The sequence below is a fragment of the Ascaphus truei genome, chromosome 1 (genome assembly GCF_040206685.1).
Source record: "Ascaphus truei isolate aAscTru1 chromosome 1, aAscTru1.hap1, whole genome shotgun sequence".
NCBI lineage: Eukaryota > Metazoa > Chordata > Amphibia > Anura > Ascaphidae > Ascaphus > Ascaphus truei.
Window position 1 is genome coordinate 245,219,658 of NC_134483.1, and position 144,179 is coordinate 245,363,836.

Genomic DNA, 144,179 nt, shown 5'->3' on the forward strand with positions numbered 1-144,179 from the left:
CCCTGGATATACTGCTGACCTCCCTGGATCTCGACCTTTGGCTTTGGATATCTACTACGCTGTTCTCTGGAACCCTTGGATTTGGCTTTGGACATTACTACTCTGCAGACTTCTATATCCCTTGGACACGGCTTACGGACACTCTACTACGCTGCTCTCTCCACTCCACGACCCAGGCTTACGGACACTCTACTACGCTGCTCTCTCCATCCCACGACCATTGGCTTACGTACTTTACCTTTCTACGCTGGAGCTGGCAACTACGGTACCCATTCTATTTTTGTTACCCGGACCACATACGCTACTTCCACACTCCGGCCGTACCCCGTTTACAACTAGGTGTGTGGTATTATTCCTTTCCACCTCAGTCCTGGGGTCTCGTCTGGCTTGTGGGCAGGCCTAGCGTTACACACAGAAGCGGAGATTGCTGGTGTTGCCATTATGTGCATCATTGACATGACGTGCGAGTGGGGTATCTAGGTGGTTACGTATGGAACCAATGTGTTCAAGGATGCGTCTCCTGAATTCACGTCTGGTTTTGCCCACGTACTTTTTGCCACATTCACAACTGGCCAAGTATCTCTATTGACTTCATATACTCTTATTATTTTCCTTTCTGTCTGTTGTGTTTTAATTTTTTCTCTGCTCCTCCCAGCAGAGCCCTATATATACCGGCCACTGGGGGGAGTGAAGATCTATCCCTCTCTGGATGAAGCTAACGCGAAACGTACGTCAGAGGGCGTCATGACGTCACGTACCGCGATGTTCACTAGGGATGCCAGCAGCGTCCAGCAGACCTGATCGGAACACCGACGGAGCCTCCTAAGCTGCGCACTCACCACACTTTATATACAGGATCGTGTCTCCACAGGGCAAGCTCAGATAAGTTGGCTGAGGGTCCTCTCTCCCTCTTTTCTATCCTCTCCCCACCCCTCTCCCCCCCGTGTGCTGTAGGGTTATGTCTTTGAGGGTTAGTTTGGAGGAGTACACGATCCTGCTGCACTGTTATATCCCCGCAGGGTCAGCATATACTGGTGTGTAGGGACCTCTCAATTTCACTTCCGTCCCTGTGTTTAGTTATTGGCGCTCAGGGTTAGTTTTTGCGGGGTTCCTTACTGCCAATCAGCGAATTCAGCTACTCCATTCATGTGTCTGTCCACTTATCACTGTGGCAAACACTGCAAGTGTGCACTCGTGTGTCTTTAACTAGTGTGTGGGTTTATACTTACCTTACACCGCTATTCACCATATTTCATTGTTGCCCTCAATTGTTATTAACTTCTACAGTGTTATACAGTTCTGTGAGGCATTACATGTTATGTGACAATTCCTTAATTACACACCAGTGCTTTTTGTGAGTGCTACGATACAGGCTATCCAGGGACGTCATGACCTATCAGAAGCAGCCCTTATAGCCATGTTATACAAGGCTTTGGGCATCTCAGCTTCTGAAATTCTTTTTGCTGATATCTTCAGTCCCATTTGGACTTTTCACCTGTACGGACATCTCTGTGCAGGTGTCATATATTTAGTTCATTTTGCTCAATATAGACCCCCTACGGGGTATCAGAACGTTACAGTATACTTTCAGTTCCTATTCTCACTTCATTATACTGGTTCCATTATTTTTTAATAGTATATTCCTAATAAAGTATTTTAATCAACAACAATTTACTCTTACTATTTGGTCCAGACTATCTTCTTTGTACTGCATATATATTCAGTAGGGTACTCTTTCTTACAGACCTGAGTGCATTATACATAGGGCCTACTCAATACGCATGCTTATGCAGAGGTCTCTGATCACCAGTGTCCACTGGATGGTCAGTAATATGTGTCCTGCCTGGCTTATCCGTGAACAGGACCCTATGCTGCTCTTGTCACGCCTGTATGCCCGCAGATCTGGCTAGACCCCAGTACTGAGGTGGGAACGGTATGATACCACACACCCACAGCAGTGGGAGCAAGCCCGGAGTGTGGTATAGAGTTGCTGGGCCTGTAGGAAGAGTTGTTAGTTTATACTTGCAACGCTTGGGGATGTCCGTAAGAATAGTCGTGTCCGTGTGCCAATGTTCAGGAGTCCAGAGGTTAGAATCGTCAGAGGGCAAGCCAGGTCCTAGGAAGCCAGAGGTAAGCGAAGTAGTATGCATAGCAGGGTTCAAAGGGATACCAGAGAGCAGAGTAGTCCAGGACAAGCAGGGGTCAAAGCCAGGGAAATCCAAGATAACACAGGAGCAGGAAACAACAGGAACACAAAGGGAGCACAGCATAGGTCAGTTACACACAGGGAAACAGGAACTATGCAGAGCGAGGAAGAAGTGGACAGACAGTGGTTATAAAGGAGGGCATACCAATAGGAGAGAGGGAAGGTGTAGAGAGAGAAGTGGGAGATGACAGGGATAGGACAGGGAGAGAAGAGGAGGAGACAGAAGGGGCAGTCAGGGGAATGCGCGCGCACATGTTGCAACACAGAGAGGGACCGCACGGAGCAAGGGAAGGACGCAGGAGGAGCACGGAGCCCAGAGAAGGGGAACGCGCGCGTGACTGCGACTGCAAGACGGCATGCAGAGGCAGAGAGGAGGGAGCAGATGGGTCAGGGAGACCAGCGGAGGAGCGTGTGCGCGCGCCCTCCGTGGGCTGAGGGATGCATGCACCGGACGCGTCACCAGGCGCGCGGAATGCCGCGCCACAGGCATTACGCAAGGAGGAGGCAACGGGACGGATGCCACCACAGGGGAAGGTAATGCGGGAACCGCGGGAGAGAGGGAGCGGGGAGGATCATAGCAGGGACTCAGGGACCGCGTGGGTATGCAAGACCTGCGGGGAACGCACTGCGGCAAAGGGAGAGAGGTGGAAGGCAAAGGAGAGGAGTGGGAAGGAGTAGAAGGGGCAACAGGAGATGGGAGAGAGGGACAAGGAGGGGAAGGAATCTCCTGAGTCATCACAGCTCTAACATAGCCTTTGCCTGCACTCTCTGCTATGCACTGAGCTGGGACCCTATCTCAACCTGCTCTACGGTGCCCCCCTGTCTAGATTCCCCTAGGAGGTCAGGCAGAGCATTGCTCGCCAGGTCCCCCATCAGTTATCACTGATGCCACACTCTGTGTAAAATACTCCTTAAGCATAATTATTAAGTTATATTTCTTTCTGTCTCTCCACCTAACTGTACAACATAGTTGTACTCATTCATCCTCCTGAGTACTGTGTACGGTCCAGACCAGGCAGCCATCAACTTGTTCTGACGAGTGGGCTTCAGAACAATTACTTGCTGCCCTGGGTTGAATTCTCTGCTACCGGAATTTTGATCATACCAAGTCTTCTGCTTGGTCTGAGCCTCCCTGAGGTTAAATACACAAAAATACAGTTATCGCTCAGTACTAAAAACAAACAATCAAGTATAAGGCTCCAGGTGCGTAGGGAGGAGATTAAGCAAAAACACAAATGGCGAACAGAATCACCCAGGTCCCTATTGACACGCACTCATGATGCACAAGTATAATTATAATCCCTGAGGTTAGCCTGTGCCAACCCCATAAGCATTTCCAAATGGTCCCTGAGATCTACCACATACTGAAGCACAGAAGCATCAGTATTGGTAGTCTCCCCTTCCCATCCCTCCCGGAATAAGTCAAGAGGTTGCCCGGACACTGCTACAATATAGAAACTTGAAGGGAGAGAACCCGGTAGATTCTTGTGGTACCTCTTGGTATGCAAACAGCAAATGCTGCAAATGAATCTCCCAAACTTTTTCTTCAGTCTCTATAAAAGCTCGAAGCATCTGCTTCAGGGTCCCTGTGGCAGGACGGCCTGTAGCCGAGGTCAGGGAACAGTCCACACGTATAGTTTCAGGATAAATAAAAACGTTCAGTGGCTTTATTTCTCCACAGTAACATAACATGCGGGTACACTGTCCCTTTAACAAAATAAATCCTGCTCCACTTTGGGAGAAAAACTGACTAATAACACAGCAGACCTAGCTAGCAGGCTGGCTGGCTAAACCAGAACCAAACCATAAGGGTACTTTAAGCAGTCAGTAAACAAATGAATAATCCTTACTTTAGTTGAAGTAGTCTTTGGTGAAATCCCTCTGGCTAAGGGCTCACGCAGCAGTGTGCTTCTCTCTCTCTCTCTCTTTCTCTCTCTCTCTCTGTCTGGCAGCTACTGCCAGTCACATGATCCTTTATCTACCTTGCTGGCTCTCAGGTGTCAGCTAAAGAGTTCTGATTTCCTAACTTCCACCTGAGTTAACCCTTATGAGTGCTGGATGAAGCACTCAGACATATGTCTCCCAGGCGTAACTGATAGGGGTTGACTTCACTCTGTCACATACCTCCCCTGTTTGTGTGTGGCTAGTGTCCCACACGGCTGAAGCCCGACCCTCCACTCCTTCCCTTGACAAAAAATCAGCATTTCCATGGTCCTTTCCAGGTCTATGCTGAATATCAAAAGAGAAGGGTTGGAGGGCAATATACCACCTGGTCAACCTTGGATTTGTGTCCTTCATGGTGTTTAACCACTTCAAGGGCGCATGGTCAGTGACCAGGGTGAAGTGTACTCCGGCGACATAATGTCTCAAGGCCTCAATTGCCCATTTTACAGCGAGGCACTCCTTCTCAATAACGGAATACCTCACTTCCCTTGGGAACAGCTTCCGGCTGATGAACAGTATGGGGTGTTCAACACCATCAAATTGCTGAGACAGCACTGCTCCCAGTCCTACCTCTGAGGCATCCGTCTGGATGATGAAGGGCTATTTAAAATCTGGGCTCCGAAGAGCGGGGCCCTCTGACAGGCACTTTTTTTGCATGTCAAAGGCGTCTTGGCACTCCCAAGACCATTTAACTTGGGTCGGGGCACTCTTTTTTGTCAGATCTGTTAGGGGTGCAGATATTTCTGAAAAATTGGGGATAAACCGCCAGTAATACCCTGCTAACCCCAAAAGGGAGCGGACCTGTGTCTTTGTCTATGGGGTGGGGACTTCCTATATGGCGGACACCTTGCTAGCTAGTGGCCTTACTATCCCTCCCCCAACGGCATAGCCCAAGTACTTTGTAGTGGATTTACCCAGGGCACATTTTTTTGGATTTGCAGTGAGCCCTGCTTCTCTTAAGGACGTTAGGACTGCCCTTAACCTTTTTATATGAGACTGCCAGTGTCTGCTATAGATGACAATGTCATCCAAGTAGGCCGCGGCATATGCCCTATGGGGTCGTAGTACCTTGTCCATTAACCTTTGGAATGTGGCTGGAGCCCCATGTAACCCAAATGGCATAGTGACGAATTGGTATAAACCGAGAGGGGTGGCGAAGGCAGTTTTGCATTTGGATTCTTCCGCTAGAGGTATCTGCCAATATCCTTTCGTGAGATCTAGGGTGGAGATATACTCTGCTTTACCAAGCGAATCAAGCAATTCATCCACCCTAGGCATTGGATATGCATCAAATCTGGATACAGCATTTACCTTTCGCAGATCCACGCAAAACCTCACCTTCCCATCTGGTTTAGGGACCAACATGATAGAGCTACACCATTCGCTGTGGGACTCCTCGATCACGCCCAATTCCAACATGTCTATTATCTCCCTCTCTACCAGGTCTTTTCGGCCCTCTGGCAATCTATAGGGACGGGACCGTACTTTTACGCCAGGTTCTGTCTCAATCCTATGGGACACTAAATCAGTCTGCCCTGGCAGCTCAGAAAAAACATCTGGGAACTGGTCACATACATCAAGTAGGTCTGACCTTTGTTCCGTTGTTAACTGCTCTCCCATGGGAACCTGATGGTCAGTGTACGTACTACCCTTTGGAAGCTTTGGACCCAAATCCGTCTCTCCTTCCCGAGGGTGAATGAACAGCGATCTCATCATTTTCCAGGGTTTCAGGAGGTTCACGTGGTAGATTTGTTTACCCTTCCTGGACCCTGGTTGAGAGATCTCATAGTTCACCTCCCAGGTGCGGCGGAGAACTTGGAAAGGACCCTGCCACTTTGCAAGGAGTTTACTCTCTGATGTCGGTAGTAGTAGCATCACTTGGTCCCCAGGTTGGAAGACCCTCAAGCGAGCATTTTGGTTGTACTGCCTCTCTTGACGTTCTTGAGCAGATTTGAGGTTTTCCTTCGCAAACCGACCTATCATGTCTAGGCGGTTTCTAAGGTCTATGACATACTGAAGGGTATTCTTGGAGGGGGAGGGCTCCTCCTCCCAGGATTCCTTCAGTAGGTCGAGAATACCCCGAGGTTGGCGTCCATATAGGAGCTCAAACGGGGAGAAGCCTGTGGATGATTGGGGAACTTCTCGTACCGCAAACAATAGGAAAGGGAGAAGTTCATCCCAAGCTCGCTTTTCAGTGTCCACAAACTTCCTAAGCATAGTTTTTAAAGTACGGTTAAACCTCTCTACCAATCCATCAGTCTGAGGATGGTAGACCGAGGTCCGGACGGATTTTACCTCCAATAACTTCAGGACATCCTGCATTAACTTTGCCATGAAATTTGTTCCCTGGTCAGTTAACATTACTTGGGGAAGTCCTACCCTAGAAAACAGTTCTAACAGCCTGTGAGCAACCTGTTTAGCAGTGGCTGATCTCAGAGGGAAGGCCTCAGGATACCTGGTGGCATAATCAACAACAACGAGTATAAATTTATGTCCCTTCGCAGAGGGTTCTAAAGGTCCGACCAGATCTACCCCAATTCTCTCGAATGGGACGGCTACCAAGGGCAGAGGAACCAAAGGAGCCGGCTTCTGTCCTTTTTGGCTAGTTAACTGGCATTCAGGACATGTCTCACATAGTTTCATGATGTCACCATGTATGCCTGGCCAGTAAAACCGGGACGAGATGCGGTCCGTGGTCTTATCTCTGCCCAAATGACCACCCCATGGGAGAGTATGAGCTAGGGTACACTGTTTTAATCAACCCTTTAGGGACTAGCATCTGTCGAATGACCTCCCCTGTTTGTGTAACCTTATTCACACGATATAGTATGTCATTCAACAGTTTTCAAAATGTGGAAACACTTTTACACCTTGTTCATCTATTATCTTGTTGTTGACCTGTACCACCTTCTCATATTGTCTAGCCAGAGCTGGGTCCTCCCTCTGCCTCTGACGGAAGTCTGGAAGATCCATGTCTGGCAACACTCCGGTATCTATCTGTTCCCCACCCTAGTCATCCCCGGCCATGACCTGCAGTCCTTTGGGCTGACTAATGTTACCAAAAGTCCCAGCCTTTCTTAACCAGTCCTCTTTTTCCGCACATCTCTGTTTACGTGTCTTTGGGACATGGTGTCTACGGGGGAAAATCTCTGGGGAAAAAGGGAACAAGTCTCCGGGCTTCTCCGGTACCAGAGAAGTAGGCTCCGTAGGAGTAGGGGCCAACAATGTTTTGAGGTAGGGCCAGTCTCGGCCAAGTAGAACAGGAGCAGGTAGCCAGGGAGCAACTCCCACTAGTAGGCTAGCCTCTTGATCCTGGATACGCAGTGTAACGTTCGCCGTCGGGTATCTCTTTGTATCCTCATGGATACACTCGATATTCCAAGGAGAGTCATAAGATAGTCTATTGCTTGGAATTAGGCCCTCTAGGATCAGGGTTTTTCCAGAGCCCGAGTCCAGCATGGCGTTTACTTTTGTCCCCTCCAGAGATGCTGGGACTAACCACGGATTGTGGTCCCCTCGGAGACAAGCTGTGGCAGTGGTTCTGCCATATGAACAGTCCATTTCCGCATCTCCTGAGTCCACAAACTCGGTCATCCGCGGAAGCTCTCGACGGGGCTCGGTGTTTGGACCTCTCCGCTGTTGGATGGGGTCCTCCCTTCTGGTTGGTGGGGTTATCCTCTCCACCGGGTGGGTGACAGGAGTCCAGGTTCTCGGGGAATACTGTGGGTGGCAGCCTCCCTTGAGTGGCCTCGGACCCAGGATGGGCGTCTCTGCGGGAGTCTGCGGGCGTCTCTGCGGGACCCTGGATGGGCGTCTCTGCGGGAGTTTGTTCAAGGATCTCTGCCTTGTCATGTTTTTCCGGTTGTATCCACCTGGCACATAAGTCTACTAAGCGGTGGGCTACGACCCGGGGTCTGTCTCGGTTTGTATATTTGACTGTCCAGAACTGCTGTCGGTAGGTCTCTGGCGTGAGGCCTAGGCGATCCATAATAGCAGCCTTTAGTTTCTGATAGTCCATGGCCTCGTCCGCTGGAAGAGCCTGGTAGGCTGCCTGAGCTTCCCCTATGAGGAGTGGAGCCAGAGTCGTTACCCAGCGATCAACTGTCCAGCCGTGGGCCGTGGCTACCCTTTCAAAAGTGAGGAGAAATGCCTCTGGGTCTTCGTTTGGCTTCATTTTAGGCAGCATCACCGGTGGGTTATTTGGAATCCCTGGTCTGCCTGGGGTTGGGCCTTCGACCAGCAGTTGGAGTAGCTTTTCCTCTCGCCGGGCCTGTTGCTCATCTTGCTGGGCTTGTCGCTCAGCTTGCTGGACTTGTCGCTCATCTTGCTGGGCTTGTCGCTCTGCTTGCTTCTCTGCTAGCTGGAGCTGTTGCTCAAGGAACTGAGAAAAAAAATTCTCCATTTTTTTTTTTTTTTTTTTGTGGCCCTTCAGATACAGGAGCCGTCCGACATCCCACTTCTGACACCACCTGTGGCAGCCTGTAGCCTAGGTCAGGGAACAGTCCACACGTATAGTTTCAGGATAAATAAAAACGTTCAGTGGCTTTATTTCTCCACAGTAACATAACATGCGGGTACACTGTCCCTTTAACAAAATAAATCCTGCTCCACTTTGGGAGAAAAACTGACTAATAACACAGCAGACCTATCTAGTAGGCTGGCTGGCTAAACCAGAACCAAACCATAAGGGTACTTTAAGCAGTCAGTAAACAAATGAATAATCCTTACTTTAGTTGAAGTAGTCTTTGGTGAAATCCCTCTGGCTAAGGGCTCACGCAGCAGTGTGCTTCTCTCTCTCTCTCTTTCTCTCTCTCTGTCTGGCAGCTACTGCCAGTCACATGATCCTTTATCTACCTTGCTGGCTCTCAGGTGTCAGCTAAAGAGTTCTGATTTCATAACTTCCACCTGAGTTAACCCTTATGAGTGCTGGATGAAGCACTCAGACATATGTCTCCCAGGCGTAACTGATAGGAGTTGACTTCACTCTGTCACAGTCCCATTGAACCTTTCACATAAACCGTTTATCTGGGGGTGGTAAGCGGTTGTGCGCTGGTGTTTCACCCCAAATCCCAGAGACACTGTAGCAATTCACTCATGTCAGAATCTCACTAGGGAAACCTTCACTAGTGAAAATGGTGGCCAGTGCTACTGCCTCAGGGTACCTGGTGGCAAAATCCACCACCGTGAGTATGTAATGCCTACCAGACCAACTAGGGATCATGAGAGGTCCCACTATATCCATAGCTACTCTCTGGAAGGGTTCCCCTATTACCGGTAGTGGGTTCAGGGGTGCCTTCACATGATCACATGCCTTACCTACTCATTGGCAGGCATCACAGGAGCGGCAGAACTCTGTCATGGCCCCTTGATGCCCCCGGCCAGTAGTAACACTGCAACAGCCGGGCTCCCGTCTAAGTGACCCCGCTAGTGGTATGGTGTGGGCTACCTGCAATAACTGCTGCCTATACTCCCTCGGTACCACTAACTGTCGCCTATCAGACCATGCTCTATCTGGAGCGGTAGAACCCTGCTCTCTATACAAGAGCCTGAGGTGCCATAAGAACCGATCTGACCCACTGTACAAGGCAGACTCGGACATCTGGAGTCTCTTGCCCTCCAAGCTGGGATCAGACCACACTGCTTCCCTAAACTGTGTCCCTAATTCTGGCCACCCACCCTTAGTCTCTAAGTCAGGTGCAAGGGGAACAGGTAAAGGGGGAGGTAGTTCAGCACACTGTCGCGACTCTGTCTGTCTGGCTTACCTGCCTGGTCTCCTCTGAGACTCCTGGAACCATTGGTCCCAAATGCAGGAAGACTGCGAAATCCTCATGGACAAGTGCCCTGCTCTGACTCCTGGTAATCGCTGCAACCGGAGCCAATTCCACCGTAAACACACATATAAGAGGCCTCAGGTCGTTACTGAGTAGCACCTCAATATCCAACCCGGGCAAAACCCCCACCTCCCTCATGCCGCGTCAGGCACCCCAATCAAGAAAGACCCGGGCAACCTGGATGGACCGCGGTCCTGCGTCTGGCATGGTCACCTGCATCCCTGTGCCTGAGAGCAGATCCTGTGGTCTCTCCATATCAGTTCGAAACAGAGTAACAGTGGCCCCGGAGTTAAGCAAGCCGGCTGCTCGGTGATCTCCGATGGTCACTTGCTGCAAATGCTGTTGCCGGATATCATTGGATTGCAACCCGACTGGTGCAATCTGATGTCCCCCCGTTTCCACTGCTGTTCCGCTGGCTGCAGGTTTAGATTCTTCTGTTGAAGTCCCTCGCTGGGCTGGCTGGATGGCTGCACTCTGTTCCTCTGTGTGTGCCACTTACACGCTGGCTTGGATGCCCCTCCTTCTGCAGCTGTTTTATTTTTCCACAGTGGAGTGCTCTTGGTCGCCCGAGCTGGAGTGGCTCCTTCTAGGGCAGACCCCTTCTTGCCGGGCAGTGCTGGCTGGTGATGAACTCATCAGCCATGTTAGCAGCATCCAGGCAAGTCTTTGGTTTGCGGTCAAAGACCCAGTCTCTTAAATCCGGTGGACACTGCTGCAAAAATTGGTCCTTGAACATTAAGTCCAGCAGACTGTGATACTTGGTGGCATGTCATCCCTCCACCCACTGAGTCCCATGCATTATCATGCGTGAGGCAAACCGCATGTAGGATTTCCACCATGGAGACTGCACACCCTGTGAAGCTGCAAGTAGTTGGAGCTTCTACTCAAAAGGTGTCCCCCAGGGCATGGCCTGGAGGCAAATCAAGATGGCTGTGTCAAGCTGAAGCTCCTCAGCAGAAGTGTGACAATCTATTTCCACTCAGTGGCAAACCTGATCCAAATGTAATTAAAGTCATAGATTCTGATTGCCGTTATAGCGGGGAGCACAAAGAATAAAAAAGGGCCAGAGAGAGGGAGGGAAGGGGAGAAGAGATGGGGGGAGGGAAGGAGAGAGGGAGAGAAAGAGAGAAAGAAAGAGAGAGGGAAGGAGAGAGAGAGGGAAGGAGAGAGAGGGGGAAGGAGAGGAAGAGAGGGGAGGAGAGAGAGAGGGATAGAAGGAGAGGGAGGGAAGGAGAGAGAGAGGGGGAAGGAAAGAAAGAGAGAGGGGGGAGGAGAGAGGGAGGAAGGAGAGAGAGAGGGGGGGGAAGGAGAGAGAGGGGGGAAGGAGAGAGAAGGGGGAAGAGAGAGAGAGGGGGGAAAAGAGAGAGAGGGGAGAGGGAGGGAAGGGGAGGAGGGGAGGAGAGATGGGGGGAGGGAAGGAGAGATGGGGGAGGGAAGGAGAGGGAGAGAAAGAGAGAGGGAAGGAGAGAGAGGGAAGGAGAGGGAGGGAGAGAAGGAGAGAGAGGGATAGAAGGAGAGGGAGGGAAGGATAGAGAGAGGGGGGAAGGAAAGAGAGAGGGGGAGGAAAGAGGGAGGGGAATGAGAGAGAGGGGGGAAGGAAAGAGAGAGGGGGGGAAGAGAGAGAGGGGGGAAGAGAGAGGGGGGAAGAGAGAGGGGGGGGAGAGAGAGAGGGGGGAAAGAGAGGGAAGGAGAGAGAGAGAGAGGAAAGGAGAGAGGGAGGGAGAGAAGGAGAGAGGGAAGGAGAGGGAGGGAAGGAGAGAGAGAGGGGGGAAGGAGAGAGAGAGGGGGAGGAAAGAGAGAGAGAGGGGGAATGAGAGAGGGGGAGGAAGGAGAGAGGAGGGAAAGGAGAGAGAGGGGGGAAGGAGAGAGAGAGGGGGGGAGAGAGAGGGGGGGAAGAGAGAGAGGGGAAAGAGAGAGGGGGGAGAGAGAGAGGGGAGAGAGAGAGAGAGGGGGGGGAAAGAGAGAGAGGGGGAAGAGAGAGGGGGGGGAAGAGAGAGAGAGGAGGAGAAGAGAGAGGGGGGGAAGAGAGAGAGGGGGGGAGAGAGAGCGGGAAGGAGAGAGAGAGAGGGGTAGGCGAGAGAGAGGGAAGGAGAGAGGGGTAGGCGAGAGAGAGAGGGGGGAGGAGAGAGAGAGGGGGAGGAGAGAGAGGGGGGAAGGAGAGAGGGAGAGAAAGAGAGAGGGAAGGAGAGAGAGGGGAAGGAGAGAGAGAGAGAGGGAAGGAGAGGGAGGGAGAGAAGGAGAGAGAGAGGGATAGAAGGAGAGGGAGGGAAGGATAGAGAGAGGGGGGAAGGAAAGAGAGAGGGGGAGGAAAGAGAGAGAGGGAGGGGAATGAGAGGGGGGAAGGAAAGAGAGAGGGGGAAGAGAGAGAGAGGGGGGAAGAGAGAGAGAGGGGGGAAGAGAGAGAGGGGGGAAGAGAGAGGGGGGAGAGAGAGAGGGGGGAAAGAGAGGGAAGGAGAGAGAGAGAGGAAAGGAGAGAGGGAGGGAGAGAAGGAGAGAGGGAAGGAGAGGGAGGGAAGGAGAGAGGGGGGAAGGAGAGAGAGAGGGGGAGGAGAGCGAGTGGGGGAATGAGAGAGAAGGGGAGGAAGGAGAGAGGAGGGAAGGAGAGAGAGGGGGGGAGAGAGGGGGAAGAGAGAGGGGGAAAGAGAGAGAGGGGGGGAAGAGAGAGGGGGGAGAGAGAGAGGGGGGAGAGAGAGAGGGGGGGGGGAAAGAGAGAGAGGGGGGAGAGAGAGAGGGGGAATGAGAGAGAGGGGGAGGAAGGAGAGAGGAGGGAAAGGAGAGAGAGGGGGGAAGGAGAGAGAGAGGGGGGGAGAGAGAGGGGGGAAGAGAGAGGGGGGAAGAGAGAGAGGGGGGGGAGAGAGAGGTGGGAGAGAGAGAGGGGGGAGAGAGAGAGGGGGAGGGGAAAGAGAGAGAGGGGGGGGGAGAGAGAGGAGGTAGGAGAGAGAGGGGAAGGAGAGAGGAGGGGAGAGAGAGGGGGGAAGAGAGAGGGGGGGGAAAGAGAGAGAGGGGGGAAAGAGAGAGAGAGGGGGGGGAAGAGAGAGAGGGGGAAGGAGAGAGATGGGTAGGCGAGAGAGGGAAGGAGAGAGAGGGGTAGGCGAGAGAGAGAGGGGGGAAGGAGAGAGCGAGAGAGGGGGGGAGAGTGAGAGGGGGGGAAGGAGAGAGAGGGGGAGGAGAGAGGGGGGAAGGAGAGAGAGGGGAAGGAGAGAGAGGGGGGGAGAGACAGGGAGAGAGAGAGGGGGGGAGGAGAGAGAGAGGGGGGGGAGAGACTGAGAGGGGTGTAACAATCTTGTTATTAGTGGGAGAGGAGGATTAAGATCAGTATTGCTCGCTATGGGCCTGTATGACTGCAGGTATGTTATTTATAAATGATCTGACCGTTACGTTATTTTTTCAACTATATGCACCAACTTCCACCATTTCATAAAACAAAATTCTAGGTAGGGCTACAATAAGAATATAGAATAAACCCCTAAACCCAATATTTCCTAAGGCCATATCCATGGTTAGTGCACGTACGTACGCACAGCGTCACACACTTCTGTAGCAGGAAATTTTTGTCCTGTAGGTAGGCGCGACGGGGAGTTGTGTCCGTGACATCACGGAGCTGTTTCGCCCTCATTGGGCAAACCGCCCATGTGACCCTGCCATCGCGCTACAAAGACAAATATTTTTGTCTCCTCTAGCTTCGCTCTTGCCGACGCTCACGTACTATACACGATCCCATTCATCTGTTTCAACGCAGTCGCGCGCAATATGCATGGATGTGGCCTAGAGTGTGCCATTCTGTACGTTAGCTTGAATGAGCTGTAAGATATCTTCTATTGCCAGAATGTTTGACTCGTTTAAAAAGGGATTTTAAAAACTTGCAATTCCTTTTTTTATTTTTGTATCAGCCATATTTTTCTGGTGCAAAATGTCTTAACTATTATTCTTATACTTGATTTTTATTTCCTATTTATAAAAGTCAGATCAATGCTGGCTGCTTTAAAAAAAAAAAAAAAAATGATGGTTCCACCAGTTTTCTAAACAGGGAGATCCTGATAAAATAATGCCCCCATGCACTGCGCTGCGGCACTGCTGCCGCCACAGCCCTGTCTGCCTGACCGGGAGGCCACAAATGACCAGCTCCTGCAGACCCCTCAGGCTGGCCGCTGACGTCACCCGCCGGGGCGTGGCCAGTGAGCGATCGCCAGCCCTCCCTTCATCTGGTGCCGGAGCCCGTTCTGCTCCCTGGGCGGCGGCGGTGACGTGGCGACTCCACATCACTGCTGGGCGTGGCCTCCGCCGGATGATAGCCGCGGTGGTGGGTGCAGTGTTATCTGACGGTGTGTCCTCCTCGTGGCTCCCTTCTCTCTGTCCTCCCCCACCCCCGGTGTCAGTCTTCCTGTCCGGTCCCGCCGCCGCCGCCGCAATGCCCGTGGAGTTTGAGCTGTGCCCTGGCCGGGCGGTGGGTGGGGAACATCCCTGCTTCATTATCGCGGAGATCGGGCAAAACCACCAGGGAGACCTGGAGATAGCCAAGAAAATGATCCGCATAGTGAAGGTAAGAGGACGGGAAGCAGGGTCCAATGCACAGTGTGTGTTACACAGGGAAATTATATATATATATATATATATATATATATATATATAATACACATATCCATCTCTAGAATTGCCTATATACACATTCATAATAATACATTCAAATATATCTATAATTTTACACTCAATACATTTTATATTATCATTCACTACACACCTGCATCATGCTTTCATGTTATCACCACCCCCTCCTCCTCCTCCACACTGGTTTATCTATAATTTTTTTTTTTTTCCATTCACCAACCCTCTTAAAGTGTGTAGGGAGGGTGATGCATCACTCTCCTTATAACGGTAACACCCTTTCCACCCCCATCCCTCCTAAGGGGGATATGGTGTTTTGTGGTGCTCATCTGTAGGTATCCAGGAGCCTGGGTCGCTGCAGGGCAGGTAGCTTGGCGGGTAGATATTATCTTTCACAGGATAGGGTGCAGCGTCTCCACATGGTAAGGCAGATGGCGCTGAGCCGCACTGAGGCAGCGGACTTACCCTTTGAGGGCGGCTTTAGGAGGCGCAGGCGGAGGCGGAGGAGACAGATCAATTTAAGTTTTGGCGCTGAGGAGAGCGGAGGGCCGGTCACGTGAGTGGTTCGCCCAATGAGGCTGAACCAGCTCCTTGACGTCACTGGCCCGCTCCCGGACGGCGTGCGCACTACGGCCAGGGAAAGCACCTGCCTCTGCCAGGGTGTTGCAGAGCGGGCGCACTCACGCTGGCTGCGATTAAACACATTGATGCAATGTGTGTGGCCAGCGTGAGCCTGCGTGGCGTTTACCTGCTTGGCGAGACAACCAAATTTGATTTGGCTACTCGCTGATGCGTCACATGGGCGGTTCGCCTAATGAGGGCGAACCAGCTCCGTGATGTAAAGGACATACCCCCCCAAAGCGCGCAACTGGCTGGCCACGAAACGCCCAGCGCCTGATGTCACAGCGCTCGAACGCTCTCCCACCCTGGCCGCGGCCTAATGCTACGGTCCCAGTGCCTACGCTGCACGCGTGCCTGCGGCCCGTGCAGCCGGTCTGTAGTGAGCTGCAGGGGGAAAGACAGAGGGAGGGGGGGTGACGGGGGCGCGGCCATGACGTCACCCGGCAGGTTCGCCTTCATTGGCTGAAACGCCAGGGGGTGTGGCCTAGCTCTCCGTCTCTAGAGCTGATCACAATTTTAATGTCTGCCTGAAAAACTCGCTGCGCTGCGGCCGCCCCTCACAGCGGGCCAGGCCACATTGATGGGAGGCTCTTGTCCCCGCAGCGCCCGCCATAGTGAGCGCTGCATCAGCCAGCAGGGACCAAGCCTAAGGCTGCCGCTGACCGCACTTGGCGCGGTCAACACAATCCATTTGAATTTGTCTGGCCACGTTTACGCGTCGCGCGCTCATGAGCATGTATGTACACTCATGGATGCTTGCCGAGACAAAAATTGACTTTCAGGCGCGCCGAGGGGTCGGTGGTTTGGCCATGCCAGACACCCGAACGCTCATGCTTGTAGAGTTTGTGACGTCACCACTCTAAAGCATGAGCGGGGACGCAGCTTTACTCCTGTGCAATGAGAAAGGCTTCCCCCTTTATTCTCCTGCCTGATGATATGGCTTGCTGCTCTGCTTGCCTTCCCTGGGATCTATACTCTGGCACAACTGGGCCCCACTTAACCCAGGTCAACTTCACAGTCCTCTCTTCACTCAGGACCCCAGGACATGCCTAATCCTAAAGGGTGGTTCCCCAATTTAGATACCCTGGAGGTGTGAACCTTTCCTTCCCAAGTCTGGGCAAAACAGTGTTGCACAGCATCACCTCACTGGTCACATGAGCTACTAGAATCTTCCTAGCTCTGTCATGCCTCGTGCCAGGAAGCTGCAACATTGTAGCCTAGCTCTGAGCCAGTTCTCATGCAAGATTAAGGCTGCGTCCTCTGTGCCGCTGAGCACGCTCATGCTTGAGCAGTGATGTTACCAACTCTCCAAGCATGAGCGCTCGGCTGTCCGGCATTTTTTTTTTTTTTTACGTGTGTGTGTTGAGCCGTGATTGGCGCTGATTGGTTGAGCTCATATGACACCTCAGCGCTCCTGAAAGACACGTTAATCTGTCTTCGGCAAGTGCCTAGAGCCCATGAGCGTACGGGTGCGTGTTGCACGAGCGTGGCCGGACACCTTCCCATTTATTGTGCTGACTGCGTCAAGCGGCACAGAGGATGCAACCTAAGTGCAAAGGGTTTAACCTCTACACTGCTAGCATAAATATAGCCTTCATGCATAAAACTAGGCCTGGTTTTAGCAGGGGCTACATAACACTGTTGTTGATGATGGAGGGTTATAAACACCCTGTGTACAAAGAGGAAGAGGGAAGAAATCATATGAGCATGACCATATTCTGTGTGTCTGGAAAGGGTCCATTTTGTTGAGGTGGATGAGTGGGTGAGAACCATATGTCTGTCACCAGGAATGATATTCGCACCCCTCCCTGACTGTCTTTGTATTGCCAGGGTTGGGGGATATCACTCTTCTCACACTAGATTTTATAGAGAATGTATATTTATTTCAGCTATTGCGTTTAGACCCTGAGTCACATCAATGAAAAGTGTAACGCCCAGTTACACAGTACATAAATGGTGTTGAGCCTTGGGTAAAGGGTTGCCACCTTCTACTGAAAGCCAACCTGGAGACATTTTTACATTTTGCACTTACCTGTGGTGGCGGTGTCTCCTTGGCATCGTCCAGGCATCTCCCACTGCAACCATCAATAAGGCCGCGTGGCGTCACCTGTTGCCATGACAACGGGATGCTAACTGACCACGCGGCATGAAGTTGCCATGATAACGGCACACCTTATGGTGCCAAGGTATCCCGTTGTCATGGCAACAGGCGACATCACGTAGCATCCCGTTGACATGGCAACGCGGCACCATTTCACACCGCACGGCCATCTTGACAAGATTTACTAGCAGGGTAAGATACCGGGAGGACTCTGATAACGCCAACACCCGGAGGTTTACTAGGTAAGCCCGGAGATACGTAGTCAAAATCTGTAGTCTCTGGGTCAAACACGGTTTGGTGGCAACCCTATCCCATACATTTATTTATTAAATGTTTTACCAGGAAGTAATACATTGTGAATTTCCTCTCGTTTTCAAGTATGTAATGGGCACAGAGTTATGTCAAATGCATGGTTACAAATACATATTTATATAAAGTGAACAGGTTTATACATTATATACAAGACATTGCATGCACTGTAAGAAATAATGTTATAGGCGTATGTAACAGTTTCAGACCAGATTAAAATGTGAGACAGCTTTAGTTTTGAAAGTACTTAGTTAGACTAGTGGTGACTGTGAGTCTCCGGTAGATTGTTCCAGTTGTGGGGGTCACGGTAAGAGGAGGAGGAGCGACCGGATACTTTGCTGCACCTTGGGACCATGAATCGTCTTTTGTAGTCTAAGATAATTGCAGCATGTTGTAGGGGTGAGGAGCTTGTTCAGATAGACGGGGAGCTTGCCCAGAAAGTATTTGAAGGAAAGATGAACTTTGCGCCTAGATTCAAGTGATGACAAATCCTAGTTCTTTGAGCATTTCGCAGTGATGTGTTGTAGTTGCATTGGAGGACAAAACGGCATATTGAATTGTAGAGGGTTTCAAGTTTACTAAGGTGGGTTTGGGGTGCCGAGCCATATACTATGCCTCCATAGTTTATAATTGGTATCTGATATGCGATATGCTTTTTGATCAGTGCTCTTAGGGAGGATTTGTTCTTATAAGTACATATAGTTTTGGATGTCACATTATCAATGTGCAACCCAAATGTTAAATGGTAGTCAAATCGTATGCCCATGTAGTTAAAACAAGTAACGGGCTAGGATGGTATTAGCATTGGTTCTGATCTGGAACTCAGTCATTGGAAGCTTTAAAAAAAAATTAGCCTTGGTCCCAAATACTATTGTTAGTCTTGTCGGTGTATAGAAACAGTTTTAAAGTCAGATTGAAGAACGTGGTCAAGGTCGGAAAGGCTAGGGCTGTTTGCATGTAAGCTTGTCATCCGCATACATGTGTATTGAAGGTCATTTACAAACTGTAGGAAGATTATTGATGAACACTGAGAAGAGTAGGGGCCCCAGAACAGAGCCTTATAGGACACCACAGGTGATATCCAAGGGGTTGGAGTTAGAGCCTGGGAGACACATGTTGGGATCTACCTGATGGGTAGGAATGAAACCAGTTTAAAGCATGCTTCCCAAATTCCAAAGCAGTGGTGTTTGTTAAGCAAGATAACATGATCAACAGTATCAAAAGCCTTTGCAAAATCTATTAATATTGCACCAGTAAGTTGTTCCACTCCCCACTGGATCTCATTGCAACCTTTTAGGAGGGTAGTTAACATTGAGTATTTTGGTCCAAAGCCAAATTGGAGTTGGCCAGGGAAATTTGTCTCGGTGTAGTAATCGCTTAATTGGAGTGAACACATTTTTCAATGACTTTGGATAGTATTGGGAGAAGAGAGATTGGCCTGTAGTTGGAGACAGTGTTTTTGTCTCCACTTTTGATGATTGGGACAACTCTGGCATTTGTCCAGGTCTTGGGGATATGGCCTGCAGACAAAATAAAGTTGGCTAGGGAAACAATTGGTTTGGCAATGGCTGGGGCACCAAGTCGTAGGAACTTGGATTGCAGTAAGTCAGGTTCACATTCGCTGCTTAGTTTGAATATGAGGAGCATTTGTGTAATCTCTTCACATACTGGGAGAAATTGAAAGTTGTTGGGAGAGATTGGGACTATAGGGATACTCTCAGAATGAGGTTCAGGTTGCGTTTCGCTAATAAGTTGGTTGCACACACCACAAAGTATTCTTTGAATGCATTTGCAATGTCAGTGGGATTTGTCAGAGCAATGGCCTCCTTAATGATATTACATGGTTATTAATGGCCTGAAGGCTGGAATATATTGTTGATGACTTTCCAGAAGTTAGCTGGATTTGATGCATTCTGGCGAAGATTGTCAGAGTAATATTGTGGTTTTGCATGTCTTGTGCACGTATTCCGCAGGCATCTTTAGTTAAGATCGTTGGTAGGGCTAGTTACTTTGTAGCTTTTCCACAAGGCATCGATTTCTGTACTAAGGGCAGTTGGTAAGGTTAGCCAGAAACTGTTGTGGATTCAAGTTTCTAAATGTTCTAGTGAGGAGAACTTTGGTGTTTGATTGGGGTGGTTTGATTTTCCTTACACAGTACACTATTGCATGGTCACTGAAAATATCGGGAAGGATGCCAGAGGATTGGATTCTGCTGGGATTAGAGGAGAGAATCCAGTATAGCAAGGAATCGTTGTGAGATTTCAGGTTTGCCTGTGTGGGTTGGGAAATGAGTTCTGTTACTTGAGTTGTCGAGATTTATAATTTTTATATTTTTGGGTTGAGCCAATTGTTGTTGCAATCCGCAAGAGCAAGCCGTTCACTCTTTTCATTCAAAGAGGAAATTGAGCCAAGTACTGGGTGATTATCAGTCAGGGGCAGTAGATGCCAGCAATACAGACAGACTTAGAAAATGGGAGGCTGATTTTGCAAACTAGGATTTTAAAAAAGGATGGGGTTGGGCAATTTAGCAGCGTAAATTGTAAGGTGTCTGCAATATAAAATAACACCCCCTCCTATCTTCCCCTGAATGGAATGAATATTTGCATCAAGGATTTTAGGGGTTAGCCAGCTTTCTGTGAGAATGATGGTTTTGGGTTTATGCAAAAAGCACCATGCTCTTCATCCAGTTTTGGCAGCAGGCTCCGGATATTTATATGGGCAAACGATGGGCCTTTTTGGAATCTGAAGGGGGTATTCTCAGGTGTAAAGGGAGTAAAGAGTTGAAAAGGGAGGGCCTGGGTTAAGTTCAATATCCTCTGCTAAAGAGAGTAACAGTATAAATAGAAATTTGAGTAGTTGTTTGCAAATTGTAAATTTGCGATGTTTGCCATTAGAGTGAGCGATGGCTGGTTGTACTGCTTTTCAGAGTTCTCCACCAACATTCAGTAGATGGTGCAAGGCTTTTGAGTAATACAGGGTGTAAGGTGATGTTCGGTGTGGGTCAGGAGGGAGGAGTTTGTAGTGGATAGAGAGAGAGAGTAACATTTCCATGAGGCCACGAGAGAGAACAAAGTTGAGGTAAATACCAGGTTCATTATCACAGAGGTAGGTAATGTTGCATGAAGCTGTTGTGAGCCAAGTGAGTGTGTGCAGACTAAAAAGCAGAGGTGTGCATTTTCTGTGTCAATGTTTTGCTACATTGCAATGCTAGGGCCTATTCAGGGTTTGCAGAGTGTTTCGTGGGGTGATGGTAGTTGTGTGCAGTAATTATTGGGAGAGGCTGCAGTAAAATAAGGGGTAAGGGATGGGGGCGGTTAAGTGTGCAGAACAAGCATGGGATCATTGTGTGGTTAGAGTAGCTCACCGTTTGTTGTCTTGTGGAGTTGCAGAAGATGCAGTCTTCCTTAGTCCACCTATAGTCTAACTATATATTGTCACTTAAAGAGGATCACTTTAAGATGCCAATGTATACCCTGCCAATGCATCCCTTAAAGTTGTGTTACTTTTATACATCTAGATAGTGCAAGGCTTTTGAGTAATCCTGTGTATGATATTGGGTGTGGACCAGGAGGGAGTAGTTTGTAGTGGATAGAGAGTAACATTTCCATGAGCCCGCAAGAGAGAACAAAAGAGTTGCGATAACTAGCAGGTGCATTATGACAGTGGTGGGCAATGTTTCATGCAGCTATTGTGAGTGTGTGTACAGAGTAAACAGCAGAGGTATGCCTTTCCCTTGCCAAAATGTTTTGCTGTATATGCAATGCTAGGATCAGTTCAGGGTTTGCAGATAGATTTGTGGGGGGGTGGAGGGAGAGGCAGTTGTGTGCAGTCAAGTGTTGGGAGAGGCTGTCGTAAATAAAGTGCACGGGGGGGGGGAGTTAAAAGTGCATGCTAACAAGCATGAGATGGTGTGGTCAGAGAAGCTCAATGGTTGTTGCCTTGTGTAAGAGAGTTTGCAGAAAGTTTCAGTCCTGAGTCCACCTATAGTCTAACTATATTTTCATTTAAGATGGTCACTTTAAGCTACCCTGCTCATGCTTCCCTTACGTGAAGTCTGTCCTGTATTTATTAAGTACTGCTTGGGCATTAGTCACCTTCTGGTCTGGGAAGACCCCTTACAGCCCATTCGGGTAAATGAGCGGTTGTCTTCTGAGACGGGAAGTGGTGTTGTGCCGTAATATCCCTTTTGTGCTGATTTTGTCTCTTGGCTGAGTGCATTGGAATAAATAATGACTAATCCTTCTGTCTTGTTCTTTCTGGGACATCACACCTGCCCCTCCTTCCTCTGTTCTTCTTTAGAAGGTATCTTACATGGCAGCACAGACGAAAAATGATATTTGTATGGTTTCAGAGATCTGTCCCTCTTTCTTCGAGCATGTTATGGCTTAAGTAATAGGTGCAGTGTTTGTTACAGCGTAAAGTTGGAGAGCAAGGCTTTAACCTTCCCCCCCCCCCTTTTCTTTCCCCCCTGCTGGAAGTCATGGGTAAACCCGTGTGTCACCGGTGTAATTGCGTTGCAACTACCTTGGGGTAGCGATGTGATCATGGACAGTTTTTTGTTGAGGTTCTGATCACGTTCAAGTGAATGCTATCAAACCAGCCAAAACTATAGCATGACTTGCCATGTACATCAGGGGTGGCCAACTCCAATCCTCAAGGGCCACCAACATGGGTTTTCAGGATAGCCCTGATTCCGTCATTATGACTAAGCCACTGATTGGGCCACCTGTGCTGAAGCAGGGATATCCTGAAAACTTGGCCTGTTGGTGGCCTTGGGGACTGGCGTTAGCCACTACTGCTGTACGTCATAAGCGCTTCTGGTGTGACAGTCCTCATGACTAAGGCTGCGCTTATAGTGGCTTGCAATGTGGTGTAGTTCCAAAACATATATCAATATACTCCGTCGCCAGCGCTTCTAGTAAGCACGGCGGAGCGTCTGAAAATTTGGTAGCCGGGTTTATTTGATTATTTTTTTTTAGAGAGACAGTCGCGACGTGTGACTGTTTCTAAACCAATCAGTGACGTTGCTGGTGGCGACGCCAGCACTATAAACGCGGCCATACAGGATACATCAGGGCAGATCATGGGGTCAGTTAAAAAAAAATTTGCACAATCTTTCAGTAAAGGCTGCAGTTGATGCAAGGAAATGCTTGAGATGTGTATATACAAGGTTCCCGTTCTGGGGGGGAAAGCCAGGGAATCGGTGGTCTGTAACACTCCATAGAAGCTTAGGAAAATAGGCAGACTACGGTATGTGGACCAAGTGGCCCTTATGTGCTGCACAGTTTTTACTTTCTATTTTCTTGACTCTACATTTTGTGCAAATGTAGGTAGTCTTGCAGTGGTATGAAACCATCTGCAATTACTTTTATGCAAACGTTCATGTGAGTGGGTGTAGCATAGTCGATATGCAAATGTTGTTTTTAAATATTGAAGAGAGCAAAACTGAATGATGTAGCTTTAAGCCAGTCCCTAATAGAAGTGAGCTATGGACAGTGGCATGTTCAACAGGTTAAATGTAGCTGATTTACAGTTACAAAAATATGTAAACATTTTTTTTGTTTTGTTTGTTTCTATGGTAATCCAATGCCTTAATGGCCTTTAAAAAAATATCTTAGTCAAGTACTAGGCTGTGGTAGCATAATGCTGGCACTTCCATCAGGCTAATTGGCATGTTCTAAGCAACATGGGAACAGAATTTTGATACGCACAAAATCTTTAGTTAATAACTTATAAAAACCATCATCATCATCAGTTATTTTTAAGTAAATGCAGGCCTCCGCTTAAGGGGGCATCGTAACACTTTGCAGTCAGTTTGATAACTGCAATTAAATAGTTATGTAACAAAATAAGTCAGTTAGATTAATAATAGGTTGCATTAAATGAACAAAGGTTATACACATTCAGTTTACAGATATTTCATGGCCAGTCAGATATGATTATGGGCAAAAGTAACATTTACAGACACGATTAAAATTGTGTTAGAAGAGGTAGGATAGACATTCAATGTGTAGGAAGAGGCCCTGCCTTAAGGAGCTTACAATCTATAGGCAGGGTAAGTTGCTTTGGGTGCAGGAGATGAGGGTTGGTGAGTTTCAGAGGCAATAGAGCAGCTGTAACATTACCAAACACAGCAAGTGGCGACACCCTTTGGCTGTCGCCTTTTTGGAGCGATTTGGGTGCTATGTCCCAGAGATTATTTTGTAGAAATGTAATTACCCAGAATCCCTGGCTGCAGTGGAAGCACTGTATGCTACGACAGGGGTGTGGAAACTCCGGGGCGGCCACCACGGAGCGGCTCAAGATTTTCTAGTAGGGGGGTCCAACGCTTTTTCCCCCACGGCATTTAAATGAAATGTTGGATGAGGCCTCTGTAACTCCCTTATCTGCTCTCTGCCGGCTCTTCAGCAATGCGTCGCCATGGCAATGACCCCGCAGTGTCATGTGATGCATCACCATGGCAACTCGCGTCAACTGCCGCTGCGGGAATCACGTGACGTCACGTCGCATGACCCACGTTGTCATGTCACGCCGGGGTCCTTGGAGGGGGGGGCACGACCGCTGGGGCTGCCAGGCATGGGGACACAGTTCAGGAATTTTGCACACCCCTGTGCTAAGAGTGAATGGTGAAAAGGAGGGTTGCAGACCTGTGTGAGACGTGAATGTGCTCACAAGTGATTTTTTTTATTTATTTGCTCTGTGTGTGTGTGTGTTATATATCTCAAAAAAAAGTAAACTCTGAGCTTTGCTCTGTAATTTGTTTGAAAAATACAAAAAGGCTTTAGTGCTACATCCAACTTGACAAGTTAAATACTTTTAAATTATTCTTAATTCAATTCTTGGCCCAAAGTATTTTAAGCCTACAACCACCTCCACGGTATGGCCCCTCTGTAGGTCCTAACACTGCTGCACCTGCAAAAAGCTCTCATAACCTCTCTAAGGCTTAGGGCCCGGTAACTCCGCTGCACGCGTGCCCGTGAGACTGGCGGCGCGAGCAGCCAATTCCCCGGTCTGCAGGGAGCTGCAGACCAAAAGACGGGGAAGGGCCTGACGCGGGAGGGACGGGGCGCGGCTGTGACGTCACCCGGCAGGTTCGCCCTCATTGGCTGAATCGCCGGGGGCGTGGCATAGCGCTCCACAGCGCTGCGGCCCCCCCTCGCAGCGGGCCCGGCGCTATTGAGGGGAGGGCTCTTGTCCCTGCAGCGTCTGCCACAGCGGGCTCTGCAGTTGCCAGCGGGGTCCAGGCCTAAGGCCAAGTCCCCGTTGGTGGCTGCTGCACGCGAGCCTGGTGTCCTGGCGGCGTGTGCACAGCTTAAAACTGCGGTCTGTTGGGGGCATGGCCAAAACAGAGGTAGGAGGTGCGGCCATGACGTCAGCACAGCCCAGCAGCTCAAAACACTGCGCTGCCATTGGTCCAAACTAGCTGCCCTACTATTTGCTCCCAGCACACCATGTGACCACAATTGTGTTGTCTCCCCTGCTGGCTAACGCGCCAATACACTGGGGCCTGCCTGATTGAGGTTATGGTCTGGTGTGCGGCACGCGCCGCCATCACCACCAGGGACTTAGCCTTAGGCTGAGTCCATGGTGCCTCAGCCCGTGCGGAGGCGCACTGAGGCTGATTTCCCTGGCCTTAGACCTCGCGCCATCCGGGGGCGTGTCGGGGTTGGGCCAGTGACGTCATGGAGCTGGTTCGCCCTCATTGAGGGAACCGCTCACGTGACCGGCCCTGCGCTCCCATGAGCGCGAAAATTTTACATTTTCATGAGACTTACGCTTCTGCACGCTTGCGTAAGCGAGCCCCTGCTAAAGCCGCTCTCATTGCGGCTGCAGGGGCTCACTGCCGAACAGCAGCACGGATCAGCGCATAAGCGCTGACCATACCTGAGGCCTTATATAGGTAGAGCTGTCTTTTTAATAGACTGGTCATTCACAGGTGCTTAGCCAGAACTGCAATTCAAAATGTGGGATGGGTGATCTTGGAAACAGGGAGGAGGGGTCACTAACCTCCATGTTGTTTTTACCAACTGAAATTTACACGCACACCCACCCCCTGTAAGCTCCGAACCTATATCCACCACATCATATATATGTGTGAAGAGGAGCGCTATCAGGTGACTTCATGTATAGAACAAGCGAAAAAGCCCATTTACATATTACATTTGTGGCAAGACTCTATGCCAGCCTTCAAAACTCCAGGGAAATGAATAGCTTTGCTCTGTCAGTTTGAAAAGTAATTAATTTGCCATTTATTATTGGTGTTCTCGACTAAAAGTAATACGCACTAATATTTTTTTCACACGATGCAAATAGGTAAGACAGTTACTTGCGCACTGTATTGAACTACCTGCGTGGCCCTGGGATTGTCAAAATGGTGTGTTTTTTTTCATTTTATTTATTTTTTTAAAGCGTCAATATGGCTGTTCAAGTGCTGCCCCGCGGCCCAATAGGAAGCTGCAACATCATTCCTTGTGTTTCCTATTGGACCGCATGACAGAACTTTAAACTGTGCAGGGATACCGGCAGCACCTGCAGAGGTATGTATCTCAGGAAGCAGTGGGTCCTCACAGCTGAAATCAACACGGTTAATCTCTCGACCCCCTGCTTCAAACCTATATTTAAAAAAAAAACATTTTTAATACCAATAAGGTGTCGCCAGGAATGTTTCTTTTAAAGGTAGAAATACAGCTCAACCCAGTTGTAGCGGATCACGCTACAACGCGGTCTGAGCGTGGCTCCCGATTTAAAAACATCTCCAATATTTTCTTTTTATATTATTTTTTTGCCAAATGGTCGCCGCGCAAAGACTTACCCGGCATCTAAATTGGCACCCCTGAGATTCTTGGGAAATATGCTAATAGGAGTGCTTTGCTTATTTCTCAGGTATGTTTTGTTTTTTTCCCCGTAGGTATCTCCACGTGGTGTCCTGAGGGGATCTATATACCACTTCGGACTAATTACGCATAATCTCTATACGTAGGAGATTGCATTACCCCTTATTGGAGTTTGGTAAATCATGGCCATTGTATAGTAAAAGTGCAGTTTCCCCCCCCCCCCCCCCAGTATGACCAATCTTGAAAGTGAGTGCCATGCCCTTTAAAGCAGCATTGCACAGTATCTTGCCTAAATCCAGACCTGCTTCACCAATGTCCATCCTTCCTTCCTCTCCATATGCACTGACGGTGTCGTGCTCGGTCCACCTGACCAATTGAAAAGGTGCATCGTCGACGCAATATGAGGATGCAACTTTCAATTGAAGACCCTGGGATCATGTGTGCAGTTTGGCAGCCATATTTGTATTCTTTGTTTTCTTAAAGTCACAGACTACAAATATTACTATTTGACAGCAGGGGAGACTCCAGCGGTTCATTAAAAATTGTATGTATTTTGGCACACCATTTCTTGTTATAGGATATTAAAGTTGTCATTCAAAACAAGCTAAGAGAACAACCCGCACCCTGGTAAATTGAACGCTTTTTTTTTTTGAGGTGTGGTTCAATTTTTATATGCATACAGTATTTTTGAGTTAAGGTAATAGATCCCTTGATTAAACTTATTTTTAGAAATTTGCTTTTAATTGTAATTATTTAGCAAACTGTATACAAAGATGTCCAATTATGTGGCACACTGATATTTGTGTACACTGTACAAATTGTTTTTTTTGGTAGGTTTATTTTTTTTGTAGTGGAACTTGTGTATAAACTAAACCTTTCCCAGGATGCATCAGATTGAGCCAAAAATAGATCTTATGGTTAAACACAATATTAATCATGAAAAGTTTTGTTTTTTTCCCCTCCAAATTTTGTGTGTATTATATATATTTACATACACGTGTGTTTGTGATTGACTATCTAACTTGTGAGTGTTTAACAGGAGTGTGGAGCAGACTGTGCAAAGTTCCAAAAGAGTGAGCTGGAGCACAAATTCAACAAAAAAGCCCTGGAAAAACCATACACATCTCCGCACTCTTGGGGGAAAACTTATGGGGAACACAAGCGCCACCTGGAATTGAGCCACGATCAATACCGAGAGCTACAGAAATACGCAAAGGAAATAGGAATTTACTTTACAGCCTCTGGTATGGATGAGGTAAGAAAGCTAAATATGATTGTAATTTAAAAAAAAAAAAAAACCCCATTATAGGGTTTACTGGGGGTTAGCGACGATTTTGCTGATCTGCTTTACAATCTCTTTGTGATTTATTTCCATGTAAAATACCCTCCAGAAATGTCCTATGTGCAAAGTGATCTCAATGTAGTCCCTGTTGAACAAAAAGGGAGGGATATGGGAGTGATCGACTAAACCATACTAATTGTGTAGAATATGTAATAATAATGATAAATTCAATTGATAATGAAGTGTAGGTGCAACTGTGAACTGAAGTGAATCGGAATAAGTGGGGGGTACAGGAATCTGTACTCCAAAGGGAATTCACTTAAATGCACACTACCTATATTTAAAATTTAACCTTTAATATAAAGTCCTTAAAACATATATTACCAACAGAAAAATGTGACAATGTTTAAAAAATGAATTAAATAAGATAACTCGTGCAAACAAGCAGTCTTATGTGCTTAAATGCTCCAGTATATCATTAAAACTGGAGAATGGGAGGCTGCTAGGATGCAAACAGCCGGAGTGAGCGATTAAGCCCAACACTTCACAGGTTAGCTTGATAGAGTAGTGTATATCGTAGTGGCTATTAGTATCGTTTATTACCACTTAATAGTGGCAGTATAACCTCCTCCTAATCAGGTCTTAGACCGCTCCAGGAAGCTTTGCCTAGCCACTACCCTAATTTTTATATATGGCTAACCTAATAAACGGCTGACAAGTACTGTATTAAAATAGCCCCATGAAGAGGGCTGACATCATCCACACGCAATATATGTTTTAAGGACTTTATATTAAAGGTTAAATTTTAAATATAGGTAGTGTGCATTTAAGTGAATTCCCTTTGGAGTACAGATCCCTGTACCCCCCACTTTTTCCTAGTCCCTGTTAAAGCAGATTACCAACCTTATAATTTTTTTTGTATTTTGTTGCTGCTTTTGATTTCAGCGAGAAAAGCCTGCGGCAGGATGTTGACATGGCAACTCGTACTGTTTATTCTTGGCATCACTGCAGCAGGCAGTAACGCTGTTTTTCTTGCAGACTAAAAAGAGGGTTTTGTCACTGAAGCGGGGTCTTAAATCTATTCAGACAAGGGTCTCTTAATATCACCACTAAGGAGGTTATTCGTTAAGCTGTGACCGTGTTGACCTGAGCACCATTGTACAACTTTCATTGACTTCAGTGGGAAGGGCTTACCTGACATTATTTTAGGTTTGGCAGAAAAATGATGACAAAACAAAAACCAGTAAGTAGTGGGGCGGGGCGGTACAACTAGAGGAGTAAACAGACACCCTATTGTACGGTATAGTTTAGAAATCTGGAGGTATATAGCCATCTTTTTATATCTCGGGAAGAAACCTCCCCCCCCTTTTTTTTTTTTTTAATTTTATTTATTTTTTAAGCTATAAATCCCTTCTTGTGTAATGTCTTCCATCTTTGATGTACCTTCCCTCTAGTAAATCTGTACAATGACTGCATACTGTGTGTGCGCTCAGGGTTTCTACCTAATTTGTAGTAATGTATGTGTGCGCAGAGCTGAACAATGCTGTTGCCGTGGAAACATTTGGCACGTTTTTTTTTTTTTTGTTTTTTTTAGCAGCATGCAATGTGTTTTTCTGGCCCTTTGACACTGAATAAGTTCATATTTAAAGAGCATCATCCCATCTTTGTTCTGTATTATTATTATTATTACCCTATTTCCTCGATTCTAAGACGCCATCGATTCTAAGACGCACCCTTGATTTAATAAAAAAAATTGAGGAAAAAAACCCCACTATATTAAATGTGCAGAATTTTTTTCGGGAGAGAGAGAGAGAGGGAGAGAGGGGGGGGGGGGGAAGAGAGAGAGAGGGAGAGTTGTGGGAAGAGAGAGAGAGGGAACAGAGAGGGAAGAGAGAAAGAGAGGGGGGAAGAGAGAGAGGGGGAGGAGAGAGAGGGGGGGAGAAGAGATAGAGAGAGAGAGGGGGGGAGAGAGAGGGAAGAGAGAGAGGGGGGGGAAGAGAGAGATGGGGGGGAAGAGAGAGATAGGGGGGGAAGAGAGAGGGAGAATTGGGGGGAAGAGAGAGAAGAGAGAGAGAGAAGAGAGAGAGAGAGGGGGGAAGAGAGAGGGAGAGTTGGAGGGGAGAGAGAGGGGGAGGGTGGGGGGGAGAGTTGGGGGGAAGAGAGAGAGAGTGGGAAGAGAGGGGGAAGAGAGAGAGGGGGGTGAAGAGAGAGAGGGGGGGGGAGAGAGGGACAGAGTGGGAAGAGAGAAAGAGAGACAGGGGGGAAGAGAGCGAGCGAGGGGGGAAGAGAGAGAGAGAGAGAGGGGGGTGGGAGGGAGAGGAGGGGGGAGAGAGAGAGAGGGGGGGAGAGAGAGAGAGGGGGGATAGAGAGAGAGGGGGGGTGAAGAGAGAGAGGGGGGGTGAAGAGAGAGAGGGGGGGTGAAGAGAGAGGGACAGGGGGGGAAGAGAGAAAGAGAGACAGGGGGGGGAAGAGAGAGAGAGGGGGGGGAAGAGAGAGAGAGGGGGGGGGAAGGGGGAGAGAGAGAGGGGGGAGAGAGGGGGGGAGAGAGGGGGGCAGAAAGGAGAGAGAGGGGGGGGGAGAGGAGAGGAGAGAGGGGGGGGGAGAAAGGGGGGCAGAAAGGAGAGAGAGAGAGAGAGGGGGGGGGAGAAGAGAGAGAGAGAGGGGGAGAGGAGAGAGAGGGGAGGAGAGAGAGGGGGGGCAGAAAGGAGAGAGAGAGAGAGGGGAAAGAGGAGAGAGAGGAGAGAGGGGGGGAAAGAGGAGAGGGGAGAGAGAGGAGAGAGAGAAGGAGGGAGGGAGAGAGGGGAGTGGGGGAATGGGGGAGAGAAGGGGGAGGGGAGAGAAGTGGGAGAGAGATTGGAGGGAAGGGGAGAGAATGAAAGGTCACACACACACACACACACACACACACACACACACACACACACACACACACACACACACACACACACACACACACACACACACACACACACACACACACACACACACACACACACACACACACGGTGGGGGTGGCTTGTGGTGCCGGCAGCACAGCTGTGAGTAGCAGAGGCAGACAGAGGGAACGTGGGGCATGCAGCAGCCACACACTGCCGAATGAATCTCTCCTGTGTGGGGACGGCACTTCCAACGAGCAGAGCGGGGGAGGAGGGGGGCTTGTGGTGCATGCAGTGAACATACACTGCTCCTTTGGGGACCAGCACTTGGAGCAGGGGGGGGGGGGCTTGTGAGTAGCAGAGGCAGACAGAGGGCTTTTGGGGCATGCAGCCACAAACTGCTGAATCAATCTCTCCTGTGTGGGGGCGGTAATTCCAGCAAGGGGGGGAGCGCGGGGCATGCAGCCGAACATACACTGCTCCTTTGGGGACCGGCACTTGGAGCAGGGGGGGGGGGGGGCTTGTGAGTAGCAGAGGCAGACAGAGGGCTTTTGGGGCATGCAGCCACAAACTGCTGAATCAATCTCTCCTGTGTGGGGGCGGTAATTCCAGCAAGGGGGGGAGCGCGGGGCATGCAGCCGAACATACACTGCTCCTTTGGGGACCGGCACTTGGAGGGAGGGGGGGGGGGGTTTGGTGGCAGAGTCGCGGGGCATGCAACGGGACACACTGCTCCTCTGTGTGGAGGGGGGGGGCAGAAACGCAGGGCAAACGCTGAAAGCTGCTGTGGCTTCTGCAGCGCCCCCTGGCTGTTTTTTTGTGTGTGTTTTTTTGAGTACATCGATTCTAGGACGCAGTCCCTATTTCAGACACGTGAAAAAGGGAAAAAAAGTGCGTCTTAGAATCGAGGAAATACGGTATTATTATTATTATTTTAATGGCTTTATGTTTTAGAACTTGTGATAATGCTAACGACAGGACTACTTGTGTTTTTCAATGTATTGTGCTTGGGATGCAGTGTAAATTAACCCACCTAAAACGCCTCCTTTACAACCAAAATGAAGGTTGGTGTCATGTATGGCACACCTGTGAGCACGTGACCTGCATACAGGACAAGAGTTAATACACCACTTTCTGGCTGGTCCATTTTTCATTTTGGCAAATGAACAATATCTTCCCTCACTCAGTTCCAATATACCAACAGTCACGAACAGCACACTCCTAAGCACATGACTTGCATATTTGTATGTCTTTATATAGCGCCATTAATGTACATAGCGCTTCACAGTGGAAATACACATGGTAATCATATAAATAACAGGTCATGAGAATAAGTGCTTCAGACATAGAAGTAACATTAAGGAAGAGGAGTCCCTGCTCCGAGGAGCTTACAATCTAATTGGTAGGTAGGGAGAACGTACAGAGACAGTAGGAGGGAGTTCTGGTAAGTGCGTCTGCAGGGGGCCAAGCATTATGTATCGTGTGTCCAGTATTATCCACAGTGGTATTCATATGCCTCTTTAAGCAAGTGTATCTTAAGGTGGGTCTTAAAGGTTTTAATGTGTATATACATATACTTTAGATTACAGAAAAAGATTATTACAAGAACATAGTTACAATAAATGCAGAACAGTTTCTTAAAATGAAAGCTAAAACAAACAAAAAATCCCTATACTGTACGTACGTTACCCTATGTCATAAGTCCTTTCTCAGAGAGATCACTTTAGTAAAAGAGAATTCACGTGTTCTGATCCCAAAACCCAGCTCTGTTGCATTCTGATTTTCTATTCAAACATGCCAACGTTCACGCCCAGACCTTTTGCATTGAAACATAGACAAAACCCACCCCTGTCGTATATCGGCTACTGGGTTAACATGTTTACGACTTGGAAGAAAAACAACTGTACATTTCTTGACGTTGAAGTCTGGCTAAACATATAAAGCCTTGTATCTGAATTTCTCTTAATAGGCACCATCTTCAGTTATGTCGTTGTACTTCACATACACGCCTACATATAAACCCTCTTTATAGATGAGCACAGACCCACGGAGGGTCTTGATCTGCCATAAAAATTCAAGATATTAGGTTTATGACAAACGGTAACTACAGCTAAATGCTTTTATTTGTGCGAGCTTTCGAGATACACTGATCTCTTCCGGCTGTGTTACAATGGATAAAGCAAGAAAGGGTTTACTTATATTCCAAGATGCACTGTTTTTAAGTAAACCCTTTCTTGCGTTATCCATTGTAACACCGCTGGAAAAAGAGATCAGTGTATCTCGAAAGCTCGCACAAAAAGAAGCATTTTGTTAGCCACCGACCGGTATCGACACTGAAATTAAAGTTTGGTCTTCACACATTGTAAGGGAAGTGGCGGATTTGGAAATCTATCGGATACAGTCACCATTGCAGGTTTTGTTTGTATATAGCATGAATAGAATTCTAAAGTGCCAGGTTTCATTGTGTCTCTATTTATTTTTGCTTTTACAGTATATAGCGACGTTTATATTGGCAGTTCTGTATGCATGCAATGAAGCACTCTTCACGGTGGGGTGGGGTAATTTTTAATATTTTGTGTATTTGAAAGGCTATTAAATGTTTTTGTTTTTCACCCCTCTAGGTTATCTTGAAATGTATTGTATCTAGAATTTATATAACAGGGCGGGGAAGTTGGTGTGGCCAGGGTCAGCTACCTAAACATTGAATGCATGTGTGAAACTTTTTTTAAAAGTTTGCATACGTAGAAATAAACTGGGGCCTGTTGTCTCAATTCCTTCAAAATACTGTAAAAGTAAATATATTAGGCAATGCACCGGATACAATACAGTGGGACATGCCAATTCACCAGATGGATAGAAATAGATCTATATTGGGGGTTTCCAGTGCTGAACTCCATTCATTTGCTCCAGGGACTCCCTGCTTCAGTCACTACTTACGAAGTAGATGCAGGTAGCTCCTCTGGCTGAGTAAGCAGGGCTTTAAAGTTTAAAGCTCCCGCGCCATATATGGACCAATAGGAAGCCGCACTGACATCCCGGCTTTCTATTGGTCCGCAGGGCATGAAATCTTTGAACACCAGACATATTGTGAATCTTGGTAGCTGAGGAGAGCAGATGGAGGCAAGTATCTTTGGAAGCAGGAGGTCCCCTGCGCTGAAATTAACAGGGCTCAATTGTTGGGTTACTTTATTGCAACTTTGAAAACAGGGACAAAAATAGTTGAACATATTTTAATCCTGAGAACTGCATGGCTCTGCATGTTTTAAATGACCCTACTTGCATTTGATTGTAGTTCTTTACGTGTGTGTGTCTTTATATTTTTTATTTATTTTTTACATTTGCAGGTGGCTGTGGAGTTTCTGCATGAGCTTAGTGTTCCATTTTTTAAGGTGGGATCTGGAGACACGAACAATCTCCCCTATATAAAAAAGACTGCACAGAAAGGTACATGATATGCCAACAATCATTTGTTACTGCATTCTGTTAGTCTGTATTTAACCTTTTTATTAATATAAATACTTTTTTCTTTAAACTCGGTTTGTGTCCTTATATTTTCACAAGTTCAGGGTTTGTTCCTGACAAGTCTATGGGAATTCCTATAATCAATAGACAAAGGAAGATTAATTTGTAAAAACCTTGTCTTTCCATTTTTATCGTTGGCTAGTACAGAGTTCTAGTAGGTAGCATTATTGGTCCTGGAGAAGTTTGCATTTGTTGCAGGCTGTGATGGCTCTCATTGAACACTGGTTCTTTTCATAGATCTAATTGTACATTTGAAAATAGACTTCTTGAAAAGCTGTGTACATGTAGTCCTCGCTGTCCAACGTTTCACTTTACAACAAATGGCAAATCCAACTCTTTACAGTGCAACCCTATGGGCCGTTATCCATCGCTCATCGCCACTGATTAACATGGGACTCACTTTACAACAATTTCACTGTCCAACACTACTTCCAGAACGAATTCCGTTGGATAACCGAGGACTATCTGTACAATTGTATCTGAAAAAATATCCTATTGATCTACAGTATAAAGGGGTCGTGTTTGCCCATATTTTTGAGTCTGATGTCTAAAATATAAGAGCAACGCTGTGGGAAGCCCCACTGCAAGAGCACTGACTGCATGCTTGCACAAACGTGTTGATGCAGAGCTGTTAATCATCGCTCTGCTTGCCGATGTAGTGGCTTACCATTGCATTGAGAATCTCTATTCAGGGCACCACGGGGCGCAATTTGAGAGCAGAGCCATGGACAGCGGTTTCCAGTGGTTTTGTGTGTTTCCAGCGCTGGACCTACCCACATCTGAAGCATAGCTGATAATTATAATTGCCATACTCCTCTTGGAATAAAAATCCCCCTTCAAAATGTAGAACTTTATAGAATAAAGGGTTGTCACAGTCTAAAACCGGAGTACTAGACAATTTGACAACTATTTTATGATTTTATATAGTGCTTCTGTAAAATTAGACTGACTCCTGTTCAAATGTTTTTTTTTTTTTTTTTAAATCCTAGGTCGTCCGATGGTAATATCCAGTGGTATGCAGTCAATGGACACCATGCGTCGTGTTTATGAGATTGTAAAACCAATTAATCCCAATTTCTGCATTCTCCAGTGCACCAGTGCGTACCCACTGCGACCAGAGGATGTGAATCTCAATGTAATGAAGGTCAGAACTTTCTCCTTGGGACATAGGAGTCTGTCATTCCAGAATGTTGTATAACCCCTTAAGTGCTCTTACAATTTTCACTGTACAACACAAGGGCTGGTGCGCAGGTGACGTCCAGCACACATTTTTGGTATGAGGTATTCAGTGTAATTGTGTTAACATTATACAAAGAAGCACCATACAGTGACAAATTATTTGATTTTCTGCAACCATTTCAGCAGGTACTCACTACCAATTTTATACTGTCCTTTGTATTTCCTCCACTGCATAGAGAAGGAAACCAAACCATGGGGTGTGTGATATGTATGCGGTGCCTAAGGGGTTAAAATTTGGCGGTGCTACAGTGAAATTAAATCTGGCTTTAAAGAAAAAAAATAGAAATGCCCTAAGAAATAGGGCGAGAGGAATCCTCCCTCTTTCCCCCCCCTTGTAGTTAAAAAAAAAATATCTATCTCACCAGCAAGGTGATAAAGACCGCACTCACCAGGTAAAGTCCAAATAAACTGTATTCAGAGTGTTCACATACATTTTTATGAACACTCTGAATACAGTTTTTTTGGACTTTACCTGGTGAGTGCGGTCTTTTTTTTCTTTTTATCACCTTGCTGTGATTCACATGCATTATTCATCTTTATGGGCCAAGCACCGCTCTTAACCTATATTCCTAGGAGTGCTAATGACCACTTTTGGATATCCTATCTATCTCAACTGTAAATATTACTGTCTGCTCATTTGCATGTCTCAGACAGGTCTGCAACCCTTCCTTTCACCATTATCACCCAGCACTTCCACTGCAGCAAGGGATTCTGGGAAATGACATGCAAATGAGCACACACTGCCACCTTATGTCTCAAGCTCACATTACATGAACAACCCTTAAGCCAATGCATGCTGCTTTAAACACAGCTTTTAAACATAGGCTGGGATGAGATGCAAAGCCATTAAACCCACCACAGACAGACTGTTTCGACCTTGTGGGTCTCTTCAGTGTGAGGTTGGTTGTACTAGTTTTGCAGGTTTGAGACTGAGAGTCTTCACCACACCTACTCTCCGAAGACCTACTCTCAGTAGACCTGATTAAATTTGGGTGGGATGCGTGCGTTTAGTTGGCACAATTAAATATCTAATACTGTGAGGCTGAGTTTTGACATGGCCAAGATTGTGTCTAATTGTAAATTTTTGGTACAGTAGGTAACATGCAACCACATGATTTAGTCACGTGGCACTTGCTGGATGAGTTAACGATGTTACTGGTAAAGGTGTATTTAAAAAAAAAAATGCTTTTATATTAGTTTGCTGTCCTTTCTGGTAGCTCTGATGAAGCGGGTACAGAAAGTTGATAGTGCAAAAAAATGTGCACTAAAAACCTTCAATTATTGTGCATATTGACTATGCATTGTACTTTAAAATCTTATTGCTAATGCAATACCTTCCCAAAGCAAAGGTAGTGAAATAGTGTGTGCCATAAAATTAATACATTGGTGGCTGGGACTTGTAGTATAGAGCTACTAATTATTTATTTTATTTTTTTCTTCGCGCTTTTTTGTAAAGATTTATAAGGCAGAGCTTTGTATGTGGCTTGACAGTCACGTAATGTAAAAAAAAATATTTTCTTGAAACCTATAAAAACATTAAAAATTTGCACAAAAACCTTGATCTAACCTGAGGTTTTTTGTTTTTTATGCATTTGGGTAGCAATGGAAAAGGTTGAAATGAAATAGTGAGGTATCCAATATAAATAATGTATTCTTAGCTTAACTTGCTTTTATACTCTCTGGTAATTGTGTTTTTTTTTTGTTTTTTTTAATAAATATTTACAGGAGTATCAGTCTGCATTCCCAGATATCCCTATCGGTTATTCAGGTCATGAATCTGGTATCGCTATTACAGTGGCAGCTGTAGCTCTGGGTGCCAAAGTGGTTGAACGCCACGTGACTTTGGATAAAACCTGGAAGGGAACTGATCACCAGGCTTCACTGGAGCCTGCTGAACTGGCTGAATTAGTCCGGTCAATCAGGACCGTGGAGAAGGCGATGGGCTCTACCATCAAACGTCTCTTGCCTTGTGAGATGGCTTGTCACAACAAGGTACTTTCCCCTGCTTGAGAAAAGGCCAACATAAAGGAGACCTGTGCAAGGTCTTCTCGATATCACATAATTAATTAGCTATCAGGATTCTGGGTATGGACATGGAGCTTACACTCTAGTACAACGTTGATTAGTAGCAGAAGCCAATAAATGCACATCCACCAGTTCTTCGGGTTTATTATAATTTTAATGTAAAGCTGGAACTGTCTAAGTGGACCCTTGTAGGTATATCTCTTTCTCTCTCTATTCCCCCCACACACACGCGCACACTAATGATTTTTGGTATCATTTATTTTTCTATAGGTATCTAAAATGCATTGCCTGGTGTTAAAAATAATGTATATATATTTTTTTTTTTAAATCTCCAATCTCTTACAGCTTGGTAAATCTGTTGTGGCAAAAGTGAGGATCCCGGCAGGCACTGTGCTAACCCTTAAGATGTTGACGGTGAAGGTAGCAGAGCCACACGGCTTTCCCCCTGAAGAGATCTTTGATCTTGAAGGCAAGACGGTCAAAAGAGTGATAGAGGAGGATGAAACGGTTATAGAAGAAGCTATAGAAAATTACAACACCAGAACTAAATGTTAAGTGAATTCAAAGCATGACTGCAATTTTAGGGGGTTTTTTGGTTTGTTTTTTCTCCAGTTACCTTATCCAATCAATACATGTTATATTTAGAAGTACACATGCACATGTGTTTGAATCCTTTTGTATCGAACCTTCAGTGGCATGTTCCTGTACTAGAACTGAATAGTTTATTAATGGGAGAAAATGCTGTTAGTTGTAAGGCTTTGAAATATTGCATGGCAATCAGTAAGGTTTTTTAACAGATTATCTTTATCTAGATACCAGTAAATCATGAAATTGTGTATTGATTCTTACAATAATAGTATGGTTGTATACGTTCAGAAAAGACAAAAAATATTCTGCTGACTGCTGTGTTATGGGTCGGTGCCGCCTAAAGATTGTTTGGCACTTTTCTTAATTACAATTCTTCTGTGTGCCTATGGCTTAGAGAGAACTTCTTCAAGCTTTTTAATATGCTTCTACAAATTCACTAAATATGGTGTATATGAAAAATAAAATATGAAGGACATCTCTGTATTACCTGTTTTTCATCTCATTGACCCACGACCAAAGACTTCTTGAGTTTCACTCCTGGAGTCCATGTACTTGCATTTCAGCCCCTTATTTTATAACCGTGTGTGTGTTTTTGTCCATGCATGTATCAATGACCACATCGCAAAATGTGCAGAACTATGTTAACGATTTCAGGCTCATACTTGCCATTATTATTCAGTATGCCTTATCTGTTGATAAGAGAAATGCATAATATTACAGCCAAAGAAGTTCACACTTCCTCGAAATGAATTTACAGGTGATTTATTTGAATGATCCAAAAGCTTCAATGTTTTATTGGAAGCTACACAATGTCTTTTTGCATTTTGTTTACTAGAGTCTGGCACTTTGTAGTTTTGAAGAACATTTTATGAATAAATCAATACTTTATGGAAAGGCATTTGCTCTGTTTGGTACTTTTTGTGGTGAAAAAAGTTGTTTACGACGAAAGTGTGCACGTTAAAGGTTTTTGTATTTTCTCTAAACAAGGTCAAATTTTATATATGGTTTTTGTGGTTTCTAAACTTGTGAACTGGATTTTTTTTTTCTCTCTAAAGGAGCAACTTAAATTTATCAACATATTACTTTATGGATAGTAATGGTGCAAGTAATTTTGGTGATGTTTTGTGTGTGAAATGGAAAAATGGATGCATTACAAATAAAAATTATTTGTGATTTTATAGATAATTGTATGCATGGTTTGTTTTAAGCAAAAATATTGAAACGTGTGTGTGTGTGTGTGTGTGTGTCTCACATAAATTGGGTTCTTGTAGCTGTGCTAGTCCAGGCGGCGTGGAGTAAGGATGGCTGTGGCGAGGGGGTTGGCAGCATGGTCAAGTAGGTGCAGAGGCGGTAAGGCCGGAGGGGTGAGGGGGGGGGGGGTGGCGGCTTCGTTTAGCAGCGGCGGCAAGGCGCAACAGTTCGGACGTATGTGAGGGAAGGGGGTGGTTGTGCCGGGGAGTGGCGTCTTCTCCCAGAAGCTGCGGTGGTGGTAAGACGCAGGCGTTTGGAGTTGTGTGAGGGAGGGGAGTGGTTGTTCCCGTGTGCTCTGCTTTGTTTTACGAAAGGAGCCGGAGGGCTGAGAGGAGCGGGGGTGATGGCGTTGTTCAGGAGGGCCAGTGGCGCTAAAACCGGAGTGTTGAGAGGGGGGGTGGCAAGGCTGGAGGGGTGAGAGGGGGGTTTGCGGCATTCCGCCACAGCAGGGTTCGACTTACTTTGGTGGGTGTCAGCGTCTCCAGGAGTGAGCAGTTGAGGCTGTCTCAGGAGTCTGATCAGCCAACACGGGTGAGAGGCTCAAGCGGTATGAGTGTGGTGTGTGTGTGTGTGTGTGTGTGTGTAACAACAGTGGGTTAGAGCGCACCGGCCAATGAGAGCCGTGGGAGGGCGGGCAGACCAACGGACCAATCAAATTGTCTATAGGGACGCACAAACAACACTTTCAGTTACGTGTGTGTGTGTTTCTCCATTATGCTGCTTTTAGCATTATCTTCTGCTCTTATCTGAGTGTGGGTTTTTTTTAAATAATTTTTTTTAATGTCTTGCATCACCAGTTTTGAAACCCGAAGTAAAGTCATCCACCGTACCGCTGAACCCCAGTGGCCAGCGCTGCTTGTTGGGGCCGGCAGTAGCCAGAAGTCAGGCCAAAGTTAAGCGGCTGCTGCTGGATGTTAGTTATCCCTTCACATCCTGTGAGTTAGCAAGCATGAATGCACGATCACTAACTAAGTTATTTTTATTATAAAGAACACCACATATATAGAGAGAGAGATATATATCTCTATCGAGAGATCGAGAGATCTCTCCAAGATGAAATAAGAAATGTTAAAGCAATGCTTTCAGTGGCAGGGTATTTTATGCCCACACAGATCTGGCTGAATGTTTTTGATACCAAGAAAATGAAAAAAAAATTACATAGAGACCAGAGTTAAATACATTTACCTATAAATAAGGTGACCATATTATTAAAGTGACGGCACACAAAATTATTCATTAATCATCTCACACGCCTCACTCCACCCTCCTCTCTTCCCCCCTTTCAATCACCTACCCCCAACTCTTCCATTCCCCCCCCCACCTCTCACATTACCATCACTCCTCCACTTCTCTTACACCCCATTTCGCTCACTCAATGCCCCTCCTATGAATCACACACAGCTCCCCCACCCCCAAGACACCCACATCTCTCTTCCCCTCCCCCCTCCAAACACCGCTATGTCCCAAGACCCACAGCTCTGTCCCGTCCCCCGTCCCCCAAGGTGCACACAGCACTATCCTCCCCTAAGAAAGAAGCCCCACATTTTACCTTCGGTGGAGGTGACTGGGAAGGCCTTGGATCCCGCGGTCGGATGTGGAAATTGGGCCCGACTTCAGAATGCTGTCGGCGGAGGAGATGCTAACAGTGGACGCCAGGCTGCAGCAGCGGGGGATTAAAAACGTCTCGTGTTCTGGGTTTCGAGCAGCAATTTCTAAACCGGTGCAAATTAGATTCGGGACACTGGAACAATGCCTCAAAAAAACAGGACTGGTATATACAGTATGGGCACCTTACCTATGAACGTATATTTTGTTTAATTGTTAAAACCATTTCCAAAAAAGCTAAAGCAAGTGGGCAAAATAGTTTTACACTTCATTCATACATATTTGGACATGTATAAAAATGCCTCCCTTAATATTAATGTAACACACTTTGGGTACGGCCTCATACAGGGAACCTAAAATATTGTTCCTATTTTTAAAAAAATTCTCCTGTAACAGTGTGTACAGAGCAGTCAAACTTCTTTGTCTTGTCCACTGTTTTGTCACAGAAATTTTATTTGTGATGGTTTTTAATTAAAAAAACAGAATTTCAGTGCCAAAACGCAAAGAAGTTTGACTTTGAACACGCTTGTGCGGCGCACACCCTGTTTTAGCTATTTGCACTTCTATGTAGTAACTATAAATGCCTGTCTTCTGCGCGTCGGGGAAATGGATAACGGCACATGCACGCCGAGCTCCAACACCGACGTTGCCGACGGCTTCTTTTGCCAGCAGTGACATCACTTCTGTTACTGTACTTCAGTCACCATTAAGGTGATTTACTGCAAGCAACATTTTGTTAAAGTGGCGGCCGCCTTTATTCTCCTGCGGCCGCCACCGCAATGTGCGGGCAGACGCGGCTTTTTTTTTTTTTTTTCTGACGCGTGCCGCGCGTCACTGGGGCTCCGGTCACGCGTGCCAGGGTTCCGCCGGCATCCCCGAAGATGGATGGAGGCTGAAGAGGTAGGCGGGGTAAGGGGGGTATGCGTGCATCAGGAGAATCAGCGTTGTGCAGAGGCGGGGCAGCCAGGGGGTCGCGAGGGGAAGATGTTCGCAAGGCAAGGAGGGCAAGTTCGGCGCCAGCCGAAAAAAGCCACGGGTAAATGTTAGAATAAAGCTGGCCGCAGCAGTAGGTGCCAACTAAAAAGTTTCATTTAAAGAACAATGGATGTTTTATAATATCATGTGATGATGAAAATGTAGAGACCTTGTGGACAGAAATTAGCAGTGGAGGTAAAAGTATGAAGAAAATGTTTGTAAGTATATGCTATTAACCACCAAATATCTGTGAGATTGAGGAAGCTAAAATACTTTTGCAAATGGAGAAGTCATCAAATCTAGGTCATGTTTGCATAATGGGTAATTTTAATTATCCAGACACAGATTGGGGCAATGAGATTAGCATTGCAACAAAAGGAAACAGGTTGGGGGGGGGGCCTTAAAGACCAATACATGACCCAAATTATTGAGGAACCAACCAGGTGACTGGCAATAAATACTACATGGTTGGATTTTACCAAATCCAGAAGTAATAACAAATATTCAAGTCCGGGAACACTGTTGGGTAACAGTGATCATAACATGGTCTCATTTGAAATAAGTTACCGTATTTCCTCGATTCTAAGACGCACCTTTTTTCACATTTTAACATGTCTGATATCAGGATGCGTCTTTGAAAGAAAAAACAAATGAGACTGCGAGGGGGCGCGCAGGAGAATTTCTATAGCTTTATTCGGCAGCAGGGACAGTAAATCTCGCTAGATCTTATATAAATTCTTGTTCAGCAGTCCTTCCCTTAAAGTCAAACACTATGTTTTAATCAATATGTGGTGATACAGTATTTGGATGAATACTTATTTGGCAACCTTATTAGCCCTTTGAGACTTGGCTAAACATTTCACGTAATCACATTTTGGGGTAAAATGCTTAACATTTTGCGAAGGAACTTTGGACAGTTTTGCACATCTCCATTCATTACACTGATCTTTTGCCCCACCACAAGGATTAGTACTTGAAGATTTTTATTTTTTTAAATGTTTCCTCTTTGTATACCTGTATTCTGTTTTCACCTGTGTTGGTAGAGTTTCCTTTTCCTGAAGCACATACTGGACACCGCACCAACTGCACTGGATCACAACGGGAATTACAGACCTGTAAGCCTGACTTCAATAGTGAGGAAGGTACTTGAAGGTTTAATACGGGTGTAACGGGTATTCCCCCCCGCCCAATCTCACATTGGCCCGGGTAGTCTAACCAGTCCCCATTACGTGTTCGTGTCTGGTGGTGCACCTGTAGGCAACAGGGCTCCTGAGTCTCCCGCTTGATGGTATTAGGGGATGTCATCCAGACAGGCAGCTGAGGTAGTGTGTGCGAGTCCTACCTATATCCAGTGCAGCGCCTCCACCTCATCAGGATCCGTGCTTCCGCAGGGAGATGGTCCTGGTGAGGAACTCCTTCTTGGTGGTGCCATCCACTGCTGAGTAACTCCACACTCACACAGTGGAGGTATATTCAAACAGGGCATCTTTATTGATAGCTGTGAGGGGCAGCTTGCCCATACCAACCAACAGCTCAGCCACTCATCTCTTTGTAGCACTCCCTTAGGAAGGTACCTTCTCTAATAGAGCTGCTTTCCACCTATCCTCTCAAAGAGATTCCCCAGCTTCTCTGGCTGCTGTAAGCTCCTCTCTTGAGCTGCTTTGTCTCTCTCAGCTCCTCTAACTCTGCTGCGTATGCTCACTGACTCACAGCTAGCAGGAGACACTGCAACATTGTTGCAGACCTTCACGTGCCTCTCAGTGAACAGAGCAGCACAACAACAGGAAACTGAACTTCTAACTTTAGGCAGTGCTGTGTCTTATATCAACCCCCAGAGAACAAACATGCTCTGTATCACTAAGTGGGAACACACTGCATGTTGTCACTTCCTTTGGGGACATATGACACCTCACCAGGGTGTGAGGGCAACCCTCATTGATTGCATGCTGGCAATCCTGCACACTTACCAGGTTTACTGCCAGCATGAGAAAGAGATATGTACACCAATCTTAGACCTGGCTACACGGGATAATATTCAGGAATACCTAATGGAAAACAAAATTATTAGTAATAGTCAGCATGGATTTATGAAGGATAGATCATGCCAAACTAACCTTATTTGTTTCTTTGAGGAGGTAAGTAGGAATTTAGACCAGGGTAATGCAGTCATTGTGGTCTACTTAGATTTCGCAAAGGCGCTTTTTATACGGTTCCACACGAGCTTAGCGTACAAAATAAAGCAAATTGGACTCAGTAAAATATAGGCACCTGGATTAAAAACTAGTTGAAGGACAGACAACAGAGGGTTGTCATAAATGGAACTTTTTCAGGTTGGGCTAAAGTTGTGAGTGGATTACCCCAGGGATCGATACTGGGACCCCTGCTTTTTAACTTGTTTATTAATGACCTTGATTTTGGCATAGAGATCAAAGTCTCCATCTTTGCGGAGGATACTAAATTGTGTAAGGTAGTAGAATCAGAGCAGGATGTAATTTCTCTGCAGAAGAAATTGGAGAGACTGGAAACTTGGACAGGTAAATGGCGGATGAGGTTTAATACAGCTAAATGTAAGGTTATGCATTTGGAAAACAAGAATAAACAGGTGACTTACAAATGAAATGCCCCTTTAGAAAGCATTAGTAAAACCACGCCTTGAATATGGAGGACAATTTTGGGCACCACTCCTTAGAAAAGACATTATGGAACTAGAGATGTGCAGAGAAGAGCCACCAAATTATTAAAGGGGATTGACAATCTAATTTATGAGAAGACGCTAGCTAAATTAGATGTATTTACATTAGAAAAGAGGCGTCTTAAGAGGGGATATGATAACTATATACAAATATATTCGGGGACAGTACGAAGAGCTTTCTAAAGAACTATTCATCCCAAGGGCAGTACAAAGGACACTGAGTCATCCCTAAAATTGGAGTAAATGAGATTTCACTAGCAACAAAGGAAAGGGTTCTTTACAGTAAGGGTCGTTTAAATGTGGAATGCATTACCCATGGAGACTGATGGCAGATACAATAGATTTGTTCAAAAAAAGTTGGACCTCTTTTTAAAAAGTTACAAGGATATATCAAATAAGTAAACATGGGAAGGATGTTGATCCAGGGAGTAATCTGATTGCCAATTCTTGGAGTACGGAAGGAATTTATTTTTCCCCTTATGAAATATAATTGGATGATATTTCACTGGGGGTTTTTTGTTTGCCTTCCTCTGGATCAATATACTGTAAGTACGGATATAGACTAAAGTATCTGTCGTCTAAATTTAGCATAGGCTGAAATTGATGGACGCATGTCTTTTTTCAACCTCATCTACTATGCAACTATGTAACTATGATTGTTTACCAGGAGTGTGATACAAACTGCAAAATGTACTTAGCAATAAAATAAAAAATATTCAATTGCTTTCAATAGGGTTTGCAGTACCTTTTTAGGCCATTCTACTTGTTAAGGAATGTATTGACAAGGACCTATGAATTGTCAAGAATATATTCTTGAAAAGGGATGACAATGTGATGTAGTCACAAACTATATTTGACTTAGCCATAGATGCATACATTTTAAAAGTGAACAAGTAATAGAAAGATGTCTACTTTCTGTGAAAAGGATTTAAACAATCCCTACACTAATCAAAGAAAATGACATTGAAAGCAGGACATTATTTATTGGGAACAACAGTTACTGTTTCTAAAACCAGACTGAAAATTCTTGTTTGAAGTCATAGGAAATTGGTAAACAGTCCAAAAATAACATGCACCTGTCTATAATTACACTTGGGAGCCCAACTTACTAGACACAATTACCTCCAGCCTCCTCTTCTTCACTTACATTTATCAGTCTCTGACATCCAAAGAGAAAAATGCCTTTTCTAGGCAGAAGGGTTCGCTAGTTATTACGGTTAGAAGACACAGCTGTGGAGCCAAAGAGTGTTGATGGATATCAGGCCAGAGTGTTTATTTACTAAAGTCTCCTAGTGGAAAGACCAGTCAGAATAACAGCACCATAGTTATCAAAGAAAAGGCACCCCATTGAAATCAATGGGATTTTATGCCTTTGATAAATCTGGTGTAATTCTTCTGCACTGTTTCGCCCCAGATTGGCATCTGGGAGACTTTAGTTTTTATTTATAAAATTGAGTTACCTCGTTTTCAAGTATGTCCTGGGCATAGGGTTAAGATGACAAATAATACATAAGTAGCCATGCCTGGTTTGGCTACCAGTCTGCCCTCTCTGGCACGCAAGCCCTGGTAAGAGCAGGCAGTGCCAGTACCAATTATGGGTTTTCCCCACACAGGCAGCTTCCTTTAGTGACGGGAGGAGGTGGGACTAGGTCTGTTTTCTGCCCAATCCTGGGTTCAGATCTAGTGCCTTCCTCCTAATGTACTTAAGCGAGTTGCAACCCCAAATTCATTAGTGTCTCTACTATTGAGAGAGATAAGCTATCACGCAGGGCTGCTGTGCACTGGCAGGCCCTGGTCCTCTTCCCTAAGGGGGAGAGTGAGTGATTACATTTTCCCCATGTCCTGCTAGAGGGCGAAGGAAGAGCAGGGATTGCTGTGGGGGCCCTTGACCTGTAGTGAAGGTCCAGGGACCATCCTAAGTTTGGAGACCAGATCAGTGACTGTATTGGGCACGGCTGCCTTGATACTGCACCGACACACTTTATTCGAGCAAATACCCGGTATGTACCTGGCAGATACCTGGAATGCGCCGCTCCTCACCTCTGACAAGCCCCGTTGCATTTGCCTTCCCAGCCTGGGTTCATGCCTGGCTGACGGGCGGCTGATCTGTTAAATGATAATGATTAGGATTTAATAGGCTGCAATGCTTCGCGTGTCTACCAGATGGCATAAATTCATGAATTGTAATGCAGTATATATATATGTACTGTGCAGTATTGCAGCCAGCGGGAATAAAATGCTTCAATCCCTGCCGGAAAATACCTCAATGCACTCGGGCAGAAAACAGTCATAAACCTCAATACACCCGGGTATACCCGAATTCGTGGGACTAGCCGAGCTCGAATAAAGTGTGTCGCCAGTGTACTGTACTGTGTTTACAGAAGAATAAAACCAGTTCCAGGTATCGATACCTCCCACCTGGTGTGTAATCTTTCTGTGGGGAAAGGAAACCATTTCTACTGTGGGAGATTACCTCCATACATTGGGAGCCTACAGCAGATGGAGGCGCTGTGTACCATGGACTAAATGTCGGGTATACATCCCAGAAGCCTGTCCTGCAGTCCCCACAAACATCAGCGCACCACTCAGCAGTCTGTGAGCCAACAGGTAGCATGCACCATAAATCTGGTAATGGGGAATCTCCCATTGGGTGTGGGAAAGACCGTTACACATGGTTACAAATACATGGTTACATAAGTGAATAGGGTATGCATTATATACATGACATTGCATGCACAGTTAGAGATAATATATATTATAGGCATATGTAACAGTTACAGACCAGATTAAAATGTGAGACAGCTTTAGTTTTTAAAGAATTTAAGACTGGTGGCTGTGAGTCTCCGGTAGATTGTTCCAGTTTTGGGGTGCACGATAAGAGGAGCGGCTGGATACTTTGCTGAACCTTGGGACAATAAACAATAAGTGCTGCATGTAGTAGGAGTGAGGAGCTTGTTCGAAAAGTATTTGAAGTCAAGAAAGGAAAGATGAACTTTGCGCCTAGACTTAAGTGATGACCAATCTAGTTCTTTGAGCATTTCGCAGTGATGTGTGTTGTAGTTGCATTTGGAGAACAAAACGGCATATTGAATTGTAGAGGGTATCAAGTTTGCTAGGGGTGCAGAGCCATATACTATGTCCCCATAGTCGATAATTGACATTGGTATCTGCTGTGCGATACGTTTTCTGACCAGCAGACTTAGGGAGGATTTGTTCCTGTAAAGTACACCTAGTTTGGAATAGGTTTTGGATGTCAGGGTATAATCGTACATCCCAAATGTTAAATGGGAGTGAAACCATATGCCCAAGTATTTAAAACTAATTACAGGAGTTAGGGTGGAATTAGCGTTGGTTCTGATCAGGAGCTCAGTCATTGGAAGCTTTAAAAATTTAGCCTTGATCCCAAATACCATTGTTACAGTCTTGTCAGTGTTTAAAAATAGTTTGTCACGGGAGACCAGGACATTACACATTTATAACCAGGATCATTTCATTGAGCAAAACCAAAGAGTAAAACAAATTGTGATTTATTTTGTGAAAACAGACATACACACAATGGGTTACAAATAGCAGGAAGAAAACACACTTACTTGGACCTGGGATACAAAACTAGACTCTTCTAAGCGCAGGGAATCCTCACCCGGATCACAGTTGCAAAGCAAGACAGAAAATATCCTGGCAGCTTTCTGCTGAAGCCCCTTTTCTTTCTTGCTGAAGACTGAAACTGGACACTTAGAATCTTAGATGACTTACTGAGAATTCACTTAAAACTTGGGACACTCTCTGGGCTGGCTACCACTTTTTTATATCCTTTCCAAAGCCAGCCCTTCAGCATTACCGTCAACCCGCAGCATGAGAACTTTACTGCTAGCCACTCAGCTGTTTGCCAGTCTTGTGAAGCCGGGCACCTGGAGCTTCAACAGGGCACAGGGGCATGTGCAAAACCACCATCTTGCCTACTTGCCATGCAGAACCCCCCGCAGGCTTGGTGCCTCCACGTTTAGGGAGGTGACTAGTGGCCGGACCTGCCTGTATTCATCCCAGGATGAATTCACTCAGCCATCCTGTCCAAATGGTGTTTACACTTCTGGTGACAAGAGTGACTTTCATGTACGGGCCTAGGGCAGACTTAATGGCACCACACTCTGGTAGCCCATAAACCCCCCTAAGAATCCAAACAGTGAAAGACCCAGCTTAGGTTTCAATGCACCAGCATACTATATTTTAAAATCTTAAATTAAAATTGTATTCAGTTTAATACAATATACTTCATACATTTTCTTATTAAAATGTCCTAAATCTTTTGGTGTGAGGAATAGAGTGAAAATGTGAACTGTTTCATCCCCACTAGCCATATCCCTTATACTCTGTAAACTTAGATTTATTTTAATAAAAGCCTCAGTCTTATACAGGACAGGAGCAACCCCATAACCCCTATACCAAGCCTAGGGTGGTCTGGGCATCCCACCTTATACTAGGGACCCCAGGTATGTTGCAGGGATACATTAACCACTTATTCCCCATTTACCTTGCGGGACTGTAATGCAGCAGGGATCCTAGTGGTGAGTCGCAAGAACGTTTTCAGGGTAGGGGTTTGATCAGAGCAGTGTGCTTCAATGTATCCGAGAATCTTACCTGATTCTCGGGTACATCTTTGGGGTATCCTGTAACTCAGGAACCCCGCTACATAGCCACAATCTGCAAAGACTTTCTCTGTCAACCCCACTCTGAAACTCATAGCCTAGCAATCTCCTGGTCCCAGCACCCCGGGAAAGGTAAAAACACAGAAATTCTTTGTCGCATAATTTTACACACAGTCACAGTAATGCATATACAACAGTCAGGTCCAAGAGCTGACACTCTAGGGCCCCAAAACACGGATCAGGGGCAACCAAGTGGGCTTAACCTTTATTAGTGAACCTGGTTACTCCTTCACCGTCACACCGTTTGTTTTGGGAAATCCAATTTTCAAGCCTCAAAAAGTTAGATTGAAGTATGCGTTCAAGGTCGGAGAGGCTAGGGTTGTGTGCATATAAGATTGTGTCATCTGCAATCATGTGTATTGAAGCTCCCATACAATCTGTAGGAAGATCATTGATGAACACTGAGAAGAGTAGGGGCCCCAGAACAGAGCCTTGAGGGACACCACAGGTGATATCCAAGGGGCTCGAGTTAGAGCCTGAGATAGGGACATGTTGGGATCTGCCTGATAAGTAGGAATGAAACCAGTTTAAAGCATGCTTCCCTATTCCAGAACACTGGAGTTTGTTAAGAAAGATAACATGATCAACAGTATCAAAAGCCGTTGCAAAATCTAGGAATATTGCACCAGTGAATTGTCCCACTTCCATTCCACACTGGATTTTATTGAGAACTTTTAGCAATTTATATTTAAGTATATAAGCCTCTATATACTTTCAGGAGATTTCCCCCCTAAATATGATGGTTTTATAGTACCATTACTACAGTTAAGATGAAATGTTCACAGCATCAGTGTGTTTCTTGTGTAACCCCTGTGTATGCCCAGCAACACTGGAGCACTGCCCCATAGCAGGTTCATCTCCATGGACATGTGACTTTGGTAAGCCAGTAGCAAGGCTGGTGAAGGAGGAGGGACTATGAGGGTGAGACTAAAGAGCAGGGGTCAGCCATGACAGATACAGATCCACGCAGAGCTAAGACTTAGGCTAAGTCCCCGGTCACGGCGCTCTAATGCGCGCCCGCGCTTTCGGCTGCGCGTTCCGGCGATTCCCCGGTCTGCAGCTCACTGCAGGAGCAGAGACCGGGGGGGGCGTGCCGGAGGAGTGACGGGGGCGCAGCCATGACGTCACCCGGCAGGTTCGCCCTCATTGGCTGAACCGCCGGGGGGCGTGCCTAGCCGCTCGACGCGAGTTCCTGCTCTCAATTCTATTGAGAGCAGGAGTAGCTCTCGCGCGAGCGCTGCGGCCCCCCCTCGCAGCGGGCCCGGTGCCGTTGCGGGGAGGGCTCTGGTGAGCGCAGCGTCCGCCACAGCGGACGCTGCAGCATGCAGCGGGGGCAAGGCCTATGCTCGATCCATAGCCTCCTGTGAGACGGGACCAGTACATGTCCCATGTGAAGGGCTGAGAGAGTTGATCAGTGGAGAGTCCAGCTGCTGGCTGGAGAGAATCCCCTGACGGATTATAGGAATATTGGTACCATAACACACCTCTTTACGAAGTACAGGCCTGCGACCTAGTGACATTACATGGGGTACCGGTACTACAAATATAGGCTTGCCCACCCAGGATTGGGAGGCCTATCACGTTGACTACAACACACATACATGTGCAGTGTTTAGGATCACAAGGTTACTGATTACCTGTTTGCATAATATATACACACACAAGTGTTGTGTCCCCTTTTTACTTACCTCACGCATGCGTGGCAGCTGACTTAAGTATAAAAACTTAGGCCCTCAGCATCAGGTATAGAGTTTCAGGTATAGTGAAAAGACTGGGGTTACACTTGCATCTTTGAAAAAACTGGTTACAGCTTTAGTGTTTAAATAGTGCTTTGGCAGGTAGAGTTGTGTATCATGTTAACCTGTAGAACAGAACTATTTATCACAAAAAACAAGCTGGAGAACTGATGTGTAAAATGTAGCTTCCAGTACCATTCCTTTTGTAAGACGCTACAGGAGAAGCTCAGTTGATTGATTTAGTATTATTATTTTTTTGTTTTAATTTTATATCGATTTAAGAACTCAATTAGTTTAGGTTGACAAGTGATTACTGAAACCCCATTCAAGGAATCAATTACGGTAAGTAAGACATACTGGAAGACCTGTACATGGAAATCGGGCCTAAGTTGAATGTACAAACCCTCTTTTAGTCACTTGACAAAAAGGATGCAGACAAGATATTGACAGAGGTTCAAGGTAAGATTTTATTCTGAGATGATTTCATCAGATTTTAACCAGCATTCATTTATGTGCGACTCCAATCAGCAGTCAAACTGCCTTAAAAGGTAGTGGTAATCATGTCCAACTGTCACAAACTTATCAAATATTGATCTGTATTAAACGTTTTGCCTTGCAGGCCCCTTTGGCAGAAAAAGGGTTAAATTACACGTACATGCATTCTCATTTAGTGACCATAATTCATTTATTACGATTCCCTGTAATTCTTTATTTGCCCAATTTGATATCACACAATTTTTTATCACCGTGCAAATTAACTTTATAAATTAGTCTAACTCCTCAAGTTTTCCATTCCTGTCTTTTAATATATATATATATATATATATATATATATATATATATATATATATATATATATATATATATATATATATATATATATATATATATATATATATATATATACTGTATGCTGGGTGATAATGGAGAAAGGTGGGGTTGCAGACCTGCCTAAGACATGCAGATGAGCATACAGCTATATTTGCATATTTGCTTTCCTGTGGAGGGTTTTTGTCACTTTTTTTACTCACCATAACTTAACTCAGTATTATGGTTTAGCCTATCCCATAGCCTCTCTTGCATTCCCAGTAAAATCAACCCCACACTGATGAGACCCATCAAGGTCGAAACAGCTGTCTGTGGGTGGTTTTCTGGGTATGCACCTTAACCCTGGCTGTGCTCAAAGCTGTGACCATGCAGCAAGCTTAAGCCTATAGGGAACCATGTTAAAAATGGTTATTGAGGCAAAAAGTGACACTGTGTGCTCATTTGCATGTCATTTCCCAGAATCCCTTGCTGCAGTGGAAGTGCTGTATGCTGGGTGATAATGGGGAAAGGTGGGGTTGCAGACCTGCCTAAGACATGCAGATGAGCATACAGTTATATTTGCATATATAAAATATATAAATATATATAAAATATATATATATATAATCTATATTACGGTATATATATATATATTAAAAGACAGGAATGGAAAACTTGAGGAGTTAGACTAATTTATAAAGTTAATTTGCACGGTGATAAAAAATTGTGTGATATCAAATATATATATACTGTATATATTATATATATTTTTTTAATAACAAAGGATTAAGGTGAATTTATAATTAACAATATATTCATTCATTCATTCATTTTCCTATTATAGATTTTTTGGCACCTATTTACTATGTGGTAGCGCTACCTTAGACAACACCGCAAAACACCTTACGGCCCATCCAATTGAATGGGCCATAATGATCCATATTTTACTAAACAGGCTACTGATATAAGACACATTCCAGCATTGACTTGAATGGGCTGTAAGACAACTTCCAGCACCAGAAGACTGCCCTGTGTGTCCGGTGCCAGAATGTCTTATACAATAGCAACCGTCTAGTAGGTCTGATTTAGGTGAAATATGTGCAGATTCTAATAACATTCTAAACATGCCAGAATATTTTCTATCGCCTACACATCTTAGTACTTTATAACATACAAAATAGAATTTATTCCATGATCCCAAAATGCACCTATGCCCCCAAAATCTAATACAGTCCAAACAAGTGAATTGTGAAGCATTTAAAAATCACAAATCACTACTTTTACTGCAATTTAAACTAGATGAATAGTGACTGCAAACACAAACAACATAGTGCATTTGATGCAAATAATCTTTAAAGTGCATAAATATACCTCTTATTCACCTTTGAAATAAATGTAGTTTAATAACTCAATTGTTTTGTGCTTTTCTTTATTATTTTTATATTATAATTTCTCCAGCTTGCCCATTTCCTTTGCTACTGTAATTTTATAGGGCAACTTGGTGCTTAAGCATGCCTAGTAAAGCTGTATAAGAGTACATTCATGTCTTCTGCCATAAAAGACACCTTCTGGTGCTACATGGACTCTTATAGCCCTTTCAAGTCACTGGACTGTAAGATGTTTTCCAGCGTTGGAAGGTGTCTTATGGCAGAATTGTTTAATAAGTCCATGGGCTGTTGGCTTTTCTTGGTATTGTCATGGATGGGGGCTCCCAGCTTAATCATGACTAAGCTAATATGACTGTAGTTTGGCACACATTGGGCTCTTTTTAACCACAGGATAAAAGCAGCAATTCCCCCACCTCCCCCTCCAAACCAGTCATAACAAGTGTTGGCTTATATTATATTATATATGGCTTTCTTGATTGAAATATTTTCAAGAACTTTTTTCCACATTTTTTCTTCCTAATTACTTCACTTGCTTCAGACTCCGTTGTATGAATGGCAGTGGCCATTTTAATTTCCCCGGGAAACAATTCTTTCAGCAAATATCTCCAGAGTCACATAAAGAAAGGGAACTTTCCTGTTATGATTAGTAGAAACAAGGGCCCCACGGAGCTGAACAGTGATACTCCATGCGTTGCCAATCCCACTACCCTTCCCCCTTAACTCCCGCCACTTCTTGAGGTATTTAATCTTGAAATTCCCTTACAATATTTTTTGTCTGGGAGAAACAATATGGCCACAGATGTCAATCTCACTGACTACCAATAGAAAGTCGAGACAAGAATGTGAAATGACACTGCAGCTTCTGATTGGGTGACCCAGCAGCCATCTTCGTTTTGCCTTGCAAATACTCGTAAAATTTAAATAATATCTTGGCAATCGGGGGGTCCACGGAGCTTTGAGGGCGGCAGTTCAGCTCCTTCCAACCTTAAGGTTAGCATCAGTGAGTCTTGAAAAGTAAGGGACATTTACATTTGTAAGGGTTCAGGTATTTAGCATTTAGGTATTTGTAAATGGAAACCGATATCTAGATTTATCTTTGTGTACTAACAAACACCTCACAATATTTGTTGTTTCTCTTTCCCATATATTCTAAATTTGACAAAGACTTACTGTATGACCGATACAATTTAAACTAATAGATGCCACCTAAAAGGAAGAGTTCTATTCCAGGAAAGCTCAAGTTCAGTCCTCAAGCGCTACCCACAGGTCAGCTTGTGTGATGATTAAGGCTAGGCTAATTGTCAAGTATTAATTAGCCAGATCCTATAAAACTTGGCCTGTTGGAAGCCCCTGAGGATTGAGCTGGAGCCCTCCCTGATAAAGCCAACGCTTCTCCAATGGTGGTCCTTAAAATCTTTCAACATTCACCTGTCAGCTCTCTGCTTCAGTACCTGAATTTTATAGTACCTGCATTTTATAGTACCTGCATTTTATAGCACCTGCATTTTATAGCACCACTAAAAACGCTGAAATCATGAAAAGAGTGAAGTCCACAGCACTAGTATGAAAAAAAAGTGTGTGTGCGCCAAGTACGCGCATTTAAGGTGAAACTTCTTTGTGTTCTGTCACTGTTTTGTCACAGAAATTGTATTTGTGATGGTGATGGTTTTAATTAAAAATCAAAACACAATTTCAGTGCCATAACGCAAAGAAGTTTTACTTGGAAAGTGTGTTTTAGCTATTTGCACTTCTATATTTATAGTAACTGTGAATTCCTTGTGTGTGTCAGTCAGTGTGTGTGTGTGTGTCTCTCTCTCTCTGTGCCTTGTGTGTGTGTCTTGTGTGTGGTCTCCGTGTCCTGCTGTTGGTGCACGGGGGGCCTCTTCTGCCAGTAGTGACATCACTTCCGGGAGTGCACTTCCGTCACCAACAAGGCAATTTACTCCAAGGGAAATTTTTCATATGGTAAGTGCGAGCATAGAAGATTCACTTCAAAAAAATATAGAAAAACTTATCTAGCCTTGGTCCCCTAAGGGCTCCCCTTATGGCCCCTTACCTCCGACAGAGCTGCGGAGGGACGTGGGGGCACCCGGTGAGTGCGGGTGGCGTGCGCATGATCACCAGCAGCTGCGTGCAGTGAGGGGAGAGAGCTCTGGTGTCGGGGACGTCTGCGGCGGCTGCTCAGGCAGGGCGCCGCCATTTTGTGTGATTTGCGCATGCACGAGATCCGACACATGCGCATAGGAGCCTAGTTGCGACGGCCATTAACGATACAGGGCTCCGCTGGAACTACAAGCCCCACCATGCACAGGGGCAGCTAGTCAGGTGCCGGTACTGAGCCAAAAGGGCTACAGCTATCTCCTGCTCCTAGGCACGCTGTAAGCTACGCCAGTCGGAACTGGGACAAGCAGAGGGTAGGGTGTGTGTGCTGGGTGTCTGTGGCCCCTGCACTAGGCCATAGGCCCCAACTCCCCTGTAAAGCTTGTGGCTGCTACAGGGACAGGCCCTTAGACAGGGACCCTGACCCTTTCTCTCATTAGTGTCAGGGACACAGCATGGGACGCCGCTCAGCGGATGCGGCCTGTGGTCTGGGACCAGACCACCAACGCATACAGAGACTGTTAAGGTGGGACCCTCCAGCTGGATACCACCCCACGTGGAGGCAGACTCATTGCTGACTATGACGGCGTGGGACCGGACAGACTCCTGTCTTGAGTTGGCACTACCAGGTGTTGGAGCTCTCGGCAGGTATCGCTACATCTCCAAGTGCACCAACAATAAAATTTTAGTTGTGGGCAGCGCTGTCACACATATTGGGTGGGTTCACTTCTGTGAACGCCGGGTGGTTAGGTGCCCTGGGGCACCTCAATACTTTGGGGATATCCCATCAGGGTGTGGACAATGGGTTTGAGGACACTGTGACGTTACGACCGTGCGTGGCCTATTTGGTGTGGGTGCTGCGTTATTATTTCTATCATCATTTGCATGCAGTAAACTGTTATCTATATCAGTGTGTGTAGTTCTTGTATTGGGTCCTGTGGCGGGGTTATCCAACAGTTAGGATACCGCACAGGTGGCGGCGCTGTCACCAGACGGATCGGGTACACCCGAGGCTCCCAGCAGCGGAGGTTCAGGCCTCTGGTGAGCTACACTTACATTTTATTACAAAGCAGGAATCAAGAGACAAACAAACAGACAACATCTCAGATCACAATGATCCTTGAGAAAAAATCCTTGTGATCTGAAACCTTGCTTGTTTCTTTGTTGGACTTCATTGTTTTCAAGATGGCACTTCCAAGTCCAGCGTGGCACATGTACATACTGTATTTTAGTCTATTCTCTATTTTGGCTTTTTTTGGCACTTGATTTTTTTCTCTATATTATTTTCCTTTTTTCGAAGCTGTTCCACTTTTTGATGTTACTACTAAAAAGGAGGATATGTGTACAATGCAGTTGCATTCAATAACAGTATTTGCTTCAGTTATCACTATGGTAGAAAAAGTGCTAGTGATAAATGGGAATTGATAAAGGATGATGGGTTTATGGAGAACATACAAAAAGATAAAAAGCCTTCTTTTCTTTTCAAGTCATTGTTAGTATGTCGGCTAGGAAAACTATCCCTGCAGTTTTATTTCCGTCCTTTTCATTGTTTATTGAAATGTCTACTCTGTATTCCTTTGCTGCTGTGCAGGTTATTGTACATTCCTCTGGATCAATATTTCGTTGACAGGATGCTCCAATAGCCATTGAAGAATGAGTTTGATTAATTCTAGAGTCTAGTTGGTGGCAACAAAGCCATCATGCTGTATCGAAGTGATATAACCCTACAGTATCAGTTCAGTTTGCACATTGTGACTGATCCATCCCACAGCCGCAGCGCTGGATACAGAGGTTCAGTGAATTTACAGCGAAATGTGTGCAACTGCTTCATGCCACACATCACATTATAGAAGGATAGGACTCCAGACTCATAATCCAGAAAAACACCAACTTTTTCTAGAGCATTGTTTAGCAGTAGCAGCGTTCTCTCGCCTTTGTGAAACGCCCAGTACTCGTGGTCATATCTTTTTATGCACCACGATGCACTGTTCCAACCCAGACGACTGAATTCTGAGTCCCCTTTCCGCTGAATTGATGGGTAGGTGACACCAATCCACCACCCCTGTCCAGCTTTGAGCAGGTCTACTTCCCAGTAATGACTTCCTGAAAAGTAGGAATCCCTGCTCATCACTTGCAGCAGTTTATCAAATCTCTGGGGATTGTAGTAGTTGAATGTTCCCATCCAGCCACAATTTACTGTAAGGCGGTCTTCTGACAGTCTCAACCTTGAATGCATAGTGTCAGGGTCCAAAGTTGGACATCTGGCATCTGTAGACAAATATAAACAGTAGATAAAACTGAAGAACAAATGACATATATGATATATACAATTAAGCATTGTGCATTCACGGTTATAATACCTGCAATATAAGGCTAACATTGCAACACATATTGTACTTTACATCATCAGTGTCAGAAAAGCCAATAATTCATAGAGCAGTAAACCTTTCTCTCATAAAACGAGAAGTATTTCTTACTTTCTACTTGATGTAGTTTAACCATTTGATAGCCCTAGGACAGAGCTACTACGTCATGGGTTCTGACACCCAGGTGCCCCATGACATAGTAGCTACTTCCCACCTCCAAAAATGCTCCTTGTCTTAGGGCAGATCATATTCTGCACTCCTATGGAGGGTAGGACTTGATCTGCAATGCTGGCGGATGGAAGGTAGCGGATTCCTCCCCTTCTGTTCCATCATCAGTGATGGAGCGATCACGGAATCACAGGATCGCTAGTGCTGCACATGGCACTCGGCCCCCGCAGCCACTCCGGCAATCAAAAAGTTAAACTTCTCCTAGCCGAATAGGTCCTGGAGAAGTGTCGATTTGTTGTAGGTTGTGACACCTATTAGGGGACCATCAGTTAATGCTTTCAACCTATTCAGTTGTGGTAACAATACAGCAACCACAAAGCTACTTTTGATTTTAAAAATACCTATTTTTCTTTGTCTCCAGTGAGGTCACTAGTGTTAACCTCGTCTTTGCAGTAATAGGCCAATAAAAAAAACTAAAAAAAACAATGTTTATAATAATAGTGACTGATGAAAGTGTACAGATGTTCCAGAGATTTGACATGATCGACATGACAAGGGAATCGGGTAAATTCCTGAGCCAGTTCTGGCAAACAAGGGGTGACGGAAAGATCAATCTCCATTTCCTTACAGATTTAAAAATGTATGGTAATTAAAATCTGATGTAATTCACAAGGATAAATAATACAGATTTGAGGCGTACAAAATTATGCGGGTTTAATAATATGAAATATAACAGGTTGTCCAATTATTATTATTGAAGTATTTACTTTATATGTTTTGTCAATTGGATGCAGCATTGGGCACCCCCTGTCTCTTGTTATATACAATTGCCACGCTCAGTAGCTCTCTGGTTGACATAAATATATATTCACTTTGTGGTGGGCGTGGGAGTTTGAGCTTGCTGGGTATCTGTGTTAACCTATGTCTCTTTGGAGGCTGTGGCACCTCCCCCCAGAGCTCACTCCTCCTCCTTCACCCTTTTAACTTGGAAGGTCATTTCACTTGCTGCAGGAACAAGACCCATTATGGTTATTTCCCCTCTCACAGAGGTAAAAGGAAGGGTTCACAGTGTAGTGTAGGACCTGCATTATTTTGGTTATACCTTGACGTTGGTATGCAGGCTTATGACGCCTTTGGCCAAAGGGTTAACTAAATAACCAATTATTATTATTGAAGTATTTACTTTATATGTTTTGTCAATTGGATGCAGCATTGGGCACCCCCTGTCTCTTGTTATATACAATTGCCACGCTCAGTAGCTCTCTGGTTGACATAAATATATATTCACTTTGTGGTGGGCGTGGGAGTTTGAGCTTGCTGGGTATCTGTGTTAACCTATGTCTCTTTGGAGGCTGTGGCACCTCCCCCCAGAGCTCACTCCTCCTCCTTCACCCTTTTAACTTGGAAGGTCATTTCACTTGCTGCAGGAACAAGACCCATTATGGTTATTTCCCCTCTCACAGAGGTAAAAGGAAGGGTTCACAGTGTAGTGTAGGACCTGCATTATTTTGGTTATACCTTGACGTTGGTATGCAGGCTTATGACGCCTTTGGCCAAAGGGTTAACTAAATAACCAATTATTATTATTGAAGTATTTACTTTATATGTTTTGTCAATTGGATGCAGCATTGGGCACCCCCTGTCTCTTGTTATATACAATTGCCACGCTCAGTAGCTCTCTGGTTGACATAAATATATATTCACTTTGTGGTGGGCGTGGGAGTTTGAGCTTGCTGGGTATCTGTGTTAACCTATGTCTCTTTGGAGGCTGTGGCACCTCCCCCCAGAGCTCACTCCTCCTCCTTCACCCTTTTAACTTGGAAGGTCATTTCACTTGCTGCAGGAACAAGACCCATTATGGTTATTTCCCCTCTCACAGAGGTAAAAGGAAGGGTTCACAGTGTAGTGTAGGACCTGCATTATTTTGGTTATACCTTGACGTTGGTATGCAGGCTTATGACGCCTTTGGCCAAAGGGTTAACTAAATAACCAATTATTATTATTGAAGTATTTACTTTATATGTTTTGTCAATTGGATGCAGCATTGGGCACCCCCTGTCTCTTGTTATATACAATTGCCACGCTCAGTAGCTCTCTGGTTGACATAAATATATATTCACTTTGTGGTGGGCGTGGGAGTTTGAGCTTGCTGGGTATCTGTGTTAACCTATGTCTCTTTGGAGGCTGTGGCACCTCCCCCCAGAGCTCACTCCTCCTCCTTCACCCTTTTAACTTGGAAGGTCATTTCACTTGCTGCAGGAACAAGACCCATTATGGTTATTTCCCCTCTCACAGAGGTAAAAGGAAGGGTTCACAGTGTAGTGTAGGACCTGCATTATTTTGGTTATACCTTGACGTTGGTATGCAGGCTTATGACGCCTTTGGCCAAAGGGTTAACTAAATAACCAATTATTATTATTGAAGTATTTACTTTATATGTTTTGTCAATTGGATGCAGCATTGGGCACCCCCTGTCTCTTGTTATATACAATTGCCACGCTCAGTAGCTCTCTGGTTGACATAAATATATATTCACTTTGTGGTGGGCGTGGGAGTTTGAGCTTGCTGGGTATCTGTGTTAACCTATGTCTCTTTGGAGGCTGTGGCACCTCCCCCCAGAGCTCACTCCTCCTCCTTCACCCTTTTAACTTGGAAGGTCATTTCACTTGCTGCAGGAACAAGACCCATTATGGTTATTTCCCCTCTCACAGAGGTAAAAGGAAGGGTTCACAGTGTAGTGTAGGACCTGCATTATTTTGGTTATACCTTGACGTTGGTATGCAGGCTTATGACGCCTTTGGCCAAAGGGTTAACTAAATAACCAATTATTATTATTGAAGTATTTACTTTATATGTTTTGTCAATTGGATGCAGCATTGGGCACCCCCTGTCTCTTGTTATATACAATTGCCACGCTCAGTAGCTCTCTGGTTGACATAAATATATATTCACTTTGTGGTGGGCGTGGGAGTTTGAGCTTGCTGGGTATCTGTGTTAACCTATGTCTCTTTGGAGGCTGTGGCACCTCCCCCCAGAGCTCACTCCTCCTCCTTCACCCTTTTAACTTGGAAGGTCATTTCACTTGCTGCAGGAACAAGACCCATTATGGTTATTTCCCCTCTCACAGAGGTAAAAGGAAGGGTTCACAGTGTAGTGTAGGACCTGCATTATTTTGGTTATACCTTGACGTTGGTATGCAGGCTTATGACGCCTTTGGCCAAAGGGTTAACTAAATAACCAATTATTATTATTGAAGTATTTACTTTATATGTTTTGTCAATTGGATGCAGCATTGGGCACCCCCTGTCTCTTGTTATATACAATTGCCACGCTCAGTAGCTCTCTGGTTGACATAAATATATATTCACTTTGTGGTGGGCGTGGGAGTTTGAGCTTGCTGGGTATCTGTGTTAACCTATGTCTCTTTGGAGGCTGTGGCACCTCCCCCCAGAGCTCACTCCTCCTCCTTCACCCTTTTAACTTGGAAGGTCATTTCACTTGCTGCAGGAACAAGACCCATTATGGTTATTTCCCCTCTCACAGAGGTAAAAGGAAGGGTTCACAGTGTAGTGTAGGACCTGCATTATTTTGGTTATACCTTGACGTTGGTATGCAGGCTTATGACGCCTTTGGCCAAAGGGTTAACTAAATAACCAATTATTATTATTGAAGTATTTACTTTATATGTTTTGTCAATTGGATGCAGCATTGGGCACCCCCTGTCTCTTGTTATATACAATTGCCACGCTCAGTAGCTCTCTGGTTGACATAAATATATATTCACTTTGTGGTGGGCGTGGGAGTTTGAGCTTGCTGGGTATCTGTGTTAACCTATGTCTGTGTTGCATATATCAGATATGTTTTGCCTCCTCAAATATTAAAATTAGCCCTATCAAGACAAAGATGTCCAGACGAGCATTAAAATTATACGAATGCAAAGGTGAGGGTAGCCTTATTCTAGGGGTTGTACACAAGATAACAGCGAGCACACATAAAAAACAGAATGATGATAATGAGTTAGATGGTGATAAAACAAATGAAATGTTAGAATAGGATGTTGGAAAAGGATCATATAAATATACACTCACACGGCCAAATGTGAGTGACAGTCACATCTGTTGCAGAGTATGATTCTCTGATATCGTCACTGCTGTACTCACGACTCTTGAACGTCAAATCTTCTTCCTGGGATGCTAAAATCAGTGTGGATACTCCTGTAGACTGTCTGCGAATCTTCTAGGGTCTCCTCACTGCAAAATTCCTCCGATGGTACCTCAGAGAGAAGGTGAAAGTGGCAAGAATTGATCCCAAACAACCAAATAATAAATAGCCGATAGGGAATATGAGTATGAAATAAAATATATTAATCACTCACACGGGCATGTGTGAGTGCCTTTGTAGAAAGAATTTTGCAGACAATCTTTGATGCTTCTGCCTCGTGTTTCATCGAAGTATCAAAGATTGTCTGCAAAATTCTTTCTACAAAGGCACTCACACATGCCCGTGTGAGTGATTAATATAATATTTTATTTCATACTCATATTCCCTATCGGCTATTTATTATTTGGTTGTTTGGGATCAATTCTTGCCACTTTCACCTTCTCTCTGAGGTACCATCGGAGGAATTTTGCAGTGAGGAGACCCTAGAAGATTCGCAGACAGTCTACAGGAGTATCCACACTGATTTTAGCATCCCAGGAAGAAGATTTGACGTTCAAGAGTCGTGAGTACAGCAGTGACGATATCAGAGAATCATACTCTGCAACAGGTGTGACTGTCACTCACATTTGGCCGTGCGAGTGTATATTTATATGATCCTTTCCAACATCCTATTCTAACATTTCATTTGTTTTATCACCATCTAACTCATTATCATTATTATCATTCTGTTTTTTTATGTGCACTCGCTGTTATCTTGTGTACATCTTTCATTCGAGTATCAGCGACATTTTGGGCCAGTATAATTTCTAATACTTTCGGCCTCTCACTGCCGTTCACCCATTATCATATAACTGCGTATCTCACGCCCTGTTATATTTTATTTGCACATCTAGGTAGCGCCCCAGTGTCCCCACTTTCTTATTCTAGGGGTTATAGGGTATTTTATACACTCTGATTCATTGGAGTTTAAAATTATTCTCTCTCCCAGCCATAAATGTTAAGAAAGATTGATGAGTGGGAGATGCGTCACACCCATAAAAGGTTGGCTTGTCTTTGTGACGTGCAAAGTTTTAAACATAAAAACAATGCATTTGGATATGAAAAGTAGAATTCCGCAAATGGGTGTTATACCAAATAATACGGGAATGCTCATATTTCCATCTTATGACGGTGACTTCTTGAACTGTCTAATAGGTGCAAACGTATTTAGGCTTTCTGTTTTTATTATTTTATCTTGTTAAACTTGTCTGCATTTATATTGTATGTTTTTGTAACATTCCTTTTCTGTAGACAAGCACTTTCATTTTTCGGATATTAAATGTAACATTTTATAAGTACTGTCTTTGGGCTTTAATTGAACCTAGTACCTTTTTGAAGAGATTAACCACATTTTGCTACATTGGTTTTTTTTGTTGTTGTGTTTAATTACAGATTTTTCCAGTAAATAGGGGACCAATAACCCCTGAGGGTAAGACCTGAAATTATGCTTTGCGGTGGATGGGTATTGAGGTGTAGTGTGATTGTTTTTGGGGAGTTATTGCTCATTTTTAGTGCCCTGCATGGATATAATTGGGTCAGCTGGACAGCTGGAGGTTTTAACCCCTTTCACATACACACGTCACGTGCACACAGGTAGTGGTGTTCATGACAGGGACCAACATTAGCATTCTTCAAGTTACAGTGCACAGAGCTTTTGAAACTAAAAATAAGTTTCTTCTTCAAGTGTACTAACTTTTTTCCTAATAAGGTTCTCACAACCCAAAGCAAGTAAATGGTTGAAGAAGAGATGTTGACCAATAGGTCTGAATATAATAGGGCACTAACTCTCAACTGATTTATTAATGTTATAATGTCTTTTTGCCAGTGGATTTCTGTTTTATTAATTGTTTATCTGATTATAATTCTTCAGTTTTGGGTGATCGCAAAGAAGGCAGCCACCCCCCCTTAGAGAATCATGTTTTTGCTGTCTAATGATTTAATATTAGTTATATTGAATAAAAAGTATTTTTAATAGCACTTTGCTTTATTGTGTCTTGTGTCTTTCTACAAACAATATTTTTTTTTTCAAATGCACGTTTAAATGTGTAAAATTGCAGGTGCAGTTGAATCTTCACGTCAGAATTTTTGCTGCATGTAGTTTCTACTGCCCTCTAGTGTACAAATGGGTCAAAGAGAGCTTGTGTATCAATGTTGGGCAAACTTTGGTCTAGATTCACTAAAATCCGAGGAGTGGCTCAGTGAGTGAAGACACTGACTCTTAAAAACGACAACACTAAGTTTGAATTAGGGGAACCTGGTTCACTTCCCAGTGTCAGCTCTTTTGACCTTGGGCGTCACTTTATCTTCCTGTGACTCAGGCACCAAAATCATAGATTGTGTCAGTACTAACTAATGTACAGCGCCCTGGATAAGGACGCAATATAAATGTTTTTATAAATAAGGTAAAAAATATGCATTGATTTTTTTTTTTAGTGCTCATACTGTATGATATACCTGGTACTACATGGGCCCTGGCATGCCAGGGGCCTTTATGCTGTACAAGGTACGTTATGGGCAAATGCTTGCTTTCTATGGGAGGGATTGGGCTGACCAATTCGATAGGCCGGCCTATATTGACCATAATATTATACGATTGTCCACCACTCTATGGTAATCCCAAATCAGGTAAGTCCTAACTTTCCTTTTAATAATTGTTCCAATTTTTTAAGAGAGAAGAAGGAGGACTTCAACTAAGCCGACTTGGTAAAAAGAATTAAATGAAAAGTTAGGACTTGCATGATCTGGGGTTACCTTAATAACTTTATTTTATATTGTGCGTCACAATTACAGTACAGTGTATGGTACTGTCATTTTTACAGACACTGTCTCTGCCCAGATGAGTTTACAATCTGTTTTTGGTGCCTGTGGCACAGAGAGATAGAGTGACTTTCTCAAGCTCACAAGGAGCACCAGGATTTGAAGCAGATACCCCTGACTCAGTGTCATATGTTTACAGAGTCAGCGTCTTTACTCACTGAGCCACTCCTTCAGTGTTGAAATGTTGGGGAAGTGTATCATACTTTAGCAAAAATATATAACTCTACATGGAGATTGGGTAGCTATAGATGGAAACCTCGCTCAAGAACCCCTGGTTTGAAAAGGGCGTGCTGCCTAGGGAGTAAATCATAGACATATGACAGGTGTATCTACAGAGATACACAGAGAGAGAATCCCTTTGCAGGCGCACCACATACCTTTATAGAATAAATGTGGTCAGGGTAGATATAACGTGTATAATAGAAAATTTTTATTTAAATACGTGATGGTGCAATAAAAATAGCAAATGTATACGAGTTAATATTTACTATGTTAAAAGACACTAATGTCACAACAATGGGTCCAAAGAAGCTACTTTGGGCCCATTCAGCAGATGAGGATATTTAGTATAAATGGTGTTGATACACTGTCTTAAGTATTTAACATATATCTGAAGTATACCAGTATATGTCTTGAGGTTTGTGTCTCTCAAACAGAGGTGACACCTGGTGGTGCTGAGATGTATTGCACCCAGTGTCTAGTTAATCACTGTTGTGTACCCCGGAAGAAGTCGCACGCAAGCGACGAAACATGTAACATGTCGGGTCTCTGCCGAACAATTGATTAAAGTCTTTTACACAGCAGATAAGAGTATAGCTCTATTGTTTCACTGGTCTACTATTTATGTTAGAATACTAGCCTCCAGCCCTTCGTATGAAATTGCAAACTTGATACACCCAGTTAAAGAGGTGTTAGCCTTACATGGAGATTGTTAGCCATGTCTACATGGAGATTGTAATTAATTATTGCGTTATTGGGTGAGAAAAAAAACGGTACCAGATTTATCAAAGTAAATGAATCCCACTTAAATAATTTTTATATTTCCTTTGATAAGTAGTTTAATGGTTTTACCTCAGTTTGCATGCAGGATACTTTTGTAAATTACCTCCCTTGGACCAAAACACGATTAACTTATTTTGTGACACATATCACATTAAACCTATTTATATTAAAGTGTGTGAGTTGAAAAGAGTCTAAAAGTTACAGAACTACCATGGCATCGTGGTGTCAAATGATGCCGCAAGGTTGTTACGTAGCCGTGGCAACGTAACGTTATGACGCCGGAGACGAGGTAAGGGGGGGGTGGGGGGTGCGCGGAGAGAGGGGAACAGCCGTCAAGCAGGGAAAAAAGATTGCGCTCCCCTGATCTATTATTCCCCAGATGCAATAGCAATAATACAGCTTCTTGCTTCTGAACTGAAAACAAAAAGTGACAGTGTGGTCATATGCATGACCTTTCCCAGAATCCCTAGCTGCATTGGAAGCACTGTATGCTAGGAGATAATGGCGAGAAGCAGGGTTGCAGACCTGTCTGAAGCATAATAATGTGCTCACAAGTGATATCTTTATTTGCTGAACTGAAAATAGAAATATTACCAATGGCAGACATAAATTTAATAAAAAGCAGGAAGGGGGAAGCAAACACTTGTCACACAAATGGTTGTATTTATAACACTTACGTTTAAGGAATAATGACCTATGCAGAAATGATTTTGTTTTAATTAATGATCCAGGCCTCCGATTTGAAGTCGCATTAAGACTACTGAACACACCTAAAATAGGAGAGAAAAGAGAATGCTTTTCATATGTTTGTACAAATGTATTTAGTATTTCAACCAATGTTACAACTTCATGAGAGTTATGTCCTTTCTAGAATCAAATTGAACCAATGTCAAGTTACATATTTAAGTATTAATCCCTGAAGCACATGCCATTAGCTAGGCATTAATGCACAGAGTGGAAGAGTTGAAGTTTCGAGGTAAAGCCGATGGGTTGTAAACATGATAATATAACTTTAAACTTTGGACTCTTCCACTCCCTTTAGCTACTTCCTTTTATGTGAGTATTATCTTCATTTTTTATATAGAGATGACAGCGCTCTGCACAGAATTTCTTAGGCACAATAAGTACTTGCCCTGTAGAACTTATAAACTGAATACAATTAGACTGTGTGTAAAGATAGGTAAAAAAATAGCTTTGTGGAAAAAAATGGTTGAGGTGACAGAAAGTAAAGGGCCTCACAGACTATTTCTGCTTATAGCCTCCACAAAATGTATCACTACCCCCGTCTCTTGTAATCACCCCCAACCTACAGTACACACTGATTCACACTGAATAAAATTGGTAAAATACATGAACACAGAGACCTGATTTCATGTATCAACTTGCAGGCCACTGAGCGTGGCCAAATGTATACAACAAAAGACAAAAATATCCAATGCTACATCCAATGTGACAAAATACATAGTTAAATACTGTAATAATGTTAGTATTCTCATGAGTAAGGGTCATTTAGTTAAACCCTTTGGCCAAAGCATTATAAGCCTGCAGCCACGTCACGACATGACCAGTATGCAGCTCCTAACACTACCTGTGAAAATTCTCACTTTAACTATGTATTTTGTCACATTGGATGTGGCATTGGGTATTGTTGTCTTGTGTTCTATACATTTAGCCACGCTCTGTAGCACTTCTTTTGATGCAAATACATATATAATGTGGTGGGTTCTGGGGTTGGAGATTGCTGGGATTGTGTGTTAATTTTAATTTTCAACTGGTATCAGTTTGTTGGAGGTTGGTGGCCCCTCCTCCCAGGGTTTAAACTCACCCCACCCTATTTTTCAAGTAGCAGGTTTTTCTATGTACCTGTGCAGGACAGGTCCACTGAGACCATTCTCCCTCCACTTCAGAGGTACATGAGAATGCTCACAGGTAGTATTAGGACCTGCATACTGGTCATGTCGTGACGTGGCTGCAGACTTATAATGCTTTGGCCAAAGGGTTTAACTAAATGACCCTTACTCATGAGAACACCAACATTAAAGTATTTAACTACGTATTTTGTCACATTGGATGTAGCATTGGGTATTTCAGCATTACTATTAACAAAATGTTAACTTAAGTTAAAGTCACGTTAAATAGCTTAATGGAAGTGAATCTGGGCCCTAGTGTTTTAACCCTTCTGCTGTAGCAGAAGAATTTAATAGGGTTAACATGTTAATAGATCAGTTCAGTCACCAACCTAAAAATTACTACTTGCCTCTTTCAAGACGTTTTCCTAGAGGCAGCTTGAGAGAGGATTTGATCATTTCTATGAAAGAGCTGAAGTAGTTGTCAATGTGTTCAAATGTTACGGGCACTGGGTGCCATTGTTCTGCTGGGGACATCTGCGCCTGTATCTCCTTCTCTGCTGCTGTGTAGTCCTGAAATGTGGTCACAGTTACTCATACCCTTTTCTTTTATTAACATCATTGTGGAACGTCATTACACTAATATGATTGAGATCCTCACTCTTGGTTTTATTGCATGCAGATTTGATACATTAAATTCCTGCATTGTAACCCTACGCTGCTTGGATTCCCTTTTCCCTGTGTTTGCTTTTATCTTTCTGTACTGCATATTTAGTTGCCTTTAAAAGGAGATTAAATAAATCACTTCTGTAGTATTAGATAATACTGCATTAAAAAAAAGGAATTAACTCTTAATGTCAATTTTAATGAGTTTTAATACACTGGGCTTCCTTTGCTTTCTATTGCAGGCTTTATTTAGCACATATCCCAGGAGTGCAAGATATTTGCAACACTTTCTGTATGTGATAATTTGTTGCCAATATTCCCAGCAGTTTGAGCAGCAAACTGTAACAATAGATAATGTTACCTTAATAATATAAGGATATATTATAGCTGCTGAGTTACACTGACTGAAGGATTGATTGCAACTGAAAGGTGGCCATTAGGTGAACCCGAGAGAAGCAGGATCTTTGCTGATCGATCATGCAATAATGAATCAAACAGCAGCTTAGGTAATTCCTTTTCAATAATGGTAATCAAATATATTAAAACAATTTTTTTTTCTAAAAGTGCCATCAATAATGCCTATTTAAGTCAATTATCTATAGCAGGGACGCGCAAACTTTATTTGCTGCGCCCCCCCCCCGCCTGCTCTCCTCTGTCGGTGCGCCCCCCTCCCTTACCTCGTGCGGCGTCATTTGACGCCGTGTTGCCATGGTCACGCGTCCTGAAGCAGGCTGAACCTCGGTAAGTAGAGGTTGCAGAGGCCTCGCGCAGTCCCCTGGCAAATGCCTTGAGCAAGAGCGCGGGACCTCTGCAACCGCCCGCGCCCGCCAAAAAAATCTTGCGCCCCCCCAGTTTGTGCACCGCTGATCTACGGTAAAGTGTCACTTACATGGTTCGTGCTACAGTATATGAAAAACATATATTATAATGATTAAATGAAACATTTTGCCAGGGTATCCCTTTTGAATGCTATACAGGGCGAACCTTTACTCCACGTATCCCTTCACAGATTAATGCACAGGTACTATTATTTTATTTCCCAACAACCTCTTTATCCCAGCACCCTTCTCTCCTCCCTCCTCCCGCAGTTAATTATTGCAGGTCAAGTTCAAGTCTGTGCCCAAAACCCCTGGATAATACAAGATTGATTTATTTACCGTATATGCTAAGGGACATATTTTATATATCCGCAAAAAAACAGGCCCGAAGTATTTATGCTCACACGTTAGGTTTCTGTGGTGCCCTGACAATGGTTTTTTCAATCAGTCTGAGAGACAGTAAACTGTGCAACTATGACATATTCACTGTATGTATGTATGTTTATATGTATTGAGATTGTGTAAAGCCCTGAGGCACTCCCCTTGTGTAACAATGTTTACAATTTGGTACTGGGCTGGAGGTGAAGGTAGGGACCACTTAACTGCCATAGATTTCAAGTACAAATAAAAGTTCTTATTACCTCCGCTGCACACAGAATACATGTAGCCAGTGTACTCACTTCATTTGTTCTTTATTTGCAGGTAGACCAAGTAGATTGTACAAGGTTTCAGGGGATTAATACCCTTCATTATGGTCAAACATTTCCTAAACGTTTTATGATCTTGCACCAAACTCTGGGGTAATCCGCCGAAATATTGTGCAATCCACTTTGAATTTGTATATGTAAATACATAAAATCAAACAATAGAAAAGGAATCCCTGCCCTCGTACTTCAAATACATGTTACAGTATGTACACAAGTATATAATAATTCCATTTTGTTTTTAAGGAGACGAACAAGCAGTTGTTTCACCACTTGCATGTGCATGTTAATGGTGTGATCGCTTTTACATGAGATTGTCCAGTCCCAACTTGGAATTCTTTATCAAAAATGAGGCCCGCTTTTTGGAGTAAAGCACCCCGAAAGTAGCTGGTGACCAGGGCAGTGTTTCTCAACCAGGGTTCCTTGGGTTCCCAGGGAATGCCTAAAGGGTTCCTTGCAATTTTCTGGTCATTTGAAAATTGTATCAAATATAGAAGAATTTACAATGCATCTGATCTCAGACTCATTATTCGAGATACTACCCGTCTGCCGCATCCTCCTCCTCTGCGCCGCTGCTTGCGCGCCCCCCCCCCCCCCGCGCATCCCCCTTGCGCATCACCACGCACCCCCCGCGCATCGTTACCGACTCCCCTGCGCACCAAGGAAAAAAACCGGGACATTCCCGGGACGGACGGGCAACCGGGACAGCCCAGCAAAAACCGGGACTGACCGGGACGTATGGTCACCCTACCTTGGGTTCCCGTGGCATCCCTAAACGGTTCTCTCCAAATTTCAGGTTATTTGAAAATTGTACTAAATACATAAGAATTTACAATGTATCTGATCTAAGACACACTATTAGAGAGGGTTGGGGTTCCTTACAATGCATCTAATCTCAGATGTGGTATTAGAGAGGGTTGAGGGTTCCTCAGAATTTCACTTGGTGTTCCTTAACCAAAAAAAGGTTGAAAACCACTGGACCATGGATAGAAGAAGTTGGCCACTCCGAAAACCACATCAAAACAGTAAAACGGAATAATCACAGAATGCGGATATTTATGCAGAGATAATAAACACCAGGGAATTTAGGGAAATCAGGAACTATGCAATTGTTTTTTATTTTCTTATTTGTGTCTGAAAAGCACCTTATGCTCTAAGGCAGGGGAGCGCAAACTTTTTCATCGGCGCCCCCCTGCTGCTCTCCCTTCCTGCTCACGCCCAGTCCCCCCCCCCCCCCCTTACCTTGTCTCCGGCGTTTCTGATGTCACATCAATTGACCCCAAGCCGTCATTTGACGACGTGTCACCAGAAGCAGTCAGAGACCAGGTAAGGGACCTTACAGAGGCCTTACGCACTCCCCCAACATTTAATTGAAATGCTTTGTGGAAGAGCGCGAGGCCTCTGTAAGCACCTCCCCCCCCCCCCCCCCCATTTGCGCACCCCTGCTCTTAAGGATGAAAAGGGTATCCTACCCAGCACTTTTTTAAGCCACCGACATTCTAATTGTAAAATATGATTATGTTTTCCAATGCTACTACATTACCTGTACTAGTTGTACAGCATCATGCTGCTGTTCTATGTGACTGACCCGGCCAGAAAAGTCATCATTGATACTTATGTGTTTCCGACATAACTCTATTTGCTCATCATATGCCAAGAGGGCATGCTTTGTCTTGTCTTCCATCAATGTCTTTGCTAACTTTTCCTCTTTATCAAGCAACAGGCGGAGCTCTGTGAATTGTTCTGTCAGCGACTCTGTGCTTGCCAAAGTACGGGCCTAGAAACACAGATGGGAATTTCAGGGAAGCGTCAGGCGTCAAAATAACACACATCATGTTTCATTTACAGGAGAGGTTGCAGTCTTGCTAAGCCGCTGAACTGACTTGTACTGAAGAGACTTTGCCCCAAAAAAATAGCTGTCTGTCAAACGTGCCAGACAAGTCAAAAATGTCAAGTCTGACAGTGACAGCTCAGTTTAGTGTCAGAGTGTCAGAGTCTGAATGAGAAACAACTAAGCATGTCAGCATGTAGCTTTTGTATATAACTATACCATGCTGAATGGCACGGACTGGTGCTATTTATAATTGTTATACCTCCTCTGGAAAAACCTGTAGTACGAAAGCCAGAGTTACACACATTAATATTAAACACAAAGAATGCCTGTGTGTTCATACAATTTTAGATAAACGCATATACATGCTTTTGACACACATTGTTGCTGTTGTTTTGCAGCCTCTATTTTTGGAATTAATTTTTTGCAGAAGCTGAACCCGGAGTCCCTCGGAGCTGCACCCTGTTATTCCTAGCTCCAAAGACCAAAGGCTTCCGAGATAGTTACCTTTTTTTTTTTTTTTTTTGCAGGTAAATGGATGACATTGTGGCTTTCTATTGGGCCATGGGAGTGAGGCTTGGATAGCAGCCATATTGATTTTCCAAAAGGGACCAGAAACACTAGCACATAAAAAAGGTATGGGTTTGGGAACCAGAGGGTCCCTGGACTTTAAAAAAAATAAAATAAAAAAAAAGCCGTTCAGCTCCCCTTCCCTGTTCTGATGCAATAAGCAAGAAATACCTTTTAGTAGGGGGGGGGGGGGATTGCTGCTTTGGGATCCTATGCCATCCCTAATTAATTTAGTTACATAATCAGGGCAGAAAAGGTGAAGACACTTTTAAAAAGGGGCAGTCCCAAAGTGAACTAATGGCAGTGGCATAATTAGTGTGTTAAATGTTTAGGTATTTGGGACCATTTCTAGATCAGACAAGAATGATTATTTTTAAATAAAAAATAATGATAATATACAAATACAAATAATACCATTTTGATGGCATCAGTATACTGTACAGTACTTGTACTAGTGCTTGTGGTATTAGGATATATAGTTCATACTCCCACTGTACTTCAGTAACAATCCTTGAAACATTAGTGGTCAAAAGCAGGTGAATGACCCTGAGAGTTCAAGTATTCTTTTTTCAACCTGTTGTAGCAATGAGTTGCTGGCCCCTCTGGTATGGGCTTTTTTTAGTCATTGTGGCTGTATATGTTTTATATGTATAAAACATTGTATATATTGCTTTGCCGTAAAACAGCAATCTCTCCCCCTTTTTCTCCCCCCGTACCTGGTCCCATGGTTCATGAGATATTTGTGTTTTTTGTGCCAGCTTGACACGCACACAAAATACATGTTTGGCTGCAGATTCATCAATAGCCAGCTGCAATGTCATTGGAAGATGATGTTCCTGCTTTCCATTGGCCATTGGAGTGAGGCTGACGCCATTATGTCTTTACAGGGCAAGTATTTATGCTGGTGGGTAAACTCCTAAATATTTCAGAAACCATGGAGTTCCCAAAGGTAAAGGTCCTTGGACTGGCTCTGGAGAACCGCCAGGTTTAATGCAAAATAAAAAAAAAACAGCAGAGAACTGCTTTAGTGGTGAACCCCAGAATATCAGCTTCTGACTGTAAAACATGAATGAACAATACTGTACTTGCAGCATTTCTACATTCCTTAAAGTCCACGGTAGTGTTTTAAATGACTCTTCATAAACTCTTCATACCTTGAGTTCGACAGCAGCTTGCTCTATATGCTGTATGTTGCCAAGTACATGCTTTCTCTTGTAATCAAGCTGCTCCAGGCATCTGCTTGTCAGTTTCTGCAAGGAATAGGGAGTATTTTTACCATAGCAAACTGGCATCTCCAAATCACATTTCACTCTTTCAGTCTTGTACAGGCCTGCAAAGCACCGCAGAGCAATGTACTATTGTATTGTCTAGCAGTGTAAATAACATAACCAATATGCAGCGCATTTCTGATCAACCAAAGGGCTTTATGCAATAAGGGACAGACGGGTATTCACACAGATATTCATCCCAAGATAAAGGTTATGGTTCCAAAGTCTATACATGTCATGTTTTGTTAAATAGTGAAAAGCATTACTATTACTACAGTATTTCTAAATATTGTTATTTTAGAATGTCCAGGGGGTTGTATATTATTACATAGTATATCTTACTGTCTTTATTGTACCATGTAGTAATGCCATAATGCAATAAAAACTACAAATACAGTACAATAATAAAAATGTAAAGCATCTTTATTTGGTAATGCCCTGTAGATCCTCAATACTCACAAATTAAAAGACATAACATTTATATAAAATGTTATATTTATTTTCAATATTATATCAGTAGTGTGGGTCTGATATATCATATTTTTTATTTAACTCGAAATTAGATATTATAATTTTCACTTTTAGTTCATAAATTATATTGTCAGGTGACCTCTGAGTGTAGTTCTGATATTGTGCACTGTATTGAGGAATACTAAAGAAATCTAGCTACACCCAACAGTGTAATACTGTATTATATATGTAGGGCATACTGGCTGCAGTTAAAGCTGCAGTTCAAGCTGCCATTTTAAAAATATATATATTTTTTTCCCCCCATTCAATATGTGCATCAATACAATCTGCACACTAATAAGTGATTAGCTAAGCTGCAGATCGATCCGTTCTCCAGTAATCGAGTATAATAGATTGCTTGCTCAGTGTTATTTAATACAGTTCTTGCACAGCATTTTGGGCAATGTAGTTCCTAGAATATCAGTGACTGGGCAGTTACTAGATACAATAGGTTCACTGCTAGAGAGAGGTCGGGGCTCAAGAGCCAGAGCCTGTCAGAAGGGGAAGGGGGCTATCACTTTGGAAATGCTTCCTACACACTAAATTTCTCTAAAACATTCTTTTTTTTTTAACGCTACAAGTATTTTCTCATAGTACAGAACTGATATATATATATATATATATATATATATAAACATATATATTTTTTTTTTAAAAACACATGTAGGATATTGCTTGAATTGCTGCTTTAAGACCCTTTCTGGCTAATTCTACAGTACAGGCATACCCCGCATTAACATAGGTAATGGGACCGGAGCATGTATGTAAAGCGAAAATGTACTTAAAGTGAAGCCCTACCTTTTTCCCACTTATCGATGCATGTACTGTACTGCAATCGTTATATACGTGCATAACTGATGTAAATAACGCATGTGTAACAGGCTCTATAGTCTCCCCGCTTGCTCACAGCTTCGGAACAGGTAGGGAGCTGGTATTGCTGTTCAAGACGTGCTGACAGGCGCATGCGTGAGCTGCCATTTGCCTATTGAGCGATATGTACTTACTCGCGAGTGTACTTAAAGTGAATGTCCTTAAACCGGGGTATGTCTGTATATCACCTGAAGTAACTGATTGGGCATTTTGCGTCCAAAATTCCTCATTTCAGTCAATAGGGAATTTTGTCCAAAACAGCCTGATCAGACACTTAGACCCCTTTGGGTTCTAAAGTGCATATAAACATATTCATCATGACTATACACTGCCGTTTCACAAGAAGAAAAACATCCTCTTGAACACAAATAGTTGAAACCCCACATAAATTTATTGACGCCTGAGATTGTATAATCCCAGGACACCTTTTGTCAGCATTTTGTTTCAAGTGATGGCAGTGTCATTAGTTATCAGTCTGAAATAATATTGTAGTCTCCTGGCTCTATCTATGTAGACCTACTACTGGCTATATTTTATCAATAATCTGTGTGTCAGCTTTCCTGCTCTCTATATGATACAGCATTGAGGAGTGTGCTGCATAATGATTCACTGATTTAAAGGCTGTGAACAATTGTTTCAAGTATGCTGTGAATCATCCTCCCCTCAATACCACAATATCAGTTGCACTATTACATTTACTGGATGGGAATATACTATTATCCTTAAGTGCTCTGTGGTTTATAGGTTAAAGCAGGACTGCTGAACTTCCAGTATATGATCACACATTGAATAGGCCATATATATATATATATTCTAACTTGGTCTCATAGGTGTCCCAGAGGGGTTCATACCCTGACTATTAGCGTCCTTTGTCTTGCAGTCTCAACTATATTCAGTTGTTTGAGACCATTCCAACGTATAATCAATGACAAGGATGCGTGGTATTGTCAATTTAATTTATTTTTAAATCACCATACACGGCGTTTTGGTAATATATGTTTTATGTAAATCTATTAAAAGTTAAATTTTAAGTAATGTAGGAGTGCAGCATAGTGAATTCTTTTAGGAGACACACCCAATTTGTGTTCTCCTTCCCACCCCTTTCTGAAATAATATACCAAAGAAACACTGTGGCTATTTGCCAGCGCTTCTCTCAGTTTCGATGGCAATTCTTTTAAATATTTTTTTCTTATTTCAAAAGATCCAGTAGATGTCAGCATGTAACCAGCACATTCGATAATTCTCAACTTACCAAGTGCATGGAACCATGGATTCTGCTTACATGACATGAGCAGGACTTAAACATTACACCAAAATGTACTTACCGTAAATTCCGGACTATAAGCCGCTACTTTTTCCCCATGCTTTGAACCTCGCGGCTTATACAATGACACGGCTAATATATGGATTTTTCCCGCTTTCTGCTCTCCCCCTCCCTCGTCCATTCTCCCGCACCCCCCGCCCCCCCCCCCCCCGCGAGCTCGCTGTCACCATCCCCCGCGAGCCCGTTGTCACCATCCCTCGCGAGCCCGCTCTGCCCCTCGCAGAGTAGCAGCGCGCTCTAGCATTGAGGCACTTCCTGCCTGCTGCTTGCTAGAGCGTGCGTGCACTCCTGCTTGGACGGCAGAGGTATTTACCTCTGGGTAAATAGTGCTGGGGGGTTAATGTGAGGTGCTCAGGGGTTAATGTGAGGTGCTGGGGGGCTTGATGTGTGGTGCAGGGGGGTTGATGTGTGGTGCAGGGGGGGTTGATGTGATGTGCTGGGGGTTAATGTGAGGTGCTGGGGGGTTAATGTGAGGTGCAGGGGGAGTTGATGTGAGGTGCTGGGGGGTTAATGTGAGGTGCAGGGGGAGTTGATGTGTGGTGCAGGGGGTTAATGTGAGGTGCTGGGGGCTTGATGTGAGGTGCTGGGGGCTTGATGTGAGGTGCTGGGGGGTTAATGTGAGGTGCTGGGGAGCTTGATGTGTGGTGCAGGGGGGGTTGATGTGATGTGCAGGGGGGGTTGATGTGATGTGATGGGGGGTTAATGTGAGGTGCTGGGGGGTTGATGTGAGGTGCTGGGGGGTTAATGTGAGGTGCTGGGGAGCTTGATGTGTGGTGCAGGGGGGGTTGATGTGATGTGCAGGGGGGGTTAATGTGAGGTGCTGGGGGGTTAATGTGAGGTGCTGGGGGTTGATGTGAGGAGCTGGGTGGTTGATGTGAGGTGCTGGGGGGTTGATGTGAGGTGCTGGGGGGTTGATGTGAGGTGCTGGGGGGTTGATGTGAGGTGCAGGGGGAGTTGATGTGAGGTGCTGGGGGGTTGATGTGAGGTGCTGGGGGGCTTGATGTGTGGTGCAGGGGGGTTGATGTGTGGTGCAGGGGTGGTTGGTGTGATGTGCTGGGGGTTAATGTGAGGTGCTGGGGGGTTAATGTGAGGTGCTGAGGGCTTGATGTGTGGTGCAGGGGGGTTGATGTGATGTGCAGGGGGGGTTAATGTGAGGTGCTGGGGGGTTAATGTGAGGTGCAGGGGGAGTTGATGTGTGGTGCAGGGGGAGTTGATGTGAGGTGCAGGGGGGGTTGATGTGTGGTGCAGGGGGGGTTGATGTGTGGTGCAGGGGGGGTTGATGTGTGGTGCAGGGGGGGTTAATGTGAGGTGCTGGGGGGTTAATGTGAGGTGCAGGGGGGGTTGATGTGTGGTGCAGGGGGGCTTGATGTGTGGTGCAGGGGGGCTTGATGTGTGGTGCAGGGGGAGAGTGATGGGAGGTGCAGGGGGAGATTGATGGGAGGTGCAGGGGGGGTTGATCTGAGGTGCAGGGGGGGGTTGATGTGAGGTGCAGGAGGGGATAGTGATGTGAGGTGCAGGGGGGTGAATGATGTGAGGTGCAGGGGGGTGAATGATGTGAGGTGCAGGAGGGGTGGGATATGTGTGGTGTGCAGGGGGGTATTGTGTGTTTGATGTGAAGGGGGAGTACTATGTGTGTGGTTGAGGGGGAGAGATGGGGGTACGAGAGAGATAGGGAGTATCGCAAAGGTTGATAGTGAGGGGTTCTGGGGGAGATATGAGGATGATGATGAAGGGTGCTGGGGGAGATATGATGATGATGATGAGGTGCTGGAGGAGAGATGATGATGATGATGATGATGATGATGATGATGATTTTTACCCGTGCGGCCCAATTTTTTTTTCCTTGGAACAGTTCGGCCCTTCTCACGTTACGAGTTGTGCAGGCCTGCATTGGACCAATGAAATTGCCGAACAGGTTAAGGTCAAACAACTTTTTTGTTTACTGTTTAGATTACATCGAGCGCGCTCAAACTTCCCATCATTCGGATTACGGTAGTCATTTTGTCACCCTCATCATGGCAAAGACACGGAGAAATGCATATGATGCAGCTTTCAAGTTGAAGGCGATTGATTTGGCTGTTGGAAAAGGAAATATAGCTGCTGCACGGGAGCTTGGTCTTAATAAGTCGATGATAAGACGTTGGAAACAGCAGCGTGAGGAATTGACTCAGTGCAAAAAGACAACTAAAGCTTTCAGAGGGAAGAAAAGCAGATGGCCCGAACTAGAAAATGTGCTCGAAGACTGGGTCAACACACAGAGAGCAGACGGCCGAGGTGTTTCAACTGTGCAGATCTGACTGAAAGCCAAAACAATCGCCACCGCAATGAAGTTGGAGGATTTTAGAGGTTGACCATCGTGGTGTCTCCGATTTATGAGACGTAAAGGCCTACCCATCAGGGTACGGACGAGTCTGTGTCAGCAGCTCCCTCCCGACTACGAGGAAAAAGTTTCAAACTTCCGCAAATTCACTGATGCAAAGATAGCGGAGCATTCCATTGGCCCGCACGACATCATAAATATGGATGAGGTTCCTCTGACGTTTGACCTGCCTCTCACTCGGACTGTCAACAGGAAAGGCGAATCATCCGTCACGCTGAAAACAACTGGGCATGAAAAAACGCACTTCACCTGTGTTCTGAGCTGCACGGCATCGGGAGAAAAGCTTCCACCGATGGTGATTTTTAAACGCATGACGATGCCAAAAGAAAAATTCCCGAGAGGAATTGTTGTGAAAGTCAACAAGAACGGATGGATGACGGAAAGCCTAATGCATGAATGGCATATGGAGTGTTACGTCAAGCGACCGGGAGGATTCTTTCACAGGAACAAGGCATTGCTCGTTTTGGACAGCATGAGGGCCCACATAACAGATTCGGTGAAAGAAGCCATCAAGAGGACAAACTCAATTCCAGCTGTGATTCCTGGGGGCACAACAAAGTATTTGCAGCCACTCGACATCAGTGTAAATTGTGCATTTAAGGTGGCGCTCCGTGTTCAGTGGGAGGCTTGGATGACAAGTGGGGAGAAATCCTTCACTAAAACGAGCCGCATGCGAAGAGCAACTTATGGTCAAGTCTGACAGTGGGTCCTGACAGCGTGGAGCATTGGCAAAAAATCCACTATCATCAATGGGTTTCGAAAGGCTGGACTGCTGCGTGTTGAAGCGGGCTCAGCGGGGGATTTGCCTCCGGATGAAAGTGACGAGAGCGACAATGAAAACGATCTAATATCGGATGAAGCAATTCTGAAGCTATTCAACTCTGACACCGAAGGAGATGACTTCAGTGGTTTCAGTGCACAGGAGGAGGAAGATAGTGACCAATGACTTTCTTGGTAGGCTACTGTTTACTGCTAATTTTTTATTTTTTGTTACAAGCCATGTTTCATTAAAGCCTATTTATTTTTGTTACAAGCCGTGTTTCGTTAAAGCCTGTGTAAAGTTCATTTGTTTCAATGAACCGGTAGGCACCTGCGGCTTATAGATGTGTGCGGCTTATAGTCCGGAAATTACTGTATACATTTATGGTAATAACACTTTAATACAGTACATATAACACTACTATTTAGCACATCACTGTACACAGTGGCGTAGCTAGATATGCGTGGGCAGGAAAATAATTGAGGCGTTAATATATTAACTACATTGTTTATAGTAATTTCTTAGTGAACTATACTTAGAAATTTACATTTTGCTGCAGCCTCGGTGAAAAGTGGGAATCTCGGCCTCCTGTAGAAGTAAAGGGAAAACACACATGCGCATATTTGGGGATCTGATTAGATAAAAGAAGCAGTGTTGGTAGGACCGAGATTTCTAAAGAAAAATATATGCAGTTTCAGTCATAAAAATGTAATATGGAAAAAAATAACAAAACAATTAAATAAATACTAATATTGGTATTGAATTTTGTATACCTAAACCTAGATTGAGCTCAATCAAATACCTGAAAGTGTTACCAAATTATTAATAACAATAAAACTTAAGCAACTAAAGTTCCAAAGATTACAAAGGACTATTATAAAAAATGTGATATTCCATAATTATAAGAGATTGTGATCCAAAATGTCCTGAATACTACTTGGTCTTGCAGTTGATTAGTGCTTGGCACTATGGACCAGATAAAAATCTGAGAAAGAGTTATTACCTTTCTTATTGTATTTAAGTCACTATAAGAATGCCCTCCTCCTTGGTTAATGTGTGATCTCAGAAATTGTGCTGATGTTGTGCACCTTTTGGTGATATATACAAATTTAGTGTATTATTTCCACTTTGGTAGTGTGTCTCAACTTCTTAATAATATATGCAGCTTATCTTTTATTAAGGAGGCTACGTTTTTGCGCTGTTTGATTGAACATATACTTCTAGCTGGGCTGTTCGTGTAGTGTGTCTGTGGGTTGGTATAATGGCATAAGAACATACAGGCTTACCCCGGGACTCCGCTGCATGGACCGAGAAAGAGAAGATAGCTGTCCTCGAGTCCTCCCGGCGCTGTATTGATGCCTCTCCTGGTCTGGCAGTTGGTAGTCTCACACAGCAGCCCTGCCGTCAGCTCCTTTGGACTCTGCTCTCTGAACTGGGTGAGTTAACGGTAGTCACCCGGCGTAGTTATGATGTTACGCCTGGTGGTTGCTTCAGCTCACAGCCTCACACAGAAGCTCAGCCATCCACTCCAATGGAAAAAAACCTCCAATGCTTGTTGTTTGGCAATCTTTGGCACCATTTCTGATAGGAGTTGTGCAGGTAGCCGTAGGAAAGAGCAGCTGCATGCCCTTTCCCAAACGATATTCCCCACAGTTCAGGATCAAGTGGAGTCCCCACCTAGACATCCACACCTCCTTGTTCCTGTTATTCTCGAGGAAGGAACACGTCGTCTCTCCACAACTGCAATGATCGACTCAGGGGCTGGCGGAAATTTTATGGACATACAATTTGCCTAGACTTTTTTGGTGCCGTCCCTGCCCAAAGAGTCTCCGATGGAAGTTGTTGACGGTTCCCCTTTGAGCTCTGGACCTGTCACCCATGAAACCTACAGCTTGACGTTGCTTATGGACCCTAATCAGCAGGAGACAATTTCATTTAACCACCTCCCATCACCCCAGTTTCCAGTGATTTTAGGAATCCCATGGCTAATGATCTATAACCCACAAATGGACTGGAAGACTCAGACAGTCACATTCCCTTCGGAGCACTGCCAACTTTCCTGTTTGCCTAAAAATCCTGTTCCTGAATGTATAAGAATGCACCAGATATCTACCGCCAAAGAAAATCTGTTGACCATCCAATACTCAGTGTTCCTAGATGTCGGTGACAAGAAAAAAGCGGAATAACCTTCCTCCTTATCGTCCCTATGACTGTCCCATCGAGTGCTCCCATGAGCGGCCATTCCCTTTGGAGGAATCTACTCACTCTCAGAATCAGAGTTACAGATATTAACAGAATACCTTCAGGAGAATCTGTCAAAAGGCTTCATACGACCCTCCACTTCACCGGCAGGTGCAGCCCTCATTTTCATGGGAAAGAAAGACGGGTCCTTGCACCCCTGCATAGACTATCGGGAGTTGAATAATATCACAGTAAAGAACAGATACCCCTTACCTCTAATTCCTGAACTACTTGAAAGAATCTGGTTGCCAAGATCTTCACCAAATTAGATCTCTGTAGAGCATACAATTTGGTTTGTATCAGACCTGGTGACGAGTGAAAGACTGCTTTCCGGACCCGCTATGGGCATAATGAATATCTGGTAATGCCTTTCGGAGTCTGCATCGTACCAGCTACCTTCCAGCATCTAATCAATTATGTTTTTAAGAGCTAATGGACCAGTTCATAGTTGCATAGCTCGATGACATCTTGGTTTTCTCAGACAATCTTCAGGAGCATCAGAAGCATGTCCGAATTGTCCTGCAGTGCCTCCGAAGGCATGCACTATACATTAAGTTGAAGGAATTTGAAAAGACCTGAATGCAAATTCTCAGATATATCATCTCCCCTGAGGGACGGAGTATGGATCCAGGCCGTGATAGAATGGCCAGTTCCAAAAAATGAAAAAGAAATTCAGAGGTTTGTGGGGTTCGCTAATTTCTACAGACAATTTATTAAGAATTTTCAGGCATAATCACCCCAATTACCAAACTCACCCAGAAAGGATCCCCATTCATATGGACTCCTGAAGCCGATTTGGCGTTTGAATGATTAAAGTCACTCTTTACCTCTGCCCCATCCTCATTCATCCAAACCCCGAACTTCCATTCATCTTGGAGGTTGATGCCTCTGACTCAGCTATTGGTACTATTCTTTCTCAAAGAGTTGGGCAAAAATTGTTCCTTCATCCATGCGTCTTTTACTCGTAACAGATGTCCGCAGAGGAAAGGAACTACAACATTGGAAACAAGGAACTCTTGGCTATAAAGGCTGCATTTTCAGAATGGAGACACTTGAGGGGGGAAATCATCCAGTTACCGTTATTACGGATCACAGGAACCTAGAATTTATTCGCTCAGCAAAAAGACTATCTGCCCAACAAGCTCGGTGGGCCTTGTTCTTTGCACGTTTCAATTTTCACATTTCATATCGTCCAGGTTCTAAAAATGGGAGGGCTGATGCCCTGTCTCCACTGACACTTAAACCTTCTACAGGAGACGAACAGATAGAGACGATTCTACCAAAACACATTTCCTAGGCATCACGTTTTCCTCTGACCTCCTTAACAGGATTAAGAGAGCCAATTACAAAGACTCCTTTCTTAACAACCCTGCCGAACTGTTCCCAAGGGATGGTTTATAGAACTTAAAAAAACCGTCTGTTTGTGCCAAAGGAAGAAAGACTAGAAGTGCCCCAACTAATGCATGACTCCCAACTGGCCAGTCACCCAGGTGTCCTCAAGACACAGGAACTGTTGTCCCACTAATTTTGGTCGCCCAAACTGGCACAAGACGTCAAAGACTACATTCTCTAATGCGAGATATGTGCCAGGAGCATCCCCTGTGGGTTTGCTGCAGCCTCTTCCGGTCTCCAATCATCCTTGGGGATCGATATCAATGGACTTTATAGTAGAACTACAGAGATCCAGTGGTAATGACACCATTCTTGTGGTAGTGGATCGGCTCACAAAGATGTGATGGTACAGTGCCTAAATATATATGTATAGATATCTATTAAATAAAATAGTCTTTTAGTTTAACATTTTGGGCAAAGTGTTGTAAACCCCTGAGCCACTACACGGCAGACTTGGATCCCTAAGCTCCCATCTGTAGCCCCGCCCCCTCCCCGCCTCCTCAACTCCTGAAAAGGTCTGCTGGGAGGATGAACACACATCGCCCAGCAGACTGCCGCCCTCCCTCCCGAACGCCCTCTCTCCAACTCCTGCCTCTGGCACCCTGAACGAGGCCTAAGAGATACTGGTGAAAAGCACGGTTGCAGAGCTGTCTGAGACATGTGAATGTGCTAACAAGTGGTATTTTTATTTGCCATAAGTAAAAAAATAAATAAAAAAACTCTGCCTTTCATCAGCATGGATAATAACAACATGCTTAATAGTACTAATACATAATTATGAACTATTATTAATATTAACACAACTGTGAATATAATAAAAACATTAACAGTATGAATAGCATTTCTCAATAATAATGACTGGCATTATTATTATTTTTATCTAGCATTCTCAATAATGATTACAATGGCTACAATAACAACATTAATAAATGACTATTTTTTTTTAAATCACCAATATGAATAAAATAAAATCATGACTGTATACATAACATTTCTCAACTATAATGAATATATCAGCAAAATTATTAATATAAAAATTATAAATAATAATGACACGATTTATAAGAATGGTAATAACAGCATTAATAACAGTAATAATAGCAGTAATACAATAATAGCATCATTAATAATAATAATAATAATAATAATAGTAACAGCATCATTATAACTACAACTACTTATTTATTTAAAAAAAATTCTAATGGCTACTCACCAAGAAACTCAGTACTAGAGCGCGTAATGTTAGCATCATTAAGAATAACATAATTAATAAAAATAATAGCATAATAATACTAATAACAGTAATAATATTATTAATATTGTGAGCATCATTAATAACAGCATTAATACGACTACTACTAATAATAACGGCATTAATAAGAATGATAATAATAGTAGTAATGCCCCCTTACCTTGCTGTGCAGGGCCTCCTCCTGTATGAGTGTCACTGGGTGTCCCCTGTGGGCTCCCAGTAAGGGGCACAGTGTGCACACACACACTCTGCACGCCCTGCAGTACAGCTCCACTGCCCTGTCCCTGTGCTCCGGGCACCACCATCGCCCTCCTCCGTCTCCCCCCCTCCTCTCCCGCATCCTCTTCGCCTCCTCCCCGCTCGCATCGCACACCCGGTGCTCGGACACCCCCTCCCCCTCCCGCGTGTGCGGCTGGAAGTGCTCGGGGCAGTAGGACTCCCCGCAGGTCAGGCAGCTCCAGCGGGCGGCGCAGGGGGAGTGGGGCGGGCACAGGTCGCAGTGCACCTGCTGCTGCTGCTGCTGCTGCTGCTGCTGCTGCTGCTGCTGCTGCGGTGGAGCCGGGCGCTGCCACCCCTGGGAGCAGCTGCATGTGGGGCAGGGACGCTCCTGCCCGGGGATCCGCTGCCAGAAACTCTCCAGGCAGCCCAGGCAGAAACGGTGACCGCAGGACACCATCAGCACGGGCACCAGGCACCCCGAGCCGCACAGCCCGCAGGGCCCGCCCGCAGAGGGGCGAGAGACACTCTGGGGGGCTCCCGCAGACATCACCTCTGACCCCCGTCTGATGTCTCACCTGCCCACTTCTGCTGTATTTCCTACTTTTAACCACTTCCTTGTTTCTGTCTACTCTATTTTACTTTTACACACTGCTCTTTTTTGTGACTCCTTTCTCTCCTCCTTTTCCCCTTTGCCTTCTTTTTCCCTCCCTTTCTTTCACTCTCTTCCTCCTTCTTTCCCCCTTCACTTCTACCCTTCTGTCCCCTTTTCTTTCTGTTTCCACTTTCTTTCCCCCCCCCCCTTCTTTCCTTTTCTTATTGCTTTATTTTCATATTTTACTTCTATTGCTTGTCCTCTTGGAAACAATAAAAAAAGTTGCAAGATGCAAACCACTTGATATTCTCCCAATAATCCTTTCCTGGAGTTTCTGGTAATCTTTGGTCAAATGAAATGGTTTCTTGTTTCCTGACTATGGTTGAAATGGAGTGGTAATATTCTTCTCTTGCTTTGAGCTCTGCTCTTCTTCACCCCACCTGCCAGTACATCTGAAGTCTCAAGTCCTTTGCTATAAAGAGCAGTGATATCAGGAAATGAAAGTGATCCTGCACTTAACATGTGACTGGTGGCTGGGAGGAAGTAACAGTTGTAGCACATATATCCACACCCTCTGTGAGATATATGTCTACTGTGTACAGATACCTGTGATTCACAGGAGGTCAGAGCCTCCGCTGCAGGGAGCCTGAGGTGGATTCTGGAACAATATAAGGCCTCGGGCCGCGCTAATCCGCGCTCCTGCTCTGCCTCACCTGCTCAAACTGGAGCTTTTTTGTGTCGAGGCAGTGAGCGCGCTTTGGGGGCGGAGGCAGGCGGGGCGGGAGGCGGGGCTAGTCCCTCGCTCCCATTGGATGTGAGCGGTCACGTGACCACCCCTCTGCTTCCCTGAGCGGCAAATTTTAAATTTGCCTGTCTCTCCAAAATACCTGAACCTCCGCACGCATGCGGAAGCGGCTGCTAAAGCCGCGCTGATGACAGATGCAGGGGATAAGTGCATCTGCTCAGCAAGGCTCACCGTACTATGTCCCAGGCCTTGGGGCTCGCTCAGACAGGCTGCTACGGCAGCTTGCTAGAGTTCGCGCCTCCCCGCCGCTCGCTCCTGCAGCACAGCGATCTGTGCTCAAACTGCGGGAGGCAGATCGCAGCGTTTGGCGGCGTGGCTGGGGTGTGTAACGAACGCGTCACGGAGCTGGTTCGCCTTTATTGTCTGAACCAGCTTGCGTCACGCGACTAGCCCCAAATTTGAATTTGGGTTGTGCCGGCAAAATGTCGCAACGACAACGCTGCACTTTGCCAGCTGGTGGAGTTTTCAGTTTGAAACCCCTGTTCACATCTCTCCGTTTTCCGTTTCGTGTCTCCCCCCCCCCGTTTCGTGTGTTCCCCCCATTACGTGTCGTCCCCCCGTTTCGTGTCCCCTCCCCCCTGTTTCGTGTCCCCTCCCCCCCCCCCGTTTCGTGTCCCCTCCCCCCGTGTCAGAGGACAGCAACCAATGCAAGCTCCCAATGCTTGTATTGCATTGGTTTTGCCTTGCTGTCCTCTGATTGGGTAAGTTTGGTCATGGGATCTGAAATCGGAGCTACAGATTCAAAATTTTGAAACTCTTGAATCTGAGCTCCGACTTCAGCTCACGGGCACCGGCAGGAGGGAGCTCATGCAGGCCACACACATTGTTGCAATGTGTCTCATCGCGGCCAGTGTGAGCACCACACCAGCTCAGCGCCACCCTGGATGCAGCCTTAGGGCTCGTCCAGGGTGGCGCTGAGTGGGCGCGCTCAGCCGCTTGCCGAGCAAGCAAATTTGAATTTGCCGCTCGCAAGCGCGTCACGTGAGCGGTTCGCCCAATGAGGGCGTACCAGCTCCGTGACGTAGAGGCCGTGCCCCCAGATGCTCGCGCCCCTTGCCGGCCAGGAATCGCCCAGCCGAGCAGGGCGCAGTGCTGGAGTGCCAACGCGCCTCTACCCACCCTGGACGAGGCCTTAGGCTGAGCTCAGATAGCAGGCGATGCGACGTGTGCGCGCACGTCCGTCGCAAATTTGGGTTGTGCGGTGGGAGTTTTCAAACTGAAAATTCCCGGCGGCAAAGTGCAACGTTGTCGCTGCGACATTTTGCCGGCACAACCCTAATTGACATTTGGGGCTACAGTCGCGTGACGTGAGCTGGTTCAGCCAATAAAGGCGAACCAGCTCCGTGATGCGTTCGTTACACGCCCCCGCCACTCCCCCAAACGCAATCTGCCTCCTGCAGTTTGATCACAGATCGCTGTGCTGCAGGAGTGAGTGGCGGGGGCGCAAACGCTAGCAAGCTGCCGTAGCAGCCTGTCTGAGCAAGCCCTTAGTCAGCGCCTCTACCTGTAACGGATCCTACTATGTGGATTTGCCCGTTACAGGACCCATATACATATATAGGCATATACGATCACACAATAACCACACTTATTATAACATAAAAGAACAGTTTACTGATAATATACTGTATACATGGCTACTGGTTACAGCTACCCACTTGCCACGCACGGCTGTAACCTGCCCCACCAGTGTTCCCACTCCGTGTCCACCGTACCTGAGGGGCCCTCGGACACCCAACCACCCTGGTGTCCACAAGGATAACTGCCCCAACCTTATATGTGGTCAGCACTGCCACTATGATGTGTGTATATTGTTGGTGCACTTTTAGAATATAGGTACCTGCCGGGTGCTCCAGCACCCGGGCGCGCCACATAGACAACGGGAAGGATCCGCCGATCCATCGACGTGAGCTTCCAGCGATGAATCCGCCTCCGCGTGGGGTGGTATCCCGCTGGAGTGTCCCACCGTTATGACAGTCTCTGTATCTTGAGAGTTGGTCTGGTCCCAGACCACAATTGTCAGGGCTGTGCAGCGTTGCAGCTGTGTCCCTGATCTATCAAACAGCTAATGGGGCAGGGTCCCTACCTAAGGGCCTTTCCCTGTAGCAACCACAAACTATGATCGTGAGTCGGGGCCCAGGGGGAAATCTGGCCTAGTGCAGAGGGTCACAGACCCCTGCACACATACCTCCTCCCCTGTCTGTGTCCCAGCTCCGACTGCCTCTGTCTCCAGCGCGCAAAATTTATCCTTTTTCCCTTCTAGGGGGAAAGCTGCAGCCCTATTGGCCGTACTGAACCACCTGACCTATGCAGAGGCTCATGGGACATGTAGTCCCTGCTGGCAGCCTTCTCCTATTGGCTGATGTTCGCACGCATACATTGCTCATGCGCAATCTTCTGTAATGGCCACCGCATTGGGGAACCTATCTGCGCACACGCACGCAGGCTAAACATGGCGGCGCCCTGCACACGGGAACCGCCGCGGATCTCCGGAAACTCAATCGCCACTACCTCAACCTCCCAGCAGCTCCCTGCCTACGGCGGTCTCACCGCAGCACCTATCGCACTCGCGGAGGTAAGGGGGCACTACTGGGAGCCCAAAGGGACCGGGGCTACACAGTGGACTAGTTTTACATTCTCCTTAGGCTGCAGCCACGCTGGCGCTGACAGCACTCTTGCTTGGAGAGTGGTGACATCACCAGCTCTCCAAGCATGAGCGCCGGGTGTCCTTGCTATTTTGCAAGCGCGCGCTGGGGGAGGGGGGGCATTGCAGCCCAGCTGAGAGTGGTTCAAAGTCAGATTTTTTTGTTTATGTAAGCGCCAAGCGTGGGTGAGCATGTGTGCTTGCTCACGAGCACGCACCGCGTGAGCGGGAACGTCTAAATTTAAATTGATAGAAGTAAACTCGCCAAGCACCGGGCGGTTAGCGGCAACATGGCCGCAGCCTAAGTTCAGTCCTGTATGCACTAAACCACAGGTGCGCAAACTTTTTTCTTTACACCCCCCTACCTGCTCTCCCCACCTGCTCGCGCCCCACCCCCTCTTACCTTCTCTCTGGCATCGGCGGCGTCATTTGACGTCAAAACATCATGTGATGTCACATTGTCATGGCAATGCATTGCCATTTGACCTGAAGTGTAATTTGATGCTGCGTTGTCCTGGCAACACGTCGCCAGAAGCCACCGGAAAGCAGGTGAGAAAGCAGTTACAGACGCCTTGCACACTCCCCCGGCATTTTATTTAAATGTTGTGGGGAAGAGCGTGGGGCATCAAGCGCATCCCCCAACCCCCCTGAAAATGTCATGCCCACGAGTTTGCACACCCCCTGCATTAATCAATTGGTGGGTAACAGGTGTTCTGGGGTCTTCACCTCTGCTACTCACACCCACCTCCCCGTAACTAAGGGACTACGTGTGCAGGAAATTACCTGTGTGACTCACAGGAGGCCTAAGCGTCCGCCGCTAGGAGCCTGGGGTTATTTTGTTTCTCTGGTGATAGTGCCTCCACCTGGGAGGGATCCTACCACAGCAGGATAACCCCTCACAGGAACCAATATAACCAGTAATTGCACACACAGGGTATTTAACAAGGGAATTTACTAAACACATATAATGCAATACAATATAACCGTACCACAGTACAAAACAATAATACGATAGGGTGTGTACATATATCCTCAAAGGACTTGGGATGCAGCGGCACCTACAGTTGTGTGAAAAAGAAAGTACACCCTCTTTGAATTCTATGGTTTTACATACTGTATCAGGACTTAATAACAATCTTCTGCTCCTTATCAGGTCTTAAAATTAGGTAAATACAACCTCAAATGAACAACAACACATGACATATTACACCGTGTCATAATTTATTTAACAAAAATAAAGCCAAAATGGAGAAGCCATGTGTGAAAAACTAAGTACACCTTATGATTCAATAGATTGTAGAACCACGTTTAGCAGCAATAACTTGAAGTAATCGTTTTCTGTACGACTTTATCAGTCTCTCACATTGTTGTGGAGGAATTTTGGCCCACTCTTCTTTACAACGTTGCTTCCGTTCATTGAGGTTTGTTGGCATTTCTTTATGCACAGCTCTCTTAAGGTCCAGCCACAGTATTTCAATCGGGTTGAGGTCTGGACTTTGACTGGGCCATTGCAATGCCTTGATTATTTTTTTTCCAGCCATTCTGTTGTAGATTTGCTGGTGTGCTTGGGATCATTGTCCTGTTGCATGACCACATTTCAGCCAAGCTTTAGCTGTCGGACAGATGGCCTCACATTTGACTGTAGAATACTTTGGTATACAGAGGAGTTCATGGTCGACTCAATGACTGCAAGGTTTCCAGGTCCTGTGGCTGCAAAACAAGCCCAAATCATCACCCCTCCACCACCGTGCTTGACAGTTGGTATGAGGTGTTTGTGCTGATATGCTGTGTTTGGTTTTCGCCAAACGTGGTGCTGTGTATTATGGCCAAACATCTCCACTTTGGTCTTGTCTGTCCAAAAGACATTGTTCCAGAAGTCTTGTGGTTTGTTCAGATGCAACTTTGCAAACCTAAGCCGTGCTGCCATGTTCTTTTTAAAGAGAAGAGGCTTTCTCCTGGCAACCCTTCCAAACAAACCATACTTGTTCAGTCTTTTTCTAATTGTACTGTCATGAACTTTAACATGCTAACTGAGGCCTGTAGAGTCTGAGATGTAACTCTTGGGTTTTTTGCAATTTCTCTGAGCATTGTACGGTCTGACCTTGGGGTGAATTTGCTGGGATGTCCACTCCTGGGAAAATTGACAACTGTCTTGAATGTTTTCCACTTTTGAATAATCTTTCTCACTGTAGAATGATGGACTTTAAATTGTTTGGAAATTGCCTTATAGCCCTTCCAAGATTGATGGGCAGCCACAATTGCTTCTCTAAGATCATTGCTGATATCTTCCCTCCTTGGCATTGTGTTAACACACACCTGAATGCTCCAGACCAGCAAACTGCTAAACCGTCGGCTTTATAGAGGTGGTCACACTTTCTGATGATCAATTAATCAAGGGAATTTGATTAGCAGCACCTGTCTGCTACTTAGCATCTTAATTCCTATGGAAGCAGTAAGGGTGTACTTAGTTTTTCACACATAGTTTCTCCATTTTGGCTTTATTTTTGTTAAATAAATCATGACACAGTGTAATATGTCATGTGTTGTTGTTCATCTGGGGTTGTATTTGCCTTATTTTTAGACCTGCTAAGGAACAGATGATTGTTATTATGTCCTGATATGCAAAACCATAGAATTCAAAGAGGGTGTACTATAGACGGAACGTTCACAGAGGAACACAATTAGGAGGCTTTTATAAGGTGAAATTATAATAAGGCTTTATTGTGCCTTTTCCTTTTTATCAGGAAAACATCCAAACAAGGGGGGGAACAAAGCTTCTATTCACTTGGGAGTATTTCTAGTGAAAACACTATGCAATTAATTCACATCTCCCTAGTCAAGCATTTCTCTCAGCCCCAAAACATATAGCATGAAAATAAGCAGATATAAGCAGTCTCTTAATAATGAAAGTCTTATCTGTTTATCAGCTGTAGAGTAAGCTTCTATGCTCTCCTGGAACCGCACCCGTGAGTGCACAGAAAATATCAGCATCCAGGTTTAGAAGTCTTATTTGGTTCTTGGAGGGAAAATCTTCTCAGTTCCTGGTTCAGCTCCCTTCACTCAGGGTGTCAGCATCAGGTTTAGTAGTTTTCCCTGTGTCTTGAAATCAGCTCTGCTGTGTTTTCTGACAGAGCTCAAGACATGTGATGCCTCCAAAGGTCAGCTCAAAAGTGAGCTAAGGAGTCCCTTCCTGTCTGAACAGACAGGTTTTTGTAAGCAATCTAAATCAGGCAGGTGGTGTTTAGTAATTAACTACCAGAAGTTAACCACCACACTGCTAGATTAAAGGCACATTACTGAACAGGGATAAGTCCCCTGTTACATACCTCCCCTGTTTGTGGGAAGCTCTGGCTTACCACGGCCAAAGCCCATCCTTCCACTCTCATTCTAGATATCTCTGTGACTTGAATGAGAGTGGATGGAGGAAGAGAACCCTCAGTCCTGTTGGGATTGGAGCCCTTTATCCAGTTTATTTTTGTCTCCTCCCGAAGATGCTTGAGATCAGCACTCCTCAGTCGCTAGACAAAGTGTATGGCAACAGTTGTAGAGCAGTTAGGACTATCCCTTAGAGTTTTCTGCTCTTGAAGTGGTCTTTCTGCAGCTTCTCCACACCACGGAGTCGCCAGTTCAGCTTCTTCAGCTAAGGATGCTTCTGGCTTTGATTCTGCACTCCTAACTCTGTTTGTTGCCTGTTGGGCAGCTGTAGGTTTGGCTAGTGCTTTCTTTGGTGGCTCAAACTTCGTAATTTTGTTTTGAAGTTGCGTGGAGTCCCCAATTCTCACTGTACCCTTGTCCTTACAGGCATTAGTTACTGTGGGATATTGGTGCTTGGGCAGAGCCAATACCTTTTTCCATATTGGAGGAATCTGTATCAGAGTCTCCTTCATATTCTGGAACTCTGTAATTTTTGTCGTCAAGGTTGCCGCTGCGTCTGTTTTCTCCTTGGTGTACTGACTCAAGGGAATGGAACAGTCTCTCTGTCTCTCCAGCTCTTGCTCCAGTTTCTGAGCCTTCTCACGCTCCCTCTCATACAGAGTCACCTGGTATCGAAGCTCCACTTCCAACGATGCTCTGAAGACATGCAGCGTGGCCTTTAGCTCCTCATACTGCTCTGTGGGGACGTACTGGGTATTCAGACGTTCCTGCAGCGCTTGTACCTCTTTAGCAGCCTGCAGTTTTTCTTCCTGTAGCGTTTGCTGCTTCTCCTCAGCATACTGCAGGTGTGTACGCAGACCTTGCAGTTGGTTCTGCAGTCGGTGCTCTGCGTCAAACTTTTCCTTGACTTCTTCTGTTAACTGAAAATTTTCTTCTTTCAGTTTTAAGTTTTCTCTTTTTAAACTTGAATTTTCTCCTTTTTCAGTCTCTGTATTCTTCAGGGCTTCTTTGCAGTCCTCCTTCCATTTACGCACATCTGCTTTGAGAATGACAATCTCCTGGCGTGAGACTTCCTTCTCTAGGTTGAGGGTCTGAAGCTCCTTCTGAGAGACTTTGAGATCTGTTTCAAGATTACCAATAGTTTCTTTAGCAATGTCCAACTCCTCAGTGAGACTGTGTAGTTCCTTTCTGGAAACTTGCAGGTCTGTGCGGCAGCTGTTGGTCTCATGATGTGAGGCATCCAGTGCTCTGCGGAGTGTCTGAACCTCTTTCTGAGATACGTCCACCTCTATCCGGACACTGTTGACCTCCTGTTGTGAGGCATTCAGCTCTATGCGAAGAGTGTGAACCTCTTGCTGGAAGACTGTCATCTGCTTCAGTGCCTCCTCATACTTCCGCTTTAGCGTAGCCACCATTTTATCAGATTGGCTCTGCTTTTTCTCCATGGCGGAAATAGTAGCCTTTGCAGTATTTAGCTCAGTCTTGAGATCCTCCAATTCGGTCTTGGCCGCAGAGTAAATTGCGAGCACAGTCTTCTGTAGCTCAGCATTATTTTTTCTCTCCCTTTCCAATTCTTCACGGAGCATATCACAATCATGCCTGGCATTTTTCAGGGCATCTGCAGGGTTGGTCAAAGGATCGTCACTCACTGGCTCTGACTCCACTTCCCTGGGACGGTTGGCCGAGGGTTCATCACTGTTGGCACCGGACAGACACTTCTTTGGGGTACACGACTTCTGCCTTGGCCCTCTGGATATTCGGTTACCCGCGGGATGAATTCTCCATTTTCTCTAGGTTGCAGGGCAACTCTGTCCCCCTTTTCCTCCACAGGATCTGCGGACGTGTCTGTTCCTTCCACGGTAAGCCATGAACTGCTTTTCTTTTTCCGCCTTTTTGATTTGGATGACACCGTCCCTTCAGGGATATTGGGGTCTCCATCTTCATTTGAAATTTTAGCAGCTTCATTATATACGCCAGGCTTTTCTTGCAGCTGCTTTAGCTAACAGAAATATTCGGTGATCCACTGCTCCCGCTCTGTCTCCTGCTGATCATATTCGTCATCAAAGGGAGCGGTCTTTTCTGTTCGTGCCGAGTTCAGGCACCCCCACCATTCTTGGGGTGTTTTGTGGGTGTGACTCGGTTCGGTTTCCCCGTAAGAGATGTCTTCCTCTTTATTGGACTGAAAGGGCCACTCTTCCGTGGGGTAGGGTTCATTACAGGAACGCTGCATCTTGTCCTCCATTTTTAGGCTATCAGGTGTAATTTTCTTCCTGACCTCAGGAGGTGCTATTGCAGCTGTTGCCACTGTATTTGCTAGAACCCCCAATTGTGGTAGTCCTACAGATGGGCATATTTTGCTTGTAGAGGTCGTAGCTCTCACAGGCATCTCTGTAGACTTTTCTTTCTTGGGTAATTTTTTTTTTTCAATATCAGCAGTACTGTGCATGCATTTTCTTTTATCAGGTATACAAGATGTGCAGTTGCTAGGTAAAAAAAAGTCTATTTGCTATACACCATTTACTTGCTAGGTTCAATCCCTCCGCTTCAGCAACAGAATTTGGTTTTCTGCCTGAGTTCAGTAATTTTCAGTCTCATCTTTGGGTATTATGGCATTCACACTTCACACTTTGGGTGTCTTTTTTGCTCCCAAGATAATAGGCATACTTTTTTACTTGCAGAAAAAAAAACATTCTTTGCAGTGGACTCAACACTCAGCAATTGGCTTTGAAAAACCTTTTCCTTTATAGGGCAATTTTACACTCAGCATTTGATTGCTAAAAATTCCCCTGCTTCAGCACAGTCTTGTATCAATTTTCACACTTTCCTGTATATACTCCATTCACAGCTGGTAGCCCTATGCGGTGTGGCAACCTTTATTTGCAAAATCAGTACCACTCGTGGGTCACAATCTGTATTCACTGCTTCAGCGAAACTTTTGAAAACAACAAACACCTATCCCTTTTTAAGGGCTGACTCACTTCTTGAACCCTGACTATGGCTGGAAGGCAAAACCCCTATTTCAATGACCATATTACACTTTGTGATAGGCAACATAAGGTTTAACTACTTCAGCAGTCTCTCTCCTCTAGGGATTGGGGCAAAGAGTCCATCTGTGGTTTTGTAAGTTTCAGTGCAGTGTGGTTTCAGTGGTGTGTATCCCTTTAACTCTGATCTCTGCTGCATGATAGGGTTTTTTTTTTCAAGTTGTTTAGACTGTTCACAGAGGTACACAATTAGGAGGCTTTTATAAGGTGAAATTATAATAAGGCTTTATTGTGCCTTTTCCTTTTTATCAGGAAAACATCCAAACAAGGGGGGGAACAAAGCTTCCTTTCACTTGGGAGTATTTCTAGTGAAAACACTATGCAATTAATTCACATCTCCCTAGTTAAGCATTTCTCTCAGCCCCAAAACATATAGCATGAAAATAAGCAGATATAGCAGTCTCTTAATAATGAAAGTCTTATCTGTTTATCAGCTGTAGAGTAAGCTTCTCTGCTCTCCTGGAACCGCACCTGTGAGTGCACAGAAAATATCAGCGTCCAGGTTTAGAAGTCTTATTTGGTTGTTGGAGGGAAAATCTTCTCAGTTCCTGGTTCAGCTCCCTTCACTCAGGGTGTCAACTTCAGGTTTAGTAGTTTTCCCTGTGTCTTGAAATCAGCTCTGCTGTGTTTTCTGACAGAGCTCAAGACATGTGATGCCTCCAAAGGTCAGCTCAAAAGTGAGCTAAGGAGTCCCTTCCTGTCTGAACAGACAGGTTTTTGTAAGCAATCTAAATCAGGCAGGTGGTGTCTAGTAATTAACTACCAGAAGTTAACCACCACACTGCTAGATTAAAGGCACATTACTGAAAAGGGATAAGTCCCCTGTTACATGTACTTTCTTTTTCACACAACTGTATATCCCTGATGTCCTTCCCCAGTGTCAATCCCACCTAAGTGTAGGGTGTAGTGCTACCCCTGTGGACCGTTGGTGCATGTTTACCTCCCTGGGCACTCCTGTACCCAGGTGCCGCTGACTTTAAACAGAAGGATCCATCTGATCCCATGACGCCTCTAGGAATCCTTCCGCTCCGCGTGCGTCCAACCACCGTGTGGGGTGTACTCCCGTTGGAGAGTTTCACCTTTAGAGTCTTTGATATATATGCCTGGGTCTGATCCAAGACCGCAGGCCAAACGCACCCCGTGGCGTCACTTACTGATGCTGCACCTGTCACTATGAGCACACGGTTGCAAGCGCGCCAAAAGTATCCTTTTTTCCCTCAGAATGGTTTCTTCTACCCTATTGGCTATCGGGCCCCACATGATGTACGTCCCCTGGGGCTGCTGGGTCTCGTAGTCCCGTGTGGAGCCTGGCTAATGGCTGCCGCACTACCACTACACTGCACATGCGCAACCCGTGTCCCCAACCCAGAATAAAGATAAAGATTGCTGCGAGCTGGACACAGTCTGCTCCCCGGAACCGGCGTTCCTGTTTGCTATTGGAGCTACAATACAGATAAGAGTTTATTGTTATACTTTATTGTTATACTTTGTGGAGCACGTGTTGGGCATAACCAGATTAGCTGGCTGCCCTGTTAGTAAGGGCTCAAGAAGTTGAGTTAGTTTCCCTAACAGGAATAGGTTTTATTTTCTATAATTTGTTTTCTTAAAGGGACAGTGCACCCGTACTTTATTTGGTTGTGGCTAATAAACTACTACAGTTTAAAGTTTCCCATCGTGTCTAGCGTCTTACTGACCCCTCCGCGAGGCCGTCCTGCCACAATCTTCAAAAGGTTGTTAAGGACCTTGGACTTACTTGAGTACCCCTGCGATAGTAGCCGCAACCCCCCCCCAACTCCCAGGAATGACAACAGCTCCATTACATTGTCTGGTCTGGGCCAGTTTACTATGGCTTTGACCTTGCCGGGGTCGGTAGCCGCTCCTTCGGTTGACACTATGTGGCCCACATAAGTGACTGATGTGCGGCAGAACCGACATTTCTCCAGCGACAGTTTCCGGCCTTCCTTGTCCAGTCTATCCCACACCTTCAGGAGACGTTCTTTGTGCTCTTCCAAGGTCTTTCCAAACACTGTGATGTCATCTAGACAGACTAGGCATTCCCGGGGGTTCATGTCACCAATGGTCTTCTCCACTAGCGTTTGGAAGGTGGCGGGGGCCCGCCGTCTCCATCTCTTTCAGGACTTCCCTCACATCCTCTACATCTCTGGGAGCGATGGGTCTGGGACGCTCCTGGTGTGGCATGGAGTCATTCAGCCAGAACGTGTGTTGGGCGTTCTTGCTGCAGCCCACATCCATCTCGCTGCTGGAGAATACTTCCCGGTGCTCCTCCAATTTGGCACTTAGCCGCCTCTTCCAGTCCGTGGGCAAGTTTGATTCCCTGAAGTTGAACTGGAGCCCGGCCTGTTCTTCTTCCATGTATCAGCGTTCACGTGGCCAGGGATTCCACAGGCGTAACCGGGTATATCTGACCCAGTGCTTGACCGACATCAAACCGTATGGGGTGAAGCGAAATGTTCTGTATCGCCACTTTGAAGTGATTAGGGAGGCCAGTCTTCCACTTCTTCATCTCTGGTACCATCTGAAACCCTCTTTTGGCATCCTCTTCGGGTGTAGTAAATAGAGAGAAGTACCAGTCGGCGTCATCACGTCCTGGGTAGTTGGGCACCGCAGCCATGTGCTTCACTCCCCCTGGTTGAATCTCGGTCAACCCCTTCTCTAGATTGAAGAATTGGCTGAATCCGTCTTTGGCAGAGATCCAGTAGCCCTCTTCTTTGAAGACTGGGTGGATCCGTAGGGAGGATATAGGTAATTCACCCGCTTCTTGCAGATAGGCTCGGATCAGAGCCCGCACCACATCTGTGTTGGTTCCCAGTATAATGGGTGAGCTTGGATATTCTCTGGGCTCGGGACATATTAATGTCTCCGCTTCCATTGGGTGGGTCTCATTGGTGTTCAGTTGCGGTATGTCCAACCGTACTTGCACCCCACAGTCAATGGAGTAGTCTTCACTGCTAAGACCACATAGTTTCATCTTCTTTGCCGACTGTAGAACAAGATGTTTCAGGTGCGTATCGTAGAAGGGGCGATAGATGTTGGTCACCTGAGACCCTGTGTCCAGTAATGCGGAGGTGTAGATTCCTTCCACCAGGACTCTTATTTTAGCCGCCGTCCCCACTTGACTGTCAGCTTACGTTTGGGTTGCCTCTTCGGAGTTGGGTGCCAGGGCACACTCCAAGGACATGGAGGGCTGTCCAGTCGTTTGCACCATGAAGGCCATAGCTCCCGGAGTTACTTCTGTTCAGACCAGCACTCGAAGTAGGGGTTGCTCTCTAGGGCATCCTGGATGCGGCGGCAGGCGTCCTTGAAGGAGGGTTATCCTCGGTACTGTCGGTTTCTTTGGACTTCTGGGCCGGCACCCCTTTGGTCTCCTCTTTGTGGGACTCTTTGAATTTCTTAGGAGTATGTATTAGAATATAGGTTTTGTGCCCTTTCGCCAACCCTAATAGCTCCGTGAATGTAGGGGGAGCTCCTTGATGCAGAGAACACCGGATCATCATGATTATATGGTGTGTAGGGGTAGCTCCTCAGAGAAACTGCTTGTGGTGATATTCATCAACAGTGTGCACTGGGATTATATCATGGGTACGTAATTTCCACAGGACCAGCTGTATCTGAGTATAAATGCAGACAGGTCTTCTCCTTCCTTCTGTCGGAGACTATAGTACTTGGACCAGAGTTCACTCTCATCCTCTTCTAGGCCGTAGACTCGTATCATTAGTTCCAGGATCCTCTGGGCCGAGATGTATGTGTTCTTGTCCCGGTGCATGCTCACCATCGTAGAGGTGGAGGCTCGTAGACTCTCCATTATCCTTTGCCTCTTTACTGCCTCAGTGCAGGACCATTCTTCTAACACCTTCTCTCCAGGCCTCAAATTCTTCTTCCCCGATGGGAGTGGGTGATATCCCAGAAAAGCTTAAAGTTTATGGTAATTTGGGGCCTTAGAGTATTGCGTTAGGGCATCCACCAGTTGGAGTAGTGTTATCCCCAATTCTGAGCCTCCGGTTGACAGGCGACTATGGACTGACTCTGGGCTGGTCCCATACCCTCGGGGCGTAGATGAGAGGAAGGGGGTTTCAGCCCGATACCACCCCTCTGGTGTTGTTCCTAGACTGAGGGTTGCCATTGGGATGTGTGGCTCTGAGTATAGTAGAGGACAACCCGTGGATTGGGCGTCCAGCAAATACAGGGCCAGGGAGGGCATCTTCTTCCCGAATTTCGTTGCCCGTGGCCACTATTACTATGCCCCAACGGCATGTAGGGTCCCATTTTCATCCTATGGGCGGTGCGTTGGCTAGACCGGCGATTTGTCTTAGGCGGTCGCAGATTTCCCTCTGGGGCGTGTCAGCTGGGACTTTCCCCACTGCGACCACGTGGTGGGGAGGTTCGTGGAATGTTAATTCCCATTTGTGGACCTCTTGTTTGGACAGTACAAGCATTGTTCTCTAATTTGGTACTAAAATCTGGGGCACCCTAGGTCTGAGACCTCAGCAGTGCCTCCAAATGTAGCACCTTTACCCCCACCCTATGTGAGATTTGGGCCACTACCTGTGTATTCCTGGTGCAGTGCATACCTGTTGGTAATCCAGGAGGCTCTGAATTGCTCCACGCTGGTGTGGGGAGAATCAGGACAGGCTTTCAGGGTGATTCTTCCTCACATGGCAGCGCCTCCAGCCAGTGAGGATCCTGGAGGCCCAGAATGGTCCATGCTGACACTCTTGTATGGCTCAGAGATTAAGCTATTCTGCTAGATAGTTCCAGATTCTTTATTGCCATCACAGCCAGAAGTAACAGTTCTTCTTAATCCCCTGAAGGTCACCTTAAGGCTTGAGGCCCATCTAGGCTCCCTCCTGAGCTCCTCCTGTATCCCATGATGAGATACAGGGTAGATGTTGCCCAATCCACAGGGGGAGCAAAGAGAGATAACTTTTGGCAGAGTGTCAGTATATACCCTGGGGATGGGCTTGTAACCCTGCCCCATAACAGGGCAGGTCTGAAACTGAAAGGCATCACATAATTGCATATGACCCAACCAGTATCCTCCCAGGATGACAATCTCTGGTTGTTGCTAGGCCCGCCCCTGAATACAGTAAGTGTATCCAAGGCTGCAATAGCAAACTATGCCTTCGCGAGGAATTAACTCTTCCAGCGCCTGTCCCCAGCAGGACTTATACTGTTAGGGCCCAAGAGAAGAAATAGCAGACGGAAGCTATGCTATATTTATATAACTGGACTAAGACAGCTATTTCCATTATATATATATATATATATATATATATATATATATATATATATATATATATATATATACAAAAGAGAAAAAAGACTGCGCTCCTTAGGTGTATACTGACACTTTATATAGACACTTTAAATAGATACAAAATCATCTATCCTTGAGACCCTTTATATTAAGGTCCAATAGATTTCAAGAAGAGGTTAATCGTCTCCCATCAATAGATTTCAAGAAGAGGTTAATCGTCTCCCATCAATTTATTTAATACACAAATTAATATACAAATTTATATAAAGATTAAGAATATTTATCATTTATCTCCACAATTATCCCGAATTATTCCTTTAAGGAAATTCATTTCTTCAAACCAAATATTACATTATGCTTTAGGTCCTTTTAGCCCATGTCTGAGGTCTCATACATATCCATTGAGGTAGATAGGGGACACAGGCATTTAGGATTCTAATTCAACATTATACCATTATTGTTTAACATTGTATCATTGTCTCCACATATAGATATATAGATGTATTGAAGTACATTCAAGTCTGCAAGTATCTCTATCAATCAGGACACTAAAATGATTCCCAAATAATCATATTGGGGGGTTACTTACAAACTAGTGACATTCTAAATTGGATATCCACCCATAATTGAAATCATGTTGTCTAATATCTTATTGCAGTCTTGAAAGGATATTATCTATAGTGGTCTATATAGATCTAAAGACTGTTCATAAACACTACTTGTACTAAATTGACTATATTATGTTTTTATGCATTTGATGATATTTTTATTCATTTATTAACTTTTGATATAGTAATCAATTTGTTGATGAAAGGTTGTCATGAATCATGAACAGGACACTGATTGTCTTCTTTTGATGTATGTTCATTTAACCAAAACAATTCAAGTGTTTTTATTTAAGCAATTTAGGTGCTAAATTGGTTGATTGACTCATAACTATATAAACAGTCTGACGTACATCCGTCAGATATCCCCTCATGAAATCACCGTGAGAGTGAAGAAACGCGTAGGGAAGAGTGTTTTTCAGCTGCTGCTACAGTGCTGGTACATTTTTATACCCATTCATCACTGCCCATTCACCACGGACACTTGTGGGACATTGAAGAGACTTCTCTGAATATCCCTTGCCTTGCGGAGTCACGAGGAACAGACCTCATATCCGGATTTCACTTAGACTGTGGAGGACTTCCGGGTCACACTGTGGCTGTCTCAATCCTGTACAAAACAAAACACAGAACCCCAGTAAGCTCTTTTTGGGAACCCCTGAGCCCCCACAAAATATATATATGTATATGTGTCAAAATGGAGTGCTATTGAGCGTGGCATATGTATACAACAGACGACAGAGAAGCCCAATGCTACATCCAACATGACAGAAACACACAGTAAAATACTTAAATATTCTCTTGAAGTAGGGTCATTTAGTTTAACCCTTTGGCCAAAGCGTTGTAAGCTTGCGAGCCACGTTCCCAAAAAGCTTACTGGGGTTCTGTGTTTTGTTAACCCATTCTCAGCTGTTCCAGCTGGTGGAGGTTAGTGGCTCCTCCTTCCCAGGTTTTAAGCCTGCCCCTCCCCACTTCCCTAGTTTGCAAGTGCCTCATTCTGCTGGATATAGACTCACTGTGGTCTTTCTCCCTCCTAATAGAGGTAAATGAGAATTTTAATCCTAATAGAGGTATATTAGTATTTTATCTGGTAGTGTTAGGACTTGCGAACAGGTGTCTGCCTTTACGTGGCTCGCAAGCTTACAACGCTTTGGCCAAAGGGTTAAACTAAATGACCCTACTTCAAGAGAATATATAAGTATTTTACTGTGTGTTTCTGTCATGTTGGATGTAGCATTGGGCTTCTCTGTCGTCTGTTGTATACATATGCCACGCTCAATAGCACTCCATTTTGACACATATACATATATATATTTTGTGGGGGCTCAGGGGTTCCCAAAAAGAGCTTACTGGGGTTCTGTGTTTTGTTAACCCATTCTCAGCTGTTCCAGCTGGTGGAGGTTAGTGGCTCCTCCTTCCCAGGTTTTAAGCCTGCCCCTCCCCACTTCCCTAGTTTGCAAGTGCCTCATTCTGCTGGATATAGACTCACTGTGGTCTTTCTCCCTCCTAATAGAGGTAAATGAGAATTTTAATCCTAATAGAGGTATATTAGTATTTTATCTGGTAGTGTTAGGACTTGCGAACAGGTGTCTGCCTTGACGTGGCTCGCAAGCTTACAACGCTTTGGCCAAAGGGTTAAACTAAATGACCCTACTTCAAGAGAATATATAAGTATTTTACTGTGTGTTTCTGTCATGTTGGATGTAGCATTGGGCTTCTCTGTCGTCTGTTGTATACATATGCCACGCTCAATAGCACTCCATTTTGACACATATACATATATATATTTTGTGGGGGCTCAGGGGTTCCCAAAAAGAGCTTACTGGGGTTCTGTGTTTTGTTAACCCATTCTCAGCTGTTCCAGCTGGTGGAGGTTAGTGGCTCCTCCTTCCCAGGTTTTAAGCCCGCCCCTCCCCACTTCCCTAGTTTGCAAGTGCCTCATTCTGCTGGATATAGACTCACTGTGGTCTTTCTCCCTCCTAATAGAGGTAAATGAGAATTTTAATCCTAATAGAGGTATATTAGTATTTTATCTGGTAGTGTTAGGACTTGCGAACAGGTGTCTGCCTTGACGTGGCTCGCAAGCTTACAACGCTTTGGCCAAAGGGTTAAACTAAATGACCCTACTTCAAGAGAATATATAAGTATTTTACTGTGTGTTTCTGTCATGTTGGATGTAGCATTGGGCTTCTCTGTCGTCTGTTGTATACATATGCCACGCTCAATAGCACTCCATTTTGACACATATACATATATATATTTTGTGGGGGCTCAGGGGTTCCCAAAAAGAGCTTACTGGGGTTCTGTGTTTTGTCAATCCTGTATCCCCTGCCGGATGTCGGTTCAGAAGAGCTGGGACTACACAGACGGAGAGATTGGCGCACAAGCAGAGGCATTCCGTGGGCGGTTAGCGAATGAGTATACTCATTACATGCTTTAACTTTTTATTTGTTTGTGAGTTTGCATTTGTTGGTTTTATTCCATTTTATTAAATTGTATTTTTTCATGCTGCACTAGGATCGGGCGCTTTCTTTTTTTGTTGTTCATATATATATATATATATATATATATATATATATATATATATATATATATATATATATATATATATATATATATATATATGTAATCAAGAAGCAGTAAGCACACAACACAGAATATACATATATGTTGGAGTATTACTTATATCTATGGGTGTGTGATAGACAGTCGTAAGCCACCACAGAGGACTAGGAACATACAAAATAAAGTGAAGTTTTTCCACAGTACTCCAGTTGAAGTAAAAGCAAGTTTTCTTTATTCCAGGCCTGCACAACATACGGCCCGCGGCCCGGCGGGACTCCCTGTGCGGTCCGCGACTGCCCCCTCAAACCCCCTCCCCTTCTAGGTGTAACGGGTGGACCCCCTTGTCTGACCCACCCAATCTCACATTTGCCCGTGTGGTCTAACCGGTCCCCATTACATGATCGTGTTTGGTGGTGCACCTGCAAGTAACAGGACTCCTGAGTCTCCCGCTTGATGGTATTAGGGAATGTCATCAGGACAGGTAGCTGAGGTAGTGGGTGCGAGTCCAACTTACATCATGTGCAGCGCCTCCACCTCATCAGGATCACTGCTTCCGCAGGGAGATGGTCCTGGTGAGGAACTCCTTCTTGGTGGTGACTGCCACTGTCGAGTAATCTCACACTCACACAGTGGGGATTTCGTTAACAAGAACATCTTTATTGTAGCTTTGGATGTAGCAGACTGCCCCATGCAGCTGCCGGCTCTAGCCGCACATCTTCCCGTGCTGTCCCTTTGCCAGGTACGCCCTCCCGTATTGAAGTGGGATTCCCTCTTCTCTTTGAGAGATCACCCCTGTGCCAGGTCCCTGGACACAGAGTGGCTTAGACAGACTTGATTGGTCAACCTGTACCGCTAGTTACTGCACTAGGGTCACAAAGTGTTCCTACAATCCCTTATGCAGGAGCATACACTTTTCCCGCTACTTCACACACCACACTAACTAACAGTGTTGTGCCTTATATACTTCAGGAGGCAGGCGCAGCTCTGATGTCACTATCCAGGGACTCAGAGCATACAGCCACTCCCCTCCATACACAGGGCACCTCACCAAGGTGTGAGGGAAAACCTCCATAACTACTGCTGGCATACCTGTACTTATCAGGACTTACTGCCAACAGAGAGGAAAGTAGTATACCATTATTATGCATGGCTATATAGGGAAGGATCGCGCTCCATCTGTGTGATGCGCTCCACTCCCCCAAGCACAGGGCTGACGCGCTTGCCCCACCCGGCGCAGGGCGGATGCGCTACTTCCACCCGGCGCAGGGCTGACGCCTCTCACCACTCCCCCCCCGAGCCTGCTTTACGCGCTGACGTGCCCCCTGCTCCCCAGCCCACTCCAGTACAAGTTGACACGCTGCCGTGATGCGCGCCCCCCCCACCCCCTATTCCTCCTGGTTGAGGCCCGCCGCAGCTTCTTCTGCCGTCACGATCAGGTAGGCATGTGGGGGGTGGGTGGGGACGGGCTGCTGAAGGGTACTGGGGGGGGACTGCTGAAGGGTGCGGGGGGACGACTGCTGAAGGGTGCTAGGGGGGGACTGCTGAAGGGTGCTGGGGGAGGGACTGCTGAAGGGTGCTGGTGGGGAGAGCTGAAGGTTGCTGGGGGGAGAGTTGAAGGGTGCGGGGGGAGAGCTGAAGGGTGCTGGGGGGAGAGCTGAAGGGTGCTGGGGGGAGAGCTGAAGGGTGCTAGGGGGAGAGCTGAAGGGTGCTGGGGGAGAGCTAAAGGGTGCTGGGGGAAATGAAGGATGCTGGGGGAGATGAAGGGTGCAGGGGAGATGAAGGGTGCTGGGGAGATGAAGAGGGGTCATAGGACGTGCAGGGGAGGGTCATTGGAGGTGCAGGGGAGGGTCATTGGAGGTGCAGGGGAGGGTCAGTGGAGATGCAGGGGAGGGTCATTGGCAGTGCAGGGGAGGGTCATTGGCGGTGCAGGGGAGGGTCATTGGAGGTGCAGGGGAGGGTCATTGGAGGTGCAGGGGAGGGTCATTGGAGGTGCAGGGGAGGGTCATTGGAGGTGCAGGGGAGGGTCATTGGAGGTGCAGGGGAGGGTCATTGGAGGTGCAGGGGAGGGTCATTGGAGGTGCAGGGGAGGGTCATTGGAGGTGCAGGGGAGGGTCAGTGGAGATGCAGAGGGGGGTCAGTGGAGGTGCAAGGGGGGGTGATTGGAGGTGTAGGGGAGAGAGATGTGTGATGCAGGGGGGGAAAGTGATGTGAGGTGCAGGGGGGGAGTGATTTGAGGTGCAGGGGGAGTGATTTGAGGTGCATAGGGGGGAGAGTGATGTGAGGTGCATAGGGGGGAGAGTGATGTGAGGTGCATAGGGGGGAGAGTGATGTGAGGTGCAGGGGGGAGAGTGATGTGAGGTGCAGGGGGGGAGAGTGATGGGAGGTGCAGGGGTGGAGAGGGATGGGAGGTGCAGGGGGGGGAGAATGATGTGAGGTGCAGGGGGGGAGAATGATGTGAGGTGCAGCGGGGGAGAATGATGTGAGGTGCAGCGGGGGAGAATGATGTGAGGTGCAGGGGGGGAGAATTATGTGAGGTGCAGGGGGAGAATGATGTGAGGTGCAGGGGGAGAGGGATGTGAGGTGCACGGGGGTGGGATGTGTGTGGTGGGCAGGGGGGTATTGTGTGTTTGATGTGGAGGGGGAGTATTATGTGTGTGGGTGAGGGGGAGAGATGGGGGATATGAGATATAGGTGGGGAGTATCGCAAAGGTTGATAGTGAAGGGTTCTGGGGGAGATATGAGGATGATGATGAAGGGTGCTTGGGGAGATATGAGGATGATGATGATGATGATGATGATTTTACCCGTGCGGCCCAATTTTTTTTCCTTGGAGCAGTTCGGCCCTTCTCACTTTACGAGTTGTGCAGGCCTGCTTTATTCAGTCCATGAAAATACAAAAGTGCAAAAACGGGCTACATTTAGGGCCTAGCTGACCCTTTGTCAAGCTGCTAGAGCAGTCACACAAGGCTGCTATATATTCTACAGTGGCACGAAGTTGGATGAGGTTCTTTTGTTTGAATGCAGTGTTTGGTTTTCGCCAAACATAACGTTTCTTATTGAGGTCAAAAAGTTCTACCTTTGACTCGTCTGTCCAGACAACATTGTTCCAGAAGTCTTCTGGATCATCTATCTGCTCTTTGGTGAACTTCAGATGGGCAGCAATGTTCTTGTTAAAGAACAGTGCTTTCTTCCTTGCTATCCTTCCAACACCATTCTTGTTTAGTCTTTTTCTGATAGTTGAGTCATGAACACTCACATTAGCCAAGGTGAGAGTGGCCTGCAGATCCTTGGATATTAGTATGGGGTTCTTTGTGACTTCCTGGGTGATTTGCCAGTTTGTTCTTGGAGAGATTTTGGTAGGACGACTACTCCTGGGTAGAGTGACTGTGATCTTAAGCTTTCTCCATTTGTAGACTTTCTGTTTGACAGTGGATTGGTTGAGCCCCAAATCCTCAGAGATTGTTTTGTGACTCTTTATAGACTGAGGAGCATCAATAACTGCTTTTCTGAGGTCCTCAGAGATTTATTTTGATCATGGCATGACTTGTTTCCACACAACTGATTCTATTTTTCCCCTTTAATCTAGCTGATTCACTAGGATTCACTTAATTTTTCCACATAGCCTGATTCTTAATGACTCACTGTTTGTCTAATTCATGCATCATTTTGTTTCAAAAGACATTTGTTTCAAATTATCATTGGGTTCACAAATTTGTCTCGCAACTGTATAGTGTATAAGAGGGTTTACTGCGCTGTTGCTCTTGGAGTCAAAACAGGTGACTACTGGAGTTCAGAAGCCTCAGTGGGTCAAAAAGAGAATAAAGAAATTTCAGTATGGTGTCCTTGGATGGACCAAAATCTCAGCATATTTATAAACCTAGTTGGGTAATACAATGGGTGGCCCATAGTGGGCAAAAGGGGAGCTATTATCAAAGGAGTATACAAGTAGTGATAAATTGCTAGGGACGCTAGCGTTGCCCGAGAGCGGTTAGTTCTCTGAGATCCAGTTGTCATAGAGTGACGTGAATGGTCCTTCTGTGCTTATGAGTGCTGTCAATACTAGGCTTACGGTTGCTACGGACGCTGGTACTACGCATGGGTAATGAGTCGGGGAATACAACGAAGGTGATCTTAAAGCAATATAACGAATCACTGAGCAGCCAATGGGCACCTGCCTTGTCAAGATACGGTACGAATATTGACATTAAATATACAATCAGAACAGTCACATTAAAAAATGCAGTGAAATAATCTTGTACATAATGCAAAAAGTGACAATCCAATTATAGCGCAATTATCCTTGGGATAGAGGAATGCAGTGGCGTAGCTAGACATGTGCGGGCCCCCGAACAAAAACAAATTTTAGTGACTCCTCATGTCTCTCTCTCTCTCTCTGATCTCTCTCTTTCTCTCTTTGATCTCTCTTTGAATTTTCTCTGCTCTCTCTTTTCGATTTCTCTCTCTGCTCTCTCTTTGCTCTCTCTCTCTTTGCTCTCTCTCTCTCTCTTTGCTCTCACTCTTGATTCTCTTTCTCTTTGCTCTCGCTCTTTGCTCTATCGCTCTTTTCTCTCTCTTTGCTGTCTCTGCTTTCTCTTTGCTTTCTCTCTCTCTCTCTCTCTTTCTCTCTCTCTCTGCTCTCACTTCTCTCTCTCTCTTTTTGCTCTCTCTCTCTTCTCTCTCTTTCTCCCTCTTTTCTCTCTCTCTCTCATGTCTTTCCTTTCCCTCTTATGCATTTCTCTGTTGTACTTCATTTTCTCTTTGTGTCTCTTCCTTCCTGTATTCTTCCCTTTTCATGTCTGTTTTTACCCCTATGATTTAACCCTTCCCTCCCTCTCATCTTTGCCAGCCTGTCTCTCAGGATGCAGCTCCAGCCCCAAGCTGCTCTACTTGAGGCCCTGCCCCCTATCTAGGGTGACCAGTCATCCCGGTTTTGCCAGGACAGTCCCATTTTTTCTGGGCTGTTCCGGGTAACGGCCCGTCCTGGAAATGTCCCGGGTTTTGCCCCTGGTCCCGTGTGCGAGTCGGCGGCGGTGCGCGGGGGCAGTGTGAGGAGGACGCTGCGGCCGTGAGTATTTTTTTTTTTTCAATAGCAGGATGCTGGGGGGCGGGGCTTTAGAGTAGAAGCAGGGGATTGGTTGGAGATCAAAGCATGCCGGGGGCGGGGCTTAGTACCGGGGGAGGATGTGCTGAGCTAAGGTGTGTGTGTTTGTGTGTGTGTGTGTAAAACGGGCTGCTGCAGGGTTGGATAGGGGGTGGGTGTGAAAAACGGGCTGGTGTTTGTGAAAAGCGGCCTGCTGCAGGGGTGTGTGGGGGGGTGGGTGTGAAAAACGGGCTGCTGCAGGGGTGGGTGGGTGTGAAAAACAGGCTGCTGCAGGGGTGGAGGGGGTGTAAAGAACGGGCTGCTGCAGGGGTGAGGGGGCGGGTGTAAAAAAGGGGCTGGTAGGGGGGTGTAAAAAATGGGCTACTGCAGGGGTGGGGGGTGTAAAACGGTCTGCTGTGGTTTAGGGCAAATGGAGTGGTGTGGTGGGGGGAGAAGGGAGAGGGGGGAGAAGGGAGAAGAGAGAGAGGAGGAGAAGGGAGAGAAAGTGGGGGTGAAGGGAGAGAGGTGGAGAAGGGAGAGAGAAAGGGAGAGAGAGGGGGAGAAGGGAGAGAGGGGGGAGCTACAGTATGGGGAGGGGGGAGTTATGAGGAGGGGGAGATGCGGGGAGTGAAAGTGATGAGGAGGGGAGGGGAGAGATATGAGGAGGGGGAGATGCGGGGAGTGGATGAGGAGGGGGAGATGCGGGGAGTGGATGAGGAGGGGGAGATGTGGGGAGTGGAAGAGATGAGGAGGGGAGGGGAGAGATATGAGGAGGGGGAGATGCGGGGATGGGTGCTCGCAAGTTGTTGCCTTAAAAATCTAATTGCAATTCAACCTGTCTTTTATTGCCATACAGTACTTCAAGTGTGTAATTGTAATTTGAAGATTAACGTTATGAATTTATACAGTATACATGGGAAAGAAGTCCTTTCTGAGGCTCCTTAGCCAAAAATACAACGTCGCCTCTTCTGCCGAATGTAAAATATGTTTTCCGAGAATGAGTGTTTCTCAAATTGGAACCTTGTTGAAATGCATATTCATGTCATCACATTTATGCGCAAATGTATGGCAAATTGGAAACTTGTTGAAGCGCATACTGTATGCGTGTCATCACATTTCTGTGCATGCGTGTCCTGATGTTCCTAATTAATTTACTGTACAGTAAGATACAGTGCATTTTCTCACAGAGACGCTAGATACTGTATCTGCTAGACAGTAGTACAGTACTACTCTTGTTAGTGTATCTAAATAGTAGCAAACACTTACATTTTCTAGCCTTATACTGTATTTTGTACATACTGTATTCTGTAAAGTATACAGTATCAATTACATTGTTATATATTTAAATGCCTTTAGAACTTTTGACATAGTACTACTGTAAGTGTCTAGACAGTAAAAACATGAACACACCAGAAAGTATATTTAAAGAATGAACATTATTATTTGGACAGCATAATAAAGTGAAAAATAATAATAGAACAATAGATGGGGTCAGGTAGCAAGGATTGTAATCAGGCGGGTTCACTAGGTTTTCAGTGACGTCAGTGATGATCGGCCCGTTATTGCAATCGTATTGGCAAGCCAGGGTTGGTACATTGCAGGGACGGGAAATACGAATCTTAAATGGATTAAACCCGATATTTCTCATTTTGAAGTTGCCATCAGAAAAGTTACCAGCAAAACCTGGGAGCACATACTAATAAACCCCTGCTATCTCCCTCAGGAGGGGCAGTGCGAAAAAAACAATCCTCATTAGTTAAAGTTTGCCTTATCAAATGCTTCAACCCACGATGGTTAGGTGAAAATTTTAAATAATCGTAGTTCTCAATGATATGATGATATATGTCTGCTAAAGTAGCCTTCTTATCTGTTCCAGCATTAATTGCAGAAAATATTAGATACGCGTAACTGACGTTTGGCTTTGAATAAAGACTTGACATGATGTTGAGTGTACAAGTTCGGTCTATTCAGCAATTGTGCAGGCATAACAATTCAGAATAATGTACCCAACATTGTGAATTATGAAAACATCTAAATTTGAGGTAATTTTACAATGCATCACTGTGGTGGACTCCTTTTATCTGTTTTTTAAACACCTGCAAATTGACACATACAGTACATTACAGTATCTGTGCTATGCACTGGTTAGTGCCAAGGGGATTCATTTTTGCCAACAGGCGGATACGCGAATAACTGCACCCAAACAAATAAGAATCCAGGTAATTCAAAGAAATCAACGACGCTAAACACAGGTGTGATTGGACGCGTTAACACTAGCGTTTGCTGAGAATAATGAGTGAATCACCCTTGAAATACAGCAGACATTACGAAAAAGGCTCAAAGAAATGTTTGAATAATGGCCGCTCCATATGTACCACTATGCGAATCAATGGGTACAGGGTGCGAATAGGGGTCCCAGGGTGGTGGTTAGGCCTCCCCGGTGGGTAGCGGGGGAGAGTGGGTAAACCCGTTAATTATTATAGCAGTTATTAACCGCTAAGGTGATTAAGGGATTAGGGGCCATTAGATTGTTTTTGTTCATGTATTCTTGCTGGCATCGGAGGACATGGACCTGGAGAATGCTGATGAAGATGCCCTTCATGATGGCAGGGGTAAGTAGAAAGTTTTATTTACTTTATTTATGCTGACTGGGTAATGTTTTATTTTATAATGGGCAAATGAGCTATTATTCATATCTGGATAATAGTAATACTAGTAGTAGTAATAGTAGTACTGTATGTATTGGGGTGGGATGTATTTATTTGAATGTAAGCATACAGTATATTTTATTTTGTTAGGCACAAGATTGGTACCGCAGGCCAGCGGGGGCTCCCGTACATTCACAGGAACCACGCGAGGACCACGCGAGGACCACCCGAGGACCCCCAGACACCCACAGGACCACCTGAGGACCCCCAGATAACTGCAGGGACCACCCAAAGTCCCCCAGACACCCGTGGGGACCACCCAAGGGCCCCCAGACACCCACGGAGACCCCTTGGAAGTCTACGGACACTTGCGGGGACCATCCGGGGACCCCCGCTGGCCTCTGGCATTAACCAATACAGAATGTTTTTAAATGTTTTAATGTGAGGGCACCTTTTTTCAAGAGAATATATAGGTATTGTCCTGTGTATTTTTTTAACATTGGACTTTGGGCATATTTGTCTGTTTTTTGTGATATACAGTGTTGCACTATTTTGTTTGTTTTTTATTTCTTTTTATGTCCTGATGAAATTTGCACCCCTGTTGTTTTCACCATTGTGCCTTAAACCCTTCATTGCCTTAGCAGCTATCTGCTAAGGTAATGAAGCTGTAATGTAATTTATATTAATAGTGTGCGTGAGCAGGGGATCTCCTAAGCTGATCCACTTTGATTTCTGCCTCAGGGACCCCCTGCTTCCCGAGTTACAGGCCCCGGTATGGGGCATCGGGTGCCGTATCACCGCCATTTTTTAATCGTCTGTGTCACGTGACCGTGGGATTTAAATACTGGAGGAGATACAGGCACCCCACACCAGGGCCTGTCACTTGTGAAGCAGGGGGTCCCCGAGGCTGAAAGCAGTGCGGTTCATCTCAGGAGATCCCCTGCTCACGCACACTATTAATAAAAATTACATTAAAGCAGCTTCATTACCATAGCTGCTAGCCGCTACGGTAACAAATTAGTTACATTTTTTATTTGGGTTTTAAACTAGTGTATTGTAGCAGGGGGTTCGGGGACCCTGCTTTCCGAGATACAGGCCACGTTGTGGGGTGCCGGTATCCAGGGCCGCCAACAGAAATCGTGGGGCCAGGGACATACATTTTAAGCAGGCCCCCAAATATATACAACCTCCCCCCACCCCCCAAATGCATACAAAACCCCACCTACCCAATACATATATACACACATACACACACACACACACACACACACACACACACACACACACACATATATATCTTACTGGGAATGTGTGTATGTGTGTGTATATATATATTGTTGGGGTATTTTTTTATGTATTGGGAGTGTTGGGGTATTTTTAATATATATTGGGGGGTTTGGGGTATTTTTTATATATATCCAATACATATAAAAAATACCCCAACCCCCCCAATATATATAAAAAATACCCCAACACTCCCAATACATAAAAAAATACCCCAACACATATAAAAAATACCCCAACACCCCCAATACATATAAAAAATACCCCAACACCCCCAAAACATATATATATATAAAAATCAGACTTACCTTGGGGGGGCACGGCATGCCGGTGGCTGCAGGTGGTGGCAGGGGGGGGCGTGGGAGGTGTCTGGCGGCTGCAGGGGGTGGCAGGATGCCCCAGTCATGCGCGGGGGGGTGAACGTGCTGCGGGGGCTTGGCGGGTGGTGACAGCATCTGCCGGTGTGCTGCAGGGGTGGGACCGATGCTGGCCCGATGCTGCTGGGATGGCCCTGTGGCAGTGGGGAGGGGGGGGGTGGCGGGATGGCCCGGTTGCAGTGGGGGAATGGCGGTGCCTCAATGCTGAGGGGGGAAGTGGCTTTGCTGCGGGGGCCCCGGCGGCGGTTACAGCAGTTGCCGCCGACCCTGCTGCAGACACACAACTGTCTCCCGATTCTGCTCCTGCGCGCACCGGACCTCCCTCTCACGCCGGCGCGCCAAAAGCTTAACCCAACATACTTCCGGCGCTGCCAACAAGGAGACCCGCAGCAGTGCAGCGTTTTTTGTTTTTTTTAATTAACTGGCGCCCTTTGTCCCCCGCTGTTGGCGGCCCTGCCGGTATCTCCTATGCATTTAAATGTCCTGCATCATGTGACCGTGGGAATAAATTGCATAGGAGATTCAGGCACCCCATAACGGGGCATGTATCTCGGGAAGCAGGGGGTCCTCGGACCTGAAATAAACAAGGTCATGCTCTGGAGACCCCCTGCTACAATACACTAGTATTACATTTTATATTAAACATTTTTGATCTCTGGCGAGATTTGTTTAGGGAGAGGCGGCTCTCTGCAGCAGAAAGACATTGTCGTGTGAGCTCTTTTCAGAGAAGCGATCATCATGTCGACGATTACTCGCCAGTTTTGCAAATGTTGCTATCACAGGTATTCTGGGCTTTCTGCATACTTTGGTAGGAGCGTTGTTAAAACTGTCAATTTAAACAGCCCGGCGATTTTTTGGCGGCGCTTAGTGCATAGGCCCCAGTGTGTTTCTTTCTAGATTCCGAGACACTAGATTCACTAAGATTAATTAAATCAGGGCAAATAACGTGACATTACCTAAAACAGGAATAGCCATTATTTTCCCTGAATTAAGGTCTTATTCACCAAAGTAATTATATGCAAAAATAATGCCAGTAATTGAGATCATTTGAATAGGGTTACGGTAATTATTTCAGCATAATGCAGCGTTAACTTCAAACAATGTGACATTATTTAAGTCTCGACATTTCTCCCAGCCTGACACTGAAGTAGGGCTTTTGTTAGAAGGGGGAGATAGGGGGAGAGACCTGTATCTCTCCATATATTGTCTCGGTTACCATCTTTACCCCTATACCCATGCTGTGACTCATTTGGAATCTTGTAAGCCTTCATTTTTACCAGTGTTGGATAAATCGCTTTGGTATTTTATCTGGACTCTATGTTTCTTTTCTGATATCTACACTACCTCCTATTTTTGCTCCTCATTATTTTCAATTTTTGCCATCTGGATATCTATTGTTGGACATTTACTGATATTATCTAGTGTGTCTCATTTGCCAATTTGAGAGTTCAGCCATTATTGTGTTTTGTTAACATAACTGCACTATGGTAGTTTTGTATATTTTTTCCTAGGTATTTTCGCTTCCCTGGTTTTTCCTTTATTGCGCCGCAACTAGCATAGGAGGTGCAGGATTGAATGAGGGATTCATATACTCACCTTTTATATAAACATCAGAGTACTAAGAATTTAGTCAGCTTAAATATACTTAATATCTAGACAGATCGTATTGACCTTTATGGGCGGTCTACCTAGATAGCGGCCACTCCTACACCCCTCACATAACACATTTGCTGCACATATGCACATAGAAATCAACAACTTGCTGGTGTGTGTACACGATATCCTTGTGTAATAATCACACACGAGCAACACCTTAACCTGCAGAACTACATAAGGTATTCACGTATCCACTCTCAGTTTAACACCTAAGTCATGAGAACATAGTCAGATCTAAGATACTCAATGATTAGACAGACCGTATTGACCTTTTGGGCGGTCTATCCAGCTAGCTGGTATTCCTACACCCACACATATAACCCAATGTATGTGGTACTTATAGGCATACACATGTGAAGGTATTGAAACGACTCCTTCTTGCAGTCATGTGTTTATTTATGTATTTATTCTCTTTGATGTAATTACATACCCGTTCACCAGCTAAGAGGGTCGCATGACCAAATTAAGTATTTTGATAAAAATCTATGTATACGCTATTCACTAAATAGAAGTGGCTACATACCTAATGCCATTATGTCTGTTAATCAGACCGCGGGAGACAAACCAATGGGGACTCGATACCATGAGTAAACGCCCCTAACCCCGCCCCAGGAGGTGTATAAATACTTACATCAGAGGAGCGAAGGTAAACTGATCCTCCCTTGAAGAAGCGCCAAGAGGCATGAAACGATCGTTGGGTGTCAGGCAACGCGCTAACTAATGACGTCAGCCGGTTGCTGTTTTGGAGTATGAGACGGAGCATGAGGCAATGCCAGAAACCCTGCAGCTGACTGGTTGTATGAACGAATGGGTTTATATGCGCACTATACTAACTATGCACACCTAAGGAAACTATTCGATTCCATCTTGAGGAGTACATATTATGGGAATATTATTGCATAGTATGTGGTGACGCTTTAGAGATGTTTTGGGCTCACTAAAGCCTGCTTATTTTGTCTGTCAAGACATCACACGGGAGGCATACTTCAGCCTGCTCGCGCTGACATTCAAGCCATCCGGTTTGGTGCTATATATAGACGCATACTAATGAGCTCTGTATTTGTGGGATTATATCACCTATTGGACTTTTGAGTGTATACCTACTACAGGCACACATTTGAGCAATATACCAAACATTATTGCATGCTGGCATACTCCGTTGCTACTTTCTTTAGAGCACTTTTAAGATGATTTTATATATAAGTTAAAACAATATAAATATTTTTTAGTGTGTTTTCTATTAGAAGAGTTATTTAAATAATTAATAAATAATTTTTTGTTTTGTGTTTTAAACCTTCTGGTATCCCATATGGTTTGGAAATTTGCTTCCATCTACTCAGAGATATTATTAAGTTGAGTGCAAATCTATGGGATTTCTTTTCTGTGGTTGTTCTTGACCAATCCTACATATTGTGCCGCAACTAGCCATGTTTTGAAACCCGCTCAATTCTAGTAGTGGCGAGTAGCTTTGCGCCACTCTAAAACTGAGATTTTCACGGCAATCCGTCTCGCCCCAAAAAGTTGACAAGTTGCTGGGGAGAGGCGGCGGAACGGCACTTAGAAAAAATCAGGCCTTTTTCCTGCCTGGGATTGATGCCGGGGGGTCTCCGGAGCTGATACCATTAATACCAGCACCGGAGCCCCCTGGCATGCATCCGAGGCAGGAAAAATGCATTTAAAGGCCACTTCATTACCTTAGCGGCTAACCGCAAAGGCAATGAAGGGGTTAACCAGCCGTGCCAGGTTTATTGTGGGTAGCGGGGGTGGGTGAAGGGGGTATTTGGCCCTTGGTGGTTGTTTAGGGCTTGTGGGGGGGTTGCGGGTGCACTTAACCCCTTCATGATCTTAGCGGTTAATACCGCTACGGTCATGAATGGGTTAAGCCCTCCCGCTACCCACCCGCAAGCCCTAAACAAACCACCGTTTGGGCTAATACCCACTTTGGCCACCCCCGCTACCCACAATAAAAAAAATACACACAACAGCCCCACACTAAATAAATAAATATATATATATACTTATATATATATATATTTATATTACACCAACAACCCCTATACCCCCCTAATATACACATATATGCACATCAATGATACTATAGGCCGGCGGGGGCCCTCGGGTGTTACCCGCGGGCCTGCAGTACCAATTATGTGCCCCCCCAAATTAATTTCAAAACACATACATACTTATAAAGTAGTACCATGTGACAGGCTTTAAATGACGTCACATCCGTTCTCCCCAAAGCCTCTGGCACATGGACTACTAGAGCCGATCAGAGTGGGGATGTAGTTCCCACGCTCTGATTGGCTACCGTACCATGTGAGGCCGGCCATCTTTCTTTTCATGACGTCATCTTAAAGGCAATTGAAGCACAGCCATTCTGCTTGGCTGGCATCATTGCCTTTAAATGACGTCATCAAAATTAATTTCCCCCCCCAAAATCACATGGTTTTCAAGGCCCAATCAGGGCCATGGGAACCATATGATGACAATGTGACGTCATAGGCCTATAAAAGCCTATGTCGTCTCATTTTGAAGGCAGACACCGAGGAGGACGGACCTCCGGAAGAAAGAAGAGAAGAGGGTGTGGCAGCAAACGGTAAGAAGACCCCCAGAAGACCCCAGAAGAAGACGGAAGACGGAAGAACACAGATGAAGACGGTGACGGAATGGATTACAAATAAAAGACAAGCTTCGTTTATTATTTTATGGTTCTTTATTTTATGGGTTCCTGTACGTAGATTGGTTCGAGAGTAAGCGGTTCAACGGGAGTCGGTGAGTGGGTCAAGTAATGGTAAGTCAACAAAATAAATGTATTTTTTTTAACTTGTACATGTTTTTTTGTTTTTTTACATGTGATAGTTTTTTTTTTAAAGATCATTTCTTGCCACTGTATGTATGTATGTATGTCTAGATCGATATATACATACAGGGTACTTTATTAACATTGGACATTTGGAATCCTGTGTCTTATAAACTGTCTATGGCTATGAAGATGCTGATGATTTAAACTAAGGCATAGTCTTCTCCTGGTAAGCATCACAAGGGGGGACCCCCCTTTTCCTTTGCATATTTACATACAGGGTAAGAAATGATTTTGTTGGAAAAGCTTGTTTTGCAGTATTTAAAATGATTTTGGCTATGCTGCTATGCATAAATGTGTGTGTGTAATGTATTTTGGAATTAGATAGATATAATTTTTGGTGTTGTATGCTGTACTTTAGGTCATGATGAGGCTTGCTGTTGTATATGGTATTTGTTTTGGTACTTATATTTTGTCTGATGGTAACTTGTTCTGTTTAACGATTGAAATAGTTAATTGTGTAATTGTTATGGATGGTATTTTAATTGTTTTGGGATTTGATTAATGAATGCTAATTGATTTATGGTGACTTGCTTGGTTTAAATAGTATACTTGTTTGGCTTTAATGGTATTTTGTTTGGAATATTTTATTGTTAACATTGATTGGCAGAGTGTACATGGTGCATAGATTGTATGCAATGTAAATTCAATGTTTTGATTGGCATTTGATGCTTTTCATTGGAAGATGAGATTTGATTTTTTTAGGAAATAGGATTTTATTTTACTGTGGCTGATATGGAGAAGTGGTATTTTTATTAGAGCATGTTTTTGATAACCCTTAAACATTTCTTTGTGTATTGGTTCATCATGTGTATATATATAGTTGCATGATGAAGCCACTGTACAAATGAATGGGTGAAGGGTGTGGGTATCGGGCCAGGGTGGCTTAACCCCTTAATTACCATTGCAGTTATTATCCGATAAGGTTATTAAGGGGTTAATTGATATCAGAATGTAATTGCAATGTATTGGCTATGTATTTTGTTGGCAACGGAGGACACGGCTTTTGCTGGCGAGGGGGCTTCTTATTGATGAGGTGAGTAGAACTTTAGTTATTTTATTATGCTACTTAATGTGTTTAATAATGAGCAAATAGTCTATTATCCCTATCTGGATAATAGTTATTTTGCACATTATTGTACTGTATGTGTTGTGGGGGGGGGGGGATTGATGTATTTAATGTATAGTACATGTTTATTTTTTTTACATACAGGGTTGTTTCCTCAGGTCTGCGGGGGACCTATGGAGACCACCTGCAGTCTCCTCGGGCTTCTCACGGGTAAACGGCTGCCGGGTCCACGGGGGACACCTGCGGGGAAGAACCGGTGGCCCCACATCTGTGGGGGCACCGCGGACCCGTAGGGACCACCCGTGGGTCCCCAGACCCCCGTGGGAACCACCCGAGGCCCCTCAGACACCTGTGGGTCTGACCCGGGGCCCCCCCAGACAGCTGCGGGCCTACCCGTGGGGACCCCATTGTGGCCCAAGGTGACCCGCAGAGACCACCTGGTATTAACAACCTTGAAAAAGTGTTATGCAAACTAAGGAGAAGAAATATGAACGTGACAGAGTGGACTATGAACTAAATCAGATTTATATCTGGCAAAAACCACAGTCCATGAAACCACTCTCTCACAATAATTTCCAAAACAAAAAATAACCTAAACCAACCAAATCTATGCTTAGAAAATCTCCCAAAGTGGGTCATAACAGTGGAAGAACTGCAGATTCTGAATCGTCTGATAATGATCTGGTAGAAATAGCTTTTAGCATATTTAAAAGATCCATAAAAATGTTGCTAATAATTATGTTACTGGTTCTTAAGATTACCTCAGCACTCCCTGCCCACAGGAAGTGTAACTGAGAGGAGGGAAATTCAAACCTGGCAGTGCCGATGAGGGTCTTGATCAGTGACATTTAAAGTTACTATGAGTCCCTAATTGACAACACTGAAATGTTTAAAGACTGGATGTACTATGGTCTTTCTGTACCCCACAGTGTCTCTTTTTCAGAAAATTACTCAATCACTTCATCAGCAGATGAGACACATCTCCCTGGAAAAACTCATTGGAGTCAGAATGCATAATCTAGACGTGTAGTCTTGGCAAAAAAACGACGACTACGAAAGTGACGGAGATCAAAGACTAAACCGCTGGGACACACCGCCGAAGAAGCGGAGATGCTAAGTATTGCGAACACAAATGTAATTAACATCTCTAAATACACCATGACTCAAGCAGAACTAAAGGTTCTGAACTTCGGTCTCACTTTTGCACGAGACAAAAATTACAGCCTTTTTTCCAGTATAGTGGACCTATACAAATTCACTCGCAAATTAACATTGAAGAGATTTTTCAAACATAGACAGGACAACATCAACACCTCTTTATCTAATAAAAACAAACAAGATCTGAACGCCATTAAAGATCAGAACATTTTACCAATATTTGACATTACAAGACATCTAACTTTTGAAGATCAATGTCACATTCAAGACCTACTGAGTTCTAGTGCTATTGATGTCTTTCAGAGAGCTTTGGAATGAGATCTATCACTTCTCTCAAAGGGTATTTATAGTACTAAGAATTTAAACATCAGAACAACTTGAACCTAGAACAACGTAATGCCGTTATTTCGTTAAAAAAACAATGAGAACATTGTGATAAAGTGTGAAGATTGGATGTGAGGAAGGTGGAGGGGGCACCCAAAACGCGGCGCAACCGAGGGGGCGGAGCTAAGCTCCGTGGCACTCTTAAAGAGCTGCGCGTGCGCTCTGTAAGCAGAGTGCTGGTGCCAGAGTAGAGGACTGTGAGACAACAGGTAAGGAGGGAACACGTCGCAGTTCCCCGATTCCTTACACTTCTAGACCTTTTAAACAGCGTATCTTGGAGCACATAAGACTAATTTTAAAGAAAGACCATAGTACATCCAGTCTTTAAACATTTCAGTGTTGTCAATTAGGGACTCTTAGTAACTTTAAATGTCGCTGATCAAGACCCTCATCGGCACTGAAAGGATTAGCCAGGTTTGAATTTCCCTCCTCTCAGTTACACTTCCGGTGGGCAGGGAGTGCTGAGGTAATCTTAAGAACCAGTAACATAATTATTAGCAACATTTTTATGGATCTTTTAAATATGCTAAAAGCTATTTCTACCAAGTAGCACTGGGCGTAATAAATACCTACAGTAGCTGAATAATTACATCAAAATCCAGATTTTTACTTTGACGGAAAGTCCGGATACATTTCTTGACTTTGAATTGCAAGGTTTCTTTAAATACAATTTCTTTTTTTTTAAATCCAAAGCATGATTTTAGTTAACAGAAGAAAAAATCCTCTGCATTAGTGATAAAATAGCACAGGTTGTAGGATTTTAATTGAGCTGCAGAAAATAAATCCTCAGAATTAGACCAAAACTAAAGAGTAAAACCAATGGTTGGTGTATTTATTTATGGAGCTGTAAATAAAAGTCTTGAGATTCATATAGAAAATGGAGGAGAAAACAGCACATAATGAATGATTTTTCAGTAGGGATTTTGCATGTGTTCGAAATAAAATACTCAGATTTAGGGGGTTATTTATTCAATTGTGATAGTGCCGATTGACACCATCGCTGTTTATTGAATAAACCCCTTAAGCGGAGGATAAAACTGAGCATGCCAAGGGGCTTATTCTATATAGAAGTCAATTGGCCACTTCTGCGGATATAGAATAAGCCTCTGATTTTTTTAAGGTGCAGAATTAGATTAAAAAACTAAAAACACCACATAATAAGTTTTGTCCACTGCTCTGTATATGTTTCCACTGTAACAGTAATAAATTCAGCAACGTGGTTAAAAAAATAAATGCAAATGTGGAAGAGGAATAAAATCCTGCTAAAACGCAAAACCTCAACAAAAATAGTAATAGCTGGTTTTCTTAGAGGAGACTCCAACCCCAATTCAATGGTTCCCTTCAAACAAGTAGGTTATCACTGGGGCAAAGTGGGACTCGCCAGTGGGCAGGATGGAGGCCGACCTGAAGTACAGTGGGCAGGAGATGGAAGGTCTCCATCTCTTCACCGCGTGGCCTTCCTGCTCGCAACGTCCTGCCCCTTTTTTTATATCATTCATTTCTATGGTATGTTAAAAAAAGAATATGAAGTATAAAGCAATCATTTACATACTATATATATATATATATATAGTTTTGTTATATGGTTATTTTGTCACATCTGTTGAGTGGTGGACATCTATAGTAATGAAGTGTACATAGAGCTGTGTCGAATATTTAAAACATAATTATCTTCCGAGAACAAAGCAGACAGTAAGCACTTAACCAAAAAATAAATATTGCTATACAACAGTGAAATAATTATGTGATAATTCAATTGGTGACTATCATAGAAAAGCGTATAAAATATTAATAAAATACTGGCTATGCACAACCCAGGCTGTACTGAAAATCTGCGTAATGCGGCAGGCATAAGCTTATAGGGCTCCAATATTAAAATGGATAAGAAGTAAAGAGTGACACACAGTGCTGATTTGCATGTCATTACCCAGAATCCCTGGCTTCAGTGGAAGCATTGTTTGATAAGCGTTAATGGGGAAAGACAGGGTTGCAGACCTGTCTGAGACATTCAAATGCACCACAAGTGGCATTTTTATTTACTATAAAATACCACAAATAAATCCTATACTGTCCCTCAAATAACTCAGCTGATGCTAGGAACAAGAACCTTCCCCAAGGTCCACACAAAGAAAATTGAATTTAAATTCCAGCGCAATCATGGAAAGATAAGGGAAAAAATACAATTAGTTTGCTACATATTTAATTGAATAAGTGAATACTTCAAAGATCAATAACATTGATTTGGGTTGTTTTCTTAATTTTTTTAATTGTTTCATAATAATAATACAATTATTATTATTTTTTTTTTTATATATTAAATACATATTTTTGAACCCTGCTTTCTGGTGTGGTAAGCTGTGTTTTCTTTGATTTGTATAAGTAGTGCATTTTAAATATTTTATTTATTTTAAATATTTTAAATATTTGTGTGAAACAATATGTGTATACATATTGGAACATCTAAGGGAAGCATCACACTAAATTACCAATTGAATTAATTAAATCAATATTGAACATATTTTAGGTGTTCATAATACACAGTTTTATAATTCTTTTTTTTAAATATATTTTAATACTATTAAAGATGATTTTATTCATACAGTCTTGATTTTGTGTAAGGAATTCTGGAAAGGAATCCATATTCCTTAATAGAGTATGTTTTCCTTCATGGTCCCACTATAACTGACAAATGATAGGGACAGCAAGTAGAGCTATAAAAGGATAGGAGAGGGACCAAGAATCCGGACCCTGATAAAGCGGTGTCAACTGCAAAACGTGTAGGATTGGATTGAGGGGGTAGAGACACAGGCAGAAGCTAACAGCTAACACAAGAAGCCAAAAGTCCCACTGAACACTATGTGCGTGTGGTTGGTGTCATACCAGGCACCCTGTTGGATTAGTTACATAGTTACATAGTAGATGAGATTGAAAAAAGACATACGTCTATCAAGTTCCACATATACTACATTTTTGAAGGAGCAGAGAGATACGAAGAGCAGCTAACAACCAACATGAGGAGCCAGAAGTGAAGTCAGATACTGTGTTTGGACAGCTGGAGCCAAACCAGGCCCTCGAGAGAAATTCTTTGTTGCCAAAAAGTCTGCCACTTTCTCTACAATGAGATATATGTGCATTCAATCCTTTTTACTGTAAGAGTTTGTAATCCTGGAACAAGATTTTTTTTTTAATATCTTTGGTTAAAAAACATATTACATTATTGATGTGTTTTTCTTCCTATTTTCTCTTCATTAAATTAAATTTGTTAATATCTTTGAAGTAGTCACTTACTGAATTTGTTTTTTATTTACACTTGGAGGTATATACAGAACACCCCATGTGGCAAACTAACAGTAATTTTTCTTTTCTTATTTTTCCATAACTGCACTGGATTATATATTCAATTATCTTCTGAGTACAATCTCTGTGACTTCAGTCACCATGAGATAGTGACTTGGCCATCATGAGGAGCCTACATGGGTAGTTAATAGAGATGGGCAAACCAGTCCAAATCCTTTTTCGGGACGTTTCTGAATTTGAAATTGAAAATCCGTTCCACGGTGTAAAATCCGGTGACGGATTGTTACAGTTTCTATCTGTGCGGATTCATCCAAAACCACCATTGGATACAATCCTCTGGTGGAGTTTAACAATCCATCTGTGGATTCCGCAATCTTTTGATGGGTTTTTAGAATCCAATCTGCAGACGGATTGTCGGTGTTAAAAAATAAATAAAAAATAAAAGAAAGTAATCCGCAAAAGGCGAATCACCATTTTTGAGACTGACCCGCTAAAATTTGTGGACCAAAGGAACTGACTGATCCACCACGGTTGATCCAAATCCGCCCCTCTCTAGTTAAATCAATTTTCCCAGCTTCAAAGGCAGTGATATTATCACTTGATTACCAATTCAGGATTTTACCCTCTTCTTTAGTCATGAATTGTTTAGCGGACATAAAAGTAATCACAGTCAGGGACCTCATAAATTGCACAGTGGCTTTGTAACAGGGACTTATCACCTTCTGGAGGAGACACTAATAACCTGGGGAAAGGGCTCCAATCCCAGTGGGACTGAGGGTTCGCGTACTCCATCCACTCTCATTTGAGCCGTAGAGAGATCTCGAGAAAGAGTGGAAGGATGGGCTTTGGCCGTGGTACGCCGGAGTTTCCCACAAACAGGGGAGGTATGTAACAGGGACTTAACACTGTTGGAGAGAAACTGCCTCTAAATCCAGCAGTGTGCTGGTTAATTGCACACAGGCATTCAACCAGACTCCACCTAGCTGATTAGGACTTTTCGAAAAAGCCTGATTTGAGAAACAGGAAAGAGATTCCTTAGCTCACAAGGAAGTTGGCAAAAGGAAAAGGAGGTCTGTGTTCTGGGAGCAAGACAAAAGGGGACCAGACTGTCACGGTAGCTTATGACAAGATATAATGAACACCAAATATCTGGGTTGAACTGAACGAGGCTTAGATATAATAAAATATAATTTATTCCTTAAATAAGGTGAACACAGCAATATAGTACAATTAACAGACAAGAAGGTAACACTTACTCAGGTTTGGGGAATGGAGAAGTATCAGCTAGCAATTCTCCATCAATCCAGTGACATTCCAGGTGGAATCAGAAGCACAACTCCAGCACAACTCCAGCAATCCAGTGACATTCAAGATGGTATCAGAAGCACAACTCCAGCACAACTAACAACTGTAGGGTTGACACAGTTTATATACCTGTGCAACCCTATTCTTAACATTGAATACAGCCTATTGGTGAACAATTATCTGTATCCACTCTCTAATGTGGAGACACAGACTAACAGACTAACCGATGCCCTCAGGTAACAATTAGACTGCAGAGTTTGTTGATTGACTAATACTTAATCCCTAGACATTGGGTAACAATCAAGGCAGTTACTTTTTGATCACCGTGCTTAGGCTACTCAGCCGTCTGCCCTTCATGACTTATTGGCCTAGCAAATGGCGTCTGCATTTTCAGAACAGATCCAAAATAAAATACATATACACTTTAATGAACAAAACAAAAATGATAACCCCTCCAAAAGCGCTAACCTACACTAAAATGATGGGTGCTAACAGTATGTGCTAAATGTGCTGAAACAATGAAAATTGCTAGTGCAACAACCGGTGAGTAACAAAAATACTGTGAAATAAGCAGCTAGGTAACAATAAAGACAGGTTATTCCAAACCTGATAAATACAATGAACAAACAATATAAAGTCCCCAGCGCTAAAGTCCAAGATACCGTGATCTTATAGGCAGTCTCTGGTCTTTAAGATGGTAATTGGGCTTTTGGTATAGATGCTTCAGATGGGATAATGTCCTTGTAAATGGATATACCGTCTGGAATGACAGATACATGACACACTTGATTGCGCAGCGTATTTCTGCAATCAGAGCCCTATCTGAGAGTGAGAGGAATACTACTCACATAATGGACGCCAATGCAGACAGTTGAGAGGATCTGTGCTTGCTCCCCTTCTCCTCTGCTCCTCTCACGAACCCCACGTGGAGACTGCTTGCTGGAGGCGACCTCAATCTTCAAAGTCGTCAGGGGTTAACTCGTTGCGAAATCCCACCGATATGTGACAAGGATAGGCACAATATAGTGTAGTATGAAGTGACCTTTATTAAACTAAAAACACTTACAAATGATAAAAACACTCACATGGTGCAATACTGGACCGTATTGCTCAAAATGCCGTCCGCAGCTTGTATACCCTTCTGCCGCAATGGAGAGGATCCCTGCACACTGACACGCTGTCGACTCGGCGTGTGACGTCAGTGCTGCCGGAGGCTCTCCCTGGGGTCAGGCTACGGGTGCTGAGATGGATCAATGGATTAAGCTCCAGTCCATTGATCCATCTCAGCACCCGTAGCCTGACCCCAGGGAGAGCCTCCGGCAGCACTGACGTCACACGCCGAGTCGACAGCGTGTCAGTGTGCAGGGATCCTCTCCATTGCGGCAGAAGGGTATACAAGCTGCGGACGGCATTTTGAGCAATACGGTCCAGTATTGCACCATGTGAGTGTTTTTATCATTTGTAAGTGTTTTTAGTTTAATAAAGGTCACTTCATACTACACTATATTGTGCCTATCCTTGTCACATATCGGTGGGATTTTGCAACGAGTTAACCCCTGACGACATTGAAGATTGAGGTCGCCTCCAGCAAGCAGTCTCCACGTGGGGTTCGTGAGAGGAGCAGAGGAGAAGGGGAGCGAGCACAGATCCTCTCAACTGTCTGCATTGGCGTCCATTATGTGAGTAGTATTCCTCTCACTCTCAGATAGGGCTCTGATTGCAGAAATACGCTGCGCAATCAAGTGTGTCTTGTATCTGTCATTCCAGACGGTATATCCATTTACAAGGACATTATCCCATCTGAAGCATCTATACCAAAAGCCCAATTACCATCTTAAAGACCAGAGACTGCCTATAAGATCACGGTATCTTGGACTTTAGCGCTGGGGACTTTATATTGTTTGTTCATTATATACACTTTAATATCTACACATATTAATAAGTTCCATTCGGGTGGGCTCAGTGGGTCGACCTTTGCCAGTTTTTAATGCCTACAGTGACTCCACATATTGGCCAAATATGAACTCTCTGCGACCTCCAGAACTGGAGATACAGAAATGCACTTTAAAACATTAAAATACATGCTTATAATGAAACATGGGAAAAGGGGAACATACATTTTCAAGGTATAACAAGGTGCAAACTTCATCCCTGGACCGCAGTCCAGTTAACCCCTTGTCTCTCTGGTGAGGTCAGGGGATGGCCATATGGGGTGCAACCCCTTTAATACCAGGCCACCCCCTTTCTCCCTCTACACAGACCTCTAAGCCTGGACCCTCAAGCAGACACCTACCCGGACACAAAATAACTAAGTGAAAAAAACTAACAATAGCGCTCTAAACACACCCTAAATGTGACAATATACAATTCAACCACATATGTGTAAATAATAAGGCAGTGTGATAATAACAATCAAGTGATCTAAAGAAAAAATTAAGAAACTTAGAAACAAACTGCAACCCTTGATAAAGACTGTTCCACTCGTCTTGCACCAGGTGATCCTCCAACAAATCAGGGGAGCTCGTCTCGTAGTTATGAAATAAAGAAACACTACATAGTGTCGTTAACGGCGAAACATGTAGAGTGTTTCAGCCCATACAAAAGAGGAAGAACAACTGAGGTCCACCCCCGTCATCAGATCCGGACGTTCACTTAATAATCGGAAGTGACGCAACGGGAGTGCCTGGCGTGGACGCAAGAGTATTGCGGTGGAGCAGAGGATAGTGAGGAACTCAAAAGGATCGCGACCAGATGAGCACCCACTACCTATAATATCATACTGCCTACCTCGATCATATGAAGTGTAAGCCTGCATTTTTTTAATCCCTTTTAATACTAAATACCATCTGCACTATATGGTCTCTTTTCTTCCTTTTTTCTCCTTGGAGGTTGTGGGCTGGTGGCTGCTGTATACACAGGGAACATCCACCCCTTAAGTTGGATGACTGCCTGAATTTGACTGCTGTATTGTGAGTAGTCATTTTTGATCTTTGTTTGCACAAATTTATTCACAACAGTATTACACTATGTAGTGTTTCTTTATTTCATAACTACGAGACGACCTACCCGGACACCACTGACCTGAAGGACCACCTGTGTTAAGGTACTGCCGAGACTTTGGGGTGATAAGTGGGTAAGTGTCTTCCCCCCATCCTCCCCACCCCCCCAGCCTTGCAGAGAGGGACTGGGGAAGTAAGTTAGCCCTTACCCAGGGATAGGTGTTTATTGTTTTATGTATATTTTTGTTTGCTGTATTGTTTAAAGGAACAGGCAATACAGCCTTATTTTCATTTCACCTTAAAAACGCTCACCATTGCATACCTCTTACAGGCTTCCTTGTAATTATGGCAGCTTGCCAGTAGGTAGTAAAGTGCAACTGTGGGCTAAAAATGGAAAGCAGGTAAAGATTAGGTAAATATAAAGTCTGTATGTTCTGTACAAAATTAGCTTTGTACAGTTGCAGAGAGTGACACCCTAATGCATACAACATCATTACCGTCTAGGAAAAGGCAAGCAAGACACTGTATTATAAACAGGCTTATATTTGTTTTAATGCTGATCTGCAGTCATGTAATATTGACAGCAAATATAATAAAGCTCTGGGGAATAGCAAATATTTGTTCTTTGACCAAGGTCAGAGAGCTTATTTAAAAGGTGTAGTCGTTCCTAGAACCAAAATGACCAGTGACACAAAAATAAATATCTGGCTTGTTGATGCCTTTAAAATTCAGACAACTATAAATACCTCAAAAAATAATTATTCGTTGTTATTTTGGTAGCCGGTTAAAATAAAATGTAGGCAGAATTTTACTTCATAGCTCCTCCCCTTTATGTGATGTCAGTATGTGTGGACTGAAACCTGCCCTTTCTTCCACAGGTAGTGTTTTTCTCTTCTCATAGCTAATCCTTTAACAGAGAGATTGGGGGGCCAACCATACAGAGAACATTACTTTAGGGACGCCAATGGAATCTCTATGTATCTCTGTGTATGAGAGGGAGATATTGCCTTTTTTTTTATGACTTTGGTTTTATTGGGTTTTACAATGCATACACGGTAACACATTCCATAGGCAAATGCTTATACAACCCATAATATAAGAGCACGGACAAACAAGAACAGACACACAGGGCAAGTGACATGAGTGATATCATATCACGACTTACGGGACCGATGAGACAGACAGGACCAACAGGATCGGGGGCATGGGATGGAATGGTACCAGGAGAAGGGGGGAGGGAGGAGGTATGGCGGCTGGGGTGATGACTGTTCTTTGCCTCTCGTATCGGCCTCATACTTGACTTTGGACGGCTATTGTGCGCATACTAGCACTTCTTCTAACCTTGGCTTCACACAGACACCTTCTCCCCAGTCTCCCTACCTGTTCAGTTGCTATGTGGTCATGGACCCTGCTTGGTTATTGGAGAACGCATTTCCTGCTATCACTGCAAAATTGTGGTAACCTCCACCCCCAGGTTATCTGTCTGGGCCAGACAAGGCGACCAGACCTTTAGGAAGTTTGGGCCGGAGTCGTTGACCAAACTCGTCAGCTGCTCCATCCGGCACACATGCCAAATCCTGTTCCTTATTTTGGGGATGGTTGGTAGATCGGACTTTTTCCACGTTGCTGTGATCTCGCACCGTGTGGTGGTTGCCAAATGTGCAACCAATTTATGTGTCGCATTCGACACACCCTGGATCCGTCTGCCCAGAAGGAACAGCCACGGGTCCAGGGGCATTTCTAAGCCAAGTATCCTTTGCAACCAATTTCTCATTTTTTCCCAAATAGGGACCACCTTTGTGCAAGACCACAGCATGTGTCGCAGGTCAGCTATTTTCCCGCATTGCTTGGGACAAAGCGGGGAGTATCCTCTGACAAATTTATAGAGTTTTACTGGGGTATGGTACCATCGCATAAGGACCTTATATGCGTTGTCCTTTAACGTTGTGCAGATTGAACCCTTGGCTGCCGCTTGCAGGATCCTGTCCCAGTCTTCGTCCTCTAAGGTCTCCCCTAGGTCCGCTTCCCATTGTCTGATATAACTGAGTCTGGGTTTGTCCGCCGTCACAGGACAGATCACCTCCCTGTACATCCTAGATGTTAGTCCCCTTGTGTCCATTCCTCTAGTACACAGCTTTGCAAAAAGGCAATCAAAGTAGCAAAAATGGACAATGAAAAAAGGATTGCAATAGAAAGTAAGGTCAACCCTAAAAAATTCTTTAAGTACCTTAATAACAAAAAAATGAGAAAAGAAAATATAGGACCCTTTTAGTGTGAGATGGGTAGGCAGATTATTGGAGATAAGGAAAAACCTGAGGTATTAAACAAATTCTTTGCCTCTGTGTTTACCAGGGAAGAATCAAGTTCAATAGTAGTGCCGCAGGAGGAAGCCACAACCTGGCCCAGATGGCATACATCCAAGAGTCCTCAAGGAGTTAAGCTCAGTAATAGCAAAACCATTATATTTAATATTCAAGGACTCCATTTCCACAGGCTCAGTACCACAAGATTGGCGTAAAGTAGATGTGGTGCCTATATTTAAGAAGGGAGCTAGATCACAACCGGGAAATTACAGGCCTGTAAGCCTGACTTCAATAGTAGGGAAACTACTTGAAGGTTTAATACGGGATAATATTCAGGAATACCTAATGGAAAACAAAATTATTAGTAATAGTCAGCATGGATTAATGAAGGATAGATCTTGCCAAACTAACCTTATTTGTTTCTTTGAGGAGGTAAGTAGGAATTTAGACCAGGGTAATGTAGTTGATGTGGTCTACTTAGATTTTGCAAAGGCTTTTGATACAGTTTCACACAAGAGGTTGGTGTACAAAATAAAGAAAGTTGGACTCAGTAATAATATATGCACCTGGATTGAAAACTGGTTAAAAGGACAGACAACAGAGGGTTGTCATAAATGGAACATTTTCAGGTTGGGCTAAAGTCATGAGTGGAGTACTTCAGGGATCGGTACTGGGACCTCTGCTTTTTAACGTGTTTATTAATGACCTTGAGGTTGGGATCAAGAGTAAAGTCTCCATCTTTGCTGATGATACTAAATTGTGTAAGGTAATAGAATCAGAGCAGGATGTAATTTCTCTTCAGAAGGACTTGGAGAGACTGGAAATGTGGGCAGGTAAATGGCAGATGAGGTTTAATACAGATAAATGTAAGGTTATGCATTTGGGATACAAGAATAAAAAGGCGACTTACAAATTAAATGGAGATATATTGGGGGAATCCTTGAGGGAGACGGATTTAGGAGTGCTAGTAGACAGCAGGCTTAGCAATATTGCCCAATGTCATGCAGTAGCTGCAAAGGCAAACAAGATCTTATCTTGCATCAAACGGGCAATGGATGGAAGGGAAGTAAACATAATTATGCCCCTTTACAAAGCATTAGTAAGACCACACCTTGAATATGGAGTACAATTTTGGGCACCAATCCTAAGAAAATACATTATGGAACTAGAGAGAGTGCAGAGAAGAGCCACCAAATTAATAAAGGGGATGGGAATTCTAACTTATGAGGAGAGGCTAGCTAAATTAGATTTATTTACATTAGAAAAGAGGCGTCTAAGAGGGGATATGATAACTATATACAAATATATTCAGGGACAATACAAGGAGCTTTCAAAAGAACTATTCATCCCACGGGCAATACAAAGGACTCGGGGCCATCAATGAAGGTTGGAGGAAAGGAAATTTCACCAGCAACAAAGGAAAGGGTTCTTTACAGTAAGGGCAGTTAAAATGTGGAATTCATTACCCATGGAGACTGTGATGGCAGATACAATAGATTTGTTCAAAAAAAGTTTGGACATCTTTTTAGATGGGAAATGTATACAGGGATATACCAAATAAGTTTACATGGGAAGGATGTTGATCCAGGGATTAATCCGATTGCCAATTCTTGGAGTCAGGAAGGAATTCATTTTTCCCCTTAATGGGGTTTTTTGTTTACCTTCCTTTGGATCAATAAGTAAGTATAGATATAGGATAAAGTATCTGTTGTCTAAATTTAGCATAGGTTGAACTTGATGGACGGAAGTCTTTTTTCAACCTCATCTACTATGTAACTATGTAACTATGTAACTATGTAACTATGTAACTATGTAACTATGTAACTATATATGTAACTATGTAACAGCTGCTCTAAATTTATTCTGGCTGGCCGGATTGGGAATTTATTATAAAACGCTCTGATCTGGAGGTACCTAAACAATTCAGCATTTGGCAGTTCTTTTTCTGATTTGATGTGATCGAAAAAAAAAAAAAATTTTAAACTTGTATTTTATTATTTTTTAAAATATAAAAGTGGAGGGGAGGGATACAGAAAATAAAAAGGTGGGTGGGGAAGGGTAGGGGTATACATCCGCATTGGTCTCCACGCAGGGAGCACACAATCAGTTGTAAATATACATACACTTTATAATATAGGAGTACAACCAGTCTAGCTAGTAAATATCTCTGGTTTCGCAGTCTAGGCCAGATTCGGGTTTTGCCATATATAAGTCGCCCAGGGATCCCAGGTTGTCAGGAAACTATTAAATCTATCGTGAATCAAACTAGTAAGTCTCTCCATAGTCATAACCAGATTCACTTTTCGAATAACAGTTATGATTGGTGGGGGGATCATTCTTCTTCCAATGTTTTGCGATAATTGCTTTTGCGGCCGAGAGAATTTGCGTTATTAAATAATCTACTTTCCTTTCAAGGCCTTCTATAGGTTTTAGTAAAAGCACGGTTTCCATATCCCAGCTATGATCTAAACCTGAAACCCCTTTAATTAGTCTTCTAATTCTTCCCCAGAAGAGAATAATCTTAGGGCATGACCACCAGATATGTTTAAACGTGCCCAACTGTCCGCAGTTACGCCAGCACATTGGGGAGGTTAGTGGAAAAAAATGAGTGGAGGCGTGCAGGCGTATAGTACCACCTATGGAGAATTTTCAGGTTTGTTTCTCTGACTGCTGAGCATCTGGAGCCTCTGGTTATTCTCTCATAAATTTCCTCCCAGTCCTCGTTGTCTATAGGTTTGACTATATCTCTTTCCCATTCAGAAATATTTTTACTTGTTTGGTCGCTAAACTGGTGGATTAGGACCTGATAAAATTGAGCTATCGTCCCTTTCTGATATTCGCCTAGCTGGTACCAGCTCTCAAAAGTGGTGAAGGGTCTTGTCCAATTTTCCTTTGGTTGGATAGATGAAACGTAGTGTTTGAGTTGCATGTACTGAAATACTTGCGAATTCGAAACACCATATTCCTCCATAATCTCTGCAAAAGTCTTAATCCTGTTTCCCCTCCACATCTTTCCAATAGTGGATAGCACTTTTTCTTCCCATTTTTTAAATACGTTTGATTGGTGTGATGGGGGGAACTCTTGATTGAACCTAATCAGTGTTAGGGGTAAGGGGATAGATGAAATCTGCTTATATTTACAGTTTTTATCCCAAATGCTTAGAGAGTGTGTTAGGATTGGATGGGTTTTATAGTGTTCTGCTCGGTGTTCCTTCTTTATCCATAAAAGGGATGCCATATCTGTCTGCCAGGCTTCCAATTTCTCAATATCTACCCACGGTTTCGCACCTGGGTTGAAGACCAGTAGATTAATGCACTCAATCTAGCCGCCTCGTAATATTTGGCTAGATCCGGTTGCCCTAGGCCACCTTTGAACAGGGGAAGCACCATTCATTTTTTCTTTATTCTCGGCCTTCTGCCGTTCCAGATGAAATTAGCTATCTCACTCTCCAGGTCCCTGATTACACGAGCTGGGACTGTTACTGGGAGTACTTGGAATAAATACAATTTTCTTGGGAGAAGATTCATTTTAATTGATATAATCCTGCCTGACCAAGATATCTGATGTCCTGACCATTTTGTTAGATCTTTTTTCAGGGTTTTGATTAATTCTGGGTAGTATGCGTTATATATATCCTTGTATGTTTGTGTGATATTCACCCCTAAAAACTTTAGGTTGTCTGTTTTCCATTTTATAGGAAATTTCTTTTTCAGCTCATTTTCTTGTTCCTTAGTTATAAATAAGCTTATAGCTTCTGATTTAGTATGGTTAATTTTGAAATTTGAGAATTTACCGAATTCGTCTAAGGTGTCGAACAGACTACTTAGGGATGTTTCTGGTTTTGTCAGGGTGAGCAAGATATCGTCAGCGAAAAGAGATACTTTTTAGACCTTATCGCCTTTGGGAATGCCTTGTACCTCAGGATTTGATCTTATTCTGGAAGCTAGAACCTCTATACAGATAGCAAACAGCAGGGGTGACAACGGGCAACCCTGCCGTGTACCGTTGGATATCTTAAAGGGTGCTGATGTATAACCTGATGTGCGGACTGTAGCTGTTGGTTTAGAGTATAGTGCTGCAATACCGTTAATAAAATTTTCGTGAAGGCCCACCTCTCTTAGCACACGGAACATAAAAGGCCAGGCCACCCTGTCGAATGCTTTTTCAGCATCGAGTCCTTGTACCAGTGTGGGGCGTTGTTTTGTGTTACTGTTGTGTATAATATTAATTATCCTGCGGATATTATCTGAGGCTTGTCGTTCTGGGGTGAACCCTACTTGGTCTGGGTGTACCAGGATATTCAAGACCTTATTTGGGTTGAGGGCCAGAATTTTTGCGAACAGTTTTATATCCGTGTTAATCAAAGAGATGGGTCTGTAGCTGGAACATAGTGTAGGTTCTTTCCCTTCTTTGATGATTACTATAATTGAGGCTGTTTGTGATTCGGATGGTAAGACTTCGCCTCTTAAAATATTGTTGAACCATCTGATCAAATAGGGTTTCAATGTGTTACCAAACTTTTTGTAATAGAAATTCGAGAACCCACCCAGGCCCGGGGCTTTAGAGTTTTTAAGTGATTTAATGGCGGCCGACACTTCCTCTGCTGTTACAGGGGCTCCTAGGTGGTTTGCTTCTATCTCGTCTAGCTTGGATAGTTTAGTTGTTTTTATATAGTCATCTAACTTTGATGTCAGATCTATACTTGTATGGTCCTGTTTTGTCAGGTTATATAAATTGTTATAGTATGTCACAAACTCTTTATTAATCTCCGCAGGGTTATATGTTTACGTGTCCAGTCTTTATACTGTATATATCAAGACTGGACATCATATTACAGAGTTTGGCTGCCAAATACCTGTCTGGTTTGTTACCTTTTTCATAGAGTATTTGGTTTGTCCAGCACATTGCCTTCTCAGTGTCCTATATCAATATATTTTTTAAGCTCAATTCTGTCTTTATCAATTTTTGCTCTAACTTCCTCTGTAGGGTTTCTTTGGTAACTCTCCTCGTTCTCCCTGATGCTATCGTTTAAGCTGTTTATCTTTTTATTTTTGTCTCTTTTCCTATGTGCAGCAATGCTGATTATTTTACCTCTAAGAGTGGCTTTGTGAGCGGTCCATAGGAAGCCCTCCCCTACTTGGCCGTTATCATTTATTGAGAAATATTCTCGTATGGCTGCCCCATCGCTTTTTTGGGCTCGGGTATTCTGAGCAAGAGGTCGTTCATGCGCCAGCGTGTGCCGGGCGGTCTCTGGTGTAAATCCCTTAATACTAATAGCACCGGGGCATGATCCGACCATGTAATATTATCTATTTCTGATTTTACTATTCGATTGGCCAGTTCTCTTGATATAAAGATATAGTCTATACGTGTGTATTGCTTGTGGGGGGCCGAGTAGAATGATAGTCCGTTTGTTGTGGGATTCATCAGTCGCCATGTATCTATTAAGCAACATGTCGTTATACTGTTTTTGAGGGCTGTTGAATGTTTTAGTTTTGAGCGTCGTTCTTTACCTAAGCATCTCGCTTTGTCTTTATTGCTATCAATAATTGTGTTAAGGTCACCTCCAAAAATTAGGTGGGTTTTCCTGGGTTGACTAATTATTGCAAATGTCTTGTTGATAAATGTTGACTGGTCTTCATTGGGGGCGTATAGGCAAACTAAAGTCAATTCTGTTGTGCTAATTTTGCCAGTTATAATTAGCATTCGGCCTGCTTTATCTCTTTTTATCTTTTCTATTGCAAAAGGGACACTAGTTTTAATCAAAATAGCTACTCCTGCCTTTTTGTTTTTCGCTGGCGAGTGGTAGATTTGGTGATAATTTTTGTCTCTTAGTCTGTTAATGTCATCTCTTTTCAGGTGAGTCTCCTGTATCATATAAATGTCGCTTTGTTTGGCCTTGAAATCCCTAAACATAAGCCTCCTTTTCATAGGGGAGTTTAAACCCTTGACATTCTGGGTGATTATTTTTAGTGAGTTAGCCATCAAGTGTCGTATTTTGTCTTATATAAGATATCTTTGCTTCTAATCTTTTTAAGCTACATTTTTTCTGTGGTGACCTTCGTGCGAGATAGTGTGACTTTTCTTTTTTTCCATTCCTAAAAGACTGGTTGTGTTTGCCTGGATTCCATGCAAGATGTGGGGGGGAAACATTAAATAAGAAAATGTAAAAAAATGAACAACCTTGGGGGTCATTAACTTGGTATGGGGTCGGGCCCTCTGTACACTTGGGCCTTTGACTCTGCCCTAGGAATTTTTGGGGCATGCAGAGTCTAAGGGGAAAGAAACGTGTGTGGGGTGCAACGTGGTACTTGTGCTTTGGTGAACAGTGGACACCTACAAATAGCGGTTCAGCTTGGTTGCTTAGATGTATCTATGTTAACTTCGGTCCTCTCAGTCTGCGGAGAAAACTTACTGATGTTACAGCTTATACATATAGAGGGGAAAAGAGAATGGAACAGCCATATATACATTAACCAGATACATTATACAATAAAATTTGCTTCTCCTCAAAAAACTATGCGTGACCTAATGTTTGAGGCTCAGATTATTGCATTGTTTCCTTATTCCCCCCTTTTTTTCCTCGCTTTCCCGGGTCTTTTTTTCAAGTTATTAAAGACAATTGGTTCCGGTACTTATCTTTATGCTATGCTTTTTCTCTTCTTTCTGGTAGGGGCGTCACAAAGTTACATAGCTAAGGGATCACCTCAGGTTACATTAGCCTCCACTAAATCTTAACTTCTACAAAATAGCAAGGTTAGTACATGTTCTACTAAGTCCTTCTTTGAGTGGCCTGAGCTCTGGACCATGGGCCCCGTCTTGGTTGCTGCGGGGCTCTCTCCCTTATTTCAAGCTCCGGCGGCACCTCCAGACCCAAAGTAGCTAGAAATACCGGGCCTTCCTCTGGTTTTCTGAGAGTCGCCTGTTTCCCGTTGTGCGATGCCTGTAAGCGAAATGGGAAGCCCCAGCAATATCTAATGTCTTTGCTCCGTAGGAAACTCGTGATCTCTCTAAGCTCCCGTCTTTTGGCCAGTGTTGCGGGCACGATGTCCGTGAATATCTGTAGCTCTGAGTCTTCAAAAGGGATTTTGTCTTGGTTCCTGGTCTTGTTAATAATTTCTTCTTTGGTTGATAAGTAGTGAAGCCTTGTTATGATGTCTCTGGGGCCTCTATTTTCATACTCCTTTGGTCGGAAGATTCTGTGGGCCCTGTCTAGCTCCAATTTAGCGGTAGTAGCTTCTGGTATTATGCTTTGGAAAAGTCTGTGAAGGTAAGGGTTAATCTCTTCCGTAGAAACAGACTCTGAGACATTTCGAATCCTAACATTATTCCTGTTTGATCTATTTTCAGTTTCTTCTTATGCATCCTGGAGACGGGTTACCTGGTCCTTTAGTTGAGCTAATTCCATATCAACCTCAGTCTGCCTCTCGGTCGAGACCTCCGTCGCTTCTTCTAGGCCTGTGATGCGAACCTTGACTGCTGCGATTTCAGAGCGGAGACCTTTCATTGCACTCTGCAGTTCTTCGTGGAATGTCTGCTTGATCTCCTTGACCCAAGCTTTCACATCATTCCTGATGCCCGACCCCTGGTCTGAGTCTGAGCCCGATTCAGATTCTTCTCTGTCGTGCGATTGCGAGTGCTTTTCTTTGGTTGTTGGTTTAGGTGTGTTGCCCTTCTGTTTAAAAAACAGGGAGGCGTCTGGCTTTGGTGTCTTTCTCGGTGGGGCCATGTCTCAGATGCGTCTGGTCAGGGATCAAAGAATAAACTGTCTCAGACCTCTCCTTTTTTCCCCCTCTTTTATTGTAGCGCTTTGGCTTGCGGCCTCTTTGGTGTGTCCTGCTCGTCAGTCTTCTATTTTGTCAAGGCCACATTTGCACCCCTCACACATACAACCCACTGTTACATGGATTTCATTGAATGCCCTCAGGTGAGTGGGAGTTTGGGAAGCGTGGCGGTATCACTTCTCAGTCCGGTGGTGTTGGCTGCTCAGAGATTTATGGCAGCCATTTTGTGTTTAGTATTTTCTTGTGCAGGCTTATGGCTTGGTCTACTTTAAGGATCTTGTACAAGATTAGAGTTGTTCAGTTATGTGAGCCCATATACACTGAATAGCAGCTAGTAATAGTTGAGACTGTTTAATGCCAGCTGTGTATAATAGTGTTGCTGTACGAAGAGAGGGTGGGGGGCAGCAGGGGCACACCACACAGCTTTGTTTTTCAAGCCTGTCTGACTAGTTGTGTTGTGTGGGGGGGGGGGCTGCAGCCCGAGGCTCCAGCTAGGTTGTACTGCAGGGTTGGGGGACCAGCGCTTGGGTTCGGAGTGTATCTCTGCTTGTTTGTGCTGTATCAGAGTGTCAGTGGAGCTCTCCTCTCCTCTAACCTGCCGGCCCCCTTCTCCTCCCCTCGTTACCCCACCTCTGTTGAGTCTGCGGTTTGCCTCTTGTCCTGGTGCTACCGCGCTGCGGGTGATGAGCCCTCTCTGCCCCGCTGTGTGGCTGGATCTGCCCCTCTTCTGGGTCTCTGCCAGAGATTTCAGTGAGTTCAGTGCAGGTGGCGGGTTGCGGGTTAGTGCGCTCCTGGTCCGGCAGCCATCTTGGCTAATTTGTGCTGTGAGGCCCGCGGGGTTTACCTGTAGCTCCCGGGGACCTCTCCGCCACAGCCAGGCTCCGAATCTGCCTGCAGAGTCCGGGGCCAGTATACGGGAGTGTGTCCCGGTGTCAGGGGCTCCCCTGGGGTCTCTCTCAACGGCATGAGCGGTGTTTCCTGCTCTTTTTCGCCGGAGCTGAGCTAGCTTGCTGCCGCTCAGCTCTGTGTCTTGGCCACGCCCCCCTCGAAAATGTTTTAATCAGTTTTCTACCTTCCAGATCCTTCAGTCGTAAATATCCCGACTGAGTCCACAGTGAGCAGTTAGTGCTATTCATTCCTGGCGCGGAATCTGGGTTGCCTATCAGTGGGATCATCAAGGTATACTTAGTGGTGAGAGAACAGCTAAATTTGGAAGCCTCCCACACCACCAAGGAGTTGGAAACCGCCTGCAACGACATTCCTAATGTAATCCTGCATTTTTTGGGTAACCAAATTAAGTTGTGCAGCTCAACTGGTGCACAGCACTCTCTTTCCACTGCCACAAATCTCTGGAGACCCGGGTCTGTGTGCCACTGTACAATTTGACATAATTGGTCCGCCTTGTAATATGCCAACAAGCAAAGTACTGCTAACCCCCCTCTCGATGTAGATTCAGAATTGTGGTAGATATAGATAGAGCACAGCCAGGGAAATCCTGCTTCTGGTATGCAGAGAAGGGGAAAAATGGCCAAGCAACTCCAAACTAAATAAGTAATCAATTTATTGCAAGCTAGAGATACAATAAAAACGGACTACATGAACGCACCTACGCGTTTCCTGCAACAGCACTTTATCAAGGTGTACAAGGTAATGAAAATGCTGCTTCTTTATACTCACCGGAACTGTCCGTCGCACCATCAGGATGACGTCATCAGCGCGCGTCCGCAGACGTCGTCGCGCTGACGTCACGTACATCCCCATAGGCCGGGCAGGTCAGGTGGTATGTTGTTTTTTCTTTGAATAAACTTTATTCATACAGAACAATACAACACACAGTGGCATTGTTAAAAAAAAACACAGAAGTCTTGTTGCTTGAGAAGCAGCAACCCTGAAGGGATAATTGTTGAGCACTACACTCACTCTACTATCCCCTCTCGAGGTAGGCCTCCTCAAGATGTTTTTCTTAATTCGCAGACTTTTGTTATTCCAGATAAACTTCATTATTCTCGGCTGGAGAGAGAGGATGTCTTTTCTTAGCAGGGGAATTGGGAGGGCCTTGGAAGGAGATTCATCTTCACGCTGTGAATCCTCCCAATCCAAGAGATGCCATACTCCGCCCACCTCCTGAGATTCTCTCCCAGAGTCTTGAATACCTTGGGTAAATAGCCTTATATAAAGCCTTGTAGTCCTTTGTGATATACACCCCTAAATATTTGATCGCGGAGGTTTGCCATTTAAAATTGAAGTTGAGATCAATCCGTTTTTCTACCAGTTTGGGCAAATTTTTGTTGAGGGCTTCTGATTTGGCCTGGTTAATTTTGAACACTGCGATATTGGGGAGATTTAACCAAATTTCAAAGACATTGGGCAGAGAGGTAAGCGGTCTCGACAACGTTAAAATCACATCATCTGCGTACAGTGCCACTTTATGTGCCTGCTCCTTTAGCGAGATCCCTGTTACACCTGGGTTTATTCTAATATGCGTTGCCAGGGGTTCTACACAGAGGGCAAACAGCAACGGGGACAGAGGACAACCCTGCCTTGTTCCGCTACGAATGTGAAATTGTTCTGGTGGGAAGCCCTGGTGCCTCACCCTTGCCGTTGGGCCCTCGTATAGTGCCATGATGGCCTCCAGGAGACGTCCCTCAAAGCCAAATACTCCCAACATCTCTCTTAGATAGGGCCAGTCTATTCTATCGAAGGCTTTCTCCACATCCAGACTTACACTGGCGACACACTTTATTCGAGCTTGGCTAGTCCCACGAATTCGGGTATACCCGGGTGTATTGAGGTTTGTGACTGTTTTCTGCCCGAGTGCATTGAGGTATTTTCCAAGCAGGGATTGAAGCATTTTATTCCCGATGGCTGCAATACTGCACAGTATATATATATATACTGCATTACAATTCATGAATTTATGCCATCTGGTAGACACGCGAAGCATTGCAGCCTATTAAATCCTAATCATTATCATTTAACAGATCAGCCGCCCGTCAGCCAGGCATGAACCCAGGCTGGGAAGGCAAATGCAACGGGGCTTGTCAGAGGTGAGGAGCGGCGCATTCCAGGTATCTGCCAGGTACATACTGGGTATTTGCTCGAATAAAGTGTGTCGGTGCAGTAATACCATTGACGGAATATTTTGCTTCTGGGCCAGATCGATCACGTCTATTATACGTCTGGTATTGTCTGCTGCTTGCCTGCCCCCAATGAACCCTATCTGATCTGGATGGATCAACCTGAGAAGGACACTACCCACCCTGTTTGCTAGAAGTTTGGAAAAAATGTTGATGTCGGAATTGATCAGAGAAATGGGCCGGTACTCTTACAGTCTGCTGGTTCCTTTCCAGGTTTATGGATCAGGGAGATAGACGCCTGTAGCATTTGTGCTGGGAATGAGGCCCCCGCCAGAATCGAATTGAACAATTTCAAAAGGTGCAAAGCTAGGATTTTCAGATATTTTTTATAATACAGGTTTGAAAAGCCATCCGGGCCTGGCGCCTTTGCAGGTTTAAGTGACTTTATTACCTCCGATAACTCCTCAACTGAGAAGTCTTCCTACAATGCCTCCAGCTCCTCCCTGCTCAATGCCGGCAGATGTGACTCTTTTAGAAACCCCTCGTTTTCTGATTGTGGCTAACCTTGTCTCCATCATAGAGCTTCTCGTAGTAGGTTTGAATTCCTCCACAATTTGCCTAGGATAAGAGGTAAGGCTCCCCCCCCCCCCTGCGTTCGGATAGATTGAATATGGTAATTTGGCAACTTATTCCCAATCTTATTGGCAAGAAGGGTATCTGGCTTGTTTGCTTTTTCGTAAAACATTCGCTTGGACCAGTTTAATTCCTTTTCGGCCTGGGAGGAAAGCAACAAATTAAGCTGAGTTTTGGTGTCTAATAGCTCCTTCAGAGTATTATCCTGTTTAAGTGTCTTATGGAGAGCAGAGAGGGATACCAATTTCTCCTGCAACTCCTTGATCTTACACTTTCGTTCCCTTTTTCATCTAGCAGCCAAACTCATCAGAATTCCCCTGAGGAAGCCTTATGGGCCTCCCAAAGCGTGGAGTGTGACGACACACTACCCTCGTTCTCCCTAAAGTATTCTTTGAGCCTCTCCCCAACTTCCCGTTCAATGTCCGGGATCTTCAGCATGAGCTCGTTAAGCTTCCAGTTCGCTCCAGGCCTGTCTAGGGAATTTAGGGTGCACCGCAGCTCAATCGGTGCGTGGTCTGACCACAAAATGTCGTGTATCCCCGTATGGGATATAGAGGAGGTCAGGGGAGCATCATTACCTATAGGAAAAAATAAATAAAACCATAGTGCAAAACGTAATAGTAAAATACACTTAAATGGCAGAGCTCTCTCAAGAGCATAAGACGCTAGATGGTATACACTACAACCATAGACTAGCGACAGGGAGCAAAAATCAGGAGGAAAGTGCGTCCAGGACAGAGACACCGAGTCAAAAAATAAAATGCCAAACTTTTATCCGACAATGATAAAATTGGAGGCTTACGAGACAGAGCGTAACCCCCAGTGTTAGATCCAGAGGGAGAGACTGCTGTGAAGTTCCGGTGGCGTCTTCCATACGAGTTGAGAGAACCGGATGTGGCGTATCGGCTCCAGCAGTACAGGTCGGAGGTTGGAGATCGGTGGATGCGGCAGCAGTGTGCGGGGATTCCGAGAACGCGACTCGGCGAACATCTTTACCATACACAAATGCTGTTTAACATCTGATATCTCGTAAGCCTCCAATTTTATCATTGTCGGATAAAAGTTTGGCATTTTATTTTTTGACTCTGTGCTCCCTGTCGCTAGTCTATGGTTGTAGTGTATACCATCTAGCGTCTTATGCTCTTGAGAGAGCTCTGCCATTTAAGTGTACTTTACTATTACGTTTTGCACTATGGTTTTATTTATTTTTTCCTATAGGTAATGATGCTCCCCTGACCTCCTCTATATTGTGCTTTCTTGTGGACAATTGAAACAGTCCTTTCAGGGTTTGAGTTTTTTCCTATAGCACTCATTGCACTTTATTTTTGATTATATTATCACTATACTCACTGCATGTTTGTTTATAAGTGTCGAGCGCCATCTAGTGTCTTTTGTGTATAGATCCCCGTATGGGAGCCTACTGGGACCATTCTATTTGACACAAAAAAGTAATCTATCCTGCTGTATCTGTTGTGTGGGTGGGAAAATAAATTATATTCCTTGATCCCCTGGTGTTGCTCCCTCCAAATATCCAACAATTGGCAGTCTCGTATGCCCTGTGTGATGGTTAGTATGTCCTGTCTGTGGGAAAGTTTAGTCCCCGTGCATCTGTCTAAGTCTGGATTAAGAGTCCTGTTGAGGTCCCCTGCCACTATAATGTTCCCTTTTGCCGCTTCGTGCAGCTTCTGGAAAAAGAGGGAGAAAAACTCCGGTGCCTGCTCACATGGAGCATAGATTGAGGCTAGGGTGAGAGGCTAGCCCTGTAGGGTCCCTATCAGGATTACGTAACGCTCCTCTGTTAGGAATCTGATTTCTCAGTGCCGTCCACGCAACACACAGACTACCCTCAGGGAGACTCAGGGCGCGCAGCGCAACCTCCGCTTACCTGCCTCCACAGGGCGTCAGCTCCTCCGTCACAGCAGGGTCCCTCCCCTCGGCGGTTCTGCCGCTCCTCCTCCTTAGTGACAGACGCGGGTCTTCCATCGCGTGCGCACATGTGTGTCCTCCAACGCTGGTCACGTGCACACGCAGCTTACAGAGCGTACGCCCAGCATCCACTCTTCTACTTCCACTCCTGCTGTGAGGCTCCGCCCCCGAACACAGCACGGGTGTAATCAGAGTACTACCAGTGCCCACCTGGGTTGTATCAGCCACACCAATCCAGAGAGGCTCCCTGCCGTCCTACTGACACGCCCTAATCCCTGATTGGTCAGCCCAGCCTTATCTAGCATCTCTGAGCCCTCACTCATCGCTCGACATAGTCTCTGTATGAAGTGTTTGGTGTACTCTCGGTTACTACAGGTTGACACGGCTCGTACGACTACCCCCTTTGGCTCTCGACTTCAGCTCTCCTTGGACTACGTATACTCTGGCATCCCACGATCACGGCTTTGACTTCAACCTTCCTCATCTCTTCGCTCCCTGACAACGGCAAGGCAATCACTATTCTACTCCTATACCCGGTACCGGCAATATTGTCTACATTACTTACATCTGGCCTGGCAACGCTTAATACCACACTCCGGACACGCTACGTTTGCTGCGGGTGCGTGTATTCCTACCTCCCCCTTCAGCCGAGGCCATATGTACTGACCTGAAGTCCTTGTCTAGGAACTTGGGGAAACTGTCTGTTGAGAAATGAGTCTCCTGTAAGAAGATAATGTCTGCGTTGTTTCGTTTATAGTCTCTAAAAGCAAACGTACGTTTTGCCGGGCCGTTAAACCCTTTTACGTTATGCGATAAGCATCTAACTTCTCTACTTAAAACATACAGAACACCTACAAGCTCAAATTGAACCCCCAAAATACCCACAACATATATATAAGCATATAAGTTTCACAGAGGAGTGCTACTGAGCATGGCAATTTAGATTTAAAACCAGAGACATAACATAAAACACAGACAAAGCTCAGTG

The 144,179-nt window shown here is 44.8% G+C and overlaps 2 protein-coding genes across 3 annotated transcripts; one reads left to right on the forward strand and one right to left on the reverse strand.

The window, feature by feature from the left end:
• The first annotated feature begins 14,229 nt into the window (after positions 1 to 14,229).
• On the forward strand, positions 14,230 to 38,878 carry NANS (N-acetylneuraminate synthase). Of its 2 annotated transcripts, XM_075602437.1 has the most exons (6): positions 14,234 to 14,521; positions 27,488 to 27,703; positions 33,951 to 34,050; positions 35,118 to 35,272; positions 37,093 to 37,359; positions 37,738 to 38,878. In XM_075602437.1, the coding sequence occupies exons 1-6, from the start codon at positions 14,267 to 14,269 to the stop codon at positions 37,945 to 37,947; spliced, it is 1,203 nt and encodes a 400-aa protein (XP_075458552.1). In that variant the 5' UTR covers positions 14,234 to 14,266; the 3' UTR covers positions 37,948 to 38,878. The 2 variants fall into 2 exon arrangements, with proteins under 2 accessions (XP_075458563.1, XP_075458552.1); XM_075602448.1 differs by lacking the exon at positions 27,488 to 27,703 and having other exon boundaries at positions 14,230 to 14,521.
• Positions 38,879 to 52,428: 13,550 nt separating this feature from the next.
• TRIM14 (tripartite motif containing 14) lies at positions 52,429 to 85,542 on the reverse strand. Its single transcript, XM_075602462.1, has 6 exons — positions 84,384 to 85,542; positions 73,381 to 73,476; positions 71,369 to 71,602; positions 68,048 to 68,210; positions 66,468 to 66,560; positions 52,429 to 57,505 (listed from the first exon to the last, which is right to left on the reverse strand). Exons 1-6 carry the CDS (start codon positions 84,987 to 84,989, stop codon positions 56,970 to 56,972), a joined length of 1,728 nt encoding a protein of 575 aa, XP_075458577.1. The 5' UTR covers positions 84,990 to 85,542; the 3' UTR covers positions 52,429 to 56,969.
• Between the last annotated feature and the right edge of the window lie 58,637 nt (positions 85,543 to 144,179).

Coding starts and splice junctions, on each gene's coding strand:
- TRIM14 (XM_075602462.1), bottom strand. CDS start 84,989: ATGTCTGCGGGAGCCCCCCAGAGTGTCTCTCGCCCCTCTGCGGGCGGG. Junction 73,477..84,383: donor AGGAGGCCCTGCACAGCAAG/GTAAGGGGGCAT, acceptor TATTCCTTGCAG/AAACTGACAAGCAGATGCCT. Junction 68,211..71,368: donor ATGCTGTACAACTAGTACAG/GTAATGTAGTAG, acceptor ACCACATTTCAG/GACTACACAGCAGCAGAGAA.
- NANS (XM_075602437.1), top strand. CDS start 14,267: ATGATAGCCGCGGTGGTGGGTGCAGTGTTATCTGACGGTGTGTCCTCC. Junction 14,522..27,487: donor AAATGATCCGCATAGTGAAG/GTAAGAGGACGG, acceptor AGTGTTTAACAG/GAGTGTGGAGCAGACTGTGC. Junction 27,704..33,950: donor CAGCCTCTGGTATGGATGAG/GTAAGAAAGCTA, acceptor TTACATTTGCAG/GTGGCTGTGGAGTTTCTGCA.